General features: G+C 53.0%; 1 protein-coding gene across 1 annotated transcript; it reads left to right on the plus strand.

Annotated features, from left to right (window-relative positions):
* The first annotated feature begins 5,718 nt into the window (after positions 1 to 5,718).
* Positions 5,719 to 120,932, plus strand: LOC130015899 (vacuolar protein sorting-associated protein 33A-like). The gene is given in 25 exon segments (XM_056106644.1): positions 5,719 to 5,794; positions 8,595 to 8,821; positions 11,480 to 11,509; positions 14,186 to 14,461; positions 14,544 to 14,655; positions 14,813 to 14,863; positions 15,712 to 15,908; positions 16,010 to 16,058; positions 16,264 to 16,398; positions 16,540 to 16,629; positions 16,735 to 16,805; positions 42,142 to 42,207; positions 43,428 to 43,555; positions 44,895 to 45,081; positions 96,583 to 96,699; positions 97,198 to 97,372; positions 100,249 to 100,439; positions 102,028 to 102,154; positions 102,784 to 102,851; positions 103,696 to 103,833; positions 104,689 to 104,826; positions 105,996 to 106,008; positions 106,011 to 106,115; positions 106,118 to 106,154; positions 120,866 to 120,932. Coding segments are annotated over 25 exon segments (2,871 nt in total).
* Positions 120,933 to 141,987: the final 21,055 nt, after the last annotated feature.

The raw sequence follows: 141,987 nt of genomic DNA on the forward strand, positions 1-141,987 counted from the left end.
AATAGGGATGTTGGACAATGGAAAATTGATTCCTATAAGTCTATCAAATGTCACACATAAGTATGAGCCACCAGAAGCAACAGCAGCATCACCCTGATTAGCAGTGCAAGTGTCGTAAGCCAGAGTATCCTGAAAACAGTACACTGTGCACTTAAGCAACAGCTGCTTGTGACTGCTTGAGCTGACTGCACACAAAAAACTAACACAGTACTCAGAATCCAATTTAAGCATATAAAAAACTGAAAGATAAAGCTAATAATTTGCACACCCAAGCGAGTACCAAGGTAACACAAGCAGGTGTGTGTTAGTGTGCTCAGGTCTGAGAAGATTAGCCAAGAATTCCTGTTTCCTAAGCAAAGAATAAATTGCCATGGTCTGAGCGTGTGTGTGCATCTAGGGGTGTGTGTGGGGGGGTGCACATGCAAGAGAGAGTAGGCAGACATTTGCCCGTGAATTTTGCATCTGCCAGTTACTTCCATAGAACATGACTGATTAAAGGGAACTTTCAGTGAATGTGCTCACATGGATGGGAATCCACAGACATGAACACGCATGCCCGTGTCTGCTCTAAGAATCAAGATCGGAAAATAGAGCAAAGAAACCTTATGATTAGTAAATCATGTCTGTGACACAGAATTATGGAACAGAAATACGGAAAATACAGGTACACGAGAAATATGGAACATACAGGCATCACAAGAAATACGAAACATACAGGTAAAACAAGAAATAGGGCGCATAGAGAATTCAAGAAAAATGGTCAGCACTACATGTTAAGCAATGGCTTACTTAAGTCAAAGCCAAAGCATGAAAACCACAACACATGTGAGAATGAGTAATAATTTGAATCTTGTTTTCAGCAGCTGGTTGGAAACAAGGTGATTTCTGCAAATGCATCTTATGTGAGCAATGAATTATCGAGACCACCTGTTTCACCTGTATCCTGTGATCCCAGTTTCAGTGAGTGTTTTAAGAATCAGTAACCACAATCTTGACATCCCCATGTAAGCACTGTAACATTAATCTAATGTACCCACACCAATGTTCAGAAACACTAAGTCAGGATCATCTCAGCCATGAAGTAAAACGTAACAGCAAAAGCAGCAGCACCGTGAAGCACACACAAACACAGTGCATAAATATATGGGAGCAGCACAGGGGCAATAGCACAAACAAACATTACAAAAGTTAATTACACAAGTTAATAAATGAAAAGATCCAGGCACAGGTTTTGTAGTCTTTTATTAGTCTCCTCGAAACACACGCAGTGATCATGGGTGGGTGGTCCCCGCTCAGGTGAAAGACCACAGCCAAACTGTAACGGAAACGTAAAACACCTGACTACCATCTGGTGGTGATAAATCACACACTGCAACAGCAACCCAACCACACAAAGTCCAGCTCCTCCAGGAAGTCCAGAATACAAGTCAATGGCCAACATCATAACAGACGTGCAACAGTCCACGAGGCAGTCCTGAGTAAGAATAGGAACCCAGCTAACACCCCTCCATTCACTCACCAGCAGTGATCCTCAGTTACTTCTGGAATGCCGAGTAGAGCAACAGAAATGTCCATGCACAGACCACAGACTTGACCATACACACATAACTTGCAGGAGTCTACCCAAAGTGTCTGATTTCACTGAAAGTTGACAAAAGGCACAGAGTAAACTGAGAAAAGAAATAAAGGCCTCCCAAGTGTTCATACTCACAGTGAATGCTCTGACACAAATTGATTATGTGCCTAGAATGGTGTCATGAATGCACCTTCTCAAGGATCGATGGATGCCCTGAGAACACGGGCCTCCCCAGTTCACTTCCCCTCCCTCACTGGGACTTCCTCTCTGGCCCACTTCTAAGGCAGTAAAAAAGGGAGAAAACTCGCAAAGCCACATATTGAGAGAACCAGTCCATAGATGAATCATCCTTCAGGACGAATGCAGTGGCAGACAATCCAAAACACTGACACTGCTGCAACTACTAACACAGTCTCAGTAGAGGATGAAAGCATACTCGGATAATACATGGAAACAGAGGATGGCATGCCACACAAGCAGGGGTGGCAAATCCATACAGGAATGCAACTAGTCTGGACTCCCCAAAAGAAACTCGAGGACTCACTGTGAAAGTAGAAATCCATCAGAAATATTACATATATTTTTGTATACATAGATTGCATATACATATATATATAGAGAGAGAGAGAGAGACCTATTACGTATGTTGACAGTGGTCTTTCAAAGTATGCTTGTCATGGAGCTGCTAAGTCCTGAAAAGCTCTTCAGGGCTCACTGTCATAAAATACAGATGGTGCTTCCCAGGAAGCTCCTTGTGGGAAAATGTGATGAATTTTCAGTGCAAGGACAGCTATGTTACACACAGATGACAGCATGCTATCCCTGAAACTTCCTGTGGCCAAACACAGGAAATAAAGCAATGGCGATCATACCCAGGGGGTGAGCTCTGCAGGCTTATGTAGGATAACATTGCCACAGGGAGCTTATGTTTATTGGTTACGCCTATCACAGTCACTTCCATTTGTCAGTATTTATCTGCAAACTCTTCTCTGTGCTCTCCTCCCCAATCGGCTAATCACCTTTTCTCCCTAATCAGATTCTGTTAGCTTATAAGGTCAGATCCTTCTAAGAACACTGAACTTGTAAGTTAAGTCTCAAAGCAATGTCCTTTCTGTATGGACACAGGAAGACAGTTAATGTTATACTTTTGTAACTTGGGAGTTGATTGACTACAAATAATATTTACTCCTGGGCATCTGCTTTCTTGACTTTGTTGCCCTTAGTTCCTGGCACCTCAAAAGCAGGGTCCCAACGAGGGACTGAATGAACTCAGGGCAAGCGGTGAGCTACCCTGGCATCGAAATGGGCCAGGCCAAAGCGCTACGATACTCAACTATAAGTTGAGGGCATGACCATGGACAAATGCTGTCATGATCCAAAAGTAAGTAACAGCAAGACTAGGACCCTGCTGAGGCTAGGAAGGCTAGCCTGGCCTGAGGACTGTAATATATATATTTTGAATATATAGTGAATTTATTGTTATATATTGAATATATTATTATATATTTATTCTTATTCTATATTATGATAATATATTATTATATATTATGTAGTTTTTATTTATATACATTTATATATTATATATTATAATTATTATATATTTATAATGTTGTTATAATTTATTTTTATATATGTTATATATAACAATATTGTATATTGTTATAATTTATTATTATATATTGTTATAATTTATTATATATTAATAATTCAATATTATATATTGAATATATATTACAGAATATATCATGAGATGTCCTCAGGAAGAACCAAACCTTAAGTTTATATCTCTTACTGTGCTCCTCCAGAATGACATTGCTTGAAATATTGAAAGTAGATTTACTACAACTATTTAAGTGGATTACTGAGGAAAGAACACATCCTTGTTGGGATCCCACCCTTAAGTGGATCTCCTAGTCATCTGGAGTCATCATTTTAGATGAGATTTTATCCTTGAGTTAATCTCCTGGAGGAGTGGCCTTACCTCTCTCTGTTGATTTGTTAATGTTCAACCCACATTTGTGTCACCACCCTATGTGATTGCTATATAAACTAAGACTGTAAGATCGGAGGGGGCTCGGGCTCCAGGGGGGCAGAGTCAGAGATGAGAGGGGCGCGGGTTTGAGAGAGAGAGAGAGGGAGAGCAGCGGAAGGGGAGTGAAGATTGTAATAAACTACAATTGTTACCGACCAGCCTGACCCTCGTTCCTTCCTTCACCTACCTATCACTGTAGGCCTCCCTGGGGTGGGGGAAGCAGCCAGAGACCACTGAATGTGGGTGGCAAGAGAGAGAGAGCACTGTCGGCCTTTTGAAAACACATAAGCAAGTACACGTGCAAGAGTGAGTGAAACTCCAAGGGTGAGTGTGTTCTGGGGATTTGTTACTCAGGGTAATAATCAGCCAAAATACTTCCAAAGACGGGGAGTACCTTCCAGTCCTTTGACAAGACTAAGGTATGTTGCCAGAAGGTTTTAAGAATGTTGAAACCAGAAGGAGGAAAATCAGAGAATTAAAGTTTGCAGTGACATAGGGTTTCTGCACATAGCAGAAACACCACTGTCACAGCAGAAACGCACACAGCTAAAGTGCGGGGCTACTGCTTTAAACGGAAATACAATCTGAACAACTGCGAGTCATGAGGTGAACTTCACGATAAAAGGACGCTGCAACGGTTAAAAGTGTACAGTAATAGTACGTCACAGCAGCAGACTGGACCACTCGGTGGCTTTATATGCGAATAAAGAGTTGAGCAAGACAATGGATACTACAAAAGGACCGTAGGTCATACCCATCATTTCCCAACAGCAACCTGAGTATCATGACAATTTCAAAGTCAGTGAATGACACACACTGGTAACAGTGCCTGGTTCTCTCAAGCTCATTGTGCCCCACCAAAAAACACCTGAAATAAGATCATACAGCAATAGAATATGCAAAGCAAACGCAACAGGCAAAGCAATAATGGCAATGCTGCTTAAGGAAGTGCAGACAGGTCCTCTACCTCCTATCACTTCACTAGGAGTCTAAAGAGCTCGACAAGGGGCAGAACTCAACTGTGGGCAAAGAGCTGTACGTGGTTATTCACAGCATCAATGATCAAAGGTGAGTGAACGCAAGACCCTGGGCAGGCAGAGAAAGTGGGATCTACAGAATCTGCACTACAACTCACTCAGCAATGTGAGAATTACACGGAAGTTCTACAGGACAAGAGGAAAAACTGTTAACAAAATCAAAAGGAAAATAAATCCATTTACTCTAGCATGGTTTTGTACTCAAAGCACACCAGCCCTCAGGGGTAACACCTGGATCTGGGCTTGGGATTGTGAAGTCAGTGGCAGGGATGAAGTTCCAACCTCCCAAAAGCTGCAGTGTGTGCTGCCTGGACTCTCACTCATTTAAAATCAAGGGTAAAAATGCAAAGAAGAAAACACTTCAGCAAGGGGGCACAGCCCTTGCACATCCAAGATCCAGAGCAAAGTCTCTGGCACGTAGGTCCCAACCACAGCAAGGTCATGTGCAAGCCTGGGGGTTCCTGACCTTCCCACTCTGTGCTTCCAGTGGCCAAGAGTGCCCTGGGGCTACCATGGGCCCATCTGCGGCACCTGGAGGGAAGCAGAGGTCCCACACTCCTGCCTTAGGAGGCATTTCTGGACCATACCCCAGGTGGTCAATGCCTGACCCTGTGCATATGCTCGGAATTGAATCCCAGTGCTATTCAGAGGACATGTATAAAGGATGAAACTGGGTGATCTGGAGGCCTATGAGACAACCAGCACCCCGTAATGTGTAGGTCTGGTCCCAGAGTACCAGGACTTTAGGGGAAAAAAGCTAGAGCCCGGCAACTGTTACGCCCTATTGATGCAAATGGTGGATTTCTTAAAATCTAATCTCTTATCATGGTCTATAGTGATGTCAATGAACAGCCCAGGAAACAGCTGTAGGATGTAAATGAACACACACAGAAGACATGCAGCAAGGTTCTGTACACAACACAGATTTCGCTGTATAAAGAGACACTTCATTCCTGAATCATACTTAGCCAGTGTAAAAACTAGAAAAGATTAACCATAGTTGAAGGGGACAAAACTTGTCCACGTGATGTGAAAATGAGCATGTGACACACCTGCGTTGTGTGTGATCGGCGATGACTGACCTGCACAGCGCCTCCACTCAGGCACTCTGGAACAGGAAGCTGACAGTGTTGCGGCAGGAGCAGCCATGTGGGTCTCTGGTGGGACATGATGAGCACCAAGCCACGCATGCATGCCAGGGTTCTGGAGGCTGCCAGGAAAACCTAGGAAACAGGCCTGTAATGGTGGCTGAAAACCCACGGATGGATATGGTCAGGACACACGTGTGTGTAAGGGCTAGAGTGATGTCTGCAAGTGGTCACTGGCATGATGCCCAGCACACTCCATCTCTCTGGATTTCTCCTGGAGCCCTCTTGGGGGGGGGGTGGTCACCCAGTGCTCTCAGACCTGGATGCTCCTATGACTGAATTGATCGCTGTGCAGAGGCAGAGCGATGTATGAGGACATGGGACATGCCACCCTGCACCTGACAGTGAGCGCGAGCCACTGTCTCAGATGGGGGGAGCGAACCTGCAATGCTACAGTCCCTGGCCTGCCACATGCTAAGCCTGTTGCTTCCCACTGACCCTCACTGCAATGTCTTCGATTGGTTGCAACTGTGAATTAAATGAGAATGGACGCAGTCTGGGAAGGAGTGCTCCCTTCTGCAGTCCACGGTCTTTCAGAGCTGCTCCCCTGAGACCCGTAGGCTAGGGCAGGGCAGTGACGGTCTCAGGGTCACCCTGGTCACCACGCCAAAGGGGAGTGAGAGGCCAGCAGGAGTCCTACCTGGAAGCCCAGGCGCTCCGGCCTCATCCTCTGGAGCCCGTCCACAGCTCCCAGTGGACCCTAGTGAAGAAGCACGCACCGAGTCAGGTGAGGCCCGTGTCTGGGGCACGCAAGGACATCCCTGGCCCTGGGAGGGAAGCTGGGGACGCCGGAGGTGAGAAGTGTGAGCTGCAGAGGGGACCGGGGTGGGGGGGGGGGGATGCTCGGATCTCGGGGCTGGCATCCAACCATCAACAACAACAACTCACTGTGATCCAATGCAAAAGGTAAAAATGAAAAGCAAAAAAAGAGCTCGATTTAAAACGATGAAAGGCAGGGGCAGTTCCGGGCAGTGGCAAGGTGGACCGGGCCTCCCTGGGCGCTGAACCGGGTGGGGGCGGGTGTGCGGGGACCCTGCCCCAGCCCTGAGCCTGGCGCCCGCCTGGCCTAGCCACGACCCGTCGTTCCCCGAGGGCCAGGCCCAGCCACGACCTGCCCGCCCCCGAGGATCAGGCACCCTCCACACACACTGACCCGAGGGGCGCTGGACAGACCCACGGGGCGGGGCCTCCCGGGGCAGCCTCGGGCAACCCGCAGGTGTGCGGCTCTTTGCTCCATTTGCTCTTTGCGCAGAGACTCCACCCTGAGCGCCCCAGGCAGCTCCCGAGGAGGCCACGCCCACCCGCAGCTCAGAGGTGAGGCCACGCCCCCAGGAGGAGCACGGGTGAGGCCACGCCCCCAGGCGGCTCAAGGGCGAGGCCATGCCCCCAAGCAGCTCAAGGGTGAGGCCACACCCACACGAGGCTTACGGGGCCACGCCCCCACGAGGAGGCTCATGGGGGACCACGCCCCAGGCAGCTCACGGGGAGGCCACGCCCCCAGGAGGAGCAGGGTGAGGCCACGCCCCCAGGCGGCTCAAGGGCGAGGCCATGCCCCCAAGCAGCTCAAGGGTGAGGCCACACCCACACGAGGCTTACGGTGGCCACGCCCCCACGAGGAGGCTCATGGGGGACCACGCCCCTAGGCAGCTCACGGGGAGGCCACGCCCCCAGGAGGAGCACGGGTGAGGCCACGCCCCCAGGCAGCTCAAGGGCGAGGCCATCCTCCCAAGCAGCTCAAGGGTGAGGCCACACCCACACGAGGCTTACGGGGCCACGCCCCCACGAGGAGGCTCATGGGGGACCACGCCCCTAGGCAGCTCACGGGGAGGCCACGCCCCCAGGAGGAGCACGGGTGAGGCCACGCCCCCAGGCGGCTCAAGGGCGAGGCCATGCCCCCAAGCAGCTCAAGGGTGAGGCCACATCCACACGAGGCTTACGGGGCCACGCCCCCACGAGGAGGCTCATGGGGGACCACGCCCCTAGGCAGCTCACGGGGAGGCCACGCCCCCAGGAGGAGCACGGGTGAGGCCACGCCCCCAGGCGGCTCAAAGGCGAGGCCATGCCCCCAAGCAGCTCAAGGGTGAGGCCACACCCACACGAGGCTTTACGGGGCCACGCCCCCACGAGGAGGCTCATGGGGGACCACGCCCCTAGGCAGCTCACGGGGAGGCCACGCCCCCAGGAGGAGCAGGGTGAGGCCACGCCCCCAGGCGGCTCAAGGGCGAGGCCATGCCCCCAAGCAGCTCAAGGGTGAGGCCACACCCACACGAGGCTTATGGGGCCACGCCCCCACGAGGAGGCTCATGGGGGACCACGCCCCTAGGCAGCTCACGGGGAGGCCACGCCCCCAGCGCTTCAGAGGTGAGGCCGGCCATGCCCCCAGGCTGCCGGGGTCACACCCGCACGAGGCTCACGGGGGCCACGCCCCCACGATGCGCCCAGGTGAGGCCACGCCCACTGGCGTCTCAACAATGCGGCCACGCCCCCACGCCCCCAGGCCCCCAGGCGGGGGCGGTGGGGGGGAACAGGGCCCACCCGCTGGAGGCACCCTGGTCTCTACGCCCCCAGGCCCTTGCAATGGAGACCCCGTGGGCGGGGCTGAGCCTGCCACGTGGGTGACCCAGTTGGGGTGCCAGACGCCCCCTCGGTCCCCAGGCACCGCCGGGGGAGGGGGGGAAGATTCGGAGTGGAAGCAGGCCTACACCTCAACTTGCCAATAGAATAAAGGGGGTGGGCAGAGGGGCTCTCGGACCCCCGTTACACCCCCGCCTCGCTGTCCGTCCCCCGGGCCCTTCCCCCAGTCTCCCAGCGCCTGCGCGCGACCCCCGTGCTCTGGGCCTGTCGCTGGGAGCTCCCCCACTGCACCGAGAGTCTCCGAGCCCCCAGCCGCGGCCACAGTGCCCCCCTGCACCCCTCTCCTTATTGCTGCCCTGGCGCCGGAGTCCGGCCTGACCCGAACCTCCACCGGGCCGAGCTGGCCCCGAGCCACCTGCCCATGCCAGGCCCTGGGGACGCAGAGCCCTACCTGGTGCTGGAAATTCCGAGAGAGCGAGGAAGTCCAAGAGCCAGGAGGAAAAAAGAAGTGGGCCTGCAGGCTGTCTTTTTTCTGCTCTGGCTGCCGCCCCCACAGCCCTCCCAGTCCCACTCTGATTGGCCACGTGTTCCCTGGGCGAGGTTTCCATGGACACACCTGGCCCACATTAGGGAGCTCTCACTGCCCCCGCCCCCGGCCTTGGCAACGCGCCTAGCAACGGACTTGCTCGGTTTCAAGATACAGTCGTCCTATGTGTGTCATTCTGCTAACCGCGTTGCACCGCCCCCCCCCTTTTTTAACAGTGTGGTAAAGGTTCTATGTTAGTACACATCAAATTGTGTTCATTTTTAAGTGCTTCATACTATTCTATGATTTGGCGATCACAAAATGAATGTGGTTATATTCCTATTTATACGTACGTAGATTGCTTTCACATTAAACTTAAAATTATTTTCTAATTTAAACTTCTTACTGTAAGGATTTCTTGTACAAGATTTGGACCAGGGTTTCTCGAAGATACATCAAAATGTATGAGTGGTTATCATTTCAATAGATGAGTTTTGAGAACTCTTCTTTCAAGAAAATGGCACAAAATGAGTCAAAGTAGTTGTTCTAGATCTTAACTGCAAACCATCTGGTTCCATTCTCAGGTAATCAACCTCACTATAGTTCAGTTTTCCCAGTTAAGTTGTAGAAAAGCTGAATTTGATGATCTCTTGGTCCCTTTGGATCTAAATTTTTTTTTAAAAGTGTACTAACTTTTCAATGAAAAAAATATTCACCTTAGGTTTTAAAAAGCAAAGGGATTACTTGCTGGCTAATAATATGCATTTACAAATCGCCGAGTATCTGCAATTATTTTATGTATAATAACTGCTGATTATTTAGAACTAAGCAAAGAAAGAGTAAAACATGATCGCTGCCCTTAAAGAACTCTCTGTTTTTTAAAGTGTGTTAATTAACTCTTTACTATGGAAGATTTCTGCTATAATTGAGCCTTACGGTTTCCCTATCCTCTAGTACACAGATTGTGTTAAGTAAATTATGTGGTTTTAGTTTGCATTGCCTTTGAACACCCCTTTTACGGAAATTCTGTCCACCTTATCTGTTTAATACCTTTCATCTGTCTTAAGTCCGCTAATGTGTTATCTATTTTGTGAACCTTATAAAATTTCACCTCCTCCCTTTTCTTTATTCAAAAAAACTAATTTTGCCGAGTCTAGCAAGAGTAAGGAAGTTTCTGGGCTAGGTAGATTCAGCACTGAGAAAAAAAATTCCTCCTGTCAGTGTGCAGTACATTACATATGGATAAGAATTTCAAAGAGTGAGGCTGGAGTGATAGCACAGCAGGTTGGGTGTTTTCCTTGCATATGGTTGACTCCGGTTTGATTCCCAGCATCCCATATGGTTCCCTGAGCACTGTCAGGAGTAGTTCCTGAGTGCACGAGCCAGGAGCAACCCCTGTGCAACACCGGGTGTGACCCAAAAAAGCAAAAAATAAAGAAAAAGAATTTCAAAGAGTAAATAGAAAAAGGACTCCAAGGGAGGAGTGTTGAAGAGGAGGAATGGGTGCTCTTTTATCAACTGGTCCAAGAAAAACTTACTGATGAAGAAGTTGAGTAGAAATCTGAATGGAAAGCTGTACGCCCCTTGGCTTTCTGGGTGAAGTACTATCAGGTCATTGAGAATAGAAAATGCAGGGCTGGGTCTGAAGAGAGAGTACATCGGGTAAGGAACTTGCCTTGCACATGACCAGCCCAGGTTCTATCATCAGCATCCTATATGGTCCCCTGAGCACTGCGAGGGGTGGTTCCTGAGTGCAGAGGCAGGCGTACCCCCAGAGCATCACAAGATGTGGCCCCAAAACAAACAACAAAAGCAGGACTCTATGACAGAGCATACTTGGCATCCTTGAGGAATCTAAAACATAAATAGAGTGGAATGAACGGAGGGAAAGGATAAAGATAAAGTCGGAATTTCTGGCGAGATGGTGTGTGGGAAGCTGGCCCTTTAACTGACCAAGGCCTAAGTGCCTGTATGGTCATCCTGACCTACGACCCCACGGCAGGCACAGCCTGTGCTATGTATGGTCATCTTGACCTACGTGACCCTGCAACAGGCAAAACCAGTGCTATGTATGGTTATCTTGATGTATGGTTATCCTGAGAGAACATCTGTCATGGCTGTCAGTAATAACAAGAAGTAACTATCTCGTGTCTGGTATGTGATGCATGTAAATTTTATAAATCATATGGACATGGCTCTTTGTGTATCTACCTCATGTCTGGTAAATCATATGGACATGGCCCTTTGTGTAATCACCTCGTGTCTGGTACCAGATACACATAAACCTTGTAATGCATGATAGGTGAAAACAAACCTTCCTAACCATATATGGGCACGACCTTTTGTGTAGCTGCCTCACTAATGGATATATACCCTGATTGCCCCCAATAAAGCCCTGTCCCTTTTTCTCTCTGTTTCTGAGCTGCATTCTGTCTCTTGTGTCTCGTGTTCATTCGGTCGGTCCTTCCCAGCACCTACGGATCCTAGGGCCACCTCCGCAGGCCGGAGAGTGGTCTGGCGGGGCCCCCCGCAACTGGCGCCCACGCGGGGCGGTGTCTGGGAGACGACCTCCGAACTCCCCTTCAGAAAGCGGTGGCCACCGGGACGCACGGAAAGGTAAGTGCGCGCCTAATCAAAAATACCCATCTCGTTCGAGGTCGAGTGGGTATTAGCCCCTGCCTCGTTATAGAGGTTGACGGGGTGGTATAAGGGGAGAACTGAGTGTTCAGTCTCATATGAGGTATATGAGACGGTCACTGGGTTGGATAAGGCTCCCCCGCGCTCCTTTGTTGTGTCCTTTGTGGAATGGGTGTGTGAGTGAATGAGCGGTCAGGGGCGTCCTCGCCTCTGATTCGAATTTGTGGTTCCACGGCTGGGCACCCTTAAGGTCCCCGAAAAGGCTACGGAATCCGTTTGGGCTGCCTGCGGTTCCACGGGAAACATATGGTCTATGGTGGTGCTGACTTAGACGTCGGCCGCAAGTCACCTTTGGCTGATCCACTACGGCTAAGTTTCCCATTGGCCAGGCAAGCACCTGAGTGGGCCCCTTTGTCGGGCCTCCCCCGTGTCTCTCGTCTGTTTCTCCCAGGTATTCACGCGGGGCTTCAGCCTTCCAGTGACCCATCTCCTGTCTCGTCTCTATTCATGTTTTTTCTTTTCTGCCTTCTAGTCCTCCTGTCTGTGTTACAATTGAGTGTTCAGTCTCATATGAGGTATATGAGACGGTCACTGGGTTGGATAAGGCCCCCCTGCGCCCCTTTGTCGTGTCCTTTGTGGAATGTGTGTGTGAGTGAATGAGCGGTCAGAGGCGTCCTCGCTTCTGATTCGAGTCTGTGGTTCCACGGCTGGGCACCCTTAAGGTCCCCGAAAAGGCTACGGAATCCGTTTGGGCTGCCTGCGGTTCCACGGGAAACATATGGTCTATGGTGGTGCTGACTTAGACGTCGGCCGCAAGTCACCTTTGGCTGATCCACTACGGCTAAGTTTCCCATTGGCCAGGCAAGCACCTGAGTGGGCCCCTTTGCTGGGCCTCCCCCGTGTCTTGTGTCTGTTTCTCCCAGGTATTCACGCAGGGAACAGCCTTCCAGTGACCCATCTCCTGTCTCGTCTCTCTTCATGTCCTGTCTGCCTTCTGTTCCTTTTGTCTGTCTTACTCCCTCTCTCCTTCCTATAATTTTCATTTTCTTTTTCGTGATCTGCATATTTGCGTGTATCTGTATTTTTGAACGCTGTTTTTCCTGACCTCTGAAAATGGGTCAGAGTTTAAGCAAGAAGGAATTGTTTATTCGTGGCTTAAAGACCTCCCTTAAGCACAGGGGTATCCGGGTCAAGAAAAAGGATCTCATAGATTTCTTTCTTCTTATCGAGGAGATCTGTCCCTGGTTCCCTCAAGGGGGCACCATCGATGAGAAACGTTGGGGCCGTGTAGGAGACTGTCTTAAAGACTATTACAGGACGTCTGGTCCCGAGAAAATCCCCGTTCCGACTTTCTCTTATTGGAATCTCATTAATGAGGTCCTTCGCGTCCGACATGTTCAGTCAGACGCCCATCAGGTAGTCCAAGACTCTGAGACCTTTCTTAAAGATTATCGCCCTTCTAACCCTCACTCCCGCACGCCTTCTCCCCCGCCTTCTGTTTCCCCCACCCCCCTCGCAGAATCAGAGGAACCTCGTAGATCCCCCTGTCCCTCCATATCCATCCCTATGCCCCCTGAGGAGCCACCCGAGAAAACTCCCGCCGGCTCTCAGCCCGACCCCTCTGAGTGTTTGGAGCCATGCTTATATCCAGTCATCAGGGAGCCACCCGAGAAACCTCTTGCAAAATCCCAGTCCGACTCCTCTGAGTGTTTAATGCCCCGCTTATATCCAGCCATCAGGGATCCCCTCCCCAAGCACTCCCCTCTGCGTTCCTTGGACTCTGATGCCCTTCCCCCGGAGAACGTTGCTGACCTCACGGATGCAGCCACACGCTCTCGTACAGCGGAGAGGCCCCCAAAGGTCCCCCTTGCCTCCCCTCTCCGCCCCCCTCCATACAATCCGGAGGTCTATCTCGGGGCGAGCAATTATCTTTCACCGTCCTTTGTGGGTTCCGACTTTCGTCTTGCTACCCACCGCTTGGCGCAAGAAGCGCAAGTGCTTCGCTCCTTTTTGCAACAAAAGAAGGAATTCCTGGACCTCCTGGGGCAAATCAGGCAACTTGATCTATCCCCAAATGCCCCGCCCGATTCACAGAGCCAGCCGCTTAAAGCTCCCCCGCAGGCCCCTCAGATCTTTCCTGCTCTCAGGTCTGGTAGAGGCCTCTCACCTCAAGCCCCTTCAGGGGAGGAGAGGGAGGGAGCAGCCCAAGAGGCAGACTCCCCAGAAGACCGTGAGGGCATCGAGGAGGCTCCTAATCGGGGTAGGGATGCGAGGGATCTCGAGCCAGGGGAGGCCCATGCGGAAGCCCATGGGCGACAGCGCTATGAAAGACTGAAATTTAGTGATATTAAAGACATTAAGGATGCTGTTACCTCCTGTGGCCCAACCGCTCCCTTTACTCTGAGCCTCTTAGAATCCCTTAGTGAGATCTGGCTCACCCCTAACGATTGGTTTTCCCTGACCCGGGCCGTTTTAAGCCGCGGAGATTATCTGCTCTGGAAGGCAGACTACCATGATCGTTGTCAGGATATGGCCCAGCGGAATCTTGCTGCGGGAGGGTCCTCCTCCTCCTGGGTACTGAGCAAATTCCTGGGTAACGCTCCCTTTTCCTCTAATGAGGTTCAGGCTCAGTTTCCCCCCGGCCTTCTCACGCAGATTCAGGCAGCAGCCTTAAAGGCTTGGAAGGGACTCCCATCAAAGAGTTCCGTTGTCACCTCTCTTGCCAAAGTCCGCCAGGGCCCTAATGAGCCCTATAATGACTTTGTTGGCCGCCTGGTGGAGGCTGCTGAGCGCCTCCTGGGGGGAGGCGACACTGATAACGACTTTATTCGCCACCTAGCCTATGAAAATGCTAATTCTGTCTGCCAGGGCGTCCTCCGTCCTCACAAACGGGGCAAGACCCTCTCTGACTACCTCCGCCTGTGCGCCGATGTAGACCCAGCCTCTCAAAGAATGGGACTGGCTATTGGGGCGGCCTTTAAAAGTTTGACCAATACTCCCGTGACCGCTCCAGCCAACCCTAGAGTCTGCTTTGGCTGTAACAAGCCTGGTCATCTCTGGCGCCACTGCCCAGAGCGGGGGAGGGCGCGTGTACCCCAGAAATTATGCCCCAAGTGTAAGAACGGGTACCACTGGGCATCAGAGTGCCGGGTTGAAGTTGCCTCTCGCTCGGGAAACTTGTCGCGGGGCCGGCCCCAGGGCCCCGTAATGCAGCAGGCAGCTGGGGCACTCCCCTTCCTTCCCCCTCAATCCCTCCCGCCTCCAGCCATTGTTCCGCCTCAGGTTTCGATTCCCTCCTGCACGCCATCCCAGGCAGCTCCAAATTGGACCTCCGTACCACCTCCCCCACAATCCTAACCCAGGCACAGGGACCTCAGCCCATCCCAGTCAATTTCCAGGGGCCCCTGCCTGCTGGAATGGTTGGCCTCATTATCGGGAGGGGGAATCTTATATTGGAGGGATTCCAGGTCCTCCCTGGCACTATAGATGATACTCTCACTGGCCAGCTTAGCGTTATGGCCGTGACCACGTCCTCATTCCTGAGTATAGATCTGGGTGCCCGCATTGCTGAATTGCTCCTTATCCCACCCAGCGCTGCCCCTGGTGCCACCGGCCCCCCGCCACAGGGGGTGTTCTGGGCTCAGGTTATACAGGAGTGTAAGCCACTCCTGACCCTCACCATCTTAGGCAGATCTTTCACTGGCCTTATAGATACTGGAGCTGATACTACTATCATTACTACCAGGGACTGGCCGCCAGAATGGCCAATCTCCCCCTCTTTAACACACCTGCAGGGGATTGGCCATTCAAAAAACCCGATGTTGAGCTCTGCTGAGCTCAAGTGGCGGACCCTCGAAGGAAAGGAAGGCCACGTCCGCCCCTATGTCCTCCCCGACCTGCCTGTTAATCTGTGGGGAAGGGACGTCCTGTCCCAAATGGATCTGATCCTAGTAGATACCAAAGGCCTGGATCTCTTACTTCAGCAGGGCTATCTTCCTGGCCAGGGTCTGGGAAGGCACTCCCAGGGCCTCACTGAACCCGTGATGCCCTCCCCCTCTGTGGGACGACTAGGACTGGGAAATTTACCATAATGGCTGTTGACTTGCCTGTACCCCACGCTGATAAGATTATCTGGCGATCAGATGACCCTGTGTGGGTAGATCAATGGCCCCTGTCCTCAGAAAAACTGGCCGCAGCGGAGGCGCTAGTGCAGGAGCAGCTCGCTGCTGGACACATAGAACCGACCAATTCCCCCTGGAACACGCCCATCTTTGTGATCAAGAAGAAATCGGGGAAGTGGCGGCTGCTCCAGGATCTAAGGGCAGTAAACAAGACCATGGTGGTCTTTGGAGCATTACAGCCTGGCTTGCCATCCCCCGTAGCCATTCCCTCCCTATGGCACAAAATCGTAATTGACCTAAAGGACTGTTTTTTCTCAATCCCCCTCCACCCTGCTGATCGCCCTCGATTTGCCTTCAGTGTTCCGGTTACAAATTTCAGAGGTCCGATGAAGCGCTTTCAATGGAAGGTGCTGCCTCAGGGAATGGCCAACAGTCCCACCTTGTGTCAGAAGTTCGTTGCGAGTGTTCTGGCCCCGGTCAGGGAACAATGGCCGGATCTTTACATCATCCATTATATGGACGATATCCTGCTTGCAGGCCCGCGCTCAGATGAAGTTATGCATTGCTGCGGACTTATGATTGACACCCTGACCCATGCGGGGTTTTCCATAGCTCAAGATAAGATTCAGATGAGTGACCCCTTCTCCTTCCTAGGCTTTCAGATCGAGCAGTCCAGGGTCAGAGTTCAAAAGGCTCAGCTCATGACTTCCAAATTGAGAACTTTGAACGACTTTCAGCAGCTGCTAGGCAATATTAACTGGCTCCGACCCTGCCTTAAACTGACACAGGATGATCTCAAGCCCCTATTTGACACTCTTCGGGGTGACCCGGATCCTAGTTCCCCCCGTACACTCACGGATGACGCCCAACGTGCCCTTGCCCTCGTAGAGCGCGCCATTGATGAACAGTTCATTGTTACCATGGACTATGAGCTCCCCTTTTCTCTGATAATCTTTGCGACCCCACACTCTCCCACAGGTCTTGTTTGGCAGACCCATCCCATCTCCTGGTTGTCTCTACCCTCAACTCCCAAACGAGTCCTCACTCCCTATTACTTCCTTGTTTCCTCATTGATTAGACTAGGGAGGGAATATTGCAGAAAATACTTCGGCTTGGAGCCGACCACCATCATTCAGCCCTACGACCGGGACCAGGTAAACTGGCTACTCCAGAATTCCGATGACTGGCCCATAGCCTGTGTCTCCTTCCAAGGACTCATAGATAATCATTACCCTCCAGACAGACTGATTCAATTCTGCAAGATCCACAGATGGATCTTCCCCACTGTCACTAGCAATAACCCCATCCCCGGGGCTCCCACTATCTTCACTGACGGATCTTCTAGTGGGATGGCAGCGTACGTGCACCAAGAGAACATTGTCTCCTCTCGCACGGACTATACATCTGCCCAATTGGTGGAGCTGTCGGCCGTTTGTAAAGTTTTTCAAGACTTCCCCCAGACAGCCTTTAATCTATACACAGATAGTGCCTATGTAGCCTTTTCTGTCCCGCTCCTTGAAACTATCAGCTATATTAAGGAATCCTCTCAGGCGACCAGTTTGTTCTTACAGATCCAACAGTGCATCCGCTCCCGCCGGCTCCCCTTTTTTATAGGCCATCTGAGAGCCCATTCCGGGCTCCCCGGCCCACTATCTGAAGGCAACGACAAGGCTGATCAGGCTACTCGGCTGATTGCAGCCTCTATTGCCAGTCCAGACCCCGTATCAGAGGCCACTAAGGCTCATGCACTTCATCACCTTAATGCTAATACTTTAAGAATGATGTTTAAAATCTCTCGAGAGCAGGCCCGACAAATCGTAAAACAGTGCCAGTCTTGTGTAACCTTTCTACCTACACCACACCTGGGAGTTAATCCCAGGGGGTTGGTTCCTAATGCACTCTGGCAAATGGATGTTACTCATGTCTCTTCTTTTGGACGGTTTAGATATGTCCATGTGGTGATAGATACCTTTAGCGGATATATATGTGCATCTGCTCAGACAGGCGAGGCCTCTAAGAATGTTATCAATCACGTCCTTTACTGCCTATCTGTCCTGGGGAAGCCGCAGTGCATCAAGACAGACAATGGCCCGGGTTATACAGGGAAGAGGTTCCAGGACTTTTGTAAGAAGCTCCAAATTCAGCATACCACTGGAATTCCCTACAACCCGCAAGGCCAGGGCATTGTGGAAAGAGCCCACTCTACTCTTAAAATGTATATCTCCAAATTGATAAAGGAAAGAGACCTATATGTTGCCTCCAGCTCTCCTAAGACGCTGCTGTCCCATGTACAGTTTGTGCTCAACTTCCTAAGTCTGGACAAGGATGGCCGTAGCGCTGCAGATCGTTTCTGGCATTTTAATTCGAAAAACTCCTATGCTATGGCTAAATGGAAGGATCCACTCACGGCTCAGTGGCATGGCCCGGACCCAGTCCTGATCTGGGGCAGGGGACACGCCTGTGTCTATGACACTCGCGAGGGGGCTGCACGTTGGCTCCCAGAGAGGCTGCTCCGGCAAACGGATCTTATAATTCCTTCCAGGGATCCTAAAGACCCTGAGAAACATTCTCCCTCTCTTTCAGATGTCAGCCCCAGGGAACATCCTCTTGCCTCTGACCCTGACTCTGCTGACCTCATGGAACCTTCATAAGCCCTACGCTCTGCCTGCTGAACCCCACCGGGCAATTCCTATCTGCTGGCAAGTCTTCGCACGGGAAGCAGATGGAGACCGGAGTGTTCTTTCTCAGTGCGCCTTACAAACCCTCTCCTGGTTTCCTGACTTAGAGGTGGACTTCTGCTCGCTCATTCCCCTGTCCTGGCGTCCCTCCTGCCGGGCTAAGTGGGAAACAGAGAACTACGCCTGCCCGGGACATAAGAGGGTCTCAGGATGTGGAGATGCCACTGATTTTTTCTGCAAGCGTTGGGGCTGTGAGACCACCGGTACTGCTTCTTGGGTTCGTTCCTCCACCTCCGATTTAATCACTCTTTCTTCAGCACAGAGATATCCTGATACTATCCCATGCCAGCCCCCTGCGGGTGATCGCTATTGTAAGCTTCTTCGCATTTCCTTTACGTCTAATGGCAGGGCACTAGCCTTCTCGAGATGGGCAGGGGGTGGCCTTCTTTGGGGATTGCGTCTGTATGCTGGAACAGCCCCTGGTCTTCTCTTTGGCATTCGCAGGACCTTTCCCCAGTCTCTGCCCAGAAGCGCTACTCCGACGGAGCAGCCTTCCTTGACTCCCGCTAACTCTGCTGATTATAAGCCACTCCCCATCTGCTGGGAGGTGTACTTTGAACAACTACAAACATTCGACTCTCCCCGTCATGCAGTTTCCTCACTCATTCAGAAGCGATGCGCTCTCCAAACCCTCTCTTGGTTCCCTAACTTAGAGGTAGACTACTGTCATGTAGCTAATAACTACAGCACCCCGGTGCCCAAGTCAGCTTGTGTTTCCAGCTGGTCCATGCCACATTTCTTGTGCCCTGGACACACGTCGGATCCTGCGTGCGGGGATGACCGAGTTTACTTCTGTGCCACAAAAGCCTGTGCGTCCTCCAGCACAGCCGTCAGGGCTTTCGGCACCCGCCCAGATTACATCTCCTATTCTCACCTCTCTGCTCCCGCTGGTCAATCCAGCTGTCGCCCCCCTGCAGGCGACTCCACTTGTAGGAATTTTCGGCTTTCTTTCACCCTAGCAGGGAGAACCCTTCCCCCTTCCCGGTGGGCCGCTAACGGCCTGGTCTGGGGAGTCACCTTGAGTGGCTCGACCCCAGCAGGGCACCCGATCGGGTGGTTTCTCCGTCTTCGCCGCACGGTATCCCAAGCCCTCCCGGATGCACAGCCTGGTCCATCACCTTCGCCTCCCGCACTCCATCCACCTGTCGCCGTTACAACTCCAAAGATCAGACCGACACTTCCCACAACATCTCCCCCTTCCTTAACCTCCTCCCCGCCATTTCTGCCACCTCTCCCGTCTAGTTCTGTGGACGCCCTCAGGGCCCTAGTGGCCGCCTCCTTTGCATCCTTGAATGCGACTTCCCCAACACTTACGGAATCCTGCTGGCTTTGCCTTCAGCCGGCCCCCCCGTTTTTTGATGCTATTGGCCACAATGCTTCCTATGGTATCTCTCTTTCGCCTCCCTCGTCTTGGGGACCCCCTTTGGGACTTCGACATCCTCACCTTTCTCTATCCTCGACCTCTGGCTCCGGCCACTGCATCGGCTCCGTTCCTTCAGCCTACGTAAGCCACTGCACCCGGATCACTCCAGACCCGCGTTTTCCCCCCACCTCCTGGGTAACCCCGACCGAGGATGCCTGGTGGCTCTGCTCAGTGACAGGCCTGACTCCTCATCTCGCTGCCTCTGTTTTTGACTCATCTTCAGAATTCTGTATGACTGTTCTGGTGGTCCCCCGTATTTTGTATCACCCAACTTCCACCCTTTATGATTACTGGTCCCCGCGCGATGTTGCCTCACCCCACCGATCCCGCCGTGAGCCTGTCTCCGCCATCACCATCGCCACCCTGTTCACCCTTGGCCTTGCAGGCGCCGGCACAGGCATCGCCGCCCTGGCATCTCAGCACTCCGGTCTAGCTACACTTCGCGCTGCCGTGGATGCCGATTTAGAGCGCCTTGAACAATCCATCTCTCACCTCGAGGATTCTCTGACATCTCTTTCGGAAGTTGCTCTTCAAAATCGCAGAGGACTGGACTTGCTCTTTATGAAAGAGGGGGGATTGTGTGCTGCCCTGGGGGAAGAGTGTTGCTTTTATGTTAACCACAATGGAGTGATTAAAAACTCCATGCGTGAATTAAGGGAAGGTTTAGAGCGGAGACGTCGGGAACGTGAGTCTTCTAGCTCTGGGTGGGCCCTGCACACTCTACTTCCTTACTTGTTGCCACTCTTGGGTCCCCTGACTGCCCTTTTATTGATTGCTACTGTGGGCCCCTGCATTTTTAATCGAATTACCACTTTTGTTAGACAACAGATAGCTTCTCTATCTGCCAACCCCATACAAGTACATTACCACCGCCTGGCAATGGAAGATGCTTCCCTGGACTGTGCGGCCGCAAAATCTGCTGCTGCAGAGGACAGCTCGCGGGTCGTAGTTGATTGGACCCATCCTTGAGTTGTTCTTGGCCAGCTCTCCCGCCCCTCTCTGATCTGACACTCTGGGTATGAAAGAGTCGGACTTTACCCTATTCCATTCTTCTCAGCCGCTAGGTGTCTGGCAAAGCACTGCAAGGGAGGCCTCATGGCTGCTTCCGACTCCCTGTGGAGTACACTGGGCCTGCATGGAGGTTTCCTCTGCCTAGCGCTGGCCCTTTTCCGCGGCTCCCCTCCACTAGTAGGGTGATCAGGGGAAAACGGGCTTTTTCCACTCTCCTCCCCTCCGCAAAACAGAGGTATTCTGGATATTTTGGAGGGACCCAGTCAATGCTCCCCCTAGCTGGCGTCTTTTATAATAAAGGAAGGGGGAGATGTGGGAAGCTGGCCCTTTAACTGACCAAGGCCTAAGTGCCTGTATGGTCATCCTGACCTACGACCCCACGGCAGGCACAGCCTGTGCTATGTATGGTCATCTTGACCTACGTGACCCTGCAACAGGCAAAACCAGTGCTATGTATGGTTATCTTGATGTATGGTTATCCTGAGAGAACATCTGTCATGGCTGTCAGTAATAACAAGAAGTAACTATCTCGTGTCTGGTATGTGATGCATGTAAATTTTATAAATCATATGGACATGGCTCTTTGTGTATCTACCTCATGTCTGGTAAATCATATGGACATGGCCCTTTGTGTAATCACCTCGTGTCTGGTACCAGATACACATAAACCTTGTAATGCATGATAGGTGAAAACAAACCTTCCTAACCATATATGGGCACGACCTTTTGTGTAGCTGCCTCACTAATGGATATATACCCTGATTGCCCCCAATAAAGCCCTGTCCCTTTTTCTCTCTGTTTCTGAGCTGCATTCTGTCTCTTGTGTCTCGTGTTCATTCGGTCGGTCCTTCCCAGCACCTACGGATCCTAGGGCCACCTCCGCAGGCCGGAGAGTGGTCTGGCGGGGCCCCCCGCAATGGTGGAGGTAGTACAGTACAAATCATTTCCTCTTAGTTTCTGAGATGCTAATCTGGCATGAATTTTTCACATCACATAGTCATTGGGTGACCTATATGCATACATACCTGAAAAACTGTTTATGAGACCCAGGCTTCCCTTAAACAAGAGGTGCTTGTTTACATGAGTTGATGAACGTTGGTGGTTTCATGGGAGAACCAACTGCCATTTGCTGAGGATTGTCTTTCTCTTTCCAGTGCCTAAAATGAGCTTGCTTCCAAGGCATTACTTAAATGAAATGAAGAACTGAAGAATAATAATTGATGCAGGACTGGAGCAATAGTACAGCGGGTAGGGCCTTTGCCTTGCATGTAGCCAAGCTGGGTTCAATCTCTGGCATCCCATATGGTCCCCTGAGCACTGCCAGGACTAATTCCTGAGTGCAGAGCCAGGAATAACCCCTGAGCACTGCCAGGTGTGACACCCCCCAAAATAATAATTGGTGCAACAAAACTGCCCCCACCATGGAGGTAACATTTGAACTCAGCTTTTAAAATGAAGACATCCATGAGAAGAGAAGCCCATAAATAACTAATAACCACTCTTAAAAGGCCTCGTCTCCAAACTGAGCTGTGACTGGATAGGAAAGGTATGACTAGATAGTGAAGCTGATAACTAGATAGTAAAGATACCTTTATTTCCTAATTCACCCAGGGATATGTCAAAGATATAAATGGGAGATATTATACAGTATATGTGCTGCCGAAGCGAGCACAAATATAAATATAAGCGAGCATAAATATAAAAGTATAACCTCAAAGCTGGTGATGTGGCTTAATGGTAAACTATAATATACCTTGCATGCAAAAGATCTGGGTTCAGTTCCTTGCACCAAAATTCATATACCCACATAGACGTGTGTGTGTAGAGTATTGAATGTATTACTGTATTTTTCCCTTATTATAGGTTAAGTTTCAGTTGGTTCTTCACAAAGCAAATGACAAATCATCAGTTGAAATTAACTCTATAAAATACTAAAAGGGAGTGCTTATTAGATGATACATAGAAAATAATTTCCTAGACTTATTTTAATGGTAAAAATTAAATGAAATAGCCATTCTTTGCCTTTAGTAGACAGCAAGTATCCATAAATGTGATAGATACAAGTAAATGTGGTTTGAATGAATAGGGAGTAGTTAAAATCACATTTTTATCAGGTAAATCTATTCACCTTATGTGTATAATCTTAGCAGGAGTTCGCCTGACTCTGCCATAATAACCACTGAGAGCTTGAAATAACTGTTCTCTAGATTCTCTACTCTTTGCTGTCCATCATGTGAGATTTTTTAAAAAGTTTCCACTCAGCTATTTTTGAAAGTCTCAGAACTTTATTGTTTTTCTGGTTCATTACCGCAAGTGTTCAAAGGGTAATCATGGTTCAGTGGTCAGCAGTCAATGATCATTCCTCTCAGTGCTCAGGGGACCATGCTATATTGGGATGTAACCCAGGCCTCCTGCTTTCAAACCATGTGCTCATATTTAGAGCTGTGTCTCTACCCTCAACCTTTTAAGTCATTTTTGTGGGGCTGGAGTGGTAGTACACCGGGTAGGGCATTGGCACGCAGCTGACCTGAATTGGATCTCCAACATCCTATATGGTCTCCCGAGAACCACCAAGAGTAACCGCTCAGCATTTCCAGATGTGACCCCAAATGTCAAATAAATAAATAAATAAATAATTTATATTATAAATAAATAACAGAGGATCCAGTGGCTTTCAATTTCTCTATCAGACTATTCTTTGAACTCAGAACAAGCCACTCATTGGATGCTTTCGCTGATAGCTCTCTTGGAAATAGATCAAATTTATGCTCAAGCCAAAATGTGTGCATTCCTTCCAAAACCTGCCCTTTCCTACTCCCATCCAACCATTTGTTCTAGTGAAAATGTATCCACCCCGAAACCTATCTTTTTGAGTGGGTCGAGTAAAAGGACCTTTTAGCAACAGGCCTACAGATAGGAAGATACTGTACCTGTGGCCTAAAAGCAACAACCTTGTCTGCATGTGCACAAGAAGGAGTTTATAGGAAAAGAACAAGGATCAGCCTTGTTCAAGGTGAATGGCTTAACCTCTGCACTATTTCTCTGGTTATTTTAGATTCTCTTGAAGGTAAGGCTGTGGCTTATTTTTCTTTGTACCTTTATTTTTCTTTGTACTTTTGTCCAATATGGAACCTGAAATGTTTTATATATTGATTAAATTTTGGTTGAATATATAAGTTATTATATATTGGATTGAATGATATGGATTGAATATTTATTTAACACAGTTACTGAGCACCTGTCACATCTTAGTGTTGGGGATCCCAGCTCTCTGGCACACTAGAACAAATATATTATTTTATTATTTTTGGTTTGGGGTCACACTTGGCAGTGCTCAGGGGTTACTCGTAGCTCTGTGCTCAGGAAGTACTCCTGGTGTGCTCAGGAGTCCGTACGGGCTGCCAGAGATAGAACCTGGGTCGGTTGCATGAAAGCCAAAGGCCCTCCCCACTGTACTATCACTCCAAACCCCTAGAACAAATATGTTAAAGAAAACACGTATGTTCAAATTTAGTCAAAGATATTCCAATTATTAGCAGATATACCAACTGATGTTTGTCTGTTAAGGGGATCAGCGGGACGATAGGGTAATGGAATGATGGTGCTGAGTTAGAAAATTCTCACATGGAAGATGTCATTGAAATCAATAATGTTTGAATGGTTAGGAAGATGACAAAAGTGAAAAAAGTGTAAACTCGACCTGTCGGTTCGTTATGTAGGTATGCAACCAAGTAAACAGTGCTCTCTATGACAATAAGCTACACATTAGAAGACATGACATGGTGGTTGTTTTTATGTTCTGTAGTGGCTCTGAGTTCAGATGAATAAAGTGATTACTTTTATTATTTTTTAATTTATTTTGTCATTGAACATAATGTTAGACATGGGTTTCCTATAGGTGATGAACCTGAGGTCTGTTCCTTTATGACTGACTTGTTGAGAGTTTTTAGGTTTTTAATTTATTTATTAAATCGCCACGAGATAGTGACACCTTTAATGTTAGAGCTTCAGTCACACAATGATCGAAAACCAATTCCTACACCACTGTAGCTTTTCCACCACCAGTGTCGCCAATATGTCTCCCGCCACCCCCACTCCACCACACCCCTGCCTCTATGGCAGGTAGTTTCCTTCTTACTTTCTCTCTCTACTTTGGGATATGATGATTTACAATACAATTCCTGAGAGGCCATTATGTTTGGTCCTTGGTCAACTTTTGGCTCACATCGCCTACCCCAAGCGATCCTCCAACCATCACTGACTTGGTGGTCCCTTCTCTATTCCAGCTGCCTTCTCCCAGAGCACTTGAGGCAGGCTTCCAACGACGGACCAATCCCCCTGGCCCTTCTGTGTACTCTCAGTAGCTTGCCAGGCTCTCCGAGAGGGGCGGAGGAATCGAACTCGTGTCGGCCGTGTCGGCCATGTGCAAGGCAAATGCCCTACCTGCTGTGCTATCGAGCACGGCAATAGTGATATTTGTTAATCCTATTTGCAGTGCTGCTTTGTGAATAAAAATCATTTCAACTTATAGATCCCAACATATTAGTTGAGTATTGTATTTATCATTGGAAGGAAATAGATTTGCAGGATCAGAAGTTGTTCTTTACTTACTGAAAAGGGGGAAAGCATAAGCATTGAGGAGAAGACCAGCTGGGCCTGAATTGTATCAATATTTCTATCAACGTCTAAGTCCACCATCTTTTTTGTCTGTTTTTTGTTTGGGGCCATAACTGGCTATGCACTCAGGGTTCACTGCTGACAGGCTGAGGTGTCCATCAAGGGTGCCAGGGATCAAACCTGGGTGAGCCACGGGCAAGCATTTGCCCTACTTGATGTACTATCGCTCCAGCCGCTAAGTCTCCCAGGTTTTGTTTTCTGAATTGTCCAAGGGAAAGTTGTGTTGTGGGTAGTTCTGTTCACTGTTGGAATGATAATCTTCCAAACAATGATCAAGTTAGGGCTAGAGCAATAGTATAGCAGGAAGGGAGTTTGCCTCGCACAAGGCCAACCCAAGTTCGATTCGCAGCATCTCCTATGGTCCCCTGAGCACCACCAGGAATAATTTGGAGTGCAGAGCCAGGAGTAGCTCCTGAGCAGCACCAGGTGTGACCCCAAAAGTCAAAATAATAATAATAACGAGAAAATAATTGTAAAAAACCCCAATGATGAATTTGGGAGTGAGAACTCAGGTTCATTCTTTAAAAAGCACTGAACATTGCTATTTGTCTTGAATTTTGGGTTGAGTTCATTTAATGAACTTGTTTATTATTTTTAATATGCTTTTTTGGGCAGTCTCCGAAACTCAGGACCTACTCCCAGCCCATTACTTTAGATTTCACTCCTGGTGATAATATGAGGGTTGGAGTACTGGGGATTGAATCCAAAATTACCTCATACTTGAGCAGAGGAAACCTATACTATGTTTCTCTGACCCTCATTTGTTGTAAAAGTGTTAATACATACATGTAAAATATCTAAATAGTCACCGTACATAGAAAACATTCTTTAAATTCTTCTGTTATTGGAAACTGTTACCATTTCTCAATTTATTTTTTCTTTCATCGGGGAAGAACTTCAGGGAGTCTGTAACTGTAAGTTCAGTGTTCTAGATCTCTTGGGTACAGGGTGAACCCAATAATAGTTACCACGTGAAGAGAAGATTCCAGAAGAGGGAAGACCTACTCATCAGATTTCTACACTCTTCTGGACCTTCTGTTGTCATTAGCACAAAAAAAGTGCTACCCTAAAAATTTAGAATTGTGTCCTGGGTTGCTATTGGCCTGACGTCTCTAGGCTGCTCACTTATTCATTAAATATGTGTTGATGCAAAGCATGATTGGTGCTGAAAATACAGTAGTAACCAGAGTAGGCTCAGTGTCACAGCATATGGAATATTCAGTCCAGAGCAGAAGTTGACTGGATGCGTGGGTGCCTGAAACATGAAGTTCATGTGATTGATCTGTGCAACAGAAACTTAACAACATATGTCATTTACTTATTTAATGAGTAAATGAGTAATTACTTATTTAATTAAGGGCCACACTCAGGGTCCAGGAGCACCACCCTCTGGAAGACTACATAGTGTTGGGTAATCAAACGCACTGATGTGAATAATGCTGGGCACGTACTCTACCTCATGAGCCGTCTTCCCAGCCCTGTCTATTATTTGAGAGAGAGGTTAAGCCACACCTGGCAGTGCTCCGCCTGGCTCTGTGCTCAGAGATCCCTCCTGGCATATGTGGCATGAGGGAGTTGAACCGGGTTGGGCCATGTGCAAGGCAAGTTTCTTAACTCCTGCTCTTTCCATCCCCACCTGCATGTTAGTTTTGATTGAAGGAGCGTTATAAACATGAAGCCAAATTTCTTTTCCTCCTTTTCTTCAAGAAAAAAACACAAAAAAGATAACTTTTGTAACGTGGTTACCATAGTGTTAGCGCTTTTTAATTCTGAACAAGGTTACTGCACCTTGACTACCCCCAAAGTGCCAAAAAGCCTCCACCACTGGCCTTGTGTGCCTTTGGGTCCTTCTGTCACTTCTACTTTGCCTCTGTTTCTGCCTTACAACCCCCTCCCCCTGCTGCTTGCCGTTCTTACTTTAGAAATCGAAAGCCAAAGATTTGTTATCACTTGATATTGTCTGATCCCTGGTTTTGTTTCTCTACAGATCACAGTTACTGACCCAGACTGCAAGGGGCCTTCCCCAGGTCGTCACTGTAAATTTATGTCTTCTTGTCTGCTTAAATAGGAGCAGTGGGACCTCATGGAGACAACTTGGTAGAAAAGATTCTATCAGAGCTCCCGCAGTTTCCCGGCCACACGAGTGATGGGATGGTCAGCATAGCTGGGCTTACAGCCCTCCAGGCTGAAGACAAGAATCATAACATGGTCACACCGGGCTGTCTGGCACAATCCCAGTGAGTTATCTTCCCCTCATCCTCCTCACTGTTCCTTTTCTTTTTCTCTCCGAGGCTAAGCTTTCCTCTAGAAATGAAACATCAGCCTGCTGGAGAAATTTGATGGATTTCATGTCGGAAAAAAAAGTCACATTTTCTTAACTTTGAAAGAACCATATCCTTTAGCCAACACTGAGCCACAAAGCATGGGGTTTTGCAGCGGTATCATTTAGATGTAATAGAAGCTTGTTCCCAGGGTGAGTCAAGTTAGTATATAAATCTCCATTTCATAGACAATTTCATATGGGACTGAAGATAGGCTTTCCCTTTCCCCAATGGGCGTTCCTACCGTGCCAAACAACAGCCTACGCAGCTGTGAGATGCTGCCGTCTCTTATCTGCACGTGATACGCTCTGGGGCAGCAGTGGCCAAGTTTCGATCTGTGTGTGTATTTCTTCTCATGGTTAGACAAATCACAGCAAGATGATGGTGTGCTTTCTGTCATGCAGTTTCTAACATAAAAGAACATTTCTCGGCAAGGTTGACAATGAAAAGGTACAGTACTGATCGTCTCCACTTTGTTCTTCAACAATTCCTAGGAGGGGAAAAAATTAATTGGGAGGGGAAAAATATATCTCAGAATATCTGTTTCTCATCTCCATGTTTTTTTAATTTTTGAACAAGACAAGACCTCTGGCGTGATCATGTCAGTGCTTCACAGTAACAGATGCAGTGGGAATTTCCTAAGATGGTTGGAATTAGATTTTTCCTCTTAACTTTGTGTTCGTATTTTAAAACTTATTTCCAAAACTCACAGGAAAACAGAATTTTCAACTCTTGAAATTTACAAGGTAGTTTTCTTTTGATTGTTGTTGTTCTGTGTTTGTTTTTTGTGGGGAGAGAGATATTTATTGAATACCAGGTATGTGGGGAAAAAGACAAACTTCTGTCCCCAGTCTTTTTTTGTTTTTATGTATAATATATATAGATACTTACATATATATGTTTATTTATATATATGTCTATATATATTTTTGCTCGATTTGCTCGAGCGGGCCCAGTAACGTCTCCATTGGAGATTTTGTTGTTACTGTGTTTGGCATATCAAATACATCACGGGTGTATATATATATATATATTTGGTCATACTGCAACTTGAGCTTGACACACACATACCAGCTAAGTGTTCTGCCACTGGGTCACATCCCTGGCACCTTTGTGCGCATGATAAAGAGCACCGGCCATGTGCTCACCGTGGCGGCACTTATTCCAAAACATACACCTCAGAAAGTGTACCGAGAAATAGCTGTGAATAGAAATACTTTTTGCTCATTAGTGATCCCTTAAAGTGTTAATTATTATTATCTTTATTGAATCACTATGAATTATAGTTACAAAGTTATTCAGTATTAAAGTTTCAGGTTTACAATTTTCCAATTCCAACACCAGCCCCTTCTCCAGGTTCTTCTTCCCTCCTCCAGAGTCCCCAGTGTCCTTCCCACTTGTCAGTCTGCCTCTGTGGCAGGCACTTTCCCCTCCACCATTATTCTAGTGTTCCCTTCCCCAACTTATCCCCCTCACCCCTGCTCCACAGTAAGCTTCATGCTGAAGACCACTTCTCCTGCTCTTTGTTTCTCTTGCCTTTGGGCATTTGTTATTCCTATGAAGTTTCTTTATATCCCGCGTATGAGAGACCATTCTGAGTTGTCCCTCTCCCTCTTACTAACATCACTCAACATGATAACACTCTGATCCATCCACTTAGCAAATTGCCTGACTCCATCTTTTTCTTATGGTTGCGTAGTATTCCATTGTGTTCTGTGTATGTGCCACAGCTTCTCTGTCCAGTCATCTGTTCTTGGACACTTGGGTTGTTTTCAGATTTTGGCTATTATGAATAGTGCTGCAGTGAACGCAGGGGTGCAGATGTCTGTCTTGCATTGTGCTTTGGACCCTTGGTATGTCTTCCAGGGAGTGGAATTGCTGAGTCATATAAAACTTCAATTGCTAGTCTTTTGAGGAATGTCTTTATTGTCTTCCAAAAAGTCTGGTCCTATGGACATTCCCACCGGCAGTGAATGAAGGCTGCTTTCCCCCACATCCTCTTCAATACTAGGTTTTTGTGTTTGTTTGTTTCTTTTTTTGTTTGATGAGTGTCGGTCTTGCTGCTGTAGGTGTGATAGCTCATTGTTTTGATTTACGTTTCCCTGATTATTGATGATGTAGTGTATTTTTTAAAACATGCATTTTGGCCATATGTATTTCTTCTTTGAGGAACTTCTATTTATTTCTCTTTCTCATTTTTGATAGAATCAGATACATTTTTTCTTGTAGAGTTCTATTAATGCTTTATATGTCCTGGATATTGATCTTTTATCAGATGAGTGATGGGCAAATAATTTCTCAATCTGGGGGCCTTTGTTCTGGTCATTGTTTCCTGTGACGTGCAGAAGCTAATTTTATGTACTAATTTTATATAGTCCCATTTGTTGCGAAAGCACAGTGGGTCGGGCGTTTGCCTTGCACGTGGCTGTCCCTCTCGGAGAGCCCAACATGCCACTGAGAGTATTGCGCTCGCATGGCATATCATATTCGATATTCCATAAACAGCACCAACAAGTCTCACAATGCAGACATTACTGGTGCTCACCCCAGCAAATCAATGAGCAACAGGAGGACAGTGCTACAGTGTTACCATTTGTTTATATTTCGTTTCACTTGCTTGGTCAGTGGCATTTCCTTCTTTAAGTTGCCTCTAGCTTCAATGTCGTGGAGAGTTTCTGCCTGTGTTTTCTTTGTCTTATAGATTCAAGTCTGCTATCAAGGTCTTTGATCCATTTTGATTTGATTTTTGTGCATGACAATTGAAAGAGGTCTGAGTTTATTTATTTTTTTTTTGCACATGATTGACCAGTTTTCTCAGCACCTTTTTATCAAAGATTAACTAACCATATATATACTCAAGGGTCTGTTTCTGAATTTTCAACCCTATCTCATTGATTTATGGGTCTGTCTTTATTCCAGTGCCATGCTGTTATAATTACTGCTGCTTTGTAGTGCCTTTTGAAGTTGTGCAATGCCTCCCATCTTCTTTTACCCCCAGGTTTACTTTGGCTCTTGGGAAGGGGTTAGAGAGAGAATAAAGTGGTGATTTTTAAGGCTGACTGTGAGTACTGCGAGGCTTGAACAGAGCTGTATTCCTGAGTCCAAGCACAGCACCGTACTACACACTTGATTGATATTATCAGGAGTGTCCCCTGAGCGTTGCTTGGGAGGCTTCTCCACCCCCAACCTCTCAATATGTAAAATAACATTCTTACCTTCAAGGAATGATTTTATCATTGGGGTAGTGATGTTTTGCACACTTTTCACAATAAAAAAGAAAGAAAGAAAGACCCATAATCATGGCTTATGGGTCTGCGCCAGATTATAATTTCTGCAAGTCAAGTGTTAGTTGAATGTGCACTTGGCAGAACTGTGTGAACCTTATGGAAATGGTGGTGCTTGAACTCTTTCCAGGGATTTAGATAAGGAGAGAAAAGATCCTTGAGAGCAATCATGGCCTCCTAAGCCAGGCAACTTCGCTTCACTACCACTGCCATCATCTCCATAAGCACTTCTCAGGACTGAACTGTGTGCCAAGAGCCCTGGCAGTTTACCTTTGGAAATTCATATACGTTTTATAATGACTTAAAAATGTAGGTATTGTTCTTCTCCATCTTGCAGGGGAGGAAACTGAGGCTGGGGTGCATCAACTCACATAGTTAAGAGGATACAGAGCTAGAAATGGAGCCCAAAATCTTGACTACAGAGCCATCTCTCTCAAATTCTAGAGTAGCTCTATAGGAGTCAGAGAAGAGCAAGGCTCATGGGTAGCTATAAAGAGATAATGAGATGAGATGGGGTGAGGCTGGCTCTTCCCTCCCACAGCCCAAAGAGACCCCAGTCACCACCCACAAATGGACCCTCTGGCTACTCAACAAACTGCTTTGGCCATGATACCAGAGACTCAGAAAGAAATCTTGGAACCCAGCGGCTTTTGGCAGAAATCCCTCCAGATCTAATTGTTAAGATTTCAGAAATCCAAAATCGTTATTCATGATCAGCAATAGAAAACAAATTGCCTAATGTTGCCTTTTCCGCAGATGTGAGTACAATCCCAAATAATAATGGTGGGTCTGGTGTCGAAATATTGAATGTAATCAAAATAGAGAGAGAGTAATGAAGAAACCATCTGCCACACAGGTAGGGGGAGGATGTGGGCTGGGGGGTATAGTGGGGGTTTTGGTGGTGGTAAATGTGCACTGGTGAAGGGATGGGTGTTTCATCATTGTATGACCGAGACTTAAACCCAAAAGCTTTGTAACTGCTCTCACGATGAGTCAATAAATAACTTTAAAGAGAGAGAGAAATAATGAGATATTAAACAAATATAAAGTTACTGTGTGATTTGATTTTAGGAGTTCTGTCCATTCAGCATAATTATAACATAAACAACAGAAATTATTCATCTTGGCCAATTGCAGCAGAAATGAATATTGCAAATGGAATGGAAACAAAGGAAGATTTTTTTTCCAAAGGAAGGCTTTTAATCAGATTTTGGAAAGGACAATACAGATCCAAGGATTGAGGAACTAAGAACTCAACAAAGGTTTCTCCAAGGCCTGAATATTAGAGAGGCTGCATTTTAGCTGCTCTCTGTGCGGAGTCCTCCATCATCCTTTGAAGATTCAGATTTCAATCAATAAGCTAAGATTGGCCTCTCTTGGGTCTTATGCCCACTCTTTGCCCAGCAGGCTTTGGAATGGTTAAACAAAGGTTTTCATACTAACAAGGTTTCTATACTAATTTAACAAAGGTTCCTATATTAATAAAGGTATATTATAACAAGGGTTTCTATACTAATTTGACCTGTCGTCCCCTTTCAGAAAAAAGAAAAAAATTAATCCATTGCACCCCTGGGAGTACTTGGTGGAGCACGCAGGATCAGGGCCAGTCCAGAATGGCCAGCCAAACTTCATAGTTTTTCAATTATTTTATCAAATAGCCATGAGATAGAGTTACAAGCTTTCATGTTTGCGTTACAATCATAAAATGATCAAACACCCAACCCTCCACCAGTGCACATTCCCCACCACCAATCGCCCCAGTACATCCCCCCTTTCCCACCCTCCCCCTGCCTCCATGGCAGACCGTTTCCCCATACTCTCTCTCTACTTTGGGGCATTATGGTTTGCAATACAAATTCTGACAGGTTATCATGTTTGGTCTTTTATCTACTTTCAGCACACATCTCCCATCCCAACCAATCCCTCTAACCATCATTTTCTTAGTGATTCCTTCTCTATTCCAGCTGCCTTCCCCCTCCGTCTTCCCCACCATGAGGCAGGCTTCCAACTGTGGAGCAATCTTCCTGGCCCTTGTGTCTACTGTCCTTGAGTGTCAGTCTCATGTTATCTTGTTTTATACTCCATAAATGAGTGCAGTCCTTCTATGTCGATACCATTCTTTCTGACTCATTTCACTTAGCATGATACTCTCCATGTCTATCCACTTGTAAGCAGATTTCATGACTTCATCTTCTCCTAACAGCTGCATAGTATTCCATTGTGTAGATGTACCAAAGTTTCTTTAACCAGTCGTCTGTTCTCGGGCATTCAGGTTGTTTCCAGATTTTGGCTATTGTGAACAGTGCTACAATGAATGTATAGGTGCAGATGTCATTACTACTGTGCTTTTTTGCACCCTCGGGATATATTCCCAGAAGTGGTATTGTGGAGTCATACGGAAGCTCAATTTCTAGTTTTTGAAGGAATGTTTGTATTGTTTTCCAGAAAGGCTGGAGCAGTCGGCATTCCCACCAACAGTGAAAGAGCGTCCCTTTTTCCCTACACCCATGCCAGCACTGGTTGCTTTTGCTGTTTAGAATCAAACCTCATCTTATTGCCCACTGTAATTTTCACCAAGTCCAGGAACTTGTTGTATTCTTCTGCCAGTTCATTGGCTTTAGTTACTTCTATTCTACCTATTTGTGAAACTATTCCTTAATTGTCTTTGACCTTCTTATGTATTTAGTTTAGCATAATCACCTTAAGTTCCATCTGCTTTGTCCGAAATGGCACAAATTCATTAGTTTGCCTTTGAGTATATCTAGCCCAGCTTCTTTATACAACCACAGTCATTGGGAATTTAGGTGGAAAATGGGAGTGCTGTATGCTGTTCGACTATGAGGGGGTGCTTATAAAGGTCGCACTTTAGTGAATAGTGAGACTGAAAATCCTGGCTGTAAAATACGAAGAGAAAATGATAAGGAAAAAGTCTGAGGCAGCAATTTGGAGAAAAATGGTAGTTTCTTTGCAGTTGCTTGCAAGGCTGAGGATTATACTTTTTTTTGAAAGAGAAATTGAAATAAATTACAGCTTTCTAAGTATTTCCATCAAAATAACAATTACTTCTATTGTCTCCAACATCATTTCCAGAAGCTTCACAATGAAATGAGTTAGCACGAAAAGTTAGTACAGAAATGCAAAAACAGACAGGCTCTCTAGCATTAAATATTTTTCCTGCAATGGGATGATCTTTTTAAATAAGTCTAGGGCCAGGACAATAGCCCAAAGGTCTGGAGCACATATTTTGCACGTGGGAGACCGGATACGATTCCCAGCACCCCACGTTCCCCTCAAGAACTCCTGGGAGTGATTCCCAGAGCATCAAGCTGGTGGTAGCCCCTGAACACCAGGTATAATCCACAAACCAATCCAAACAAGAAATAAAAGTACCAGTCCAAAATTGTGGAGTAATAAGGAGGAGTAAGCCTGGTGCATCACCTGGAGTGGCCCTCAAGAAAAAGAACAAACTAACCCTCAGATTCACGCCTCTTTAAAGTGCCCCTCCCCCTCCCCAGGACCCTGAGCTGCAGAAACACCCTTCACCCCTTCACCCCATTGGCTTTGCCATGGGGCCCCAGGGCATGTGTTTGACACAAATGGGCTTTATTTATTGGAAAAGAGCCTCTGTTTGCAGCAATGGGGAAGTGTGAGAAATTCCTGAGTTTGTTCCTGGCACCTTGGGGTCAGGGAACATGGACCGTGGGGGTGGAAGTACCGATAACCCCGCCCACCGCCCCACGTGGTTTGATGTCTGCAATCTACAAATTCATCTGCTCTTGAAACAGCCCCTGCGCTAAAACACTGCCAAGCAAAGCCTTTGGGCAATTGTACTGGAAGAGCAGAGGAGAGGAGAGTCAGCACAAAGGATGCCTCAGATGGGAATAAAAGTCTAATCCTGGGGCAGAACCCATGGCACTGCGGGGAGGACCCAATCTTGCCTGAGACTGACCTGGGCTCAATCCCTGGTGTCCCATGTGGTTCCTAAGCTCTGGCAGGAGTAAGCCCTGAGCACAACTAGGTAGGACCCATAAACAGAAGCAAAAAAAATTTATAAATCAAACATTATTTAGCAATACAGACTTTTGAACCCAGTGGCAGCAGTAGAATCTGCAGTCTTATTACTTCAGTAAGAAGACCGTACGACCAACCAGAAAAGTGACGACCAAAAATTCTGTAGTGACCAGATCTGGAAGGGGAAGAAAATAACCACTTTTTCTGTACACAAATTTTTCTTTCTTTTTTTTTTAAATGACATGCTAGGGGCTGGAATGATACTACAACGTACAACAGCCTGGGCGTTTGCATATTTAATCCCCAGCATCCCATATGGTCCCCCATGCACCAGCAGGAGTAATTCCTAAGTGCAGAGCCAGGCGTAACCCCTGAGCTTCGCCGGGTGTGACCCAAAAAGCAAAAAATAAAATAAAATAAAAAAATGAATAACGTGCTAGTGTTATTTTCATTAAAAACTACATATTCCCTTGCATGTAAAAACGTTGTTGTTTTTTTTTTTTCACTTTTATCACTCTATGGGGCTGGAGTGATATCACAGCGGGAAGGCTCTTGCCTTGCTTTTTGTCTGACTCAGGTGTGATTCCCGCACTCCATATGGTCCCCTGAGCACCGCCAGGAGTGCTCTCTGAGCACAGAGCCAGGAGTAAGCCCCGAACACCGCCAAATGTGCCACCAAACAAAAAGAACTATCTTGTTACAGATTCATTTTCTGCATTTACTGTTACGACTCAGGAGAACAAAAACTTCAACCAGAGTACCAGGAGAAAAAGACATAGTTCCACAGGATGGAAAACATCTTGAACTGAGGTGGAGCAGATAAACCCAGAATTTGAACTTGCTGCAGAAAGGCAAACTAAAGTCAGAATGAAAAGGACAAATAGGGGAGCTGCAGGATAGCACAGCGGGCAGGGAACTTGCCTTGTTTGAGGCCAACCCAGGGTCCATCCCCGGCATCCCAGGTGGATCCTCCCCCAGCCAGGAGTGATCCTTGAGCACAACGCCAGGAGTAAGCCCCTCACATCACCAGGTGTGGCCCCAAAACAAAAGAAAAGAAAGAGGCAGATGGGTCTAAGCATATCTGAGCTTTGCTCTGAAGTCTGGGGCCGCAGGGAGCACAGGCTTTGCAGGAGGCAGAGTTCCCTCCCTCCACCCAGCCCCCAGCAAGGAGCCATGAGTATCCCCAAGGCCAGCCCACTGCCAGGCTGCTGAAGATGGAGGACACAAGGAAGGGAAATGTGTTTCCCATGAAATCTACTGTGCTATAACTCCCTGTGACACAGCGCACCCGCCACCCCACCCCACTGTGAGTTCTGGTTGCGGGGAGACCCCCTCCTCTGTACTGTTGAGTGGCGATTGTCGGGGTCTGTTGCACGTCCATGGTTGCCGCCTATCTCAGCTCCTTCCCTCTGCTCATCCTCCCAGCCCCCCAGTGCTGGTCCCAAATGGTCGGTTCATCCCTGGTGCTATTTGCAGGAGACAGCTCCCAAGTTGGGGGCACACAGACACCAGAGTCCCGTCCTCCCCTGCGCTCCCCACAGCGCACATCCCCCCAGAATCATGACTGGTGCCCTGGCTTGAGGAGGCAACTGTCGGTCAGAAGGCGAAGCAGTTTTTTGTTCCATTTTGGTTTTGTTTTTTAAGACACTCGTCTTGGCATGCAACTTAGTACTGGAGCGGTAGCACAGCGGGGTAGGGCGTTTGCCTTGCACGCGGCTGACCCGGGTTCGATTCCCAGCATCCCATATGGTCTCCTGAGCAGCACCAGGAGTAATTCCTTAGAGCAAAGCCAGGAGTAACCCCTGTGCGTTGCCGGGCGTGACCCCCGGCAAAAATAGATACATAAATTTTAAAAAATAAATGACCAATTTAACCACTTGTCCATTTCCCTCTGCTGTCTCATCGCCTCTGCTCCCCGCCCCCCACCCACATCCCGATGTCCCAGGAATGTTTATGCAGCCATCCATGGAAAGTCACTCTTTCAGGGGCCAGGGAAGTCCTAGAACTGGTATGATCTTGTCTTGTACAAAGCTGAACTGGGTTCAATCCCTGGCACCCCACGTGGTACCGTGAGCCCAGAGTCAGGGTAAATCCTGAGCATGGCCAGGTGTGCACCCATCCACCCCGAAGAAAAAAAACTTTCAGTGAATCTAAGGAACAAATGACGACTTTATTTTCTTTGTGTGTGCGAGTAAAAAAATGTAAAACGTGGTCTCAAATATTGAACTGTTTCTTCTCGTTAATCACGGCAAGTTGTGTCCAATTTAGAAATCTGAAGACGACTCTATTGTAGCTAATCTCAGGATCTTAATCGCCAGGTAGAGATTGTAAAGGATCCAGATGTAGGTCTGAGTGTGATGGTAGATAAAGTGCTAAAGGAATTTGCTCTGCTCTCAGGTTGAAAGCCTGGGAAGGGTCTAGGTCAAGATTCCCTGGGTTCATGCAGAAACCGCTGCCTGCCCCCAAGGGCCTTGGTGTCGTGCAGTGCTGATGGCGGAGGCTCTCTCCATCCTGGGCTCCCACACGGAGGCTGCCTCTGAGCGAGGAAGTCAGCTCCACTCACCCAGCCCCTGGGTTTGCTGCGGGTTTTTCCCAGACTGTTGTTATCTCCAGCTTAGCTGCACGTGATGTGTGCCAAAGGCGTGTCTCTGCACTTTGTGAAAGTCAGCGTTTCTCTCGGGAGCTTGTCTCCAAGTTAGGTTTTTGAAAGGTTCAAAACAGGTCCAGCTGCGGAAGACAGGGCCAGTCCTCCCCTGCTCAGACCACTGCTAAAGCCAGAGCAGACGGGGTGGGGGGGTGGTCCTGTTCTGCGTCCCCCACTTCCCTGAAGGCCAAGGACAGATACCAGAACCAGAATGTCAGGCGCGGCCTTTGGTCAGGAACTCTGAGGGGCCGGGAGGCAGTCTCCACGGTCCTGAGCTCACTGTGCGTGCTGATGTCTGGCTGTCTCCGCGCTCGCTCGCTGCCGTGCTCACCTCACCCTCTCCTTTCCCTCCCACTCCTGCTTCCTTTGCTCTCTTTGTGTGTCTTTGATGGTAAGACTAAAGAAAGTCTATCCACGTTATAATAAATAAATTTCATATATATTTTTTAGTAAACCAAGTCGTTGTATATATATATATTTTTGGCTGCCTTCATCCCTCTGTGTCTTGCATTTGTTTCGCAAAATACTCTCGACAACATACACAACACACATTCACACACACACATGAGCACTCACCCTTTAAGATCAAGCCACAGCAAAGAACTTCAGTGCCAATTTAGTTCTCCTGGCTGTATTTGCATTTCTCTTCCTGTTTCTAATATTTGGTTCTTGTTATTTGCATTTTGAAAGGTTCCCCAGTAACACTTTAAGGTATTTGCATCATGACTGCGATTTATTTCTTATGTAAGTTGTAAGGAAAGAATCTGGATAGTGTGATCCCTTGGGAAAGGTTTCTGGCCCCGGAGACCTCCCTTCCGGCTCTCCTCCCTCTGCTGTTGCTCAGGACACCAACTCTAAAGCGTGTGGCTTTAAAGGGGCCCATGTATTTGTGACTCGGGCATCGGTAAAGAGACCCGATGTCCTCTAGCCACTTGTGGCTTGCACGGTAGAAGTCAGAGCTGAGAGGAGACAAAGGGAATTAGCCGTGAGGACTGGTCAGCAGGAGCAGCTGCCGGGGTCTGTTTGGCCGTGTCCATGTAGGGGTCGCCACACATGCCCTGTCATGGACAGCCAGCCGGGAGATTGTGCAATGTTCCAGGCTTGTGTCAGGAACATGCCAAGGAAGCTTCCCTCTCCTCCTGCCTCAGAGCTCATGGCTCAGGCAAGTTGGATAGTCCTGACCAAAGAATGGGGATCTGGGACTGGAGCGACATTCCAGTGTGGAGAGCAGTTGCCTTGCACACGGCCAACTGGGTTTGAGCCTCGGCATCACATATGGTCCCCCTGAGCACTGCCAGGAGTAATTCCTGAGTGCAGAACTAGGAGGAACCCCTGAGATCTCCCGGTATAACCCCCTTCCCCCCAAAAAATCAGAATCTGCTCATCTTCCTTAAACCCCTTCACTTTGAATAAACATTCAAAATCAGATTTTCTAAGTGTGTGTTAGATTTAGAGCAAGGAACTCTTAAAATAATCTTATGGTGGGATCAGTTACCAAATAAGTTTGCTTTGCTTTGCTTTGGAGATGCAGTGCTCTGCTGTCATTCCCACCTCCAGAGACCATGCAGTGGTAGGGACCAACCCAGTTCTCCTGTTTGTGAAGTGTAGACCCCAGCCCATCCCTCAAACACATGCCATAGGAGGTCAAGATTCCTGACCCACAGGGTTGCATCAGAGATTGCCTTTCCTCTAAAACCCTCTTATTTCCACCTAAACAAGATCCTGTTTCCTAGCGAGGAGTTACTCATGTAATAGCTTAACTGCACCACCCTTTCTGGTGTACGTCCAGCCCTTGGAGTTGAATACAAGAGGTCTCTGTTAGTCTCAGATTCTTTTCTTACTACTTAATGATCTGGAGTGTAAGTGTGAGCCACACACTGAGATAAATACACACTTCTCTTTTCATCTCTGTGAGAATTTCCGTTTGCCGTAACCCCATGAGAATTCTGTAATGTGTGTGCGGATATCTTGGATCTCACTAACCAGACATACATTCTGCCATTTCTAACATGGGCCTCAGTCTTCGATTCCTCCTGTCAATTTTTGGAGGGATCCGACCCTCGGAACATGCTCCTCGTTCACCCACTCACCCGGGCACCAGGGAGACTCGGCTTGTTGCTGTAAGTTACGCCTCCTTCACTGTGTCACCTGCCCGCATCACTGGTGCTATGGCCCAGTGCATGTGATCTAAACATGCATGACCCAGTGCCGCAAGGTGGATGGAGGGAGTTCCCATTGGCCCTCCCCACTTCTCCCAGGGCTGCACATTCCCTCCGTCCCCAAGGCACACAGATTTGAACCAGTGAGTAGGACATGAACATCCACAGCTGTCCTGGACCCCGGACTTTAATGAGATCCCCCATTTCACACACACTTCTGTCTCTCTAGAAATATGCATCCCAGGAGCCACACTTCTGTCCCCTCTCATGTCCTTTCCAAGCTGTGGCATTGCCCAGTTTTGACTGGCCATCCGTCCCCGCCCTGTGCTCCCCCACACACGTCCTTTTGTGGTGTAAATGCTCTCTCTCTCTCTCTCTCTCACACACACACACACACACACAGCCATACACGCACCCGTTGGGTTGTATCTATTGTGTCTTTGCTCCTTCTCTGTCTTGCCGCACTCTCTCCCCAGGCCAGGTCCTCCTCCTCCTGCTCTGCAAGCCAGTCCGGAGGAGAGTCTGGCCGAGGGTGTGAGGCCACCCACTCTGTATGTCCTGAGCTCTCATCCTCTACCGGAAACCCATGTTCATCTTTCTGTTCTGGCCTTTTGCGAATTGCCGTTTTGTTTAAAGCAACTCACTTTGGTCCTCTCCAGAGTCTGGATGAAAATCATTCTCTGTTGGATTAGTCGGAACAATCTTTGCCCCTGTTCTGGCTCAGAAAGGTTTCAAAAACAAAATCTCCAAACTTGCTGAAAGTTACTGAAATGACTGAGAATCAATGGATACTCCCAGCATAAAGCCGCTCTGCATGACATTCATATAATTGCTTTGCATGTGTGTGTTTTAATTGTTGTCATAGCTTGGTAATAATTTATTCAAGATATTGCACTTCAACCTGGGATTAGCTGTTTAAAAGAATTATTTTGGGGGGGGGTGTGGGTGCAACAAGTCCTTTTTTTTCTCTTTCTGTTCTCCATCTCCCAAAGTTATTAACTTGTTTCTTTAAATTCAAATGGACAGAATGATACGCAGGTTCTGGCATGTACACATAGTCAAACTTTTTCTCCCTCACAGTCAGTAAAATTTCACTAAACTTCTGCAAGCATCAAAGCCTCGGCTCCTCCCCCTGCAACAGTCCTGGGAGTCGTTGAGCCTCGGTTCTAGGGCAGTAGTGCACTGGCCTCTCTCTGGCTTGATTTCTGGCATTTTGAACTCTTTGGTCTTTTCGAGAATCCGAGTTCATAAGAGACTCCGATGAAGAGAAAGCTTCCCTGCAGAAATCCATCAGTATTACCAGTGCTTTGCTCAGGGAGAAGGACGCAGAGCCGAAGCTGAGAAATGAGGTCGAGTCCCGGCCCCGCCCACGTGGACCCAAGCCACGCCCATCTCCGCCCGGGCCACGCCCACACGGGCCGAGCCACGCCCATCTCTCTGAACCACGCCCACATAGGCCTGAACCACGCCCACCCCTAGGACTGGGCGGGGGGCTGGGCGGAACCAAGAGGCGGAACGCCAGACCCCGAAGAGGCACGGGGTCCCCGGCCGCTTCCGGCTTCCGGAGGAGGCGTGACGTCAGGATGTTCACGTGACCCGCGCATCACGTGGCGGCGGGGCTGGGCGGTGCCGAGATCGCACCTGTCCTCCGCGCGCGGGAGACCCTGGACTCCCTGCGCGATTCCCGGGCGAGTGCGCGGGCAGCGAGGGGAGGGCCGGGGCTGGCAGCAGCCTCTGGAGCCGGGGGCGTCCCCCAGTGCAGCCCGAGAGAGGGGGCGTTGCGCTCCCCGCCCTGCGGCCCGGCCCTGGGAGGGAAACGGGGCGACTCGAGTCCCTCTGGCAGGCCGAGCGCAGCCCCGCGTCCAGGCCCTTCCCGCTGTCCCACGTGCAGGGTGTAGCGGCCTGCGACCCTGGAGCCACTTTTCCAGCTACCTGCTCCTCCAGGGTCTCCTTGGCAGTTCACTCGCGGGGTCCATGACCCCAGTCTGACCCCAGGACCCTGCAGACACACTCTTTGTGGAGGACAGTGATTGCTTCCGAGGCCAGTCGCGCCCCTTGCCCTGATGCTGTTTTTCTTCAGGCCAGGAATATGAGTGTGTCAGCTGTTGCTAACTGCAAGCTTTGTTTGTCCAGAGTTTGTTTGTCCAAATGGCTGTTGTTTGTTGCTGGCCGTTACTGAAATTCCTTTTACTCAAAGGACGGGATGCTTCTCCCTCCCGCAGGCAGTAGTTTGGGATGAGCATCTCACAGGACCGAATAGCTTGCTTGCACAGTGCTCACTTCTAAAGGTAAAAGTGTTTTGGTTATTTTTTTTGAAACTGTCATTCTGGACTCTAGCAAGAGTAATATGATGTTCCACTTCTGGAGTAACTGGTGTGCAGAGCTGTCTGGTTTTTAGAATCACTGACGCTTGTATGAGTGGTAAATATTTTATCTTCTGTGGACCTTTTGTTTATTTATTTGAAGGAAAAAAACCTTTTATTTGGTGACTTTTAGGAAGAGGACGAGCGGAGAGAGAGTAACATTTCAAGAGAGACTGTGGGCTTCTCCAAAGGCAGAGAGAGCCCCTACAAACATCCCAAGATTAGACAGGAAAGCAAAAAAGCCCCCATCTCAAGGAGAGCTGCGGGCACCGCATTGGCTCGGCTACATGGGCACAGGCAGCTCAGGGGCTTGGGCAGCATAGGAGCCTTCAGTGGACCTTTCAAGGGTGGGTGTGCTCCCCCCTCTTCTCGACGGATCAGCATGTCTTCTGATTGTTACTTAATGTGGCTCAAAGTTTTTCAGACACAGGATTGGTTACTTCAGCCTGAATTTATACACCTGACTTTGGGGAATCTAAATTTTTATACTAAAGTGGTTTTGAATTTTATTTGGAGGCTCATGCCAGGCAGTGCTCAGGACTTACTCCTGGCTTTGCACTCAGGATCACTCCTGGCAGTGCTCAGTGGACAGTATGGGGTGCTGGGGATAGAACCCTGGGTCAGCTGAATGCAAAGCAAGCACCTTCCCTGCTCTACTTTCTCCCTGGCCCCGGGTCTCCTGAGCACTGCCCCAGGGCACCTCCTGGTGGTGATTCTTAGCAGTTCGATGATGCTTGGTACTGTGGTGGCAGGGATATCCCAGGCCACTCCAGTGGCCTCTCTTGGGCTGCACATGGCAATGCTTGAGAGCCTTGTGGTGCCAGGGGGCGAAGTTGGCAGTCATGTGTCAGGCATGTACCTTAACCTCTGCACTCTCCGACTCAACACTAAAGTATACTGTGCTTTGGAGTGGGAGTGTTACAACACCTGAGTTTTTGTTGTTGGTCTGTTTTGTTTGGGCCTCCCCTGGCAGTGCTCAGTCTTACCCCTGGCTCTGCACTCAGGATTGACTCCTGGTGGTGTTTGGGGACGGTGTGGGAGGCCAGCAGTCCAACCCAGGTTGGCTGCCTGCAGTGATGCCCAAGTTTGGGTCGGCTGGTAAGTTTTAGGGGTTCTGTTCACCATTTGTATGTGTGCTTTCCTAGGAACATGAGGTGGAGAAAATGTTCACACTCAAAAGAAGCCTCTTGCCAGCAGCCGATGTCAAGAATATCAATTTTTTCGTCAGACCCCGGCTAGAACTGATGGATATAATGGCTGAAAATGTGCTTAGGTATCTCAGAGCTGATGCTGGGTCCATACGGAATCATTCCTCTAGTGGTTTGAGTGCTCATCAGGACACCTTTGCTTGCCAGCGCTTTAGGAAGTGGATCTTTGGACAGATGTGAGAGTGTGTCGGAGGAGAATGGGGGGTCAGGAGCAGGATACTCTGCAGTCAGCCAAGGATAGATCCTCGGAACCCAGTGCGGTCCCCAAGTCTTCCGGGAATGACTTCTGAGTGCATAGCCAGGAGTTATCCCTGAGCACCTGCCGGGGTGGCCCAAAAACTATAAATAGAGAATGGGAAACTTTGTGTATTGGGGCTTGGGGAGACAGGGCAAACCACATAAACCCCCTGTCTCAGGACAGTAGAAAGCTCCGGCCTGTCTCAGTAGGCCCTCCCGTTGATCGTTGATTTGCTCGAGCGGGCCCAGTAACGTCTCCATTGGAGACTTTGTTGTTACTGTGTCTGGCATATCGAATACTCTCGGAAGCTTGCCGGGCTCTCCGAGAGGGGCCGAGGAATCAAACTCGGGTCGGCCATGTTGGCCGCTTGTAAGGCGAACGCCCTACCCGCTGTGCTAGAAGGACCCAAATTTCTTTATAAAAAGAAAAACAGCTAATGGTTCTTTTTCAAGTACTGAATACCATATGCTCAAACTTCATAAGCAAAGTCAGGAGAAGCTGATTAAAATTTAATGCTGCAGCATCTATGGAGGAAGTGCACCAGCCCAGTCTGCATTACGTTTGATCGACGTGGCCCCTAAGGACTTAAAAGCATACGGGGTATTTGAGCAAAATCGGGCACGGTGTGGAGCAACCTTTTATTTTCCTAGAGACATCGCTTGATTAAATAGAAACATTTTTTTTCTGCAAGAAACAGATGTCCGTTACAATAACCCTGAGAGGTTTTTTTTTTTCCTTTTTTTTGGGTGACACCTGGCAATGCACAGAGGTTACTCCTGGCTCTGTACTCAGGAATTACCCCCGGTGGTGCTCACGGGTCCATATTGGATGCTGGGACATAGGAATCCAACCCGCGTCGGCCCTCATGCAAGGCAAACGCCCTACCCGCTGTGCTGTTGCTCCAGCCCCAACCCTGAGAGTTTTCATGTCCCATTAATGGCCCAAGAGAAACTAACACTGCCCCTTGGCAGAGCACAGGTCAGCGGTTTCCAGAAAAAGCATCAAAATCAAGAGAGCAAGAAAACTAGAATCTTGGGCCGAGTCAGTGGTGGGGGGTAGCTTATAAGCGTCTCTTTACAGCCCACTGTGTGTCAGGCACAGGGAGGGCCCTGGGGAGCAGTCCTCGCCTCGGGGCCTCAGGCTAATGCACGGTCCTTCTCTTGCAGTGAAGACAGATGTGGCCTCATAAGAGATTTCCACATCTTGTTTGTGCCTCAGCGTCGCCTGCTGTGTGAGCAGCGGCTAAAGGACCGGGGCGTCCTGGGCTCCTTCATCCACAGGGAGGAGTACAGCCTGGACCTCATTCCCTTCGACGGGGACCTTCTTTCCATGGAGTCGGAGGGCGCCTTCCGAGTAAGTTCAGTGTTTGCCCTTTGAACTTGACGCTCTTTCTGCCTCGTTTATGCCTCGTTTGTGATGGTGACACTGACACTGGCATTTCAGTGATTCCTGGAAGCCTCCAGTTTCTTCCTTTTGGGGAGAGACGGGAGTTGTGCCACACCCAGCAGTGCTCAAGGTTTACTCCTGGTTCTGTGCTCAAGGATCACTCCTGCCCATGCTCGGGGACCATATGTGCTGCCAGGGATAGAACCCAGGTTGGCTGCGTGCAAGACCAGCGCCTTCCCCTGTGCTGTCTCTCGGGCCGCTGCTCCTCTTGCTTATGGAGACCCTCCTGTTTCAACAAATTGGCTTAAAATTGTTAATGCCCTTACTGAATTCTCAAAAATCAATTGTCCTTAAATGTGTTTATTTCTGGTGTTTCTCTGCTGCTGGTCGATGTTTGTCCTTGTGCCCGTCCCACCCTGACTTGACTGTGGCTGGGGAGGAAGCTTCGAGAGTGGAAGGCAGGGCTGCTCCAGCCAGAAATACTCAAGTCTGTCACTGCGTTTTTCCAGTTAGCCATTTGTGAGGGATTTTGTTTTCGTGACCACCTTTCCCCTTGATTGAGTCTTGGCAAGACCTGAAGACTCTAATCTTACATTCTCATTTTCTAGAAATACAATTGCCTCCATTTTTCATTCTAACTCTTGAGGTTCTGCAGTGTGACCTCAGGGCTGGGCGCAGGGTGTGCGGGAGATTCTGTTTCTCCCACACGCCCGTCCCAGCCTGTTTCCTACTGGTTATTTTCAGCACATATTTATTTGTTTGCTTTTCTTTGGTTTTTGCTTGGAGCCTCACCTGGTGATGCTCAGGGATTACTCTTAGGGGTTCTCAGGGGTCCATATTTGACTCTTTGATACCAGGGAAGCACCTTCGCACTGAACTACCTATCTGCCCCCCCCCCCCCCCCGGAGTTTTTCTTTTTTAAATGTTGTCTTTTTCTGAAAGGTGGTTTTTTGTTTGCAAATATGATTTTAACTATAAGTTAAGAGTTTGATCATAGGCAAATGCTGTCATGATCCAAAAGTAACGACGAGACTAGGACCCTGCTGCTAGGAATAGGAAAGATATCTGGCCTGAGCACTGCAGTCTGAGATCGAGATGGCCCTAGGAGAGCAATTCTATAAGCTCAAAGTATTTCTTACTGTGTCCATACAAAATTATATGTATGCTTATATGTTGGTTGGACAAGGAGAGGAGAAACACGTCCTAGAAGCAGTTTCCCTGTGTGTCCTGACTAGCTTGGATGAGACTGAACTTTCTCCCCTTCAAACTGCCTTCAGTAAATGATTTCAGTATATTGAGGCAGTTTCCCTTAGCTCACAGGAACCTAGCTGGCCTTAGGTATGCAGATCCCAGGTGGTAAGCCAGGCCTGATCTTTGGGATGTAGATGCCTGGCTCCAGGCAGGCTGATGTAGATTTCAAGCTCTAGGGACTGGTCTTTGTTGTGCTAATCCAAGTGCTTGTAGCTTGTAAAAGGTGAGGCCAGGATTCCTGGCCTGCACTTGTAAAGAAACAGTGTGGATATAAAGAAACAATGTATGGTTTGCTGCCTCAATGTTCTTTCTGTAACTCCTTTTGATGACATCATTATATTGCGCCCTTTAGAGGTACTGTGATCTATATAAGGGAGATTTAAGGGCTCTCTGGGGGGACATGTGCATCAGAGAACCTGGGAAGATGGGGCTGAGGACAGAAGCTGAGAGAACAAAGGAGCACATGCTTGAGAGATCCTGGGGCCTCCATGACATACATCTCTTCCCTGTAATAAACTGCTGCTAAGACCAACCAGCCTGGTCCCCGTTTCCTTCCTTCGCCTGACCAACGCCATCCACTTCCCTGGATTGGGAAACGGCCTGAGACCACCGAACGCGGGCAGCGGGAGAGATAGACCACCGGCCCTTTTATTTTTTGTGTGTTTACACATTCAACCAGATGTTTTTCCTATGACATATTATTCACTGTAAATAGGGAAAATTGTGCATGGCTGGAGTTCTGGCAGCCCGAGTGAGACCCCCCGCCCCCAAGTGGGTAACCACCACCTAGAGTGTGTGACCCTCAGCCTCAGCGAGAAAGGGAGGGAAAGGGAAAATAAGTACCGGAATGAAGGGGAAGATGCAAGTGGGAAACACATCAGCTTGATAATGTCCTCTAAAAACGGCGTACCAGGGCCAGAGAGATAGTAAGGTGGGTAGGGCACTTGCCTTGCCCCTGGCCGACCCGGGTTCATTCCCTGACACCCCATATGGTCCTCCAAGCCTCTCCTGGTGTGACCCCCAGTGCTAAGCCAGGGAGTCAGCCTGAACCCGTGCCCAGCCCCAATGCTCCCGGCGCCAATCATGAGGTGGGACTGAGTAAAAATGTGTGTATGTAATATCAGCGAGTTTGGCACTGGGCCCTCGCAAATGCCCTGGGGGCTAAACGGCCCTGTGAAATCCACTGAGAAGAGTAGAACTGGGCTGATAATGCAAAGGTTCACCCCACTCCCAGTTACAGCAGAGCAGATCATGCAGGGTAGACACGTGTTGTTAACGTGTGTGTGTGTGGGAAGCTGGCCCTTTAACTGACCAAGGCCTAAGTGCCTGTATGGTCATCCTGACCTACGGACACCACAGCAGGCACAGCCTGTGCTATGTATGGTCATCTTGACCTACGTGACCCCGCAACAGGCAAAACCAGTGCTATGTATGGTTATCTTGATGTATGGTTATCCTGAGAGAACATCTGTCATGGCTGTCAGTAATAACAAGAAGTAACTATCTCGTGTCTGGTAGGTGATGCATGTAAATGTTATAAATCATATGGACATGGCTCTTTGTGTATCTACCTCATGTCTGGTCAATCATATGGACATGGCCCTTTGTGTAATCACCTCGTGTCTGGTACCAGATACACATAAACCTTGTAATGCATGATAGGTGAAAACAAACCTTCCTAACCATATATGGGCACGACCTTTTGTGTAGCTGCCTCACTAATGGATATATACCCTGATTGCCCCCAATAAAGTCCTGTCCCTTTTTCTCTCTGTTTCTGAGCTGTATTCTGTCTCTTGTGTCTCGTGTTCATTCGGTCGGTCCTTCCCAGCACCTACGGATCCTAGGGCCACCTCCGCAGGCCGGAGAGTGGTCTGGCGGGGCCCCCCGCATGTGTGTGTGTGTGTGTGTGTGAGAGAGAGAGAGAGAGAGAGAGAGAGAGAGAGAGAGAGAGAGAAACATCTGGCGATGCTCAGAGGTTACTCCTGGCACTCTAGTAGCCTGGCATTGGTCACTATCGCTCTGGCCTCTGTTGTTAGCACTGTAGCACTGTCCTCCCATTGTTCATCGATTTGCTGGAACGGGCACCAGTAACGTCTCTATTCTGAGACTTGTTGTTACTGTTTTTGGCACATCGAATATGCCACAGGGAGCTTGCCAGGCTCTGCCATGCGGGGAGGATACTCTCGGTAGCTTGCCGGGCTCTCCGAGAAGGAGGAGGAATCTCACCTGGGTAGGCCATGTGCAAGGTAAACGCCCTACCCGCTGTGCCATCGGCCCCTGTGGTTAACTTCAAAAAAATTTTTTTAATACGGAATTATGGGTGGTGGGGATATAGCTTAGAGGGCTAGAGCCCCAACATCACCTGGTGAGCCCCGGGTTCAGGACAGGAGGGACCCACACACCACCAGATATGACCCTAGGGGCTTTTAAAGAGGAATTACAAGGGCTGGAGCAATATACATTGGGAGGGCATTTGCCTTGCACGCAGCTGACCCAGGTTCAATCCCCAGCATCCCATATGGTCCCCAAAGCACCACCAGAATAATTCCTGAGTGCAGAGCCTATCCCTTGAGCCTCGCCGGGTGGGAGTTGTTAGAGGTGTCTCTGTAGTAATACGCCGTTTTTAAACATGAATGTTTTGTTTGGGTGCTCGGGGCTGGGCAGGGCCGGGCAGGAGCCGGTTTAGCTGTCCGCAGGCAGACACAGTTCCCGCTCTGAACAGTCACCTGGGCCCCTGAGCAGTTCGAAAGAGGCCCCCTAATGCTTTCCTTCCCCTGCATCATCCTCTGTGGTCTGCTCCAATGCAGAGTTTCCGGTTCTTTTCTGAGGACTCTTTGGACATCCTGACCAGGGTGGCTTAGACTCAAGTGTGAGGCTGCACCCCAGACCTGGAGGAGCCATCCTACGGGGTCTTTGGGGATGTTAGGCTCACTCTGGGCCAGGCTCTCTGGGAGGTCTCCCTCTGCACCCCGCCCCCAGTCTGCACACCTCCACGGTGTTATCTTTTTATTGTTAATTTTTTCACCCGGAGATGCACGGGGGTTACTCCTGGCTGTGCAGTCAGGATTTACTCCTGGCGGTGCTCAGGGGACCATATGGGATGCCGGGATTTGAACCCAGGTTGGCTGCATGAAAGGCAAATGCCCTCCCCGCTGTACTATCATTCCAGCCCCAACACTAGAAGCTTCGACCTGGGGATCCTTGTTCCTTCAGCTCTTTTGCATGGAAGGGCGTGTGTGAGTCAGACCTGAGCGGCTGTGAGCGTTGGGGGGATTCCATGGCATGTGGGGTGTCCGTGAGTTTTCCGAGGCATGTGGGGTGTCCCCTGGTGGGTTCTGCAGGGCAGCTGGGGCTGGGACCCGGGTTAGGCCAGAGACCGGCCTCACGTTCGGTCACCTTCTCTCAGTCCTGTTTGCCGGCTTGCTCTTCTCTTCGAGCTCTTGCTAACTCTGATTTTCCCCCCTGACACATAAAAGTTTCCTCTATCTGGATATTTTGAAGTTGAATGCCAGCATGAGACGGGTGACGAGGCTCGCTGATGACAGTGAATAGATGCCGTTTGCATATGTCCTGTGCCTTCAGGCTGTATATAGTCTTGAACTGTGTCTGCAGCTCCTGAAATTTTCTTTGGAACAGAAGACTGATTTTTATGTAACTTCCTGATAGAATGTCATGCGGTGCTGCCTGAGGGGTAAGGGGTCCTCGGAGTCCTAAGGGGGAAAAATGACCCAAATTGAGGTGCTTCCTGTGTGCCAGTGTCCCATCATGCCACACCTCCCAGGGCTGGTGTTTCCCTGTCCAGAAGATGCTGGACAGACGTGAGCCAAAGCTCTAGCAAGGAGGAAGCATTTGTGCTGCAGGATGAAATAGAACTGCCTTCGGAAACCCCAGCTTTGAGTCAAGCTGACATTTTCAAGAAATACAAAACAGACTTTTTTTCCCCATTTTTAGTACCAGAGCAGATAATCCCCTAAGGTTATTTGCTTCCCTGAGAGATATTTAGCTTACCCTTTCAAGGTTCATTTAGAGCAGATCTTGGCGTTAAATCAGAGTTGGGTGCTAACCGAGTTCAGAGTGTTTGCGTATTTGTGGCCTTCTTTGTCTCTTAAGAGGAGCCGTAGTTACAGGCCTCCAGAGAAAACAAAACACAAGCACCTGCTTCCTCCAGGCTTGGTTCCTCTGGTCTCAACCCCTGGCCACTTGTCTATGCATCGTCCCCAGAGCAGGCGGGGGACAGAGGCAGAGAAGTTCTGAGCAGCCCCTGCATGGTGCTCCCCGAGCAGGGCTCCCCATCTTTGTGGCTTCTGTTGAGGTTCTGAAGTGAATCATCAGGTTCTAGTGACAAATGTCTCATGTATGGCGTGAAACAAAGATGGAGTTTGTGCCATCAGTCCCCGGGGTGGGAGGAGGGAGCGTCGGGTTTTGGGGGTCAGTGGCAGGAGGATGTGACCCATAGCATGTCGGCTTTATCTCGGGTGGGGGAAAATGGATCGTTTGGGGAGGAGTGTGCTTGGGGTACAGATTTGCCGTGTTTTTCTGGATTTCTCTCTCTCTCTTTTTTTTATTTAGGAGTACTGCTATTTATCCAGCCACTGATTAGCTGATTGAATTGTGCATGAACTCCACCTTACTTTTTTTTCATTTTTTATGATTTTATTTATTGAATCACCATGAGAGCAGTTACAAAGCTTTCAGGTCTAAGTCTTGGTCATACAATGAAACACCCATACCTTCACCAGCGCCCATTTTGCACCACCAACAACCCCAGTATATCCCCATCCCACACCCTCCCCCTACGTGTGGGGCAGATGATTTCCAAATTATTTTCTCTCGACTTTGATCACATTCGATATTTTGACACCAGACCCATAATTATTGTTTGAGATTTTACCCCAACACTCAGATCTACTGAAAAGGCAACAGTAGACAGTTTGTTTTCTATTGCTGGTTATGAATAACCTATGATGTTGTGTGGCTGTAGTAGTGGCCACGTGATTTTGAAATTCCAAATTTGAACACTTCAATCTGGAGGGATTGCTGCCCAAACCTGCTGGGTTCCGAGATTTGCTCCTGAGTCTCTGGCATCCTGGTCATTAAGCAGCTTGATCAGGAGTCAGAGAGGCCATTCATGGACGATGACTTGGGGTCTCGTTGGGACAGGGAGGACAGGACTGGCTCCACCCCCATCCTGTGAGGCCCAACAAGTTTTGTCACTGAGGGCCCAAGCCTGACTGTCCAGTGACCTCTGGAGGATAGCGGCCACCTGGCTGCCAGGGGGACAGGCCAAGGCATGAACCCATGGGCCCAGCACTGCAGAGACCAGACGCCTTTCTGCCAAAAGCCCCTGGGTTTCGAGATTTGTTTCTGAGTCTCTGGGATCATGGCCATTGAGCAGTTCAACCAGGAAGCAGAGAGGCCATGCCTCCAATGACATAGCTGAGCCGGAGGTGGCTTGTGGGTGTGTTTCCCACATACCTAACTTTGGCTGTTTACTTACTTGGTAAACTTTGCCCCAAGTTTTTGGGGTCTGGCCAAAGGCACAGCAGCAATTTTGGGGTATCTGGAGTCTGAAGGTGCCATCAGGCTGCTGATGCACTCGCCTCACAACTACAGTGTGTTTCGTTTGTTTGTTTGTTTTTAATGTAGGAGTACTGCTATTTATTCAGCCACCGATTAGCTGATTGAATTGGGCTTGAACTCCACCTTACTTTTTTTTGTTTTTCATAATTTTATTTATTTATTTATTTTATTGAATCACCGTGGGAAAAGTTACAAAGCTTTCAGATTTAAGTCTCGGTCATGCAATAATCAAACACCTTTCCCTTCACCCTTCACCAGTGCTCATTTTTCACCACCAAGAACCCCACTATACCCCAGCTCCCACCCACCCAATGCCTGTGAGGCAGATGATTTCTACTTAACACTTCTCTACATTGATTACATTCATTGTTTCGACAAAAGATGCAGATGCACCATGATTGTTTAGAATTTACCCCCCAACAATCAGAATGGCTGAAAAGGCATTGTGAAATACATTGTTTTCTATATAAAGTTTGGAGTTCTGGGGCTGGAGAGATAGCACAGTGGGTAGGGCTTTTGCCTTTGATGTGGCCAACTCGCTTCCAGTCCCAGCATCCATATGGTCCCCTGAGCAATGCAGGAGTAACTCCTGAGTGCAGAGCCAGGAGTCACTCCTGAGTGCAGAGCCAGGAGTAACCCCTGTGAGTGCAGAGCCAGGAATAACCCTTGTGCATCCCCAGTTGTGACCCAAAAAGCCAAAAAAAAAAGTTTGGTGTTCCTCCCCTCCAAACACAGGTGTGAGGTGCTGCATTTCGCTGAGCAAGCAGAGAGCTCGGGCCCAGTGGTTGATGCAGATTGCTGGGCCGGGCCGTCGAGCAAGGGAAATTTGGGGATCTCTGGGACCCCTCCTCAGGCCCAGTGCTCTCCGGGGCCCCTAGCTTGGTCGTGTCCTACGAGTTGGGGGTGAGCCTGGCCTTTGTGCTTGCGTTGCGTTTGGATGGGCAGGTGGGGTGTTCAGGGCCCAGCTGCTGACACCTGATCCCGCCCTGGCCAGGTGGGAGGACGGAGCTTGGCGGCTGGCCCCGGAGATGCCCAAGGTAACCAGTCAAGGAGATAACCAGAGTCAATCCCAGTCGAGTTGGGTGATAGGCTGAGATAACGCACCGAGCCGCTGAGACAGATCCTGTCTGGGGATGCTCAGGCACCTTGATCCCAGGCCGGCCTGGCCTGGTGGGGGGCGGGGGCGAATGGGCGCCAACCTCGGCATTTCCGTGGCTCGGAGCTTCCGGGCCCTTCCGCTTGCTCTGCTGTTGTTTTGTTTTTGGGTCACACCTCGCCATGCTCCGGGGTCACTCCTGGCTCTGCACTCAGGACTTACTCCTGGAGGTGCTCTGGGGTCCCTATGGGATGCCGGGATTGAACCCGGGTCAGTTGTGTGCAAGGCAAACGCCCACCCCGCTGTACTAGAGTTCTGGCCCCATGGCCCAAAACTTAAAGAAAAATCCTTGCTGGGGTTGCCCTGTCCCTGGCGCCCTGTCAGCCTCGTGGGTCTGCACACGGCTTGTGCGACTGCCTCGAGTGGCCCGTGACAAGGGGCGCCCGCCTGGCCTCCTGCTCCCCAGGGCTGCTCTCTGCCCGGTGCTCCCGGGCCTGCAGCCCTCAACTCCTGCCCTGTGTTCCCTCCTCCTTTCTGTGGTGTCCACCTCCTCTCTCGGTGGCCCTTCTCCTGGGGTCACCCCCCTTCCTGCTTGGTGCTGGGACAGCAGAGCTGCCTGGTTTGTGCCGGCTTTGTGCCAGGTGCACGTGTGACCCCGGGGACTTGGACTCAGGACCTCATGCTTGTGAGGCCATGCTCAAAACCCCCTCTCGGACATTCCTCCCCTCCAAGCTGAAGGAACGGACTTGACCCACGTTCAGGCTCACACCTCTGCTTCCTGCCGAGTCACTGCCAGCTGCTAGCAGGCCAGGACCCGTGTGCCATGCCTGTGTGAAGCAGGGATGTTCTAGGGCGTGAGCCTGCTAGTGCCTTTGTCATGGACACATGTGGTCCCATCACAGGATTTAGGATCATGTTCCAAACACAGGAGCATGGGGGTGAGGGGGTCGGGGCTTGTTCAGGCCGGAGACTCTACTGGGCTCACACACGGCATTAAGTGCTCAAGTCTCAGGGAGACAGTGAGGCTCAAACACATTTTCTTTTTTTTTCTTTTTTTTTATAATTTATTTATTTATTTATTGAATCACTGTGGGAAAAGTTACAGAGCTTTCAGGTTTAGGTCTCAGTCGTGTAAATATCAAACACATTTCCCCTTACCAATACTTATTTTTAATCACGAACCCCAATAGAACGCCACCACCCACCCCTCCCAATTCCTGTGAGGCAGATGAGTTCTAGTTAACACTCTGTCTACTTTGACTAGATTCATTGTTTCGATAAAAGATGCACCATTATTTTTTAGAGTTTACGACCCCCCCCCAAATCAGACATCCTGAAAAAGTGTTGTGAAATGATTTGCTTTCTACAGCTGGGTTTGGATTTCTGCTCTTTTACTTATTAACCCTGGAAATATTTCTATTAAAAGTTAGATAATTAAGAGATTGGTTTCTGTGCTCTGGAGTCGTGGCCGTGCCAGAGAGCCGCTCGTGGGGGGCAACTGGCGACCTCGGTAGGGCGTGAAGCTCAAACACATTTTCTTTAGCGCTGTTTTTTTTCCTTTTTTTTGGCTTTTTGGGTCATACTCAGTGATGCTCAGGAATTACTCCTGGCAGTGCTCAGGACTGGTGATCGAACCTTGGTCAGCCGTGAGCAAGGCAAACCCCTCCCCACTGTGCTCTCACTTCAGCCCCTCCTTTCGCATCTTTTTGTGTTTTTTCAGAATTGATTGACTTCCTCGTAGCCTTTGCTGTCCCTGACGTTCTCTGTAGAGTCCCTTGTTGCACACTGTGTTTCGTGGGCACCTTGGCATCAAGACTTGGCGCTTGCCTGGTGCATGGCTCACCCCATAGGTCCCCTGAGCACCGCCAGGAGTGATTCCCGAGTGCAGACCCAGGAGTAACCCTGAGCACTGCCGGGTGTCCCAAGAAACAAAAGGAAAGATAGAAAATAGGTATCCTTGCCCGGAAGGGTAGCCCAGGGCCAAGGAGCCTGCCTTGCCTGCGACTGACCCCACCCCACCCTGTACGTCACCCCCACCAGGTCCTGCCAGGATGATCCCCGATGACTGGATCAGAGTCGGCCCTGAGCACCGCCAGGTGTCCCGTCCAGGTGTCCTGTCCAGGTGTCCCGTCCTGATCCCCCAGGTTAGGTCACTCCGCCCTCCCCACCTCCCCACCACTCCCCCATTCCTGCTCACTCATCCTCGAGGGGACCCTCACTCATTCAGCTTGTGCTCCCATCCGGAGCAGGCCAGGCCATACTCCTCTGTACAACTCTCAGGCCTTAGTGGGCTGGGCCACTCCCTGGCCACGGTGCGGCAGGTGTTGCTCACAGCACTGGGGTCACAGAGAGCAGGGCTGTCAGGGTCCGGCTCAGGGCCTCTGCCCTGTCGCTCTGCCCCTCCGCCCCCCCCCGCCCACAGATTTTATGGCCCGGCTCCTGAGGAGGGCCCTGGGCACGGTCATTGAGTCCAGGTCCCACTCAGGGGACACCGAATGACCTCAGTTGGAGATCTGTAACTGATAAACATTTGTCAAACGTCTTCTGAAACCACTTTCTCAGGGCCCAGGAGTCCAGAACTGGGCCCCGCAGGGACCAGAGGCACATTGGCCACCTAGTGCTGGCGTCTGCAGGGCAGCCCTCCGGAGCCTCAGCCAGACCCTGGCGTCACGAAGGGTGACGCCTGCACCTTTAAGAAGGGCCCATGATGCCCTCCTCCTTGCTGAATTCTCATTCTACCTTGGAACACTCTAGACTCCAAGTGCCATTTTCAGTCTCTGTAGGAGACTGGCACGAGCCTGTTTGGCAGAGCTCAGTTCTTTAAGCTGCGAGTGCAGTGTGACACAGGTGAATCTGAGTCTCTGGGCTTTTTCCCTGCGTGCGGTTGGCTTTTTTCTCTTAACAGTTCTTTAGTGTATGATAGTTTTTAATCTGTTGTTCGTTTAAGTTTTTTTAGTAGTTATATATATATTTTGGGGGGGTGGGGTGGGGGTTGGGTGGGGTGGGGTGGGGTGGCCATACCTGGCTGTGCCCACGGATCACCCTGGCCGGCTAACGTCCCTGTGCTGACGGAGATCGAGCCCAGGACAACTGGATAGAAGGCAAGTGCCCTCCCCACTGTCCTGCCTCTCTGCCCCCTGCGGACTTTTCTATTCAATGTGGAATGACTCTGAAGTCAGTGGGCCCTCATGGGGGGCTGATGAGAAGCAGAGGAGAAGATGTCACTCCCCCGGGACTGGCTGGAGCGCTGGCACTGATGAGCGCGATGAGCCCTGCCAGCCCCACAACGCCCACTAGGCCTTCCCGGGGTCTCGGGCCGGAGTGAGGGGTTGCCCTTTTCAGGGAAAGGGAGTCGAATCTCGACCTCCTCAGGCCCCCGGGCCTTTGTCCTTCTCGCAGAAAAGCATTTCAGTAGATGAGCATGAAGCAGGAACATTTTATTTGGAGACTTTTAGGAAGGGGAAATGAGGGAGGGAGTAACACGCTCGAGAGAGAGTGCGGCTTCTCCAGAGGCGCAGAAAGCCACTGAACACGTTAGGTTGCTAGGTTGCGTTCGGTCCGAAAGTCCACACCTCAGGAGGGGAGAAGCCCGTGACATGACCGACCTCGTAGGCAAGAGCAGTCCCTGGGCTCGGGCACACATGAGCGCCCTCCCTTGGTTCAAGGTGGCTAATCTCAGGTTTTCCCCAGGCTGCCCCTGGTGGGAGTTTCTAGCTACCTAGAGTCCATTGCTAGGGTGGTTGCCAAGGGGGTAGAGTTGAGTGGTCCAAGGTCCTCTTAGAAATTCCTTTCCTGGCCTTTGTTCCTATTCCCTCGGGGGGTCCAGCCTGCTCTGGGCCTCCTAATGTGGGCTAATTTTGACCAGACCTTGGGTCCCGTGCCCTCAGGTGGTCTTTTGGTGGCCATGAAGCTTTTGTTGACTTCCTCAGAGTTCCATTGCCATGGCGACGCTTCCCCCATCCACCTGTCTGCCTCAGTTCTGTGGGTTAAGAAACGGAGTTAATACTGGCTTGTGGTTATCAAACTTGGGCAGCGTCACAAGGAACGAAGGAAACACCATAACCTCCTTCGCTCCCCTTTGGCGCAATTTTTTTTTCCTTTTTGGGTCACACCTGGTGATGCACAGGGTTTACTCCTGGGTCTGCACTCAGGAATCAGTCCTGGCAGAGCTCAGGGGACCATATGGGATGCTGGGAATCGAACCTGGGTCGGCCGCGTGCAAGGCAAACGCCCTACCACTGTGCTATCGCTCTCCAGCCCCCCTTTGGCGCAGTCTTGCTGGGCCCTTTTCCCTGGCAGTTCTCAGCCCATAGTAAAAAGTGTGCGTGTTGCTTGCCTTAGCTTCTGTGTGTAACCCTGGCCTCTCACACACACACATACGCACACGCGCACACACAAGACCAGCGATCACTGCTGAGTCGCCTCCCGGCTAGTCAGTGTCTGGACAGGGAGGTGGTCAGTGACACTCGCAGTGCTCAGGGACGATTTCTGGCTCCTGAATGTGTTTGGGGGTGGGTGTGATGCCAGGGAGGGCGTGAGGGTCAGCTGCCCGCAGGCAAGTACCTGTCCCCTCTGCCCTCTGGCCCCGAATCTGCAGTTGTTTGTTTGTCTGTTTTGGATTGAGTTTTTGCACAGGAATGACACTTGGTGGGCTCAGGGGGCTGTGCGGGAGGCTGGGGGTCGCACTCGGGGTGGCGAGTGTCAGACTGGCAGCTCTCTGGGCTCCGGAAGCTGCTGTGGTCGCTCCCCTGAGACAGACTCTCTCCTCTGCTCTTCAGAGATTTATCCCTGAGAACAAGTGTGCCTCAGAAGGCCCCACAGTGGGCTCGACGGTCAGGGCCCAGTAGTGGCCGCGGCAGCGTCTGACCACCTGACCATGAGTCTGCTGAGGCCCAGCGGGCTGAAGGCCCCCACCAAGATCCTCAAGCATGGGAGCTGGGCCCTGAAGGCGCCCTCGGCCAGTAAGTGCGCTCAGCCCGGTCCAGGGGAGACTCATTCCCACCCGGGAACCCCCTCCCGAGTCCTCGCCTGGGAAGTGCTCCCTGAGCTGTAGGCACGTTCATGGCTCTGGGGACAGCTCTCACACACGAGTCTCACGTTGTGTGACTTTAGTGTCACGGCAACTGGTGACAGCTGAGGCGACCAACACGCTCCCTCCTAACTGCTAGCCCCCTCGCCCGGGTTGGGGACAGGCTGAGGGAGGTGGACTCACCTGGACTAAAGGGCCTCATTGCCGGCCGTAGCCACAGGACAGTGGGGAGGGCAACCGGCACCCCATGGGACTCTCCAGCCTCAACCTCACATGAGTGACCCTGAGCGCAGAGCCAGAAATAGGCCCTGAGGACTGGCTGGGGTGCTCCCCCCCTAAAAGAAAAAGAAGATGGGCCAGTGGACACAGCAGAAATAAGACACTGGGTTGGAGCTTTCGCCTGGCTTGCTCCGTAGCATCACGGGGTGTGTCCAAAGATTTCCCCTCAGCTGCCCAGATATGACGGCGGCCTGGGATGCTGCAGTAGGTAGGCACGTCCCCTTCACAGCGGGCCCAGCCAGGCTTCACCACAAGCAGCCCCCAGCATTGACTGGGAGTAGCCCCAAGCACTGCTGGGTGTGCCCCCCCCCAACCACACTTTAACTGGACCTGGACAGACTCTTCCTGACCCTTCTGACCCTTCTGACCCTTTCTGCTCTTCCAGCGGCTGCTCCCGTTGAGGAGTCCGTGCCGGGGGAGAAAACCCCCAGCGCCCCCTCCTCGGAGACGCAGGAGGAATTTGTGGACGACTTCCAGGTCGGGGAACGAGTCTGGGTGAAGGGGAACAAGCCTGGATTCATCCAGTTCCTCGGGGAGACCCAGTTTGCCCCTGGTCAGTGGGCTGGCATCGTCTTGGACGAGCCCATCGGCAAGAACGACGGCTCGGTGGCGGGTGTGCGCTACTTCCAGTGCGAGCCGCTGAAGGGCATCTTCACCCGGCCATCCAAGCTGAGCAGGAGCTTGCAGGCCGACGATGAGACCAACGGCCTACAGCCAGCGCCTGCTGCCCGGGCCACACCGCCCCTGTTGGCCTCCCCGGCCCCTGCCGCCACCCCGAAGGCGCCCCAGCCCTCCGCGAAGGAGGCACCGGCCACCCCTCACATCAGCAACCTGACCAGGACGGCCAGCGAGTCCATCTCCAACCTCTCAGAGGCTGGCTCCCTCAAGAACGGGGAGCAGGAGCTGAAGCTCGGGGACCGGGTGCTGGTGAGTGCCGAGGGCAGTGGTCGTGGGTGGGTGTCCATTCGCCTGTCTGGTCCATCTGCTTTTGCAGACTCGTGGTTTGGGTGGAAGCACGAGCAGCCGGTACGCCTGGTCCTGCAGTTTCCAGTGTGATGGATGCGTGCGGGGATGCTGCCAGTTTTATCAGTTTAGCCAAAACAGGGTGGAGGGGTCATGCCGTGTGGAGGCCGTGTGCTTTGGACGCCTCTGACCCGGGGTTTAAGTCTTGGTCCCATGTACAGTCCCCCAAGCACATCCCGGAGTGATCCCTGAGCACCAAGCCAAGATTAAGCCCTAAGCACTATGACTGTGACTCAAAAAACAAACCAATGAACGAAGTTGGAAATCGGTTCCATTTCTCTGGTTTGTGATGTTTGTGTTTGGGGCGTCACAGGGCTCATCCCGAGCCGCTCCGGGCCATTCCGTGCGCAAGCCCTGAGCCGTCTCTCCAGACGTGTGTGGTTTGGTGTTTGGGCCACACCTGGCCGTGCTCAGGGCTTCCTCCTGGTGCTGAACTCAGGAATCACTCCTGGTAGGGCTCAGGGGACCGTCTGGGGTGTCGGGGATGGACCCTGGGTAGGCCACGGGTAGGGACCCGTCTCCGGAACATTCTCAAAAGTATGTTTTGCTGACTTGGTTGCTCGATCTTCAGACTCAGCACCTGCTCTTGTGTTTCTCTGAGCAGCTCCTGGAAGGCCTTTGGTGGGGGCGAGGGGGCACCCCCATGAGATGAGTTTCTGGTGGGGGTCACCAGGTCCCTGCACGTGGCATCCTCAGTCCACCCCAAGCCCATTCCTCTGCACAGGTCCCCAAAGCAGAGGCGCTTGGCTGTAGACAACTGTTCTCCCCCAGCAGAAGCACTCAATAACGCTTTCAGAACCCGTGGGAAGTGGCCAGGAAAAGTTCCCTTGGGGACGTCTGAGACGGGCGGCTCTGACCAGACAGACTGGGGGCTGGCCCAGAGCCAGTGGCTTCCCAGGGACCACAGGGATGGCCACCGCCAGGCCGGTGTCTGAGCGGTGGAGGCAGGAGAGGAGAGCAGTGAGGGGACCCGCCTGCAGGCACAGGGTGGCCCTCGGAAGGTCCTGGAGGGTCACGGTCGGGGTTCGGGGGTGGCCAAAGAGTAACACGGGGAGGGAATTTGAGCTGGAGGAGACACACGGTTTAAAGACTGTTTGGGGGGCTGGAGCAGTAGTACAGCGGAGAGGGCGTTTGCCTTGCACTCAGCAAACCTGGGTTCCCCGGTATCCCATAGGGTCCCCGAAGCATCGCAGGAATGATTCCTGAATGCAGAGCCAGGAGTCACCCCTGAGCATCGCCAGGTGTCAGCCAAAGACCCAAGGAAGAAAAAAGACTTTTTTTTTTAACTTGCATTCACAACCGTCCACACCCGGACACAGGGACACCAGTGTTGTTGGAACAAGGGAGCGGGGACACCGCCACTGGCTCTGTGGTGAATAACTCTGATCAGTTATTCATTTATTGGTGGTGGTGCTCAGGGCTGAGTCCTGGCCCTGTGCTCAGGGACCACATCCGGGCAGGTGTGTGCAAGGCCAATGTCCTGCCCTCTGTGCTGTTCCATCGCTCCATACCTCAGCTACAGCACGCCTTTCAAAAAAAAGTTTTTGAGGGTTTTTTTTGGGGGACCACAACCAGCATAAGAGCTGTTTTCTGAAAGAAGAAGGGGGAAAAAAGAAAACCCAAACACTTTATTTGGTCTTTTTCCTAATTCAAGGAAGGTTTGCTTGGCACTCCACGGCCTAACGCAGCCGGGGTCAGGAGGCCGTGGCGAGTGGGGGCTGGCCTCGGGGCACTGAGGCAAAGCTCCCGTGTAGGACTGGCGCCCTCCCGGCTCTCCAAAGGGCCTCCTGCCCTTTGCCCCATTCTTCCCTGCGCACAGGAAGTCCAGGTTCTGCGCCAGCTGGCCCTGATGCTTACGGGACTGACCTCCGAGGAGCCCTTCGAAGGCTCTGACATGGCTGTTCCAGCTTCCAGGCCTGTGGAAGATGGTCCCCTGCCCCCGGCACTCCCTGTCACTGGCAGTGGACAGACTGCCCCCATGCTTGTGCTACTTTGGTTCTCTCTGGAGACTCAGGGACCCTTATTGGGGTCACTGGAAATGCCCAGCTCTGACCTCAAGTCCCGTCTGTGCTCGCAAGTAGGCAGGGGTCGCAGAGCGGGACAGTCAGTCGCTCTGGTCAGTCTTATGGTGTCTCAGAGCGGGAGGTCACTCTGTCCGTCCTGTGGCGTCTCAGAGTCCAACCGTGAAGAGCTTCTCCGGGCTGATGTGCGGTGGTTCTCCTGAACTTGGGAGATCACTTCCCTTCTCTCCAGCTGAGCTCTGACAGAATGTTCTGTAGACAGGCTTGCAGCAGTTTTGGGCAGATGATATTTCCGGGATATAATGTCAGGGTCTTGAGAGACTTGACTGGCTTCCAGCTGTGCTGTTCCAGGAGGCTGTTTCCGGGTCAGGGACGGCATGTTCTGTGCCGATGACCAGCTGTGAGACAGGAACTTTGCAGGCTCTTCTCACCCCAGGGCTGCCACCCCAGCCACCTCTCTCTTGCTGTTTTATTCCTTGTCACACTCACAGTGCCCAGGGCCCACATCTGGCCATGGAGGCTGTGCCAGAGCCTTTGCAGATGGCACTTCAGGACTCACAGAGACAGTCCTGGGTGACGCTGCTACCCCTCGTGCTGCAAGTGACCCCCGACCACGTGAACCCAGTCCTACCCCAGACCCGAAAAAAGAAAACCACGCTCTCGGGCATTATTAGTTGAGGTTCCTCTCTCTCTCTCTCTCTCTCTCTCTCTCTCTCTTTCTCTCTCTCCTTTCTGTTTCGACTTTTTGGTTTTGGGGCCACTCCTGGCAGTGCTTATGGGTCACTCAGGCTTTGCACTGAGGAATCACTCTTGGCGGGCTAGGGGGACCATCTTGGGTGTTGAGGATTGAACCCAGGTGGCCGCACACAAAGCAAGTGCCCTTCCCCCGGTGCTCTGGCCCTTTTTGTCAGCATTCCCATCAGTGTCCAGCGTTGTGATTCTGTTTTGCTCTGCATCCCGGGGGCCAAGCATCAAGCCAAGGTATAGTGAAGGAGAATTGGAAAATCGAACTCCGCTAAGATATGAGAACAGTCATTTTCCTTTAGCTGGTTTCTGACTGAATTGTTCTCCAGCGGTGGGGTTGCCGGGGCTCCGCTCCCACACCCGCGGGGCAGCGACCCCCTGGCCACACCAGGTGGCTGTCCTGGGTCAGAGATTCCCAGGGGTGTGGTCAGCCAGGCCGCCAGTGACAGCGAGTGGGTGTGAACGCCGCTGCCTTGCATGGACACTGAGCAGCAGCGTCTGCTCACGCCGTAGGGGTTGCGGGGGGAAGTGGCACCTTGACCTTTGGGGTTTCTTAAGGAAATACCTACTCTGAAGCCAGAATGTTCCTTCTCGGGGGTGGGGGCACTGTGCGCAGTCCATGGTGCCTGACCCGCGTCCCTCCGGCAGGTGGGAGGCGTGAAGGCCGGTGTGGTGCGCTTTCTCGGGGAGACGGACTTCGCTAAGGGGAATTGGTGTGGCGTGGAGCTGGACAAGCCGCTGGGCAAGAACGATGGCGCCGTGGCTAGAACGAGGTGGGTCCTCCTGCCCCCCCAGACAGCCTGGGGCAATTCACGGTGCCCGGGAGGTGCTGAGGGGACTGCAGGCCACTTCACTTGGTTCTTAGGCGGGGCCACTTCCGGTGGCACTCGGGAACCCTGCAGGGATGTGGGGACAGCCTGGGGCTCCCACATGCAGCTGTGCTCGGCCCGCAGGAACCCCCCGGCCTGCTGTCGCCCTTCAGATGCCGGGGAGGCTGCTTCGAATCGCCCTTGGTTTGCGCGGTGGGGGTGGGCGGCGTGCGAGGGAGTGTGTGTGTGAATGTATGAATGTGTGTGCTTCGGAGTGTGGATATGTATGTAGGAGGGTGTGTGTATGTGAGCGTGTGAGTGTGGGGCTGTGAGAGTGTTGGTGAGGGCATGAGCATGTGAGTGTTGGTGGGGGTGTGAGCATGTTTGTGAGGGAATGAGAGTGTGTCATTGTTGGTTTGAGAGCGTGCAAGTGTTGGTTGGGTGTGCGTGTGTGTGACTGTGGAGCTGTGGGAGTGTGGGAGTGTTGGTTGGGGTTTGAGTGTGAGTGTGTTTTTGTTGGCGTGTGAGTGTTTGTGAGTGTGGGACGTTGGGAGTGTGGGAGTGTTAGTTGGGGTTTGAGTGTGTGGGAGTGTGGGAATATCGTTTGGGGTGTGAGTGTGTGTGTTAGTTGGGGTGTGCGTGCGTGAGTGTGGGGCTGTGGGAGGGTATGAGTGCTTGTTGGGGTTGAGTGTGTGTGAGTGTGGGGCTGTGGAAATGTGGGTGTGTTTGTTGTGCTGTGAGTGTGTGTATGTTGGGGTGGGAGTGTGAGAGTGTGGGAGTGTTGGTTGGGGTGTGAGTGTGTGTGTTTCTTGGGGTGAGGGAGTGTTTATTGGGGTGAGAGTGTTTGGGAGTGTTGGTTGGGGAGTAAGTGTGTGTTAGTTGGGGTTTGAGTGTGTGTGAGTGTGGGGCTGTGGAAATGTGGGTGTGTTTGTTGTGCTGTGAGTATGTGTGTATGTTGGGGTGGGAGTGTGAGAGTGTGGGAGTGTTGGTTGGGGTGTGAGTGTGTGTGTTTCTTGGGGTGAGTGTGGGAGTGTTTGTTGGGGTGAGAGTGTTTGGGAGTGTTGGTTGGGGTGTAAGTGTGTGTTAGTTGGGGTTTGAGAGTGTGTGAGTGTGGGGCTGTGGGAGGGTATGAGAAATGTGGGAGTGTGTGTTGGGGTGTGAGTGTGTGTATTTGTAGGGGTGGAAGTGTGAGAGTGTGGGAGTGTTGGTTGCGATGTGAGTGTGTGTGTTTCTTGGGGTGAGTCTGGGAGTGTTTGTTGGGGTGTGAGTGTGTGTTGGTTAGGGTGTGAGAGTGTGGGAATGTTGGTTGTGTGTGAGTGGGTGTTTCTTGGGGAATGAGTGTGTGTGAGTGTGGGGATGTGGACATGTGGGATTGTTTGTTGGCGTGTGAGTGTGTGGGAGTGTTGGTTGGGGTGTGAGTGTGTGTGTTTGTTGGGGAGTGAGTGTGTATGAGTGTGGGGCTGTGGAAATGTGGGAGTGTTGGTTGGGGTGTGAGTGTGTTTGTTGAGGTGAGTGGGAGTGTGAGAGTGTGGGACTGTTGGTTGGGGTGTGAGAGTGTGGGAGTGTTTGTTGGGGTGGGAGTGTGGGGCTGTGGGAGCGTGTTAGTTTGTGGGGGTGTGAGACTGTGGGACTCAGTGGCCTCCACGGTCGGCGCCTGTCTCTCTTGCCAAAGGTGTTTTTTGTCCCTCCCCTCCTCGTGGTCCGCAGGTACTTCCAGTGTCAGCCCAAGTGTGGCTTGTTTGTTCGCATTCACAAAGCCACCAAGATCGACTTCCCCTCCACGATGCTGGCCAAGGCCAAGGTGGCCCCCGTGAGGCCTGTGATGGCCACCACCCCCGCCAGCCTGAAGCGCCGCCCGTCGGCCTCCTCGCTCAGCTCCGTGAGCTCCGTGGCCTCATCCGTGAGCAGCAGGCCCAGCCACACGGGACTAGTAAGCAGCCCCCTCCCCGCCCTGTGCGATGCTCAGGCCCCCACAGACTCCCAGGCCCCAGGGGCGAGAGGCGGAACAGGACCGGGTGGGCTGAGCAGCTCCGGGGGGCAGGCGAGTGGCTTCCCAGCCACCACCGGTGACAGGAGCAGGGATGGGCCTTTCCTCCGGTGCTCAGGGCTCAGGCCGCCTTAGGGATGAAGTGGGGGAGCTGAAGGGGGCATCTGAGGGTCAGAGCGGGGCCCAGAGACTCTGGGGAACGCTTGGCGCTTGGCGTTGCTTGTTTGCTCTCTCAGTCCCTCCCTGCTCCCTCCTGTCCCTCTGCACCCCTGTCGACATGCAGAGGGGCCTCGACTTCTGTCCATTGCGGGGCCGCAAGTCAAAGCTGGGGCCTCGTGGCTTCTCCCCTCACGTCTCTCTGAGTCCTAAACACTAAAGTGTGTCCGAATATGCAAGGGTGTCCTGAGATATTGTCCACAGGGAAACGGGCCCACGATGGAGACGTGTCCCAGGGGGCTGGCTTTGCTGGGGGCTGCGCTTCCTGCCGCCTCCTCTGCTCCCTGCATTGGCCCTCAATGCGGAAGAGGAGGGAGTGAGCGTGTGTGCAACGGAAGATACAAAACAGATGACACGGGAACGGGAGCCAGGAGGCCACGCGCCGTGGGCACAGGCCTGGGGTCAGTCCTGTCTTGCTCGACCACCACCAGGTTTCCCTGCCCTGCCTCCATCCTCACGTCCGACTCCTCCTTCCCCTCGCCTCGCCATTTAGGAGGGGAGCAGACTCAGAAGCCCCTCTCCTTCCCTCACGAGCCAGCCCGTTTGTGGAATTCGGTTTTGTTTTTCTGCTTGACTGTGGGCCACACCCTGCAGTGCTTCAAGAGGCCGTTTGCAGTGCTGGGGTTGAGCCGGGGCCTCCCACATCCGAGCAAGAGTCCCACGCCTGAGCCGTATCTCCAGCCTCCCCCTGCTGTCTTGTTTTGTTCTGTTCTGGGGTCACACCTGGCAGAGCCCAGGGCTTTCTCCCACCTCTGTGCTCGGGATTATTCCTGGCGGGCCTCCGGGATTGAGCCTGGGCAGCGCTGGGGCTTCGCTCTCCAGCTCTTTGGCCCCTGCTTTGCATATCTTTACGCAGGGTGGAGCTCACTCCTAAACTGCACATCACCGTTAGCACATATGACAGGACTATAGAATGATTCTGTGTGACTTCATGGAAATATACCTCGACAACATAATTCCATATGTGCACACACAAGCGTTCACACACACACAGAGCCACTCATACATGTACACGTAGTGCATACCGTATATACACAGGCTTATGGGTATATACACACAGGCACGTACATGCATAAACACAATGCACACATGCACACGGGTTTGTGTAGACATGCCCACAGGAACATATATGCATGCATTCATACATGCACACAGGTCCGTGCGTGCCCTGTGGGAGGCCTCCCGGTTCACTTGTTGGCTGAGTTGCTCTTCTGAGGTACCAGGCTTCCACAGAGGGTCTGGCCTTGCTGGCATGGAGCCTGGGGCCTCACACACCACGCACAGGGCAGAGGCTTTGGCATCAACATCCTGAGTTCAGTTCGTGGCCCCAGCCCCTCAGCACCCGCCTCCCCCCATGCCAGGGGTGCTGCTTTCTCCCTGCTCCGGCGCCTGAACCTCACAGTCTCCATGGTTTGCTTAAAGCCCTTCCCTCCCGTGCTGGTTTCCTCAGGGAGCTGTCTCAGACCCAGGAAGCGCATGCGTCCGGCCTGCCCCGCCCGCTCAGGCCAGGAGGCTCAGGGAACACCGCCGCCCGCCTTTCCTAGTTTTTATTTTTGCTCTTTGGTTTTGGGGCTCACCTGGCAGTGCTCAGGGACTCCAGGCGTGGTGCTTGGGGGCTGCTCCCGGTGGAGGGGGTTTAAGTCCTGGTCTTGGTGGAGACCCCCAAGGCTGTCAAGCTCTTCCCAGCCACCCCTTGAAATCAGAGTTTAGTGCACTTCCCGGCAGCACTGCACATGGCTGGGCCCGAGAGCTCGTGTGCTCCTAGAAATTTTATTTATTTTTTTATTTGGTTTTGGGGCCACACTCAGGGGTGCTCAGGGCTTTTTCCTGGCTCTCTGCTCTTGGGGTCACTCCTGACGGTGCTGGATCTTGAACCTCTGCAAGCACCTTCCCCCCCCCCCAAAAAAAAAAAACTCTTTGGCCCTGGGGAGAGCATTTACTCTGACCAATATACTTTAAGTGTATTGGGGAGTCATGGCCAGATCCTTACGCAGAGGCAAGGATGAGCTGCTCCCCGGACAGAACCAGGTAGCTCGAGAGCTCCCAGCAGGCAAAGCAGCGGTGGACAGCCTGGGCCCTGCTGGGCCCGTCAGTCAGCAGGCAATTGGCAGCAGCTCAGATGATGCAGGGAAGCGGCAAGAGACCCTGCGGCTGGCTCGCAGCAGGGCAATGGGTCAGGGGTGGCCGGGCAGAAGGAGCGGACGTCCTCGGCCACCCCCGCCCCAGCCCCCACCACCGTGTGCCTGAAGAATGAAGACCAGGTCCCGCTGTGTCCCTGCCTGCAGGGGCCGTTGTGCCGCATGGAAACTGGTCCGCAGAGCGACCATGAGCGACCACGAGCCCAGGACACAACGGACAGGACCCCAGGTCCCCGCGGCCCTCCAGCCCACTCCCCTCCCCTCCTCACTGTCTTTGCCTCTTCTCTCCTTCCCTTTGTGCTTGGTCTTCCCCTGAGCTGCCCTTGCGGTCCTGCTCGCTGGGCGTGAGCCCTCACACATGCTCACCCACCACTTGTTCCTTTTTTTCCTGGACTTTGGCCCACACCCCAGCAATGCTCAGGACTTCCTCCGGGCTCTGCACTCAGGAGTCACTCCTGGTGGGCTCGGGACCCTATGGGGTGGGTACCTGGGATCCAGCTCTGGTCAGCGGCGTGCAAGGCCAGCGCCTTCCCCGCAACTTTACCATTCTAGCCTCTCATCCCCCACTTTCGAAGGCAGATGGCACAGGGGTCTTTTATGGGGTCACACCCAGTGACCCTCAGGGGCACGAGGCCATTCCCAGAGACAAGAGTTTCTGGTTACTGCTATTCAGGCCTGGGGCGGGTGCTGGGGAGAGCGAGGTGAGCTGGAAGGAAGAGGAAGAGAGAAGGGCCAGGCTGCCCTGGGGAGACCCTGACTGACGGACGTGCAAGGCTGAAGATGCTGGAGCCGGCCTCAAGCTCAAGCCAAGGGCTCAGCCTTAAGGAAGCTCAGGCCAGAGCGGTCTGTGGAGGGGGCTGCCTCCGGCTCTCCAGAAGAGTCTCTGGATTCCCACGAGGCCCGTCAGTGGAGCCCAGGTCCCGTCCAAGGATCTTCGGGAAGGTTTCAAGACGCTTCTGCTGAGAGTCGCTGGCCCAAATGCAAGGATGCAGCGCTGCTCCATGTGCTTTGCCGAGGATCACCGCGTGCATGCCCGCGCCCGCCGCCCCCACCCCCTTCACGTCTCTTTTTCCTTTGCAGTTGCCGGAAACTTCCTCCCGCCGCGCCCGCAAGATCTCCGGCACCACCGCCCTCCAGGAGGCGCTGAAGGAGAAGCAGCAGCACATTGAGCAGCTGCTGGCCGAGCGAGACCTGAAGCGGGTGGAGGTGGCCAAGGCCACGAGCCATGTGGGGGAGATAGAGCAGGAGCTGGCCCTGGCTGGGACGGGCACGACCAGGTGACGTCTGTGCAGACGGCAGTGCCGGGTCCGAGAGACGCCTGCGGCAGAGACTGGGCGCGAGCTTGGTGCAGGCGGTGCAGGGAGAGGCCGTGGGTCCCCGTCTGCCGTCGTTGCGGTGGCGTCCGCCACGTGGTTTGATCGCATGCACCTTCTGCTCTCCCCGTGGGGGTTCAGGGAGCGCCGAGTTGTCCCCGCCGGTGCTTTCGTGGTGTGTTTCCCTTCCCGCCTTCCAGAAATGCTGCAGCTGAGGTGGGAGACGCGTTCAGCGTGCCGCGGTGGCAGGTGGCGGTGCCAGCCCACAGAGGGCTGTCGGGGGCGGGTGAGGACACTCACACGCAGTTGCCTCCACAGCACGTCCTGGAGCTGGAGGCCAAGATGGACGAGCTGCGGGCCATGCTGGAAGCGAGCAACTGGGAGAAGGTGGAGCTGCTGAACCAGCTGGAGGAGGAGAAGAGGTGAGGCCGTGCCAGGAGCTTGGGGGGCTGCCTCGGGTGGGGTGCTCCTGGCCTTCCAGGGCTGTGAGAACCACAAACCAGCGGGTGCCCAGTCCTGAGAGTGGCCTCATTGGGAGGGATGGGGGGTAGCTCACTGGAGCCCAGCCACCCCCGGCCCTCCCTGCTGTGTCCACGTGGCCTGGTGTTCAGGAGACATGTGCTGGGTGGCCAGGAACTGTCGTATCCCAGTGGGGCCCTGTGGGAGTCCCTGGGGTTAAGTCCTGGGTGGGAGGAAACCCGCAGCACCCATGGGGCACGGCAGCAGAAAGGCAGGGCTCAGGCCAGGCTGCAGACAGACGGACACGGGGTGCCGGCCAAGACCGTCTTCTCAGATGGGCTCCCGGCAGTGTGGTGCCCAGGGTCACTGCCAGTGCACGACTCAGCCTCTCAGCTCCACATGCTGAACTTGCCACATCCCCTGGGAGCCCCTCCTGCCCCCCCCCCCCCCGCCGCCCTGGCCACGAGTCATTTGCTGCTTCTCCCCCAGGGGCTCAGTTGTTGTCCCGATGCGGGGACAGGCGCTGGCTGGGAGGGACTGGCACGCACACCTGGTCAGTCTTTAACCACCTCTGTTAGCTGCGAGGCAGAAAAGGCTGATATGACAGTACGCCTGGCGTTGGCTCGACAGAGCTTCCTCCTGTAACCTGCAGGTCCCACCCAGTGCTCGCAGCTGAGGGGACTCGCTGACTTTGTTTTTTTTCTTTTTGGGTCAACCCAGCGATGCTCAGGGGTTACTCCTGCCTCGGCACTCAGGAATTACTCCTGGCATTGCTCAGGGGACCATAATGGGATGCTGGAAATTGAACCCGGGTCGGCCACGTGCAAGACAAATGCCCTGCCCGCTGTACTCTCGCTCTGGCCCTCGCTGACTCTCAGCCCTCCTGTGTGTGGAGGCGGGGGCTGGGTCAGGCGCGCATCTACAGGATGGTGGCCCTCATGGGGGGCAGCAGTGACGCCCCTCACAACTCTCCCTCTCCCCCACAGGAAAGTGGAGGACCTCCAGTTCCGAGTCGAAGAGGAGTCCATCACCAAAGGCGACCTGGAGGTAAAGCCCGGGCAGGTCAAGAGGCTTGCAGGGTGCAGGCAAGGATGCGGGGTGGCCTGGCCGACCCCGCCGGGACCACTTCTGCTGGAGACTCCGAATCAGACAGGGATACCTGGGGTCATGCACCTGGCAGGGCCCGGCGGAGGCACCTCTGCTCCTTGGGGCCGGAGGCTGCTGTTGATGAGCGTTTTTCTCTCGTTCTGACAGTTGGGTCTACGCCTTTGCCTCAGCTTTGATTTTCAGTCGAGCAGCACAAATCAAATCCTTTAGAACCCCAGTTTTTTGGAAGGTATTCCTTAAAACAAGAAGAAGCAAACAGTAAGTTTGCAAAAGAATAATTTCTATTTCTGCTTCTTTTCCTTCCTGTTTTAAGTTCATGGAAATTTTGTTTTCCCACCAGGAGGTGAAGGCCCTGCAGGCGGCCTCCGAGAAGCTCGCCAAGGAGAACGAGTGGGGGAGGACCAAGCTGGACCACGCGAACGAGGAGAACACGGACGTGATCGCCCTGTGGAAGTCCAAGCTGAAGACGGCCATCGCCCCACACCAACAGGCCACGGGCGAGCCGAAGGCGTCCGTGAGCCGGGGCGTGGGCGCCGAGGCAGCCGAGCTGACCGAGCTCAAGATGCAGACGGAGAGGCTGCAGTTCGAGTCCCAGCAGGAGGTAGAGAGCCTGAAGGCCCAGCTGGCGGCTGAGCGTGCAGCACATGCCTCTGAGCTGCAGATGCTCAGGTCGCGGCTGGTCAGGACGGCCCAGGAGCAGAAGAACAGCCTGGAGGCCGCGCGGGCCAAGCTCGACCAGACCGAGGACCAGCACCTGGTGGAGATGGAGGACGCCCTGAACAAGCTGCAGGAGGCGGAGACGAAGGTAAAGCACCTGGAGGGGTTGCGGGCCATGTGTAGTCAGCAAGCCCAGGCCCTGGCCGACGCCACGGAGCAGCTGGAGGCCACCCAGCAGAAGCTCTTGCAGCTCGATGGGCTCCGGAAGGCCAGTTCCGAGGTAAATTGGGAATGGAGAAGCTCAGGCAGCAGCTCCAGGTGGCTGAGTGGCAGATTCAGGAGTTAGAGAATGCAAAGCGGGCCGCACCGGGCGCCCTCGCCCACTTCCACGCTCGCTCCCTGCATGCTGTGTGTCAGTGTGCTCGCCGCCGTGTTCCGGCTTGGTGCTGACAGGTCTCCCGGTCACGTCCCGTGCGGTTCCCTCTGATGGGACTGAGAACGTGTCGGCACGATTCTGGGACTGTCATTGGTCCCCAGCACCCGGATGCCGTGCTAGCCTTGACCCCGGCTAATCGGGCCCGTCTGGGGTCTTTCTGAAACTGAGAACTCTTCACAAGGCCAGTGAGAAAACAAGATAGGAGCCCCCAAAGCAAACCTCGGCCCCCCCGCCTTGGGCCCCCTGCGTACTCGCCAAGTCCGCCCAGACCCTCAGGCTCGAGTCTGGCCGCAGGGGTCTTTCCCTGACCTTGCTGACCACCTGCTCATGTGACTGGCTTTGCCATCCTGTCCCCGAGGTGCCTCAGTTTCCAGCTGGTGCTCAATGCCTCTGAACCTCTGAGCTCCCTCAGGGCTGGTGACGTGGCCCATCTTGGTATTTCTCATTGCCGGCCCCTCCCTGCCTGCACCCGCCCAGCCCTGCAGATATTTCATCTCTTTCAGCCTCTAAGGGGTGCTTGGGCCAAGTCCGCCTTCCAGCATGGCCTCCTGCTGGCCATGGGCATGGACTCTCATGGTAGCCCTGACCCTGGGGAAGGACAAGACAGTGAGATCTGGGCCAAGCCGAGGAAGCTGCAGTTCTCACCAAGGAGCCCCAAGAAATGCCCTTTTCCTCCTATAAGATTGTGGTGGCAGAGACGCGCCCTCCCAGCCGCCCCCGTCCCACTCCCCTGGCGCTGTGCACTTTGTTGGAGAAACTTCTCTGTTGGCCAAGTTGGAAGGGCTGTGGGATTTGTAGACAGGACTGACAGACATAACAGAAGGACCCAGAGACCCCCGGGAGTTCCTCTCAGGACTCAGGACTCCTTAGCTGGCATTCCAGAAACACCGGCTGAAACAAACGGAATCAATTCCTAGGACACAGCAGGGGATAGTTGACCCACTTTCGCATCAAGATTAGAGGTTCTTCATTTTAAATTTCATATTGAAACCCTTCAAACTTTTAAATTCACAGAACAAGAAACTACAAGAAAGTAAATCTTGGGGGCCAGAGTGATAGTACAGTGGGAAGGGCATTTGCCTTGCACACGGCTTATGTAAGTTTGATCTCCAGCATCCCATAGGGTCACTGTCATTGTCACTGTCCTCCCGTTGTTCATCGATTAGCTCGAGCAGGCCAAAAAAAAAAAAAAGATAAACCTTTTCTTCCCTGCCTCCCCCCCCTTTCTCTTTCTTCCCTGTTTCCTCCCTCCCTCCTTCCTATCCTTAGCCTCCCTCCTCCCTTGCTTGACGTCCTTCTTCCTCGCCAAGCCATGCTCTTGGCTCTGGGGTCCTCCCGCCCAGCAGTTGTGGGGCTTTTCAGCTTGTGGACCAATCTCAGGCTCGCCCAGTGGTGCTGCAGTTCAAACTCGAGCCTGGTGTGTACTCCAGCCCTTTGTGTCGTCTCCCCGCCCCTGGAAAGTCAGTCTTTCTCATAGGCTGTCTTATTTTCTGGTCACTCCAAATGTAGGTCTAGAAAACGCCTCTGTTTGAGCCGTTTTCAATAACCACTAGACAGTCATCACAGAACTGACGGCGCCAAGGCCTTGGCTTCGAGAGCTTCAGGCAATCACGCTCACCTCACGCCTCTTCTTCGGGGTTGTGTTGGGTCATGGGCTTCTCATACGTGTTTTCTGTTTTGTTTTCCCCTTCCCGTTCCTGTTCGTCTTTTTGGTCCATTCACTCCATCCTTGTCACTCTGGTAGGCCGATAGCCTGGCCGAGGAGCTGCAGGGGAAGGAGCTAGCGCTCCGTAGTCTTCAGGAGAACTTGAACGAAGTCAGTCGAGTGAAGGAGGCTTTGGAGAAAGAGCTTCAGAGTTTGGTGAGTACCAGGGGAGTCGGACGCTGATCTTTCCCTTGTTGAGGGTAAAGCGAAGCCTCCTCAGGCGAGCTCGGCCCCTGTCGCCTCTGAGGCTCATGAGCGTGTCAGCTCGAAAGCCCCAGGGGCTGCGCGAGCCCCCATTGGGGCAGCAAAGGTAGGTGCACTGCTCTGTCCGCGCTGTGCCCTCCGCCTCTGCCTGATCAGTGAGTGGCCAGCGATGCTCCCTGAGTGCCGGGCTCCTTCCTCCCCTCAGCAGCGCCTCAGGCTCCTCTCCCGTGCCCCTGCCCCCTCGGCTCTGTCTCCCCTGGCAGCCGGGAGCACTGGGGGCTCACATCAAGGGGAGGGGGTGAGAGACATGCACTGGGAAGGCCACTTTTCTGGAACCTTCCAGACACCTTCCTGCACTGGATCAAGGTGTGTTTTCTGGTTTTCTTTTTAGGATTTTTTTTTTTGTGTGTGTGTGTTTGTTTTTTTGTGTGTGTGAGTTTGGGGTAGATTATTTTTGTTTTCTGGTTTTTTTTTGTTCCTGTTGTAATTCTTGTTGTTTTTTGTCTTTTTTTGTCACAGTTGGGGACGTTCAGGGGTCACTCCTGGCTCTGCACTCAGGAAATACTACTGACGGTGCATCCCCTATGGGATGCTGGGGATCAAAGGCGGGTCAGCCTAGTGCAAGACAAACACCCTCCCCACTGGGCGATCGCTCTGGCCCTGGGGTGTGTGTGTATATATATATATACATATATATATATATTTTTTTTGTTGTTGGTGGTGGTGTTGGTGGTGGGGGGGGACTAGTGCCATGCCTGTCAGTCCTTGGAGGCGACTCCTGGCTTTGTGCTCAGGATATTCCTGTTAGTGCCGGGATTCAAACCAGGGCCAAGTGGCCTTACTCAGTGCTCTCTCTCTCCCAGCCCCCAGATGATCACCATGTTTATTGGGGCTCCCCCCAAACTCGGTGGTACTCCTGGCTCAGGGTCTAACCGTCTGGCTGTTCTCGGGCACCTGGGCCCTGTGCCAGCCCTTCAGCCCCCAATATCTATGTTCTAAGTGCAAGTTCATTTTCATGAACATTGTGTGTGTGTGCTGGTGAGCAGAGCAGAGTCGCCCGTGTGTGTGCGGGTATGTTTCTGTGTTTGTGTGCGTTGTGTGTGTGTGTGTGTGTGTGCGCGCGCACGTGTGTGTGCTGGGGGCAGGCAGGGGGCCCGTGGCTGACGTTGGCCCCCGGCTCCCCGCAGGAGGAGAAGGTGAACGTGAGCCACAGCCAGTCCCAGGCTCTGCAGGACGACAATGCCAAGTCCACCACGGAGAGCCAGGTGCAGCACGAGGAGGCGCTGCAGGCCCTGCAGAAGCTGCTGCTGCAGGCGGAGGAGAAGCTGCAGGCGGTGCAGGCAGAGAACGGGAGCCTGCTGCGGGAGGTGTCCGAGCTGAAGACGCAAGCTGACAAGGCCAAGGTGTGTGGGCGCAGGGCCGCCGTTTCGGGGTCGGGCTCTGTTGGGGGCCTCGGCCTGCAGCCTCAGACACTTCCTCCGCCCGTTGGCGCCTGTGAGAGCTGGAAGGGGGTTACTCCCGGGGCGCCCGGCAGAGCACATAGAAGCCCAGGGACCCCAGCTTGGGTTGTCTGTTTTGTCTTTAGCTGGCTCGGTAAGTTCAGGCCTTCGTGTTTTCACTTGATTGCTCAAAGGCATTTTTTAGTGTATCAGAGAAATGTTAAGGTTCGAAGCTCAGTGGGGAGAAATAGAGCGGCTGGAACTAGTGCAGTGAGAGGGCACTTGCTGTGCACGTGACCCCCCGGGGGATCCCCAGCATCCCCCAGGGTCCCCCAAGCACCCAGGAGGAAGCCGTGACCTCTGCCGGGTGTGAACCCCAAAACAAAAAGGAAAAAATGTACACACACATATATGTGTGTACATACATAACATGTACATATGTGTACATCTTTATATCCATATAATAAGTGTATTTTAATTCATATGTACATATTTTGATACACTTTTAGTTTTACACGCTTGGTCCCATGTATAGTTTATACATATATATGTATGCCTATACATATATGTGCTTGTATGTATATGTGTGTGTATACATATCTATAAGCCAATGCAAAGAAAACGGAAGCGAGCTTACATCAGCGGAAACCAGGGCTGCTGAGTGGCGGCCATGGCCCGCGTGTGTGTTGGTGCCCGGCCTCTTTCCACCACGCACCAGAGCCAGGGCTACATCTCCTCTCTGGACCACCTGCACGGCCCAGTTCTGTGGCCAGCAGCCTCGTGTGCATGCTCAGGTCAGTTCCATTCTGGTAACCTGACCGTCAGCGGTCAGCTGCCCAGCGCACGCCAGTAGCCTGCTGTGGCTCATGGCTGCTGAGCTGGACAGAGAAGATAGCCCTTGCTGCAGAAAGTTCTGGAAAGTACATGGAGGTTAAACTATGGTGTGCATTGAGACTCAGAAACGAAAATGCACAACCCGTTGCTGACGGGCAGGGAGAGCAGGTGAGGGAGACCCTGGCCCATGTGCGGCCACTCCTCCTGGAGCCCCTGGGCCCCTCCCAAATTACTGCAAACACTGCCCTCCCATTGTTCATCGATTTGCTTGAGCGGGCCCACTAATGTCTCCATTTTGAGACTTGTTACTGTGTTTGGCAAGCAAAACCTGTTGGCTTCAGTTTCCAAAGCTTGGTGGATTAGTCAGGATTTTCTATAAAGTGTATAACTTTTGGGACTAAGTCCATTTTCTGCCTCTGTTTGTCCCTGTGAAAATCGTTTGACAACCAGTGGTTGCTTTTCCCTTCCCCTTCTGCACAAAGTTCAAAAACAAAATACTTTTTGTGGTTCTTTGAATTGTACTGAAAACTAGTTTTTTAATGCATCCCTTCTGTGACAGAGTGATGGATTTTATAATAGAAGAATTGAAGTGGGGGGAAAAAATCTTATGCCCCAATGTCAAGATCCAACTGTCCAAACTTCCGGGGAGCTGTCAGGAATAATTTCAGACAGCATTTCAAAAATAAAATCGGCTGATAGTAGAATGGGTAGGGTGCTGCCTTGTACTCGGCCAACCCGGAGTTGATCCCCAGCATCCCGTATGGTGCTCCGGCCCTGCCAGCAGTGATCCCTGAGCACAGATCACTGAGCGAGACCCGAACACCACCAGGTGTGGGGCCCCCATCCACAAAATAGGCAGGTAGATATGTTGAGCCTAAGAAGCTAACTGTGTTTGAGCCTCTCCATCCTGCGAGTGTGTGTGTGTGTGTGGGAGTGTGTGTGTGTGTGTGAGTGTGTGCGCGTGCGTATACACCGTGTGCAGATAAGACTACTCTGCCATTTTCATTTCTGGTATTTAGGCCGAGTGTAAGAAGGGCCTGGAGGAGAGGGGCCAGCTGGAGGAGCATGTCAAGAAGCTGGTTCTGGAGAACCTATCCCTGGCCAAAGACAAGGACAACATCATCCAGAAGCTGCAGTGCTCCTACGAGGAGCTGGCTCGGGATCAGAAGTCGCTGGTGCAAGAGATCGAGGAGCTCACGGCCGAGAAGAAGTTGGTCCTCGAGAATCAGTCAGCCCTCGAGGCGGCGCTGCAGGAGGCCCGGGACGTGGCCCACAGCCTGGAGAAGACACACGCCAGCGTGCTGCAGGCCAAGGAGGCGCTCGACGCCGAGCGGCAGGAGGAGTGCCGGTGGCTGGCGGAGGACAGGCTCACGGCACAGCAGGCCCTGGTGCAGGAGCAGGAGGCCCGCGCCCAGGAGACCCAGGCGGCCGCCCACGAGGCCAGCCAGCTGCGAGTCCGCCTGGGGCTGCTGGAGCAGGAGGTGGAGGAGCTGCGGGCGCGTGCCCAGGGGCTACAGGCCGAGCACCTGGACCTGCTGGAGGAGAAGGCGCGGTCAGACCAGAAGGTGGCCGAGATCCTGCGGGAGAAGGAGCAGCTGGCCGGCAGTTACTTCCTCCTCCAGAAGGAGGTCAGTCGGCTGGCCCAGACCAGCAGCCACGTCTCGGCCAACCTTCTGGAGGCCCAGAAGGAGAACCGCCTGCTGAGGAAGGACAAGATCAGGCTCGCCGTTAAAATCAGAGAGCTCAAGACGCTGCCGGCATTCACGGTAAAGTGGAGCAGGCCCGACCCCCGTTGGCCCCGGGCACCCCCTTTTAGCGGTTAAGAGGATTGCTCTTCGTCGGCACAAGGAGCGGTGGATCCCCACGGAACCCGTGTGTCACGGGCTGTTTGCTGCGGGCGCAGGGACAGCTCGTCACCACGTGCCTGCTGACCTCTAGGACAAGGCATCAGCTGTGAATAAAACCAAAAAGAACAGTATGTTCATATCCGGGGGGAGTTCTCACGGAAGATTGCACTGTGGCTCTTCAAGACGTAAGGGAAGTCATGAGAGAGGCACTGAATTGTAAAGTAAAGCGGTGTCTTCCGGGGGGACTTTGAGCGGTTGCCCTGAGTCTGCTCACTTGGGACTCGGGGGTGCCCTGTGCCACCAGCAGTGTGCCCGGTGCAGGGCGGCCTGGACTCGAGGGTGCCTGGTGCCGGGCAGGTGTTCTCTCTTCCCAGATCACTCAGGGTTTGCCTTTCTCCCACTCCCACACCGGTGCTCACGGCTCACATCTCCTCTCCTTCCTTTCCCCCCTCCCCCCAATGCTTTCCAACCAGGCCTGCTTAGCTGTCCGCTCATGTCATTTTTATTCTGTGTGAGGAATGGAGGCTCTTGGGAGCACTAAGCTGTTTCGGGGCATCAGTCTTGCCGCTGAGCGGTTTAGACGTGAGTCCCCACGGGGTGAGCGGCACCCAGCGGGGGCCGGAACCACTGTGGCAGGTTTGTGTGGCATTTCGCGCTGTGCTCTGCCACTGTGGCCAACACCTCCCTGGCCCCCCGGCGTGGCTCAACGAGGTTTCTCTCTCCAGGCTGTGCAGACAGCGGAAGATGCCAGGCATTTTATGGAGCAACTGTCCCAAGAGAAGACAGAGACCCTGGCCTCCCTGGAGGACACCAGGAACACCAATGCAAACTTGCAGAATGAGGTGGGTGATGGTGGTGACCAGGGCGTGTAGGCCCGGCCTCAGCCTTGAGAGAAACCATATCCTGGGCCAGAGTGATAGCACAGCGGGGAGGGCGTTTGACTTACACACGCCAGACCCAGGTTCAATCCCCGGCATCCCATATGGTCCCCTGAGCACCGCCAGGAATAATTGGTCCCTGGTTCTCGCATGGGACAGGAGGGGAAGTGTACCCCTGCGTGACCCCTGTATGACCCCTGGGGAGGTGCTGCGCGGAGTGACCACACAGGATCCGGGGGACATGGGGCGGCCTGGCGAGATCACTGAACAGCTGACCACTCCCAGACTGCTCGGAGGAGCAATGAGCCCGGCAGGGACTGGATGCCCCAGTTAGCTCGCCCAGAGCCTGGGCCGGGACAGGAAGAGAAGCCACATGTGTTGACATACGCAGCGTCTCAAGGCTCTTTGATGACCGTGAGAAGGCCAGCCACTGCCCTCTGACCATACAGCCCCACTTTCCTGGGCTCGAGTGACTGCTGACGGTCTGGACTGCTCCTCCCTCGTCAGGAGTGATCCCTGAGAACAGAGCCAGGGCTCAGTCCCCACCCCACCAAACTAACCAAACTAACTACCCACAAAGGTTATAGATAAGCATGTATACATACACAGACATGTACATATGTATATATGCGTGTACGCTTCAAAAGAGTCGGGGAATATCTACCATTTCAGATATCCGAGAATGGGGCCGCAGCTATAGCACAGCAGGTAGGGAGTTTGCCTTGCACATGGCCCACCCAGGTTCCATCCCTGGCATCCTATATGGTCCCCGAAGCACAGCCAGGAGTAATTCCGGAGTGCAGAGCCAGGAGTCACTCCTGAGCAACGCCCGGTTGTGACCCCAAAATCCCCCCTCCCAAATTAATTGATTAATTAAAATAACAGAAGCCAAAAAGAAGGAAGCTTAGGAAGAAGGGACTGTGCTCACCTGGCACCCGTGAGAACCAGGGCCCGGGCACCTGCTGCCAGAACCCCACCCCCACACGCTCCCAGCACAAGAGGTGATGCTTACGGAGTGAAAGGCCCCATGGACAAGGACACATCCCTTCAGTCAAGGGATCACGTCCTTGCCAGAGCCGAGAAGCCAGACCCCTCCACTGCCCTTACTCCTGCTGCTCTCCCAGAACCTGGGCTTCGGGCTCCCATCAAATTGGCAAATCTTCACTTTGCCAGAGTCGAACACCACTTTGGAGGGCCTCCTTCCCATCAGGAAGGTCCGGTCGCAAACGGAAACGTCCAGCAACATGTGACTGTCCCAGCCACGTTGCGCATGCTCTGGGCGCAGAGCTGGGGGAGTCTGGTCCTCTGGGCCGCCTTCCTGCTTCTTGCTCCTGTCGAGGGAGACAGCTGGGTGGGGTCCTCTGGGGTGTGCACACTTGGCTGCAGACCCCAGTGCCCGCACCTACCATCAGCAGGCTCAGGTCTGGCCTGCGGCAGGAGTCAGCCTTGGGGCCTCCTTGATGTCTCTCCTTCCCCAACCCTCTTCCATCACACCCGGGCCTGCAGCGCTTTATAGTTTGAATCCTCTCTGAGGAAGGGGACCATCTGGGTCCCCGTGCCCTGTGGAGTTCCCGCACACCCTCACTTCCTGCACTTCTGTACTTAACAGCCGGTGGCCCTGGACGGCACATGTGGGCTGAAGTGAACTTTACATGTGGGGTGTGGACGTGGACCCTGCATGGGCTTGTTGGGAACTGAACATTTCCATGTTTTTTTTTGGTTTTTTTTTCAGCTGGAGGAAGAGAGATCTGTGTTTCTTGGCCCAGTGTGGGGGGGCCTGGGCACTCTCAGAGACTCCTCATCAGAACTTGCCCTGAGGGAGAAAAAGAATCAGTCTGTTTTTCTGGTTTTCTTTCTTCTTTCTTTGGGGGCCACACCTGGCGATACTCCGGGCTTCCTCCTGGCTCTGCACTCAGGAATCACTCCTGGCTGCTCTCCGCTGGCCCCTATGGGATGCCAGGGATCAAACCTGGGTTGGCTGCGTGCGAGGCAAGCACCTTTCCCGCTGTGCTATCACTCAGACACAAACCTGCCAGTTTTTAAGTGAAACGTGAAGGTTTGTGCCTACAGTCATACTTGCTTTTTTAAAGTGGAATTTTTGGGGATTTTTTTTCCCCCATCGATTTTAAAGAAGTGAGTCTGTCTTTGTAGGAGAGGGAAGGCCCTCTTGACTCCCTGCTCTGAGAGGAACCGAGGGGGCCCAGCATCTCCTCGGGTCTTCCCTGGGGCACCCGGGAGATTGTGCTCAGGAAGGGAAAGGGGAGCTCTGGCTGCCTCAAACCTGGGGCGGGGACTGGAACCGGGGCCCAGCCTCCTCTGTGGCAGGCTCCGATGGCTCCCGCAGATGGCTCACCGTCTCACGCTCTCCTTTAACACAGATTGATTTCCTGAATTCCGTGATTGTGGACCTCCAAAGAAAGAATTGGGACCTCAACAATAAAGTGGAGATGATGTCCAAGGCCGCTCTCCAGGAAGGGGGACGACCTCAACAATTGAACAATTACGACAACAACAGTTTCGGCCCGGCCACCCCATTCTCTGCACTGTGCAGAAATCTCCAGCAGTTGATGGATGACATAACAGTCTACTTGTGAAACACCTAAAATAACCAATTTACTGTTTTTATAAGCTTTACTTTTTTTGACTGTGCGTTTAGATGATGTATGATGAGAAATTCAACATTAATTCTTTTGGATTTTCTTATCACAAAAAAATTAAATGAAGGACCTCAACCATCAGAAGTTTATCATCCAGTTTGAATCTATTTTTTTTACTTGAATGTTTTCTAGTTCTGTAAAAAGTGATAAGTAATGTACCATCCAGGCTACATGTATAATAAGAACTTCTATCATTGCATATATGCTTTTGATGTATTTTCCTCTGGAGATTATCAACTGTCTTACAAGTGAAAGATCTGTATCAATTGAAATTTTTAGTAATAACCATTATTGAAATTGTTTCACAAACTATGTAAAGCAGTATTAAAATTTGAGCAAACAAGTGTCCTATATCTACTTTAATAAAATTATTTCTTTTTGCCAGTGATAACTGATTATGCTCAGGTTCATTTATAAAAGAGTTTTGGCTAACAATCAAGAATTATAGAGTCAAATAAGTCAAACAGTTTCTACAATGGAATTCTGATACACCAATTTCTTTTTGTTTCTTTATGTTTGTGCCACACCTGGTGATGTCTTAGGGCTTATTCATGGCTCTGCACTCAGGAATCACTCCTGACAGTGCTTGGGCAGACTATATGGAATGTCAGGGATTGAAGCCAGATTGGCCAAAGCAAATGCCCTACCAGCTGCACTATTGCTCTGGACCTGTAAACCATTTTCTTAAAAGAGTTTATCTTGGGCTAAAGAGATAGTGCAGTGAGTAGGGTACTTGCATGTGGCTGATCTGGGTTCAATGGCAGGAATCCCATCCAGTCATCTGTGCCCTGGCAGGAGCAATGTCTAAGTGCAGAGGCAGGAGTAAACCCTAAGAAGCACTGGGTTGGGGGTATGGTGCCACCAGCAGGTCAGTCTGTACCTGTGAGGCGAGTGCATCAGCAGCCTGATGGCGCCTTCAGACTTCCAGGTACCCCAAATTGCTGCCGTGCGTTTGGCCAGACCCCAAAAACTTGAGGCAGAGTTGACCAAGAAAGTAAACAGGTAAAAGATATGTGGGAGATACACCCACAAACCACCTCCAGTTCAGCTATATAATTGGAGACATGGCCTCTCTGGTTCCTGATTGAACTGCTTAACAGCCATGATCCCAGAGACTCAGAAACAAATCTCAAAACCCAATGGTTTTTGGCAGAGATGTGTCCAGTCCCTGCAGTAGGTTAGAGGTGCTGGGCCACCCCAGGTGGGAATAGATTTCGTGCCCTGGCCTGTTCTCCCTGGCAGCCCACTGGCCGCCATCCTCCAGAGGCCACTGGACAATCAGGTTTAGGCCCAAAGTGACGAGACACGTAGAGCCTCATGGGATGGGGGTGGAGCTGGCCCTTTCCTCCCCAACGAGACTCCCAAGTTGTCACCCACAAACGGCCTCTCTGGCTTCTGATCAAGCTGTTTAACGGCCATGATCCCAGAGACTCAGACACAAATCTCAGAATCCAGTGGCTTTTGGCAGAAATGCATCCAGACCCTGCAGTACATTACTGTCGCTGGGCCATTCCAGGGAGGAAAGGGTGCTGTCCCTCCACCTGCTCCCCCTTGGCGGCTCGGTGGCTGCCATCCTCCAGAGGCCACTGGACAGTCAGGTTTGGGCCCTCAGTGATGAGACACGTGGGGCCTCAAGGTATGGGGGTGGGACCAGCCCTTTCCTCCCCATCCCAACAAGACCCCTAGTTGCCGCCCACTAACGGCCTTTGTGGCTCCAATCAAGCTGCTTAACGGCCATGATCCCCGAGACTCAGGAACAAATCTTGGAACCCAGCAGGTTTTGGCAAGAAATCCCTCCAGATTTCATTGTTACAATTTTGGAATTTCAAAATCGCGCAGCCACTACTACAACCACGCAACATCATATGTTATTCATAACCAGGAATAGAAAACAAATTGTCTACTGTTGCCTTTTCAGGAGATCTGAGTGTTGGGGTAAAATCCCAAATAATAATAGTGGATCCGGTGTCAAAATATTGAATGTAATCAAAGTAGAGAGAGAGTAATGTGGAAATCATCTCCTCCACAGGTAAGGGGAGGTGTAGGATGGGGGTATACTAGGGGTTTTGGTGGTGAAGAATGGGCACTGGTGAAGGTACGGGTGTTTCATTGTATGACAAAGACTTAAACCCGAAAGCTTTGTAACTGCTATCATGGTGATTCAATAAATAAAATTATAAAAAATGAAAAAAAGAACCACTGGTGAGGTTTAAAGGTAAAATAAACCCTACACAGGGGGCTGGAGAGATAGCACAGCGGGTAGGACATTTGCCTTGCACACAGTGGACCCGGGTTCAATTCCCAGCATCCCACATGATCCCCTGAGCACCGCCAGGAATAACTCTTGAGTGCAGAGACAGGAGTAACCCCTGTGCATCGCCAGGTGTGACCCAAAAAGCAAAAAAAAAAAAAACCCAAAACAAATAAAACCTTTATTGTATTATTGCAAAGCTTCCTAACCAACGTAGCCTAAAATGAATACCTTCAGTGATTCTCCATAGCTCTTTCACAAGACGAAACTAAAGGGACACCATGCATTGCAAGCACCATCAATCCATAAAATCTGGGAAAGAAACTGGAAGTTGCTATATTATTAACCCAAAATTAACAGATCCAAAGATGTTTATAAGCACCAACTCCTGTACGTTTGACGCACGTGTCCTCAGGTTGATTTTTCTGGAGAAAGAGCTTGAACAAGACCGTCACTTTTAGCCTACATAATCCCCAATAGCAGTCCTTGACTTTAGAATCTATGGTAGGGAATTCAAACGGTCTATACATGAATCATGGTTACTTGGCAGGATATCCAAATATTACATCGTACTGTGTATATTCTGTAATACTAGGTTGTAACTCAGTAAACTGTAGATTGGAGAGAGAGCCCTGGGGCAAGGCTGATGCCTAGCAAGCAGCAAACCCAGATTCTTTTCCCTGGCACTTCATATGGTCCCCAGCATCCCCTCCAGGAGTGATGCCTGAGCAGAGCTCGGAGGAGCCTCAGCACTGCTGGATATAGTTCCCGAGTCCCTTCACAAATATAAGTAAGCACCCATTTTGTGGATTATAGTATATATGGTCACGGTCCTCCCGCTTTTCATCGATTTGCTTGAGTGGGTCCAGTAACGTCTCCATCGTGAGACTTGTTACTGTGTTTGGCATATTGAATACATCATGGGTAGCTTTCCAGGCTTTGCCATGTGGGCGAGATACCCTCAGTAGCTTGCCGGGCTCTCCGAGAGGGGCGGAGCATGCAAGGCAAACGCCCTACCCGCTGTGCTATTGCTCCAGCCCATAATATACATCAGGATCAGGATCATCCTGTTGTCCGTCGATTTCCTTGAGCAGGCAACAGTAACGTCTCCTTCTTCCTAGCCCTGAGATTTTAAAAGAGCCATTTCAATGCTCTTTTGGATTAGGAAAATGAGCCCCGTCATGGTTACTGGTATTTGGCATATTGAGTACGACACGGGAAGTTTGCCAGACTCTGCCATGTGGGCAGGATACTTTCAGTTAGCCTGCCGGGTTCTCCAAAGTAAGAACGCAATAATAAGATGTCATTATTCTGGGAGCTGTGTTTTATAGTCTCTGGATTTTGGCCGTTGATGGGACCAACCTGGCGCTGGTGGCAGCTGGTGGGTGTGACGTTTACCTACTGGAAGATGGGGAAGGGGTCTGGGTGGAGAAGGCCCAGTCCCGATCTGAGTAGGCTTGGAGACCTCAGCCCCGGGACCCGCATGCCTGGGTTCCTCTGCCAGTTCTTTCATGCATGAGGCCCGTCCGGACATGTGGAGAGTGGGCCCAGCATGGCCGTGGCTGGCACCAGAGGTCCTCAGCTGCTATGGCTCTGCGCGGGGCGGGGCGGGGCAGGGGGAGAGAAACTCAACCCTCCCCCCTCCAAGGGGCCCCAGTGAAGAGAGCCAGGCTCAGGGGCAGGAGACTCTGCTCAGACAAGAGCTGGATCATCAAGATCAGGCCAGAGCCAGCCCGCCAGCGAGAAGGGCGCCCTCCTGTGGCATCTTGGGAGAACAGCAGCTCAGACACAGGCTAGAGAATCAAGATCAGGCCACGGCCATCCTGCCAGCGAGAAGCGCGCCCTCCCGTGGCAGATTTGGAGAACTGCAACTCAGACACCAGCTGGAAAATTAAGAGCAGGCAAGGGCCACCCCCGCCAGCGAGAAGGCCGCCCTCCCGTGGCAGTTCGGGAGAACTGCAGCTCAGACAAGTGCTGGATCATCAAGGTCTGGCCAGATCACCCCCGCCAGCGAGAAGCGCGCCCTCCCGTGGCAGATTTGGAGAACTGCAACTCAGACAGAAGCTGGATAATTAAAAGCAGGCCAGGGCCACCCCCCCCAGCGAGAAGGGCGCCCTCCCGTGGCAGTTCGGCGGAACTGCAGCTCAGACAAGAGCTGTATAATCAAGGTCTGGCCAGATCACCCCCGCCAGCGAGAAGCGCGCCCTCCTGTGGCAGCTTTGGAGAACTGCAACTCAGACAGGAGCTGGATAATTAAAAGCAGGCCAGGGCCACCCCCGCCAGCGAGAAGGGCGCCCTCCCGTGGCATTTCGGCAGAACTGCAGCTTACACAAGAGCTGGATCAAATCAAGATCTGATCAGATCACCCCCGCCAGCGAGAAGCGCGCCCTCCTGTGGCAGCTTGGGAGAACTGCAGCTTAGTCAAAGGCCGGGGAGTCAAGATCTGGCCAGCCACCCCTGCCTTTGCCCCCAGGTGACCCTGTCTGCCTTGTTTCATCCAGCCCCCCGTGATCTCTTTCTCACCCCCTCACATTTCTCTAACTTTCTTTCAATAAAAACATTTTACTGAAGAATTTTATTGAAAATCTTTTTTCGATAAAAAGACATCAGAATCCTTGCATTACATTGCCGACGTTGCCAGTATCATGGCCATGTTTACCATACAGCCACCAAATTTCACCAAATTTGCCACGTCACCAAGCCCACCAAATTCGTGCCACAGCAAACCAAAACGGAAACGCCCCCCCCAAAAAAGCAGTGGCAAATGTTACCAAATTCACCATACCAACACCAGATTCACCATGTTTGTGCCACAGTGTACCAAATTCACCAGATCTGTGTCAAAGCCAAACAAAATCGGAAATATAAAACAGCAGTGCCAAACCTCACCAAATTTTACCACAGTGTGCCAAATTCACCAGATTTGTGCCACGTTCAACCAAAACACAAAGAGCAAAATAGTGGTGCCAAACATCACCACATTTTCCATAACATCACCAAACTTGCCAGATTTGTGCCACAGCCAATCAAAACAGAAATAGCAAAAAATAGCGATGCCAAACTTCACTGAATGTACCAGTTCACCAAATTAACCAGAATTGTGCCACAGCCAACCAAAACAAATACAAAAAACAGCAGAGACAAGCATCACCAAATTTGCCATAGCATCACCAAAGTCACCGGATTTGTGCCACAGCCAACCAAAACCAAACTACCCCAAAAGCACTAGTGCCAAAGTCACCAAATTTGCCATAGCATTGCCAAATTCACCAAATTTGTGCTACAGTCAAACAAAACGGAAATACCCCCATAATAGCCATGCCAAAAGTCACTAAACTTGCCATATCATCACCAAATTCACCATATCGTCACCAAGAGTCATCGAACTTGTGCATGACTTCATTTCATGCCCGACATCATGATTACCACCACCACCAAAATGACCATGACCAGCTTCAGACCATGATCACCAGATCACCAGCATAATCTGATCGGCAGAGCGTCCCGCCAGTTCTGTCCGCATCACCATGTCACCATCATCACCGCAACTGCATTCCCAACAATGCTGCCATTTTCACCACCAAAGCATCATCACCACAGCACCATGCGACAGCTATTCCTGCCACCATCACCACCTCCACAATCTTTGGCATTGCCATTGCTGCCTCAATAACCGTCACCATTGTCGTTCCACCAGCTCAGCCTATCCCAGTGCCCCCCATGAGTGTGACTGATGTGCTGGGGGTGCCTCCCTCCATGACGAGTTCCGCTGTGCCGAGATGGATGCCTGTGTGTCTGGGACGTCCCTGCCCCCTGCCAGGCATGGGCACTCTGAGCTGAGGGGTGCGGGCAAAGGTCCGTTTTCTTGCTCTTGGGGGCCCGTAAATGGGCAGCTGCAGGGAGCCAGTTTCTCTGATGATCACTGATGACAGTCCGGTGCTTGCTGGGCTCCAGAACTCTGGGAAGAGAGAGACACACACAGCGAGAGATCACTCACAGGCGTTTTGCTGACAGCTGCGTCCCCTGAGCAGAAATGATAATAATATACATATATACATATATATGAGATTGATATCCAAGGGAAGGAAAATGGGTCCAGGAGGACTGGTCAATGGTTGGAAGCTCCCACAAGCATCGGGGACAGAGGGTAGTTAGGATAGAGTAGGGACCAGTCTGGCAATAATGCTTGGAAATGGTTGGAAATCACTTTGGAGGGGAACTGGGTGTTGAAAGTAGGTAAGGAGATAGACATAATAACCTTTCAATATCTGTATTGTAAACCAAAAGGTGTGTGTGTGAGAGAGATGGGGAGAGAGAAAAGAGGGAGAGAGGGGGTAGAGAGAGAGCACTGCAGAAAGGAGGAGGGAGAGAGAGGTGCCTTGCCTGTCTGGGGGAGTAGGGAGACCGGGAAGATTCGTGGTGAGCAATGTACACTGGTGAAGGGACAGGTGTTGGGACATGATATGACTGAAATCCAATCATGATCAACTCTGTGTATTTCACTAGGATTGAAAAAATTCACAAAGAAAATAACATTTTAAATAAGACAAAACAAATCTAAGTCAATTGTGAAATTTTGAGCGAGCAGCAGTGCAGTGGGCTGGTGAGCGGTGCTAGCAGAGCCTCACCTGGCAGCTGTGATGGGAGTCAGCTCCCACACTCCAGAAGCTTCTGAAGCTTGGCACCCTCTCCCTGGCCCAAACTGAACCTTACTCATCAGCGTTCCTTTGGGGGCTGCAGGGGCTGACGCATATGAAGCACATCCCTCCTGCAGGCAAATGCCTTAGTCCCTGTGCTATTGTAAGGCCAGAGATGGAAATGTAAGGGCCGCCCGGGCTAATAGTCATGAAAGAGTTAAGTGGTAGGAAAGAGTTCACCAGAGAACTGTAAAAGCTGTGAAACTAGAGCTGCAAAAGCTGGCTCAAAAGAGTCATAAGGTAGCTCCCACCTACACCCTGCTATGACCTTGTGGCTGGGCCGGATATGGGGACATGTGCTCAGATGTTCCGAAGAAGTTCATCTTGTCAAGTGTCGTGCTGTTCTTGGTAAAGCTGCAGATTGCTGTACTGTCAGATTCCTTTGTTTATTCTTGGTTATAAAACCCCACTGTGCTTTGATTCGGGGCTCTCTGCCTCTGTCCTGTTTTCGGGACATGTAGTGAGCCCCAGCATGCTTGGACAATAAACCCTGTGCGTGTTGCATGAGAAAGTCTCTTGGAGTCTCCTTCACGGGCGGCGATCGTCTCGACCCTAACATTTGGAGGTCCCACCGAGATCTGCTCTGCTGCCCCGGCCGTCTCCAACGGGCTCTTCTCGGGGTAAGTAAGGCGCCCCGAAACTGGGAATCGCCATCGCGTAAGGCCAGGTCCTGACTGGCATGGTGACTGTCGGTGCAAGGCGTGAGCCTTCTCGGACTGTGGCTGACAGTCGTGTCCGGGAGCCACAGGTCACGCCCCCGGGGGCGCCCTGGTGGTGTGGTAAAGGAGCTCTGGGAACGCCTGGATGTCTCCTAGGAGGCGGGTTCTGCTACTTTGTTGCCAGCAAAGTCAGGGAGGCTGCTAATGGTTTAGTTTCAACATGAGTTTCTAGAGTTATAAAATGGGTTCATCTCAGATGTCAGCTTGCTGTAATAGTTTCTGAGAATGGAGAATTTCATGGGAAATTTTACTAACTATATTGTGAGTCAGCATGTCCAGTGCTTGAAAGTACATGCTACTATTTTGATAACTTTATTCCATGCAAAGCCTTGTCACCAGCCCGGATCTCCAGAGAGCTTTGTACACAAGTGTGAAATCCTTAATGTTGCATGATAATCTAGGAGTGTTTTAATCTTTTTCCTGGAAATCAAAATTTTAAGATGTCTTCTGGTTAACTTCCAATGTCAAGTGATCTTTTGCCCAGTGAATACACCTTGTAAGAGCTTTAATTGTGAGCATTTTTAAGACTTTTTGAATAGCTCTAGAACTGATCTAATGCTTCTGAAATAGCACTGCAGAGTACAGTTTTGTTATGTTAAGTGAGATTATTGGTAGCTGTGTCCAAACTTGGGAGATCGTGTTGAACTAAGATCAGTAAAATAAGAGTTCAAACTTGTGGGATGACAGGAATATAGATGTATGTCTTAAGTCATAAAGATAAATGATGGAGATATTGTCAGCAGGAAAAAGGAAAGGGATCCTGTTAAAGTGAAGATGGTTTTTTACAGGACGGAATGAATGTTAAGGAATGTGCAGAAGGTTAGAGGTTGTCAAACTGTATTGTTATCAGAAAATTTGAATTACACCCGCGGAATTGTTCTAGTGAATTTTTGGTAAGCTCTATGGAAAAGATATTGGACAGATTGGCTAGACTCCTGGTACAGTGCTCTTAGAAAATGGAAGTCAAGGTTTAAACATGATGTCAAATTGTATCCTTTATCGCTACAGATTTGAGCTTCTTTTGACTAGGACCCACAGCAAATGGGTGGATTGCACCTCACCGTGAGTAAGGTGAAATGCTTGCTCTTCTCTTCTTTTATACCTTCAGTATGTTCTTTAATGCTCCATGGCACTATGTTGGTTTGTATGAATCTAGGTAAGTCTTTCCTCTCTGTAATAAGAGTGATCCTTGAGCGCACCGCCAGGAGTAAGCCCCTCACATCACCAGGTGTGGCCCGAAAAGAAAAGAAAGGAAAAGAAAAGAAAAGAAAAGAAAAGAAAGAGGCAGATGGGCCTAAGCATATCTGAGCTTTGCTCTGAAGTCTGGGGCAGCAGGGAGCACAGGCTTTGCAGGAGGCAGAGTTCCCTCCCTCCACCCAGCCCCCAGCAAGGAGCCAGGAGTATCCCCAAGGCCAGCCCACTGCCAGGCTGCCGAAGATGGAGGACACGAGGAAGGGAAATGTGTTTCCCATGAAATCTACTGTGCTGTAATTCCCTGTGAAACAGAGCACCCGCCACCCCACCCCACTGTGAGTTCTGGTTTCGGGGAGACCCCCTCCTCTGTACTCTTGAGTGGCGATTGTCGGGGTCTGCTGCGCGTCCATGGTTGCCGCCCGTCTCAGCTCCTTCCATCCGCTCATCCTCCCAGCCCCCCAGAGCTGGTCCCAAATGGTCCCAAATGGTCGGTTCATCCCTGGTGCTATTTGCAGGAGACAGCTCCCAAGTTGGGGGCACACAGACACCAGAGTCTTGTACACAGCCGAGCTGGGTTCAATCCCTGGCACCCCATGTGGTACTGTGAGCCCAGAGCCAGGGTAAATCCTGAGCATGGCCAGGTGTGCATACTTCCACCCTGAAGAAAAAAAAACTTTCAGTGAATCTAAGGAATAAATGATGACTTTATTTTCTTTGTGTGTGCGAGTAAAAAAATTTGAAACGTGATCTCAAATATTAACTGTTTCTTCTCCTTATTCATGGCAAGTTGTGTCTGATTTAGAAATCTGAAGACGACTCTATTGTAGCTAATCCCAGGATCTTAATCGCCAGGTAGAGATTGTAAAGGATCCAGGTGTAGGTCTGAGTGTGATGGTAGATAAAGTGCTAAAAGGAATTTGCTCTGCTCTCAGGTTGAAAGCCTGGGAAGGGTCTAGGTCCAGATTCCCTGGGTTCATGCAGAAACCGCTGCCTGCCCCCAGGGGACTTGGTGTCGTGCAGTGCTGATGGCGGAGGATCTCTCCATCCTGGGCTCCCACACGGAGGCGCAGAACTGCTGCCTCTGAGCGAGGAAGTCGGCTACACTCACCCAGCCCCTGGGTTTGCTGCGGGTTTTCCCCAGACTGTTGTTATCTCCAGCTTAGCTGCACGCGATGTGTGCCAAAGGTGTGTCTCTGCACTTTGTGAAAGTCAGCGTTTCTCTCGGGAGCTTGTCTCCAAGTTAGGTTTTCAGACAGGCTCAAAACAGGTCCAGCTGCGGAAGGCAGGACCAGTCCTGCCCTGCTCAGACCACTGCTAAAGCCAGAGTGGACGCAGGGGGCGGGGGACTCCTGTTCTGCGTCCCCCACTTCCCTGACAGCCAAGGACAGATACCAGAACCAGAATGTCAGGCGTGGCCTTTGGTCAGGAACTCTGCAGGGCCGGGAGGCAGTCTCCACGGTCCTGAGCTCACTGTGGGTGCTGATGTCTGGCTGTCTCCGCGCTCACACGCTCACACTCTCACATCCAGTTCTCCTGGATGTATTTGCATTTCTCTTCCTGTTTCTAATATTTGGTTCTTGTTATTTGCATTTTGAAAGGTTGCCCAGTAACACTTTAAGGTGTTTGCATCATGACTGATTTATTTCTTATGTAAGTCGTACGGAAAGAATCTAAATAGTGTGATCCCTTGGGAAAGGTTTCTGGCCCCGGAGACCTCCCTTCCGGCTCTCCTCCCTCTGCTGTTGCTCAGGACACCAACTCTAAAGCGTGTGGCTTTAAAGGGGCCCATGTATTTGTGACCCGGGCATCGGTAAAGAGGCCCGATGTCCTCTAGCCACTTGTGGCTTGCACGGTAGAAGTCAGAGCTGAGAGGAGACCAAGGGAATTAGCCGTGAGGACTGGTCAGCAGAAGCAGCTGCCGGGGTGTGTTTGGCCGTGTCCATGTAGGGGTCGCCACACATGCCCTGTCATGGACAGCCGGCTGGGAGATTGTGCAATGTTCCAGGCTTGTGTCAGGAACACGCCAAGGAAGCTGCCCTCTCCTCCTGCCTCAGAGCTCATGGCTCAGGCAAGTTGGATAGTCCTGACCGAAGAATGGGGCTCTGGCACTGGAGCGACATTCCAGCGTGGAGAGCATTTGCCTTGCACACGGCCAACTGGGTTCGATCCTCGTCATCACATATGGTCCCCCTGAGCACTGCCAGGAGTAATTCCTGAGTGCAGAACCAGGAAGAACCCCTGAGATCTCCCGGTATAACCCCCCTTCCCCCCAAAAAATCAGAATCTGCTCATCTTCCTTAAACCCCTTCACTTTGAATAAACATTCAAAATCAGATTTTCTAAGTGTGTGTTAGATTTAGAGCAAGGAACTCTTAAAATAATCTTATGGTGGCATCAGTTACCAAATAAGTTTGTTTTGCTTTGCTTTGGGGACGCAGATGCTCTGCAGTCATTCCCGCCTCCAGAGACCATGCAGTGCTGGGGACCAACCCAGCTCTCCTGTCTGTGAAGTGTAGACCCCAGTCCAGCCCCCAAACACATGCCATAGGAAAGTCAAGATTCCTGACCCACGGGATTGCATCAGAGATTTCCTTTCCTCTAAAACCCTCTTATTTCCACCTAAACAAGATCCTGTTTCCTAGCGAGGAGTTACTCATGTAATAGCTTAACTGCACTGAAGTCCACCCTTTCTGGTGTACATCCTGCCCTTGGGGTTGAATTCAAGAGATCTCTGTTAGTCTCAGATTCTTTTCTTACTACTTAATGATCTGGAGTGTAAGTGTGAGCCACACACTGAGATAAATACACACTTCTCTTTTCATCTCTGTGAGAATTTCAGTTTGTTGTAAACCCGTGAGAATTCTGTAATGTGTGTGCAGATATCTTGGATCTCACTAACCAGACGTACATTCTGCCATTTCTAATGTGGGCCTCAGTCTCCGATTCCTCCTGTCAGTTTTTGGAGGGATCCGACCCTCGGAACATGCTCCTCGTTCACCCACTCACCCGCGGACCAGGGAGACTCAGCTTGTTGCTGTAAGTTACGCCTCCTTCACTGTGTCACCTGCCCGCATCACTGGTGCTATGGCCCAGTGCATGTGATCTAAACATGCATGACCCAGTGCCGCAAGGTGGATGGAGGGAGTTCCCATTGGCCCTCCCGACTTCTCCCAGGGCTGCAATTCCCTCTGTCCCTAAGGCACACAGATTTGAACCAGTGAGCAGGACATGAACATCCACAGCTGTCCTGGACCCCAGACTTTAATGAGATCACCCACTTCACACGCACCTCTGTCTCTCTCCAAATATGCATCCCAGGAGCCACACTTCTGTCCCCTCTCATGTCCTTTCCAGGCTGTGGCATTGCCCAGTCTTGACTGGCCGTCTGTCCCCGCCCTGTGCTCCCCCACACACGTCCTTTTGTGGTGTAAATGCTCTCTCTCTCACACACACACTCACACACAGCCACAGACACACCCGTTGGGTTGTATCTATTGTGTCTTTGCTCCTTCTCTGTCTTGCCGCCCTCTCTCCCCAGGCCAGGTCCTCCATCTCCGCCTCTGCAAGCCAGCCTTGAGGCGAGTCTGGCCGTTTAAGAGCAACTCACTTTGGTCCTCTCCAGAGTCTGGATGAAAATCATTCTCTGTTGGATTAGTCTGAACAATCTTTGCCCCTGTTCTGGCTCAGAAAGGTTTCAAAAACACGTTCTCCGAACTTGCTGAAAGTTACTGAAATGACTGAGAACCAATGGATACTCCCAGCATAAAGCCGCTCTGCATGACATTCATATAATTGCTTTGCATGTGTGTGTGATTTAATTGTTGTCATAGCTTGGTAATAATTTATTCAAGAAATAGCACTTCAACCTGGGATTACCTGTTCAAAAGAATTCTTTTTTTGGGGGGGGGGTGTGGGTGCAACAAGTCCTTTTTTTTCTCTTTCTGTTCTCCATCTCCCAAAGTTATTAACTTGTTTCTTTAAATTCAAATGGACAGAATGATACGCAGGTTCTGGCATGTACACATAGTCAAACTTTTTCTCCCTCACAGTCAGTAAAATTTCACTAAACTTCTGCAAGCATCAAAGCCTCGGCCCCTCCCCCTGCAACAGTCCTGGGAGCCAACTGCACTGGCCTCTCTCTGGGTTGATTTCTGGCATTTTGAACTCTTTGGTCTTTTAGAGAATCCGTGTTCATAAGAGACCCCGATAAAGAGAAAGCTTCCCTGCAGAAATCCATCAGTATTACCAGCGCTTTGCTCACAGAGAAGGACACAGAGCTGGAGAAGCAGAGAAATGAGATCGAATCCCGGCCCCGCCCATGTGGACCCGAGCCACGCCCATATCCGCCCAGGCCACGCCTACCTGGGGGCCGAGCCACGCCCATTTCCCTGGACCACGCCCACATTGGCCTGAGCCACGCCCACCCCTAGGGCCTGAGGTGGGTTAGTCGGGGCTGGGCGGAACCAAGAGGCGGAACCCCGGACCCGAAAGAGGCAAGGGGTCCCAGGCCGCTTCCGGCGGAGGCGTGACGTCACGATGTTCACGTGACCCACGCATCACATGGCGGCGGGGCTGGGCGGCTCCGAGGCCGCACCTGTCCTCGCGCGGGAGACCCTGTACTCCCTGCGCGATTCCCGGGCGAGTCGCGGGCAGCGAGGGGAGGGCCAGGGCTGGCGGCGGCCTCTGGAGCCGGGGGTGCCCCCAGTGCAGCCCGAGAGAGGGGGCGTTGCGCTCCTGCCCTGCGGCCCGGCCCTGGGAGGGAAAACGGGGCGACTTGAGTCCCTCTGGCAGGCCGAGCGCAGCCCCGCGTCCAGGCCCTCCCCGCTGTCCCGCGACAGGACAGGGGCCTGCCCGGCCCTGTGTGGTGACAGGACTCGGGGTTCACCTTCCATGCGAGTCATTGCTTGTCTGGGAGCGGCCTCTCTGCTCCTTCTGTTCCCAGTCAGCAGTGCGGAAGCGTTGAGGAAGCGGCTTGGTCACCCCGCCTGAGGGTAGGGGCTGTCTCGGTCACACCCAGGGTCGCTCCTGGCCCTGCGCGGGCGGGGTGGGTCCATCCCAACAGACAGATCCGAGACAGCTCGGAACCAAGGGCCCCACATCCCCCCGTGGATGCTGCATTCACATCTTCTCTCCCGCCCTGAGCCACGACGGCCCCCGAGCCGGCATCCCGGCGGGGGTAGCCACGGCTCTGCTCACCTGAGCTGCTCGCAGGGGCCCTCACTTCGGGTAGTCTGCTCAAGGGACCCCAGAACATGGGCACTCTGGTGTGTGTCATATGAGCAGTCAGATTGGGTTCGGCGCGCTGAGGGCGTCACCCAGCCCGGGTGGAGTTTGCCAAGGGCCCCGGAGCCCTCACCAAGCCTCTCTGAGGCTTCCTTGTGTGAATATGAGGGACCTTCCAGCCCTCACAGGACGGAGTCTGCTGCTCGTGTCCAACCACCCCCCCACACACACACACGGAGCCCCCCCGCAGTCAGCTTCATGGAGTAGAGGATGCCAGGGGTCGGGATCTGTGTGCAGGGACGGGCTCATCCGTCTGTCTGTTCACTGTCCCTCTACGTGACAGTCGGCAGCTGAGAGGAAATGCCTGGCGTGACCAGACCTGCCGGGGCTCCCTCAGGGGCTTTGCAGACTCCAGCCCTCAGCTTCCTGTGTTGACTCACGGTTCTGCTGAGCCATGTGGTCCCCAAAGCACCACCAGAATAATTCCTGAGTGCAGAGCCAGGGTATCCCCTGAGCCTCGCCGGGTGGGAGTTGTTTGAGGTGTCTCTGTAGTAATAAACCATTTTTTAAAATGAATGTTTTGTTTGGGTGCTCGGGGCTGGGCAGGGCCGGGCAGGAACCGGCTTTGCTGTCCGCAGGCAGACACAGTTCCAGCTCTGAACAGTCTCCTGGGCCTCTGAGCAGTTTGAAAGATGCCCCCTAATGCTTTCCTTCCCCTGAATCTTCCTCTCTGCTCTGCTCCAATGAGGAATTTCTGGTCCTTTTCTGAGGACTCTTTGGACATCCCGACCAGGATGTTTTGGACTGAAGTGTCCCAGACTTGGAACCCCAGACTTGACAGAGACATCCTACGGGACCTTTGGCGATACTGTGCTCACTCTGGGCCAGGCTCTCTGGGAGGTCTCCCTCTGCACCCCGCCCCCAGTCTGCACCCCTCGTCCTCATGCCTTTGGGGTGCACGCCTGTTGGCCGCTTCTTAGAAAGGGTCAAAAATTCCACGATGAGGGGCTGGAGCAATAGCACAGCGGGTGGGGCGTTTGCCTTGCATGTGGCCAACCCGGGTTCGATTCCCAGCATCCCATAGGGTCCCCCGAGCACCACTAGGAGTAGTCCCTGAGTGCATGAGCCAGGAGTAACCCCTGTGCATTGCCGGGTGTGACCCAAAAAGGAAAAAAATAAAGAGAGTCCCGCGATGGGCACCAGCAGTGCCGCCACATCAGGTGGAGTGCAGGTGAAGCACGTTGCGTGGTTTCCCTCCTCTGGTCTCTGCACTTGCTGGATGAAGGGATTGAGGCGCAGGAGTGATCTTGAGGCCCCGCTGGGGACCGTGTGTGCTCTGTCAGCCCTGCTGAACCGCCCGGCTGGGGGCGCGTACGTGCTCTTCCCTCTTTCTGGGCCAAAGATGTTTCTTTTTGTCTGTGTGTTAAATGGACCTTGTGGCTCTTCTCCGAGACCGTGTCCTCCTGTCCCCTGTGACACTCGCTGCTGTATGTGGGAGAGGCTGCCTGCCCTTCTGCAAGTCCAGCGTGTTCTGCTGTGTGGTCACGTGGGCATGCAGAGGTCAGCCTTTCCTCGCCCGCCCAGCGATGCTTGCCCCCAGTACAGGCGCTGTCTTGGGGACTCGGTGCTGACTCGCAGAGCCTGTGCCCACGCGCCCGGCCCTCTCCCACAGGAGTGCTACCTGGACAGCGACCAGACGAGCCTGTACCACGCGGCCAAGTACCTGATGACGCTGCAGGCCCTGTACGGGACCATCCCCCAGATCTTCGGGAAGGGCGAGTGCGCCAGGGTGTGCCGGGGCGGGGAGGGGGGCCTCTCTCCTGTGGGTGGAGATTGGGGCTCCACCTCGCAGTGCTCTTGGCTCTGTGCTCGGGCCACCAAAATGAGGCTGTCTGCATGCAAGGCTTGACCCCTGGCCCCTCTGCTGTCTCCCAGCCCTCTTTCCTTTTCTCTTTTCTGTTCTTTATCTTTTCTTTTCCATCCCTACTCTCCCTCCCTCTCTCGCACTCTCCCTCCTCCCACCCTCTCCATACCCAGCAGTGCTCGGGGCTCACTCCTGGCAGGGTTTGAGGGATCGTATGTGGTGCCAGGAATTGAACCTGGGTCAGCCACCTGCAAGGCAAGCATCCTACCCACCATACTGTCTCAGGCCTGTCTTGTTTTATTTTATTGTTCCATTTTTTTCCGTCTTATTTTTAAATTTTGGATTGCCGGGCTCTTTTTAGCTTCATTAAAAAATCCGCCCATTGCTAAAAAGGCTCTGCCTGGTTCTGTACTTTGTTTCCAGCAAGTGGCCAATATGATGATCAGGATGAAGAGAGAGTTTGCAGGAAGCCAGAATTCAGTATTTCCTGTTTTTGATAACCTCTTGTTGCTTGATTGAAATGTGGATTTATTAACGCCCCTTGCGACTCAGCTGACATACGAGGGACTCATCGATGAAATCTATGGCATCCAGAACAGTAAGTGAAGTGACATCAGTTACTAATAGGTTAGCTGAGTAAAATCAATCTCAAAAGTTTTCGAAGGTGCGGCCTTTGTGTGTAAGTCAGAATATTTGAAAATGTCAGGCACTGACTTTCAGCCCAAGGTTAAAGCGAGCTCGAGCCAGGACACCATCGGGGAAACCGAGGCGAAGGCCTTGTGCAGAGGGCCATGCGGTGTGCAGCCCCGCTGCTTGGGGCCGCCCAGGGAGGCGTGAAGAATAGAGTGTTTCTGAGGGGTGCCTGGGTCCAAGGTCAGGGGGGTTTGGCCCCGGATGTTAGATTCTGTAGCATTTCAGATCTGAGTGGGGGCTAGGAAAACTCACGGGGCTAGTGCCAGGCGCACAGCCAGCGCTCAGTTCCATCCACACTCCTGCCTTGTCCAGTGAGCACTGAGCCGGGAGTAGCTCCTGCTGGGATACAGTCTGAGAAGTTTCCCACAGTCTGATTTGTGTCTTTTCTTCAGAACAGGGAGCCCTAGGCCTCACGAGGGGTAATTCCGGCGCCTTCAGGAGTGGCCCTGGTTGTGGGCTGGGGAAACAGCCCTGGGGATGGAGCCCCGGTCTGGAAGGACGGGGATGCAGCTAACTGCATGGGGTCTCTCTGGGGACACAGAGCCCTGCAGCCGCTGAGTGCTGGTCGAGTCCGGACAGTGCTGTCTGTCCAGTGTGCCAAGCTTGTTATTGCAGAGTGGATTGCGATGGCTTGTGTGTGTGTGTGTGTGTGTGTGTGTGTGTGTGTGTGTGTTTCTGCAGTGGTGAATGTGTGGCTCAGTGATGGCGGCCACGGAAGCAGAGCAGGACCACATGTGGAGGCATTTCCACACAACAACCCGTTTTCCTGCTCTTTAATGATTATGAAGGTGTTTCCGGTTTGTTTTTTACCAGTTGTTCCGAAGGATAACCTCTTAAGTTGTTTCCTTTTGTGGGGACAGTCGTAAGCAGTGCCCAAGGGGCCGTGGGGCTGATCTCGGTGATTTTCTGCTCTGTGGGGCCAGTCTGTGGCCCTGGAGCCACCAGGGCTGTGCCTGGCAGCAACTGGGGGTGATGCCACACACACAGCCCCTCCCCAGACTCCTGCTCCGAGCTGTCCTGGCACGGGAGCACCCTGTGCGAGGGGTCCCCACCTCCTGGTGCTTCTGCAAGTCTCGGGGGATCTGGCAGAGGTGCTGGGGTTGGGGGTGCGGAGGTGTGAGAGATGGGACTCGTGGGGTGCCTCCGGGAGGAAGGAGTTTCAGGAACTCACAGTCTCTTCATATCACACACTTCCTGCTGATCAAACATTTAATTAAGGGAGAGGGCTGGAGTGATAGCAGAGCGGGTAGGGCATTTGCCTTGCACGCGGCTCAGCCCGGGTTCGATTCCCAGCATCCCATATGGTCCCCTGAGCACCACCAGGAGTAATTCCTGAGTGCAGAGCCAGGAGTAATTCCAATGCATCGCTGGGTGTACCCCCCCCCAAAAGAAACCGTTAAGAGAAATCTGAAAAACAAGGGGAAATTGGGCTTCCCCATAACCCCCCAGCTCTGCGCCCATGGCTGGACCGAGGGCGATGGCAGGCCCGTGCAGGAGCTGCGTGCAGGCTGCCTGGGCCAGCGGCTGCCCCTCTGCTTTGAGCAGGAATGCGAGGTCTTGCTGACCTCATGTATCTCAGCATGTGCTCAGGCCCCGGGTCCCGCGGCCACCGTGGCGTGCTGTCTCCAGACGCTGGCGCCCGGGCTGTTCGGAGGGGCTTAGGATTTGGAAAGCACCGAGAAGTATTTTCCTTCCGTCGGTCCCTTTCTCTCCCCACATTCTCCGATGCAGGAGTTCTTGTTGCTTTATGATTCTCAGCTCCACCCCACAGTGCTCAGGGCCCACACGGGGCAGTGCTCAGAGGAACAGACAGCTGGACTTGAGCGTGTGCTGCCCCCGATGACCCGTCTCTCTGGACCCACAGCAGTGGAGCTGATTGTGTGTAGACACGTCGGGATTTGTGTTGAAACTGGAGATGTTTTTTTGAAAGGAACCAATTTGGAGCTAGAGGCAGAGCAGCAGTTAGGGTGAGTTTGGTCCCCAGGACCGCATATGGTTCCCCCAGTCACTGCCAAGAATAAGCCCAGAGCACAGAGCCAGGAATAAGCCTTGAGCACTGACAGGTGTGGCCCAAATATCAGAGAAAGGAAAAAGAAAGGAAAGAAGCCGTCGGAGCTGTCTCCCGCCCTCATGCACACTTCCATGCTGAGGTGATTCCTGGGATCTTCTTTTTCTTTTTTTTTTTCTTTTTCGAAGAGTATCTTGCCCGCACGGCAAAGCCTGGCAAGCTACCCGTGACGTGTTCGATATGCCAAACACAGTAACAAGTCTCAAAATGGAGACGTTACTGGGCCTGCTTGAGCAAAATCGATGAACAATGGAAGGACAGTGACAGGGGTCACACTCGGGAATGCACAGGGGTTACTCCTGGTGCTGCTCTCAGGAGTTACTCCTGGCGGTGCTCAGGGGGCCATATGGGATGCTGGGAATCGAACCAGGGTCTGCCCGGTGCAAGGCAAACACCCTCCCTGCTGTGCTATCACTCCAGCCCCATCCTGGGCTCCTCTTGGCTTGTTGAGATGTCGGTGTAGACTGCATGCACTTGCACGCACCAGCAGGACAGACATTGGGCCGCCCTGGGGCATGTTTCCTCGGGTGGCCCCATCCTGAGTTCGGTTTGGGCTGGCAGTGGCAGGAGGCGGCCCACGGGCCAGGCCAGGGAAGCCGTGCGTGAAAAGTGTGAGTGTCCTCCGCTCGTGCACAGCTAGTGACTCAAAGCCCAGTGCTCTCCCCTGACAGGAAGTCTCTGGAGTCTCACTTGGGGTGTCCCCTCCCGTGCAGGTCATGTAAAGTTGCCGCCCAAGAAATTCGCCCCGAAGAGGCAGGGTGACGGGCAGGACCTGCCCACAGAGGCCAAGAAGCTGCCGCTGAACTCAGCTGAGGAGCTCTACATCGAGATCCGAGACTGCAACTTCAACGCCGTGGGCGCCGTGCTCAGCAAGAAGGCCAAGGTCATCTCGGCCGCCTTTGAGGTGACTGGGGCCTGGGGCCAGGTGGCAGGCGGGCTGCGGGCGCCTGGGGAAAGGTGGTGCCAGGCCCTTTCCTGGTATCAGGTCCTTTGCCAGTCACCGTCCGCACTCCCTGTCCCTCTCTCCTTCCTCCCAGCCGCTGGCGGTAGCGGCATCTCTGCTAGCTCCTGCATCTAGGGAATCCGGGATCATCCCGAGCAGGCTGGGACGGCGGGTGATACTGAGAGCACAGTCCCCGGCCCCCAGCTTCCTTAGCACCTCGCGCCCTCCTGCTGCTCTTTATTCTGGGTTCAGCTCACTTTTGAAACCTGAATCAGTAAAATGATAGAAGCTGAATTTTTTAACTCTGGGGAAGTTTTTAAAAATCACTTTTTCCCTTGAAGGATGGATTTCCTGATTTCATCTTTTTTAGGAGTTATCTCCACTATATCAGTATTTGTATTTCTTTGGATTTTGGGGGGGGGAGGGTTTGAGGGGAGGCACACCCAGAGGTGCTCAGGGCTAACCCCTGGCTCTGCGCTCAGGGATCACTTCTGGTGGGCTGAGGCAACCCCATGGGATGCTGGGGATCGAACCCAGGCTGGCCGCATGCAAGGCAAGCACCTCGCCACTGTTCTGTCACTCTGACCCCATGGTTGTTGTATTTCTGAAGTTGCTTTTGTTCACTTGGGTTTTGTTCCTCAATTTTTTATTTCCTCACCGTGACTTATAAAGCTATGGATAAGAAGTGTCGGGCATTCACTGTGCCAGCTCCGAGCTCGCCGTGGTGTCCACTTCCCTCCCTTCCCGCTGCCAGTGCTCAGGGCTGGCTCCTGGCAGGCCTCGGGGTTCTGTGGGGAGGCTGGGCACTGAGCAAGCGCCTCCCCCACTGTATAGCTTGGACCCAGGAAACGTTTTACACTTGATTTGCTATTGTTGAGGTCTCAGGCTATACGAGCGTTAGCTTTTGTGGCTTCAAGGCAGTTTGCTGAGCTCCACATCCCTGGCAGGGACCATGCAGTGTCAGGTGTGGCCTGCGTGGGCCCTGGGCTCCCTCCCTGTCCACATGGTCTCCCAGTGCTGCAGGATGTGGCTGTCGCAGTCCCTGGACCCACCAATCTGCCTTTTCTATTTTCCTGTGGCTGTGGGATCTGGTTATAGCCTAATTCGTTTTGTGTCTGTTTCTCACACTAAAAATTAATTTGGGGGAGCCGGAGGGATAGCACAACGGGCCAGGCGCTTACCTTGCATGCAGCTGACCTGGGTTCACTCCCCAGCATTCCATGTGTTCCCGGTGCAGGCCAGGAGTGATCCTTGAGCTCCAGGCCAGGAGGAAGCCTGGGGCACTGCCTTGCATGTGATTCAAACGTGCCCTGGGCAACCCAAAGACCTAAACTCTTAGAAATGCACTCTTGGCAGCCAGGGCTGGGGCTGAGGCACAGTGTGTGTGTGTGTGTGTGTGTGTGTGTGTGTGTGTGTGGCCTTGGGTACCTCCCCAGCACTGCTGTGGCTGTGACTGGGGCACGCCCTGTGTGTGTGTGTGTGTGTGTGTGTGTGTGTGTGGCCCTGAGTGCTGTCCCCAGTACTGTCGTGACCTTCTCCCCTCCCTCAGGAAAGGCACAACGCCAAGACGGTGGGCGAGATCAAGCAGTTCGTCTCCCAGCTACCCCACATGCAGGCGGCGCGGGGCTCCCTGGCCAACCACACCTCCATCGCCGAGCTCATCCAGGATGTGACGAGTGAGTGCCCTGTCCCGGGCTCAGGCTCAGGGTGTGTCACTGGCTCCCTGCTACTTCTGGGGGCCCCGGCTACTGTTTCACTTGTGCATTGTTCCCTGTGCTAGCCGCTGTGTCCTCGCAGAAATGTTCCGAGTGTGACTGTTGGGTTCTGTGGGGTCAGGTGGTGCAGCAGGGCTCTCCCAGGCTCCGGGTGGCGCCAGCACTGCTTCGCCAGACCTGGCACTACTTGCTGAGTTGGTTTCAGTCGGATGTTGCAAGGAGCTGGAGTTGGAGCGGTACTGCAGTGCCTGGCACACAGCCGGCCCGGGTTGGATCCCGGAGTCCATATGGTCTCCGAAGCCGGCCAGGAGTGATCCCTGAGCACCACCGGGGGTGGCCCCCAAACGAACCAAAGTAAAATGCCCTTGGGAAATTGCTTTAATTAGTGTGAAGGGGGAGCTGCTAGGGCCCAGGCCCCGGGGCTCTGTGTCTAGGCGCACCTCGGGGCACAGGCCGTCGGCCTCACTGTTCTGGAAGGTGCCTTCCCGGTGATGACTTAAACTTGGTGCTTGCTTGCTACTTTGCATGCCTCTGGGAGAAATGAGCATTTCTCCCACTTCTGAGATGCTCGTGTGTTAATTATGTTTCAGCATCTGAAGACTTCTTTGATAAGTTAACCGTGGAGCAGGAGTTTATGTCCGGAATAGACACCGATAAGGTACGTGAACACTAAAACCGTTTTAGCCGATAGTTAACCAGATTGGCAAACAGAACTCGAGGTAGGAAAGGAATCGCTTTGATTCCCGTGTCTGGCCTAAATACCTGCCAGGGCAGTGCAAAATGTGCGGAAAGAGATTCTGCCAAGGGATAGGTTTCTGTTGACCGGGGGTGGTGTGTGTGTGTGTGTGTGTGTGTGTGTGTGTGTGTGTTCCATGGTGTGTGTGTGTGTGTGTTCCATTGCTGTTCGCTGTCCTCAGAGAAACAAGACCCAGTGTGTGTGTGTGTGTGTGTGTGTGTGTGTGTGTGTGTGTTCCATTGCTGTTCGCTGTCCTCAGAGAAACAAGACCCAGCCTTGAAGCGGAAAGAGATTCTGCCAAGGGATAGGTTTCTGTTGACCGGGGGTGGTGTGTGTGTGTGTGTGTGTGTGTGTTCCATTGCGTGTGTGTGTGCATGTGTTCCATTGCTGTTCGCTCTCCTCAGAGAAACAAGACCCAGCCCTGAAGCCCAAGACTATTGAAGCCCATCACGGATAATATAAGAGCGTGGGTTATATGATCGCTTTTCCTGTCTGCCCGTCAATAAATCCCGCATTCTCACTTGCAGCAAGCAAGCGCCCAAATTCCCCACAGTCCCTGCTACTTTACTGATGCTGCTCAGGTGTCGCTGACAAGTGGGACAGTTGCACCCGCCCGCAGCCCCTTGAGCTTAGGTTGTCCAGGGAGTGTGGGCAGGAGCGTGAGCCAATCTCCAGTCTCTCTTTGATCGGGCCTCTGAGGGCCCGGGGACGCCCAGGCCTGCAGGCCCAGTCCCGGTGCTCACGCACAAACCTGCCATGACTCTAGGTCAACAGTTATATCGAGGACTGCATCGCCCAGAAGCATCCACTCATCAAGGTGCTCAGGCTCATTTGCCTGCAGTCGGTGTGCAACAGTGGGCTCAAGCAGAAGGTTCTGGATTATTACAAAAGAGAAATTCTCCAGGTCAGTGTTTCTAAGTGACTCATTTGCCAAGGGAGAAATTTTTTAAAAAAGCAGTTGGTCTTGTTGGGGCTGGAGTGATAGCACAGCGGATAGGGCGTTTGCCTTGCACGTGACCGACCCGGGTTCGATTCCCAGCATCCCATATGGTCCCCTGAGCACCGCCAGGAGTTATTCCTGAGTGCAGAGCCAGCAGTAACCCCTGTGCATCGCCGGGTGAGACCCAAAAAAGCAGTTGGCCTTGCACGTGGCCCACCTGGGCTTGATCCCCAGCATGCATATGGGTCCCCTGAGCCCACCAGCACTGATCCACGCAAATGGGTCCCCTGAGCCCCACCAGCACTGATCCCTGAGCATGGGGGGGCGTGCAGAAGCAAACAAAACAAAGGAGACATCTGGAAAACAGCACGGCAGGAGGTGTGGTTGGCCTCCTTTTCCTACTCCGTCATTTGAGTACACTGTCATCTATCTTCCTTACGTTGGGCCCATGCATTCTGATTTAAAGTGAAAATGTGGGGTCCAAAGAGCTCGAAAGGGGCTGGAGCAATAGCAGAGCGGGTAGGGTGTTTGCCTTGCACGCAGCCGACCCTGGTTCAATTCCCAGCATCCCATATGGTTTCCCGAGCACCTCCAGGAGTGATTCCTGAGTGCAAAGCCAGGAGTAACCCCTGAGCATCGCCGGGTGTGACTCGAAAAGAAAAAAAAACAAAAACAAACCAAGAGCTAGAAAGGGGTAAGGCACTTGTCTTGGATGCTGCCGGGTATGACTCAAAAACAGTAGTATCAAAATGAGAGTGAAAATGTTCGCTCCCTTTTCGGAAGTGGGAGATCTAGCAGGCTCCCCAACTTCTCTTGCAGACATATGGCTACGAGCACATCCTGACGTTACAGAACCTGGAGAAGGCCGGGCTGCTGCGGCCCCAGCAGGGGGGCAGGAACAGCTACCCCACCATCCGGAAGACCCTGCGCCTCTGGATGGACGATGTGAATGCGCAGGTGAGCCGAGTCTTCGAGCACACGCAGGCACATGCACGCCATCTAATAGGCGAGCCGAGCCTTCACGCACATGCACACGCGCCAGCACACACACAGACACGTACATAGACACACACACATTTCCCCAGTGGTGTGGCGTCCTGCTGGTGGGAAGGCGCTGCCCTTGCAGAAGCCAGGACTGAGTGGGGCTTGTTGGGGGACACTTTTTGAAGATGGGGGCTGGGGTGGGAAGCGGGGGCCCTTGTCCACTTAGGCCTCAGGGCGGGGGAGGCTGGTCTGGGCTCAAGGAAGCCTCTGGTCAGCGAAAAGGCCAGCCTCAAGTAAGAGGATTGGGGACCAACACAACTGACTCACCGTGGGCAGTTGGGGCTGCTGGACTCAGAGTCACTGTCAGAGAGGGGGGGTTTCAGACTGGGGGTCACTGTGATGCTAGGGGCTGTCACTCTCACCCTTGGGAGATTTGGGTGTGGCTGTGCCCTGGGGCCTCGGCCCCTAGAAGAATGCCTGAGAGTAGCTTGGCTGGGCTTAGAGCTCTCCACATTCCCTCCCCCCAGTGGGCCAAGTTTCCATAGGAGAAGTTTCTCACCAAATCGATGAACAGTTTTTCTTCTGTGGGGGTCGGATGGAATCTTTCCCGGGCAGACCATTGAATGTTCGGACCCAGCGGTGCTGGGGTTTGGCCACGCCCCTGCCCTCTGCACGGGCTGCCGGGCACTGGCACCTTCCAGCACACAGGGACACCAAGCAGCTTTCTGAGATTGGTTTGAGACAGAAGGACTCAGGGCCAGGAGAGGTGAGGGCAGAGCCATGCGTCAGCTCTGCACCACCAGGTCTGATGCATAAAGCTGTAGGGGTGGGGGTGGGGGGGAGAGAGAGAAGGAGAGAAGAGAGAGATTGGGAATTGGGTAGAGGGTGGAGATGGCAGGGCTCAGCGGGGTAGGCTGGAGCACACTGTGTTCCTCCCAAAAGTCAAATCCAGGACGGCAGCGTGGAGGACATTTGCCTTTAATGTGGCCGACCCAGGTTGTGTTCCCTGAGTGCAGCACCAGGAGGGAGCCCTGAGCACCGCAGGGTATGGCCTCCGCAAAAAAAAAAAAAAAAAAAAAAGATCCCATGGCCCATTAGGCAGAGTTGGTTGACTCCAGGTGTCCCTCTCGAATCCTCCGCAGAACCCGACGGACATCTCGGCTATGCCCCCCTCAGCATGCGGCTGGCCCAGCTGCTCTCCCGGCCTGGTTGGCGCAGAATCGAGGAAGTTCTGCGCATTCTCCCCGGCCTCCACTTTGAGGAGCGCAGCCGCTGCCCACGGGCCTGCAGAAGAAACGTAGGTTTGTGAGTGATTTTGTTTTCGTGACCCGCCTTTCCCCTTGATTGAGTCTTGGCAAGACCTGAAGCCTCTAACCTTACATTCTCATTTTCTAGAAATACAATTGCCTACATTTTTCATTCAAACTCTTGAGGTTCTGCAGTGTGACCTCAGGGCTGGATGCAGGGTGTGCGGGAAATTCTGTTTCTCCCACACGCCCGTCCCAGCCTGTTTCCTACTGGTTATTTTCAGCACATGTTTATTTGTTTGCTTTGCTTTGGTTTTTGCTTGGGGCCTCACCTGGTGATGCTCAGGGATTACTCTTGGGGGTCCTCACTTAATCACTTAATCACTTAACTTCCCGTTAGTCGTCGATTTGCTCGAGCGGGCGCCAGTAACGTCTCCATTTGTCCCTGTCGCGTGCTAGTGTAGCCCAATGGCATCTCTTCGCTCCGGGAACATGGAGGGCCTCAAACCGATCGTTCATGACCTTGACAAAGAAGTCTGACCATCTGGTAGGTGGGCGGCCACGCGGTCTCTTGACATCCCGTGGAATCCAATCAGTAACAGCTCTAGTCCAACGGTCGTCTTTAAATCTCATTACGTGACCAGCCCATCTGATTTTCGACACCTTGGCAAATGAGACAGCGTCCCTGATCCTTGATCGTCGACGGATGTCAGAACTCCGGATTCGTTCTCTCATTTGAGTGAAACGTGATATTCCAAGCATAGCTCTTTCTATTCTTCTTTGGGAGACCTGAATGGCGTTCTCATCTTGTTTGCGTAGGGCCCAGGTCTCTGAGGCATATGTTAATGCAGGAAGAACAGTGGAATCAAAGAGATGTGCCCGGAGCCGGAGGTTCTTCGTCCTCTTAGCTATTTCTTCGACGTTCCTGAAGGCGTTCCAAGCCGCTCTCTTCCTCCTGTGCAGCTCGGGTGCCAGGTCATTTGTCATGTTGACCTCTCGACCTAGGTACACATAGCTGTTGCATTCGGAGATGGTCGTTCCATTGAGAGCGAATGGGGCATCAGGAACAAGGCTGTTTCTCATAAACATTGTCTTCGTAAGATTCAGCTGTAGTCCTACCTTTCCACACTCACGGTCAAAGTCGGCCAGCATTTGTGCCGCTTGGCTGATGTTTGGTGTTATTAAAACAATGTCATCAGCAAAGCGGAGGTGGTGTAGTTGCCGACCATCTATCTTCACTCCCATTCCTTCCCATTCCAGTCGTCGCATGATGTTCTCGAGGGTGGCACTGAAGAGTTTTGGTGAAATGGTATCACCCTGCCGCACCCCTCTCTTGACATCAACGATCACTTCTTTGTAGAATGGTGAGATCCTGGTAGTGAATCCGCAATACAGCTCACGGAGGATCCTGATGTATTGGGCTTGAATGCCCTGATTGGCTAGGGCTTCAATGACCGCTTCCGTCTCAACAGAATCAAAGGCCTTCTTTAAATCAATGAACGTTAAGCAGAGCGGCATCTTGAACTCCCGAGAAACCTCAATGAGCTTGGTTACCGTGTGGATATGGTCGATGGTGCTGAATCCTTTGCGGAACCCTGCTTGCTCGCATGGTTGTCCTTCATCTAGTGTTCTGCCAATCCTATTCAGGATGACTCGAGTGAACAGCTTGTAGATGACAGACAATAGGCAGATCGGGCGATAGTTGCCAATGTCATGGATGTCTCCCTTCTTGAACAGTAGTACGGTCCTGCTGGTTTTCCATTGAGATGGAACCTTGCATTCAGACAGGTAGCGAGTGAAGAGCCGAGCCAGTGTATTGATGAGTACTGACGGCAGGTTCTTCAGGTGTTCAGGTCTGACCTTGTCTGGGCCGGGTGCTGTTTGCTTCTTTACTGACGAAATGGCGTGTCGGATTTCGGAAGGGAGAACGTTGGAACGACATACCCATCCTGTGGAATTTGGTATGTCGGCAAGTGGACATGGCTATCGAAGAGATTTGAGTAGAAGTCATGGATAATCTTCTCCATTGCCGTTCTGGAGGATGTGATGGATCCATCAGGACGTCGGAGGGCAGTCATCTTGGTCTTATAGTTGGCGAAGGACAGGCGGGCGTTACGAATACTTTTCCCGGCTTCTGCCGCATCTACCAGTACTTCTGCTCTTCTCTCTTTGAGGTCTTCCTTGATCGCATCTCTGCACTGCTTTGCAAGCTCGGACGTTAGCTTGCGGTTGCCTGAGGCATGCGCCAAACCACGCTGGCGAATTAGCTCAAGAGTTTTCGAAGATAGGTGACTTTTTGTGGCTATCTCTCTCTTGGCGTTCCTCGCACATTCATGGAGGTGCTGAACCAGTCGATCGTATTCCTCGTCAATGTTGTCAACAATGGCATCTTCCCATGTTGCCGCAATAGTACCAAAGAGTTCCCAGTTGGTGGTCGTTCTGGGAGTTCTCTTTTTGAACTTTGCAGCCCTTTCTCCCCGCTCTGTGAAGTAGAATTTTGCACGAAGGAGACGGTGGTCCGATCCCGTTCGAAATTTTGGGACAACAGCGACATCAGTCAGGCAAAACCGTCGATTGAATATGATGTGGTCTATTTCGTTGTGGAATCGTCCACCGGGAGACTCCCATGTCCATCGTTTAGATTCTGCCTTCTGGAACTGTGAGTTACCATGAATGGTCTTGGTCGACATGATGAACTCAGACAGTCTCTCACCCTGTTCGTTCCATTCTAGGCCATGGGTCCCAATGTGAAGTTCTTCAGCTGATCTTCTCGGTCCTATCTTGGCATTAAAATCACCCACAATGATCTTGTAGAAGGTGTGGTCTTCTTTATAGAACTTCTCTAGCTCCATGTAGAACTTCTCGATTTCTCTTTCATCATAATGAGATGTTGGTGCGTAGACAACGAAGATAGAAACTGCAGGCAGTGAGCCACATCTATTCAAATGTAAACGTCCGATTCGGGTTGTTAGGCATTCAAATGAATCAATGCTCTTGGCCAAGTTTGTGTTGACAAGGACACCGACGCCTCCAACACCTCTTTTATCGCATGTTCCGAGGAACAATTCTTCTCCAGTGTCGAAAACGGCATGGTGAGATTCGTGTCTTCTTGTCTCGGTCAGACCAATGATGTCGTACTTGATCATTCGCACTTGTACCATCAGGTCCTCGATGGATGCATCTGATGCTAGCGTACGTGCATTGAAAGTACAGACGATCATTTTTGTCTTCCTTCATTGTGGCAGCCTAGGTCGGCCTTGAGATTTTGTCGGCCTCTCCTTTCTCATCCTTCTCAGTGCTGCCATGTCGGTGAAGCCTTCAGGGTCAGGTGAATGAGACCAGTTGTAGTTACTGGTTTTGGCATATCGAATACACAGCGGATAGCTTGCCAGGCTCTTCCGTGCGGGCGGAATACTCTCGGTAGCTTGCCAGTCTTTCCGAGAGGTATAGAGGCTTTTGGGGTGACCTCTAATCACCCTTGTAGGTGTTACCATATTTGAACCCTATCAAATATGGTACGACAATTCCAGAAGACGGGTATTTAGTGTCTTATGATGTGTCGCGCGGCCGCAAGCGGCCGCGCGGGTCCGGAAAGCGTCCTGGAGTGTGGCGACGGCTGGGTAGTGGAAGTAGTGTCGAGAGTGGAAGTCTGCCAGTGGGATATTTATCTGGGTAGGGTGTGTCTCCTGTGCACAATTCGATCCCTGGGTGGTTGATGGAAGCAGACAGGGCAGGGTAGGGTGGGGCTCCTAATTAGAATCCCTTTGTCACCTGTGGTGGTGGGAGCAAGCAGAGAAGCTCTGTCCCTGGGTCCGCCGAGCCTGGAGTCCAAGGTCTCAGAGAGTTCCGCTTACCTTGTTCTGTGGGTCTTCAGTTGTGCGTGGGTCTCGGCCGGAGCTGTCGCGCGGGTCCGGAAAGCGTCCTGGAGTGTGGCGACGGCTGGGTAGTGGAAGTAGTGTCGAGAGTGGAAGTCTGCCAGTGGGATATTTATCTGGGTAGGGTGTGTCTCCTGTGCACAATTCGATCCCTGGGTGGTTGATGGAAGCAGACAGGGCAGGGTAGGGTGGGGCTCCTAATTAGAATCCCTTTGTCACCTGTGGTGGTGGGAGCAAGCAGAGAAGCTCTGTCCCTGGGTCCGCCGAGCCTGGAGTCCAAGGTCTCAGAGAGTTCCGCTTACCTTGTTCTGTGGGTCTTCAGTTGTGCGTGGGTCTCGGCCGGAGCTGTCGCGCGGGTCCGGAAAGCGTCCTGGAGTGTGGCGACGGCTGGGTAGTGGAAGTAGTGTCCTCAGGGGTCCATATTTGACTCTTTGATATCAGGAAAGCACCTTCGCACTGAACTGTCTATCTGGCCCCCCAGAGTTTTTCTTTTTTAAATGTTGTCTTTTTCTGAAAGGTGGTTTTTTGTTTGCAAATATGATTTTATATGTTTTCTTTACTATCTTTATGTCAGGGAGCACTTCTGAAATATTTCTCTTTCAAAGTGTCAGCTTGGCTCTTAGGGGCGCCCGGGCCAGAACTCTGGCTCTTTCTTCTGTGCGGTGAGGTTTCTCCATGCTTAGTCCCTTAAGACAATCTCTGGACCCAAAAGCATTGATTTATGTGAGTTTTCAACCAGATGCTTTTCCTATGACGTACTTTTCACTGGAAATAGGGAAAAGTGGGCATGGCTGGAGCTCTGGCAGGCCGAGTGGAAACCTCCCCCCCCCCCAAAGTGGGTAACCACCACCTAGAGTGTGCGACCCTCAGCCTCAGCGAGAAAGGGAGGGAAAGAGAAAATAAATACCGGAATGAAGGGGAAGATGCTAGGGGGAAACACATCAGCTTGATAATGTCCTCTAAAAACGGCGTACCAGGGCCAAAGAGATAGTAAGGTGGGTAGGGCACTTGCCTTGCCCCTGGCAGACCCGGGTTCGTTCCCTGGCACCCCATATGGTCCTCCAAGCCCCGCCTGGTGTGACCCCCAGTGCCAAGCCAGGGAGTCAGCTTGAACCCGTGCATGGCCCCAGCGCTCCTGGTGCCTGTCTGCGCCCTCTGCGCCCTCTGCCATTGGAAGCTTGTGCAGGTGTGTTTGAGACGCGATCGCATTTCCCTGCGTTCTTGGGCGTGTGAGTTGATTTGTGGTACTGCTGCTGTTGGTCTCAAGACTTGACCTTTCGAGAACGCAGGTGCATCACCAGATTTCCAGGCCCCCATTCCCTCAGCATGTTGGTCTCAGCAGCACCTTAAGAGAAAGAACCTGGGGCTCGCTTGGTTTCTGGGCTGCTGTCAACCAGCTCCCCGTGGGTTTGCTCACGTCCCTGGGCTTCGGCCTGTGGAATCCAGAACTTTCCTGGGCTCCCCCGATGGTCTCTCCCCACCCCAGTCTTGGAGCAGGGAAGGGCTTGCATGCCCTTGTGTGGTGATAGGACAGGGGCCTGCCCGACCCTGTGTGGTGACAGGACTTGGGGTTCACCTTCCATGTGAGTCATTGCATGTCTGGGAGAGGCCTCTCTGCTCCTTCTGTTCCCAGTCAGCAGTGCGGAAGCTTTGAGGAAGCGGCTTGGTCACCCCAGCTGAGTGTAGGGGCTGTCTCGGTCACACCCAGGGTCGTTCCTAGCCCAGTGCGGGCGGGCTGGGGCCATCCCAATAGGCAGACCCAACACAGGTCGGAACCAAGGGCCCCAGATCCCCCCGTGGATGCTGCATTCACATCTTCTCTCCCGCACTGAGCCACGATGGCCCCCAAGTCAGCATCCCGGCAGGGGTAGCCACGGCTCTGCTCACCTGAGCTGCTCACAGTGGCCCTCACTCCGGGTATTCTGCTCGAGGGACCCCAGAACTTGGGCACCCTGGCGTGTGTCATGTGAGCAGTTAGATTGGGCTCAAGGCGCTGGGGGGCTCCCAAAGAACCACCAGAATAATTCCTGAGTGCAGAGCCTATCCCTTGAGCCTCGCCGGGTGGGAGTTGTTAGAGGTGTCTCTGTAGTAATACGCCGTTTTTAAAAATGAATGTTTTGTTTGGGTGCTCGGGGCTGGGCAGGGCCGGGCAGGAGCCGGCTTAGCTGTCCGCAGGCAGACACAGTTCCCGCTCTGAACAGTCACCTGGGCCCCTGAGCAGTTCGAAAGAGGCCCCCTAATGCTTTCCTTCCCCTGCATCATCCTCTGTGGTCTGCTCCAATGCAGAGTTTCCGGTTCTTTTCTGAGGACTCTTTGGACATCCTGACCAGGGTGGCTTAGACTCAAGTGTGAGGCTGCACCCCAGACCTGGCGGAGCCATCCTACGGGGTCTTTGGGGATGTTATGCTCACTCTGGGCCAGGCTCTCTGGGAGGTCTCCCTCTGCACCCCGCCCCCAGTCTGCACACCTCCACGGTGTTATCTTTTTATTGTTAATTTTTTCACCCGGAGATGCACGGGGGTTACTCCTGGCTGTGCAGTCAGGATTTACTCCTGGCGGTGCTCAGGGGACCATATGGGATGCCGGGATTTGAACCCAGGTTGGCTGCATGCAAGGCAAATGCCCTCCCCGCTGTACTATCGTTCCAGCCCCGACACTAGAAGCTTCGACCTGGGGATCCTTGTTCCTTCAGGTCTTTTGCATGGAAGGGCGGGTGTGAGTCAGTACTCAGCGGCTGTGAGCGTTGGGGGGATTCCATGTCATGTGGGGTGTCCGTGAGTTTTCCGAGGCATGTGGGGTATCCCCTGGCGGCTTCTGCAGGGCAGCTGGGGCTGGGACCCGGGTTAGGCCAGAGATGACCGGCCTCACCTGCGGTCACCTTCTCTCAGTCCTGTTTGCCGGCTTGCTCTTCTCTTCGAGCTCTTGCTAACTCTGATTTTTCCCCCTGACACATAAAAATTTCCTCTATCTGGATATTTTGAAGTTGAATGCCAGCGTGAGGCGGGTGACGGGGCTCGCTGATGACAGTGAATAGATGCCGTTTGCATATGTCCTGTGCCTTCAGGCTGTATATAGTCTTGAACTGTGTCTGCAGCTCCTGAAATTTTGTTTGGAACGGAAGACTGATTTTTATGTAACTTCCTGATAGAATGTCATGCGGCGCTGCCCGAGGGGTAAGGGGTCCTCAGAGTCCTGAGAGGGGAAAATGACCCAAATTGAGGTGCTTCCTGTGTGCCAGTGTCCCATCACGCCACACCTCCCAGGGCTGGTGTTTCCCTGTCCAGAAGACGCTCGACAGACGTGAGCCAAAGCTCTAGCAGGGAGGAAGCATTTGTGCTGCGGGATGAAACAGAACTGCCTTCGGAACCCCCAGCTTTGAGTCAAGCTGACATTTTCAAGAAATACAAAACAGACTTTTTTCCCCCCCATTTTTAGTGAGAGCAGATAATCCCCTAAGGTTATTTGCTTTCCTGAGAGATATTTAGCTTACCCTTTCAAGGTTCATTTAGAGCAGATCTTGGCGGTAGATCCGAGTTGGGTGCTAACCGAGTTCAGAGTGTTTGCCTATTTGCGGCCTTCTTTGTCTCTTAAGAGGAGCCGTAGTTAGAGGCCTCCAGAGAAAACAAAACACAAGCACCTGCTTCCTCCAGGCTTGGTTCCTCTGGTCTCAAGCCCTGGCCACTTGTCTATGCGTCGTCCCCAGAGCAGGTGGGGGACAGAGGCAGAGAGGGTCTGAGCAGCCTCTGCATGGTGCTCCCCGAGCAGTGCTCCCTATCTTTGTGGCTTCTGTTGAGGTTCTGAAGTGAGTCATCAGGTTCTAGTGACAAATGTATCATGTATGGCGTGACACAAAGATGGAGTTTGTGCCATCAGTCCCCGGGGTGGGAGGAGGGAGCGTCGGGTTTTGGGGGTCAGTGGCAGGAGGATGTGACCCATAGCATGTCGGCTTTATCTCGGGTGGGGGAAAATGGATCGTTTGGGGAGGAGTGTGCTTGGAGTACAGATTTGCAGTGTTTTTCTGGATTTCTCTCTCTCTCTTTTTTTTTTTATTTAGGAGTACTGCTATTTATCCAGCCACGGATTAGCTGATTGAATTGTGCATGAACTCCACCTAACTTTTTTTTTCATTTTTTATGATTTTATTTATTGAATCACCATGAGAGCAGTTACAAAGCTTTCAGGTCTAAGTCTCGGTCATACAATGAAACACCCGTACCTTCACCAGTGCCCATTCTCCACCAACAACAACCCCAATATACCGCCCTCCCCCCCCCGCCAGGTCCTGCCAGGATGAGCCCCGATGACTGCATCAGAGTCGGCCCTCAGCCCCTAGGTTAGGTCACTCCGCCCTCCCCTCCTCCCCACCACTCCCCCGTTCCTGCTCACTCATCCTCGAGGGGACCCGCACTCATTCAGCTTGTGCTCCCAGTCGGAGCAGGCCAAGCCATACGCCTCTGTACAGCTCTCAGGCCTTAGTGGGCTTGGCCACTCCCTGGCCACGGTGCGGCAGGTGTTGCTTACAGCACTGGGGTCACAGAGAGCAGGGCTGTCAGGGTCGGGCTCAGGGCCTCTGCCCTGTCGCCCTGCCCCTCGCCCCCCCCCTCCCGTCCACAGATTTTGTGGCCCGGCTCCTGAGGAGGGCCCTGGGCACGGTCACTGGGTCCAGGTCCCACTCGGGGGATGCCGAATGACCTCAGCTGGAGATCTGTAACTGCCAAACATTTGTGAAACGTTTTCTGAAACCACTTTCTCAGGGCCCAGGGGTCCAGAACTGGGCCCCGCAGGGACCAGAGGCACATTGGCCAGCTAGTGCTGGCGTCTGCAGGGCAGCCCTCCGGAGCCTCAGCCGGACGCTGGCGTCAGGAAGGTGGCGCCTGCCCCTTTAAGAAGGGCCCATGATGCCCTCCTCCTTGCTTAATTCTCATTCTACCTTGGAACGTTCTAGACTCCAAGTGCGATTTTCAGTCTCTGTAGGAGACTGGCACGAGCCTGTTTGTCAGAGCTCAGTTCTCTAAGCTGCGAGTGCAGTGTGACACAGGTGAATCTGAGTCTTAGGGCTTTTTGCCCGCGTGGGGGCGGCTTTTTTCTCTAACAGTTCTTTAGTGTATGATAGTTTTTAATCTTTAGTTTGTTTAAGTTTTTTTAGTAGTTATATATATATTTTGGGGGGTTGGGCTGGGGGTTGGGTGGTGTGGGGTGGGCTGGCCATACCTGGCTGTGCCCAGGGGTCGCCCTGGTCGGCTAACATCCCTGTGCTGACGGAGATCGAGCCCAGGACAACTGGATAGAAGGCAAGTGCCCTCCCCACTGTCCTGCCTCTCTGCCCCCTGCGGACTTTTCTATTCAATATGGAATGACTCTGAAGTTAGTGGGCCCTCATGGGGGGCTGATGAGAAGCAGAGGAGAAGATGTCACTCCCCCGGGACTGGTTGGAGCGCTGGCACTGATGAGCGCGACGAGCCCTGCCAGCACCACGACGCCCATTAGGCCTTCCCGGGGTCTCGGGCCGGAGTGAGGGGTTGCCCTTTTCAGGGAAAGGGAGTCGATCCTCGACCTCCTCAGGCCCCCGGGCCTTTGTCCTTCTCGCAGAAAAGCATTTCAGGAGATGAGCTTGAAGCAGGAACATTTTATTTGGAGGCTTTTAGGAAGGGGAAATGAGGGAGGGAGTAACAGGCTCGAGAGAGAGTGCGGCTTCTCCAGAGGCTCAGAAAGCCACTGAACACGTTAGGTTGCTAGGTTGCGTTTGGTCCGAGAAAGTCCACACCTCAGGAGGGGAGAAGCCCGTGACATGACCGACCTTGTAGGCAAGAGCAGTCCCTGGGCTCGGGCACACATGAGCGCCCTCCCTTGGTTCAAGGTGGCTAATCTCGGGTTTTCCCCAGGCTGCCCCTGGTGGGAGTTTCTAGCTACCTAGAGTCCGTTGCTAGGGTGGTTGCCAAGGGGGTAGAGTTGAGTGGTCCAAGGTCCTCTTAGAAATTCCTTTCCTGGCCTTTGTTCCTATTCCCTCGGGGGGTCCAGCCTGCTCTGGGCCTCCTAATGTGGGTTAATTTTGACCAGACCTTGGGTCCCGTGCCCTCAGGTGGTCTTTTGGTGGCCATGAAGCTTTTGTTGACTTCCTCGGAGTTCCATTGCCATGGTAACGCTTCCCCCATCCACATGTCTGCCTCAGTTCTGTGGGTTAAGAAATGGAGTTAATACTGGCTTGTGGTTATCAAACTTGGACAGCGTCACAGGGAACGAAAGAAACGCCAAAACCTCCTTCGCTCCCCTTTGGCGCAATTTTTTTTTTCTTTCTGGGTCACACCTGGTGATGCACAGGATTTACTCCTGGGTCTGCACTCGGGAATCAGTCCTGGCAGTGCTCAGGGGACCATATGGGATGCTGGGAATCGAACCTGGGTCGGCGTGTGCAAGGCAAATGCCCTACCCACTGTGCTATCGCTCTCCAGCCCCCCTTTGGCGCAGTCTTGCTGGGCCCTTTTCCCTGGCAGTTCTCAGCCCATAGAAAAAAGTGTGTGTGTTGCTTGCCTTAGCTTCTGTGTGTAACCACGGGCCTCTCTCACACACACATACGCACACACGCACACACATGTCCAGTGATCACTGCTGAGTCGCCTCCCGGCTAGTCAGTGTCTGGACGGGGAGGTGGTCAGTGACACTCGCAGTGCTCAGGGACGATTTCTGGCTCCTGAATGTGTTTGGGGGTGGGTGTGATGCCAGGGAGGGCGTGAGAGTCAGCTGCCCGCAGGGCAAGTACCTGTCCCCTCTGCCCTCTGGCCCCGAATCTGCAATTGTTTGCTTGTCTGTTTGGGATTGAGTTTTTGCGCAGGAATGACACTTGGTGGGCTCAGGGGGCTGTGTGGGAGGCTAGGGGTCGCACTCGGGGTGGCGAGTGTCAGACTGGCAGCTCTCTGGGCTCCGGAAGCTGCTGTGGTCGCTCCCCTGAGACAGACTCTCTCCTCTGCTCTTCAGAGATTTATCCCTGAGAACGAGTGCGCCTCAGAAGGCCCCACAGTGGGCTCGATGGTCAGGGCCCGGTAGTGGCCGCGGCAGCGTCTGACCACCTGACCATGAGTCTGCTGAAGCCCAGCGGGCTGAAGGCCCCCACCAAGATCCTCAAGCATGGGAGCTGGGCCCTGAAGGCGCCCTCGGCCGGTAAGTGCGCTCAGCCCGGGCCAGGGGAGACTCATTCCCACCCGGGAACCCCCTCCCGAGTCCTCGCCCGGAAAGGGCTCCCTGAGCTGTAGGCACGTTCATGGCTCTGGGGACAGCTCTCACACACAAGTGTCACATTCTGTGACTTTAGTGTCACGGCAACTGGTGTCAGCTGAGGCGACCAACACGCTCCCTCCTAACTGCTAGCCCCCTCGCCCGGGCTTGGGGACAGGCTGAGGGAGGTGGACTCACCTGGATTAAAGGGCCTCATTGCCGGCCGTAGCCACAGGACAGTGGGGAGGGCAACCGGGACCCCATGGGACTCTCCAGCCTCAACCTCACATGAGTGACCCTGAGCGCAGAGCCAGAAATAGGCCCTGCGGACTGGCTGGGGTGCTCCCCCGCTAAAAGAAAAAGAAGATGGGCCAGTGGACACAGCAGAAATAAGACACTGGGTTGGAGCTTTCGCCTGGCTTGGTCCCTAGCATCACGGGGTGTGTCCAAAGATTTCCCCTCAGCTGCCCAAATATGACTGCGGCCTGGGATGCTGCAGTAGGTAGGCACATACCCTTCACAGCGGGCCTGGCCAGGCTTCGCCACAAGCAGCCCCCAGCATTGGCTGGGAGAAGCCCCAAGCACTGCTGGGTGTCCCTCCCCCCACCACCACACTTTAACTGGACCTGGACAGGCCCTTCCTGACCATTCTGACCCTTCTGACCCTTTCTGCTGTTCCAGCTGCTGCTCCCGTTGAGGAGTCCGTGCCTGGGGAGAAAACCCCCAGCGCCCCCTCCTCGGACACGCAGGAGGAGTTTGTGGACGACTTCCAGGTCGGGGAACGAGTCTGGGTGAAGGGGAACACGCCTGGATTCATCCAGTTCCTCGGGGAGACCCAGTTTGCCCCTGGTCAGTGGGCCGGGATCGTGTTGGACGAGCCCATCGGCAAGAACGACGGCTCGGTGGCGGGTGTGCGCTACTTCCAGTGCGAGCCGCTGAAGGGCATCTTCACCCAGCCGTCCAAGCTGAGCAGGAGCTTGCAGGCCGACGATGAGACCATCGGCCTGCAGCCAGCGCCTGCTGCCCGGGTCACACCGCCCCTGTCGGCCTCCCCGGCCCCTGCCGCCGCCCCGAAGGCGCCCCAGCCCTCCACAAAGGAGGCACCGGCCACCACTCACATCAGCAACCTGACCAGGACGGCCAGCGAGTCCATCTCCAACCTCTCGGAGGCTGGCTCCCTCAAGAACGGGGAGCAGGAGCTGAAGCTCGGGGACCGGGTGCTGGTGAGTGCCGATGGCAGCGGTCGCGGGTGGGTGTCCATTCACCTGTCTGGTCCATCAGGTTTTGCAGACTCGCGGTTTGGGTGGAAGGACGAGCAGCCGGGACGCCTGGTCCTGCAGTTTCCAGCTTGATGGATGCGTGCGGGGATGCTGCCAGTTTTACCAGTTTAGCCAAAACAGGATGGAGGGGTCATGCCGTGGGGAGGCCGCGTGCTTTGCACGCCTCTGACCCGGGGTTTAAGTCTTGGTCCCATGTACAGTCTCCCATGCACATCCCGTAGTGATCCCTGAGCACCAAGCCAGAAGTAAGCCCTGAGCACTCTGACTGTGACTCAGAAAACAAACCAACGAACAAATTTGGAAATCGGTTCCATTTCTCTGGTTTGTGATGTTTGTGTTTGGGGCATCACAGGGCTCACCCCGAGCCGCTCGGGCCATTCCGTGCCCGGCTGTGCGCAAGCCCTGAGCCGTCTCTCCAAACGTGTGTGGTTTGGTGTTTGGGCCACACCTGGCCGTGCTCAGGGCTTCCTCCTGGTGGTGAACTCAGGGATCACTCTTGGTAGGGTTCAGTGGACCATCTGGGGTGTCGGGGATGGACCCTGAGTAGGCCACGGGTCGGGTCCCGTCTCCCGAACATTCTCAAGAGTATGTTTTGCTGTCTTGGTTGCTCGATCTTCAGACACAGCACCTGCTCTTGTGTTTCTCTGAGCAGCTACTGGAAGGTGGGGGCGAGGGGGCACCCCCATGAGATGAGTTTCTGGTGGGGGTCACCAGGTCCCTGCACATGGCATCCTCAGTCCACCCCAAGCCCATTCCTCTGCACAGGTTCCCAAAGCAGAGGCGCTTGGCTGTATACAACTGTTCTCCCCCAGCAGAAGCACTCAATAACTCTTTCAGAACCCGTGGGAAGCGGCCAGGAAAAGTCCCCTTGGGGATGTCTGAGGCGGGCGGCTCTGGACAGACTGGGGGATGGCCCGGAGCCAGTGGCTTCCCGGGGACCACAGGGATGGCCACCGCCAGGCCAGTGTCCGAGCTGTGGAGGCCGGAGAGGAGAGCAGTGAGGTGACCCGCCTGCAGGCACAGGGTGGCCCTCGGAGAGTCCCGGAGGGTCACGGTCGGGGTTCGGGGATGGCCAAAGAATAACACGGGGAGGGAATTGGAGCTGGAGGAGACTCACGGTTTAAAGACTGGGGGGCTGGGGCAGTAGTACAGCAGAGAGGGCGTTTGCCTTTAACTCAGCAAACCTGGGTTCCCCGGTATCCCATAGGGTCCCCCAAGCATCGCAGGAATGATTCCTGAGTGTAGAGCCAGGAGTCACCCCTGAGCATCGCCAGGTGTGAGCCAAAGACCCAAAGAAGAAAAAAGACTTTTTTTTTTTAACTTGCTTTCACAACCGTCCACACCCGGACACAGGGACACCATGTCGTTGGAACAAGGGAGCGGGGACACCGCCACTGGCTCTGTGGTGAATAACTCTGATCAGTTATTCATTTATTGGTGGTCGTGCTGAGGGCTGAGTCCTGGCCCTGTGCTCAGGGACCACATCTGGGCAGGTGTGTGCAAGGCCAACGCCCTGCCCACTGTGCTGTTCCATCGCTCCATACCTCAGCTAGAGCACGCCTTTCAAAAAAAAGTTTTTGAGGGTTTTTTGGGGGAACCACAACCAGCATAATGGCTGTTTTCTGAAAGAAGAAGGGGGAAAAAAGAAAACCCAAACACTTTCTTTGGTCTTTTTCCTAATTCAAGGAAGGTTTGCTTGGCGCTCCATGGCCTAACGCAGCCGTGGTCAGGAGGCCGTGGCGAGTGGGGGCTGGCCTTGGGGCACTGAGGCGAAGCTCCTGTGCAGGGCTGGCGCCCTCCCGGCTCTCCAAAGGCCCTCCTGCCCTTTGCCCCATTCTTCCCTGCGCACAGGAAGTCTAGGTTCTGCGCCAGCTGGCCCCGATGTTTACGGGACTGACCTCCGAGGAGCCCTTCGAAGGCTCTGACATGGCTGTTCCAGGATTAGGCCTGTGGAAGACGGTCCCCTGCCCCTGGCACTCCCCATCCCTGGCAGTGGACAGGTTGCCCCCATGCTTGTGCTACTTTGGTTCTCTTTGGAGACTCAGGGACCCTCACTGGGGTCACTGGAAATGCCCAGCTCTGACCTCAAGTCCCGTCTGTGCTCGCAAGTAGGCAGGGGTCACAGAGCGGGACAGTCAGTCTCTCTGGTCAGTCTTATGGTGTCTCAGAGCGGGAGGTCACTCTGTCCGTCCTGTGGCATCTCAGAGTCCAACCGTGAAGAGCTTCTCCGGGCTGATGTGCGGTGGTTCTCCTGACCTTGGGAGATCACTTCCCTTCTCTCCAGCTGAGCTCTGACAGAATGTTCTGGAGACAGGCTTGCAGCAGTTTTGGGCAGATGATATTTCCAGGTTATGACGCCAGGGTCTTGAGAGAATTGACTGGCTTCCAGTTGTCCTGTTAGAGGAGGCTGTTTCCGGGTCGGGGACGGCATGTTTTGTGCCAAATTCTTCGCCGATGACCAGCTGTGAGACAGGAACTTTGCAGCCTCTTCTCAGCCCAGGGCCGCCACCCCAGCCCCCTGTCTCTTGTTCTTTTATTCCTTGTCACCCTCACAGTGCCCAGGGCCCACGCCTGGCCACGGAGGCTGTGCCAGGGCCTTTGCAGATGGCACTTCAGGACTCGCAGAGACAGTCCTGGGTGACGCTGCTACCCCTCATGCTGCGAGTGACCCCCTAGCACGTGAACCCAGTCCTACCCCAGACCCGAAAAAAGAAAACTGCGCTCTCGGGCATTATTAGTTGAGGTTTCTCTCTCTCTCTCTCTCTCTCTCTCTCTCTCTCTCTCTCTCTCTCTCTCTCTCTCTCTCTCCTTTCTGTTTTGACTTTTTGGTTTTGGGGTCACTCAGGCTTTGCACTCAGGAATCAGTCTTGGCGGGCTAGGGGGACCATCTTGGGTGCTGAGGATTGAACCCAGGGTGGCCGCACACAAAGCAAGTGCCCTTCTCCTGTGCTCCAGCCCTATTTGTCAGCATTCCCGTCAGTGTCCAACGCTGTGATTCTTCTTTGCTCTGCGTCCCAGGGGCCAAGCGTGAAGCCAAGGCATAGTGAAGGAGAACTGGAAAATGGAAGTCCGCTAAGATATGAGAACAGTCATTTTCCTTTAGCTGGTTTCTGGCTTAATTGTTCTCCAGCGGTGGGGTTGCCACGGCTCCGCTTCCACACCCACGGGGCAGCGACCCCCTCGCCACACCAGGTGGCTGGCCTGGGTCAGAGATTCCTGGGGGTGTGGTCAGCCAGGCCACCGGTGTCAGCGAGTGGGTGTGAACACCGCTGCCTTGCATGGACACTGAGCAGCAGCGTCTGCTCACGCTGTAGGGGTTGCGGGGGGAAGTGGCACCTTGACCTTTGGGGTTTCTTCCGGAAATCCCTACTCTGAAGCCAGAATGTTCCTTTGCGGGGGTGGGGGCGCTGTGCGCAGTCCAGGGTGCCTGACCCGCGTCCCTCCGGCAGGTGGGAGGCGTGAAGGCCGGTGTGGTGCGCTTCCTCGGGGAGATGGACTTCGCCAAGGGGGATCGGTGTGGCGTGGAGCTGGACAAGCCGCTGGGCAAGAACGATGGCGCCGTGGCCGGAACGAGGTGGGTCCTCCTGCCCCCCCCAGACAGCCTGGGGCAATGCACGGTGCCCGGGCGGCGCTGAGGGGACTGCAGGCCACTTCACTTGGTTCTTAGGCGGGGCCACTTCCGGTGGCACTTGGGGACCCTGCAGGGATGTGGGGACAGCCTGGGGCTCCCACATGCAGCTGTGCTCGGCCCGCAGGAACCCCCCGGGCCTGCTGTCGCCCTTCAGATGCCGGGGAGGCTGCTTGGAATCGCCCCTAGTTTGCACGGTGGGGGTGGGCGGCGTGCGAGGGAGTGTGTGTATGAATGTTTGAATGTTTGTGCTTCGGAGTGTGGATATGTATGTATGAGGGTGTGTGTATGTGAGCGTGTGAGTGTGGGGCTGTGAGAGTGTTGGTGAGGGCATGAGCATGTAAGTGTTGGTGGGGGTGTGAGCATGTTTGTGAGGGAATGAGAGCGTGTCATTGTTGGTTTGAGAGCGTGCAAGTGTTGGTTGGGGTGTGCGTGTGTGTGACTGGGGCTGTGGGAGTGTGGGAGTGTTGGTTGGGGTGTGAGTGTGAGTGTATTTTTGTTGGGGTGTGAGTGTGGGGCTGAGGAAATGTGGGAGTATTTGTTAGGGTGTGGATATGTATGTATGAGGGGTGTGTATATGAGTGTGTGACTGTGGGACTGTGGGAGTGTTGGTTGGGATGTGAGTGTGAGTGTGTGTTTTAGGGGGTGTGTTTGTGAGTGTGGGACATTGGGAATGTGGGAGTGTTGGTTGGGGTGTGAGTGTGTGTGAGTGTGGGACTGTGGAAATGTGGGAGTGTTTGTTGTGGTGTGTGTGTTTGTTGGGGTGGGAGAGTGAGAGTGTGGGAATGTTGGTTGGGTTGTGAATGTGTGTGCTTCTTGGGGTGAGTGTGGGAGTGTTTGTTGGGGAGTGAGTGTGAGTGACTGGGGCTGTGGACATGTGGGAGTGTTTTTTGGGGTGTGAGTGTGTGTTTTTTGGGGTGGGAGTGTGAGAGTTTGGGAGTGTTGGTTGGGGGCTGAGTGTGTACTTGTTGGGGTGTGAGTGTGTGAAAGTGTTGGTTGGGGTGTAAGTGTGAGTGTGTGTTGGTTGGGGTGTGAGTGGGAGTTTTGGTTGGGGGTGTGAGTGTGTGTGTTTGTTGGGTGAGAGTGTTTGTGAGTGTGGTGCTGTGGGAGGGTATGATGTTTGTTGGGGAGTGAGTATGTGTGAGTGTGGGGCTGTAGAAATGTGGGAGTCTTTGTTGTGGTGTGTGTGTTTGTTGGGGTGGGAGTGTGAGAGTGTGGGAATGTTGGTTGGGTTGTGAGTGTGTGTGTTTCTTGGGGTGAGTGTGGGAGTGTTTGTTGGGATGTGAGTATGTGTTTGTTGGGGTGTGAGTGTGTGTTGGGGTGTGAGTGTGTGGGAGTGTTGGTTGGGGTATGAGTGTGAGTTTGTGTTGGTTGGGGTGTGAGTGTGTGTTTGTTGGGTGAGAGTGTGTGTGGGGGGGCTGTGTGAGGGTATGATGTTTGTTGGGGAGTGAGTGTGTTTGAGTGTGGGGCTGTGGAAATGTGGGAGTGTTGGTTGGGGTGTGAGTGTGTTTGTTGGGGTGAGTGGGAGTGTGAGAGTATGGGACTGTTGGTTGGGGTGTGAGAGTGTGGGAGTGTTTGTTGGGGTGTGAGTGTGTGGGAGTGTGGGGCTGTGGGAGCGTGTTAGTCTGTGGGCGTGTGAGACTGTGGGACTCAGTGGACGCCTCGGTCGGCGCCTGTCTCTCTTGCCAAAGGGGTCTTTTGTCCCCCCCTCCTCGTTGTCGCAGGTACTTCCAGTGTCAGCCCAAGTACGGCTTGTTTGCTCCCATTCACAAAGTCACCAAGATCGGCTTCCCCTCCACGACGCCGGCCAAGGCCAAGGCGGCCCCCGCGAGGCGTGTGATGGCCACCACCCCCGCCAGCCTGAAGCGCCGCCCGTCGGCCTCCTCGCTCAGCTCTGTGAGCTCCGTGGCCTCATCCGTGAGCAGCAGGCTCAGCCGCGTGGGACTAGTAAGAAGCTCCCCCCACCCCGCGCGGTGCTCGGGCCCCCACAGACTCCCACGGCCCCAGGGGCGAGAGGCGGAGCAGGACTGGGTGGGCTGAGCAGCTCCGGGGGGGCAGGCGAGTGGCTTCCCAGCCACCACCGGTGACAGGAGCAGGGATGGGCCTTTCCTTGGGTGCTCAGGGCTCAGGCCGCCTTAGGGCTGAAGTGGGGGAGCTGAAGGGGGCGTCGGAGGGTCAGAGCGGGAACCAGAGACTCTGGGGAACGCTTGGCGCTTGGCGTTGCTTGTTTGCTCTCTCCGTCCCTCCCTGCTCCCTCCTGTCCCTCTGCACCCCTGTCGACATGCAGAGGGGCCTCGACTTCTGTCCATTGCGGGGCCGCAAGTCAAAGCTGGGGCCTCATGGCTTCTCCCCTCACGTCTCTCTGAGTCCTAAACACTAAAGTGTGTCCGAATATGCAAGGGTGTCCTGAGATATTGTCCACAGGGAAACGGGCCCACGATGGAGATGTGTCCCAGGGGGCTGGCTTTGCTGGGGCTGCGCTTCCTGCCGCCCCCTCTGCTCCGTGCCTTGACCCTCGATGCGGAAGAGGAGGGAGTGAGTGTGTGTGCAACGGAAGATACAAAACAGATGACGCGGGAATGGGAGCCAGGAGGCCACGCGCCGTGGGCACAGGCCTGAGGCCAGTCCTGTCTTGCTTGACCACCTCCAGGTTTCCCTGCCCTGCCTCCATCCTCACATCCGACTCCTCCTTCCCCTAGACTCGCCATTCAGGAGGGGAGCAGACTCAGAAGCCCCTCTCCTTCCCTCGCGAGCCAGCCCATTTGTGGAATTTGGTTTTGTTTTTCTGCTTGACTGTGGACCACACCCTGCAGTGCTTCAAGGGGCCGTTTGCAGTGCTGGGGTTGAGCCGGGGCCTCCCACATCCGAGCAAGAGCCCCACGCCTGAGCCGTATCTCCAGCCTCCCCCTCACTGTCTTGTTTTGTTCTGTTCTGGGGTCACACCTGGCAGAGCCCAGGGCTTTCTCTCGTTTCTGTGCTCGGGATTATTCCTGGCGGCCTCCGGGATTGAGCCTGGGCAGCGCTGGGGCTTCGCTCTCCAGCCCTTTGGCCCCTGCCTTGCATATCTTTACGCAGGGTGGAGCTCACCCCTACACTGCACATCACCGTTAGCACATATGACAGGAATATAGAATGAGTCTGTGTGGCTTCATGGAAGTATACCTCCACAACGTAATTCCATACGTGCACACACAAGCGTTCACTCACACACAGCGACTCATACATGTACACGTAGTGCATACCGTATATACACAGGCTTATGGGTGTATACACACAGGCACGCACCTGCATAGACACAATGCGCGTGTGCACACAGGTGTGTGTAGACATGCCCAGAGGAACGTACGTGCATGCATACATACATGCACACAGGTCCGGGCATGCCCTGTGGGAGCCTCCCGGTTCGCTTGTTGGCTGAGTTGCTCTCTGAGGTACCAGGCTCCCACAGAGGGTCTGGCCTTGCTGGCATGGAGCCTGGGGCCTCACACACCACGCACAGGGCAGAGGCTTTGGCATCAACATCCTGAGTTCAGTTCGTGGCCCCCACCTTGCCCAGCCCCTCAGCGCCCGCCTCCCCCCATGCCAGGGGTGCTGATTTCTCTCTGCTCCGGCGCCTGAACTCACAGTCTCATTCGTCTCCACGGTTGGCTGAAAGAAGCCGTTCGCTCCCAGGCTGGTTTCCTCAGGGAGCTGTCTCGGGCCCAGGAAGCGCATGCGTGCCCCACTGCTCAGGCCAGGAGGCTCAGGGAACACCGCCGCCCGCCTTTCCTAGTTTTTATTTTTGCTCTTTGGTTTTGGGGCTCACCTAGCAGTGCTCAGGGACTCCAGGCGTGGTGCTTGGGGGCTGCTCCTGGTGGAGGGGGTTTGAGCCCAGGTCTTGTTGGAGACCCCCAAGGCTGTCAAGCTCTTCCCAGCCACCCCTTGAAATCAGAGTTGAGTGCACTTCCCGGTAGCACTGCACATGGCTGGGCCCGAGAGCTCGTGTGCTCCTAGAAATTTTATTTATTTATTATTTGGTTTGGGGGCCACACTCAGGGGTGCTCAGGGCTTATTCCTGGCTCTCTGCAGGGGGGTGGTGTCACTCCTGACGTTGCTGGATCTTGAACCTCTGAAAGTACCTTCCCCCACCCCCCCCCCCACCCCACAATAGACTCTTTGGCCCTGGGGAGAGCATTTAGTAAGTAAAGCAAGTAAAGGCCCTCCCGTTGATCGTCGATTTGCTTGAGTGGGCCCAGTAATGTCTCCATTGGAAACTTTATTGTTACTGTGTCTGGCATATCGAATACTCTCGGTAGCTTGCCGGGCTTTTAATCTGACCAATATACTTTAAGTGTATTGGGAAGTCACGGCCAGATCCTTACGCAGAGGCAAGGATGAGCTGCTCCCCCGACAGAACCAGGAAGCTCGAGAGCTCCCAGCAGGCAAAGCAGCAGTGGACAGCCTGGGCCCTGCTGGGCCCGTCGGTCAGGAGGCAATTGGCAGCAGCTCAGATGACGCAGGGAAGTGGCAAGAGCAGGGCGATGGGTCAGGCGTGGCCGGGCAGAAGGAGCGGACGTCCTCGGCCACCCCCGCCCCAGCCCCCGCCACCGTGTGCCTGAAGAATGAAGACCAGGTCCCGCTGTGTCCCCGCCTGCAGGGGCCGTTGTGCCGCAAGGAAACTGGGTCTGCAGAGCGACCATGAGCGACCACGAGCCCAGGACAGAACGGACAGGACCCCCGGTCCCCGCGGCCCTCCAGCCCACCCCCTCCCCTCCTCACTGTCTTTGCCTCTTCTCTCCTTCCCTTTGTGCTTGGTCTTCCCCTGAGCTGCCCTTGCGGTCCTGCTCGCTGGGCGTGAGCCCTCACACATGCTCACCCACCACTTGTTCCTTTTTTTCCTGGATTTTGGGCCACACCCCAGCAATGCTCAGGACTTCCTCCGGGCTCTGCACTCAGGACTCACTCCTGGTGGGCTCGGGACCCTATGGGGTGGGTATCTGGGATCCAGCTCGGGTCAGCGACCTGCAAGGCCAGCGCCTTCCCCGCAACTTTACCATTCTAGCCTCTCATCCCCCACTTTCGAAGGCAGATGGCACAGGGGTTTTTTATGGGGTCACACCTAATGACCCTCAGGGGCACGGGGCCATTCCCAGAGACAAGAGTCTCTGGTTAGTGCTATTCAGGCCTGGGGCGGGTGCTGGGGAGAGCGAGGTGAGCTGGAAGGAAGAGGAAGAGAGAAGGGCCAGGCTGCCCTGGGAGACCCAGACGGACCTGCAAGGCTGAAGATGCTGGAGCCGGCCTCAAGCTCATGCCAAGGGCTCAGCCTTAAGGAAGCTCAAGCCAGAGTGGGCTGTGGAGGGGGCTGCCTCCGGCTCTCCAGAAGAGTCTCTGGATTCCCACGAAGCCCGTCAGTGGAGCTCAGGTCCTGTCCAAGGATCTTCGGGAAGGTTTCAAGATGCTTCTGCTAAGAGTCGCTGGCCCATATGCACGGATGCAGCGCTGCTCCATCTACTTTGCTGAGGATAGCCGTGTGCATGCCCGCGTCCGCCACCCCCACCCCCTTCACGTCTCTTTTTCCTTTGCAGTTGCCAGAAACCTCCTCTCGCTATGCCTGCAAGATCTCCAGCACCACTGCCCTCCAAGAGGCACTGAAGGAGAAGCAGCAGCACATTCAGCAGCTGCTGGCCCAGCGGGACCTGGAGAGGGTGGAGGTGGCCAAGGCCACGAGCCATGTGGGGGTGATAGAGCAGGAGCTGGCCCTGGCCGGGACGGGCACGACCAGGTGACGTCTGTGCAGACGGCAGTGCCGGGGCCAAGAGACGCTTGCAGCAAATGCTGGGTGCGACCTTGGTGCAGGCGGTGCAGGGAGAGGCCGTGGGTCCCCGTCTGCCGTCGTTGCGGTGGCATCCGATGCGTGGTTTGATCGCATGCACCTTCTTCTTGCCCCGTGGGGGTTCAGGGAGCGCCGAGTTATCCCCGCCGGTGCTTTTGTGGTGTGGTTCCCCCCCGGCCTTCCAGAAACGCTGCAGCTTAGGTGGGAGACTCGTTCAGTATGCCGCGGTGGCAGGTGGCGGTGCCAGCCCACAGAGGGCTGTCGAGGGCAGGCGAGGACACTCACGCGCAGTTGCCTCCACAGCACGTCCTGGAGCTAGGGGCCAAGATGGACAAGCAGCGGGCCATGCTGGAAGCGAGCGACCGGGAGAAGGTGGAGCTGCTGAACCAGCTGGAGGAGGAGAAGAGGTGAGGCCGTGCCCCAAGCTGGGGAACTGCCTCGGGCGGGGCGCGCCGGCCTTCCAGGGCTGTGAGAACCAGAAACCACCGGGTGCCCAGTCCTGAGCGTGGCCTCATGGGGAGGAATGGGGGGAGCTCACTGGAGCCCAGGTACCCCCGGCCCTCACTGCTGTGTCCACATGGCCTGGTGTTCCGGAGACATGTGCTGGGTGGCTGGGAACTGTCGTATCCCAGTGGGGCCCTGTGGGAGTCCCTGGGGTTAATCCTGGGCGGGAGGAAACCCACAGCACCCATGGGGCACGGCAGCAGACAGGCAGGGCTCAGGCCAGGCTGCAGACAGACGGACACGGGGTGCCGGCCAAGACGGTCTTCTCAGATGGGCTCCCGGCAGTGTGGTGCCCAGGGGCACTGCCAGTACCCGGCTCAGCTCCTCAGCTGCACATGCCAAACACTCCACGTCCCCTGGGAGCCCCTCCTGCCCCCCCAGCCCTGAGTCGTTTGCTGCATCTCCCCCAGGGTCTCCGTTGTTGTCCCGATGTGGGGACAGGAGCTGGCTGACAGGAACTAGTATGCGTCCTGGGTCAGTCTTTAATGACCTCTGTTAGCTGCGAGGCAGAAAAGGCTGATATGACACTGCGCCTGGTGTTGGCTCGAAAGAGCTTCCTCCTGTAGCCTGCGGGTCCCACCCAGTGCTCGCAGCCGAGGGGACTCACCGACTTTCTTTTTTTTCTTTTTGGGTCAACCCAGCGATGCTCAGGGGTTACTCCTGCCTCGGCACTCAGGAATTACTCCTGGCATTGCTCAGGGGACCATAATGGGATGCTGGAAATTGAACCCGGGTCGGCCACGTGCAAGACAAATGCCCTGCCCGCTGTACTCTCGCTCTGGCCCTCGCTGACTCTCTCAGCCCTCCTGTGTGTGGAGCCGGGGGCTGGGTCAGGCGCGCATCTACAGGATGGTGGCCCTCATGGGGGGCAGCAGTGACGCCCCTCACAACTCTCCCTCTCCCCCACAGGAAAGTGGAGGACCTCCAGTTCCGAGTCGAAGAGGAGTCCATCACCAAAGGCGACCTGGAGGTAAAGCCCGGGCAGGTTCCAGAGGCTTGCAGGGTGCAGGCAAGGATGCGGGGTGGCCTGGCCGACCCCGCCGGGACCACTTCTGCTGGAGACTCCGAATCAGACAGGGATACCTGGGATCATGCACCTGGCAGGGCCCGGCTGAGGCACCTCTGCTCCTTGGGGCTGGAGGCTGCTCTTGATGAGCGTTTTTCTCTCGTTCTGACAGTTGGGTCTACGAGTTTGCCTCAGCTTTGATTTTCAGTCGAGCAGCACAAATCAAATCCTTTAGAACCCCAGTTTTTTGAAGGTATTCCTTAAAACAAGAAGAAGCAAACAGTTTGCAAAAGAATAATTTCTGTTTCTGCTTCTTTTCCTTCCTGTTTTAAGCTCATGGAAATTTTGTTTTCCCACCAGAAGGAGGTGAAGGCCCTGCAGGCGGCCTCCGAGAAGCTCGCCAAGGAGAGCGAGTGGCTGAGGACCAAGCTGGACCATGCCAACAAGGAGAACGCGGACGTGATCGCCCCGTTGAAGTCCAAGCTGGAGACGGCCATCGCCCCGCACCAACAGGCCATGGGCGAGCCGAAGGCGGCAGTGAGCCGGGGCGTGGACGCCAAGGCGGCCGAGCTGGCCGAGCTCAAGATGCAGATGGAGAGGCTACAGTTCGAGTCCCAGCAGGAGGTAGAGAGCCTGAAGGCCCAGCTGGCGGCTGAGCGTGCAGCGCACGCCTTTGAGCTGCAGACGCTCAGGTCGCGGCTGGTCAGGATGGCCCAGGAGCAGAAGAACAGCCTGGAGGCCGCGCGGGCCAAGCTCGACCAGACCAAGGACCAGCACCTGGTGGAGATGGAGGACGCCCTGAACAAGCTGCAGGAGGCGGAGACGAAGGTAAAGCACCTGGAGGGGTTGCGGGCCATGTGTAGTCAGCAAGCCCCAGGCGCTGGCCAATGCCACGGCACAGCTGGAGGCCACCCAGCAGAAGCTCTTGCAGTTCGATGGGCTCTGGAAGGCCAGTTCCGAAGGTAAATTGGAAATGGAGAAGCTCAGGCAGCAGCTCCAGGTGACTGAGCAGCAGATTCAGGAGTTAGAGAATGCAAAGCGGGCCGAGAGCGGCAGGTTGGTACCCGGGCGCCCTCGCCCTCTTCCACGCTCGCTCCCTGCATGCTGTGTCTCTGTGTACTTGCCGCCGTGTTCCGGCTTGGTGCTGACAGGTCTCCCGGTCACGTCCCGTGCGGTTCCCTCTGATGGGACTGAGAACGTGTCGGCACGATTCTGGGCGGTCATTGGTCCCCAGCACCCTGATGCCGTGCAAGCCTTGGCCTCGGCTAATCGGGCCCGTCTGGGGTCTTTCTGAAAAAGAGAACTCTTCACAAGGCCAGTGAGAAAACAAGATAGGAGCCCCCAAAGCAAACCTCGGCCCCCCCGCCTTGGGCCCCCTGCGTACTCGCCAAGTCCGCCCAGACCCTTGGGCTCGAGGCTGGCCGCAGGGGTCTTTCCCTGACCTTGCTGACCACCTGCTCGTGTAACTGCTTTGCTGTCCTCTCCCCGAGGTGCCTCAGTTTCCAGCTGGTGCTCAATGCCTCTGAACCTCTGAGCTCCCTCAGGGCTGGTGACGTGGCCCATCTTGGTATTTCTCATTGCCGACCCCTCCCTGCCTGCAGCACAAGCCCCAGCCCAGCCCTGCAGAGATTTCAGCCCTTTCAGCTTCTAAGGGGTGCTTGGGCCAAGTCCGCCTTCCAGCATGGCCTCCTGCTGGCCACGGGCATGGACTCTCATGGTAGCCCTGACCCTGGGGAAGGACAAGACAGTGAGATCTGGGCCAAGCCGAGGAAGCTGCAGTTCTCACCAAGGGGCCCCGAGAAATGCCCTTTTCCTCCTATAGGATTGTGGTGGCAGAGACGCGCCCTCCCAGCCGCCCCCCTCCCACCCCCCTGGCGCTAGGCGCTTTGTTGGAGAAACTTCTCTGTTGGCCAAGTTGGAAGGGCTGTGGGATTTGTAGACAGGACTGACAGACATAACAGAAGGACCCAGAGACCCCCGGGAGTTCCTCTCAGGACTCCTTAGCTGGCATTCCAGAAACAAATGGAATCAATTCCTAGGACACAGCAGGGGATAGTTGACCCACTTGTTCGCATCAAGATGTAACAAACGTCCAGTTCTGGTGACTGCTGTCTAGTGGATTAGAGGTTCTTCGATTTAAATTTCATATTGAAACACCTCAGACTTTTAAAGTCACAGACAAGAAACTACAAGAAAGTAAATCTTGGGGGCCAGAGTGATAGTACAGTGGGAAGGGCATTTGCCTTGCACACGGCCTAAGTGAGTTCGATCTCCAGCATCCCATAGGGTCACTGTCATTGTCACTGTCCTCCCGTTGTTCATCGATTAGCTCGAGCAGGCCAAAAAAAATAAAAAGATAACCTGTTCTTCCCTCCTTCCCCTCCCTTTCCCTTTCTTCCCTGTTTCCTCCCTCCCTCCTTCGTATCCTTAGCCTCCCTCCTCCCTTGCTTACGTCCTTCTTCCTCGCCAAGCCATGCTCTCGGCTCTGGGGTCCTCCCGCCCAGCAGTAGTGGGTCTTTTCAGCTTGTGGACCGATCTCAGGCTCGCCCAGTGGTGCTGCAGTTCCAACTCGGGCCTGGTGTGTACTCCAGCCCTTTGTGCCATCTCCCCACCCCTGGAAAGTCAGTCTTTCTCATAGGCTTTCTTATTTTCTGGTCGCTCCAAATTTAGGTCTAGAAAACGCCTCTGTTTGAGCCGTTTTCAGTAACCACTAGACAGTCATCACCAGAACTGATGGCCCCAAGGCCTTGGCTTCGAGAGCTTCAGGCAATCGCGCTCACCTCATGCCTCTGTTCTTTGGGGTTGTGTTGGGTCATGGGCTTCTCATACGTGTTTTCTGTTTTGTTTTCCCCTTCCTGTTTCTGTTCGTCCCCTTGGTCCATTCACTCCATCCTTGTGACTCTGGTAGGCCGATAGCCTGGCCAAGGAGCTGCAGGGGAAGGAGCTAGCGCTTCGTCGTCTTCAGGAGAACTTGAACGAAGCCGGCCAAGTGAAGGAGGCTTTGGAGAAAGAGCTTCGGAGTTTGGTGAGTACCAGGGGAGTCGGACGCTGATCTTCACCTTGCTGAGGGCAAAGCGAAGCCTCCTCAGGCGAGCTCGGCCCTATCGCCTCTGAGGCTCACGAGCGTGTCAGTTAGAAAGCCCCAGGGGCTGCGCGAGCCCCCATTGGGGCAGCAAAGGTAGGTGCGCTGCTCTGTCCGCGCTGTGCCCTCCGCCTCTGCCTGATCAGTGAGTGGCCAGCGATGCTCCCGGAGTGCCGGGCTCCTTCCTCCCCTCAGCAGCGCCTCAGGCTCCTCTCCCGTGCCCCCTGCTCCCTCGGCTCTGTCTCCCCTACCAGCCGGGAGCACTGGGGGCTCACAGCAAGGGGAGGGGGTGAGAGACATGCGCTGGGAAGGCCGCTTTTCTGGAACCTTCCAGACACCTTCCTGCACTGGATCAAAGTGTGTTTTCTGGTTTTCTTTTTAGGATTTGTGTGTGTGTGTGTGTGTGTGTGTTTGTTTGTTTGTGTCTTGGGTTTTTTAGTATTCAGCTGTGCTGAGACCTTCACCTGGTGGCCCTCAGGGGACCACGTGGAATGCTGGGTATTGAACCTGGGTTGGGCACATACAAAGCAAAACACCTAAAGTATCTGGTTGTTTTTGTTTTTGTTTTCTTTTTTGGCTTTTTGGGTCACACCTGGTGATGCTCAGAGGTTACTCCTAGCTCTGCACTCAGGAATTTCTCCTGGCAGAGCTTGGGGGACTACATGGGATTCCGGGGATTGAACCTGGGTCAGCCACGTGCAAGGCAAATGCCCTCCCCACTGTCCCATCACTCCGGCGCTGGACCTTGATGAACTGGGCCTTTCCATTGAGACAGTACTGACGGGGTCCCGTCAGGACCCGAGACTGAGCCCTGAAGGAGCCATTCAGAACCCTGCGGGAGGTTTCCAAGGGAATCGTCCTTGCCGGGGCAGCATGGGCCCAGCACACGCAGCATCACAGTCTATCTGTGTATGCTCGAGAACATGTGTACACACGTGTGTCCACAGCCATGCACACACCCCAGTATACACACATGGGCTTCTGTCATGTGCAGACTCATACATGTCCTTGGACATGCAAGCAAATACATACATACTTGCACAACTCACTCGTGTTTGCCAGGCAGGTACACACTGGGCATTGATAGCTGAGTTTGGGGTGGATTATTTTTGTTTTCTGGGTTTTTTGTTCTTGTTGTTCTTGTTTTTTGTCTTTTTGGGTCACAGCTGGGGACATTCAGGGGTCAATCCTGGCTCTGCACTCAGGAATTACTACTGATGGTGCATCCCCCTATGGGATGCTGGGGATCAAAGGCGGGTCAGCCTTGTGCAAGACAAACACCCTCCCCGCTGGGCTATTGCTCTGCCCCTGGGGTGTGTGTATATATATATATATATTTTTTTTTTTTTTTTGGTGGTGGTGGTGGGGGACTAGTGCCATGCCTGTCAGTCCTTGGAGGCGACTCCTGGCTTTGTGCTCAGGATATTCCTGTTAGTGCCGGGATTCAGACCGGGGCCAAGTGGCGGTACTCAGTGCTTTCTCTCTCCCAGCCCCCAGATGATCACCATGTTTATTGGGGCTCCCCCCAAACTCGGTGATACTCCTGGCTCAGGGTCTAACCGTCTGGCTGTTCTCGGGCACCTGGACCCTGTGCCAGCCCTTCAGCCCCAATATCTATGTTCTAAGTGCAAGTTCATTTTCATGAACATTGTGTGTGTGCTGTTGAGCAGAGCAGAGTCGCCATGTGTGTGCGGGTATGTTTGTTTGTGTGCGTTGTGTGTGTGTGTGTGTGTGTGTGCGCGCGCGCATGTGTGCGCGTGTGTGCTGGGGGCAGGCAGGGGGCCTGTGGCTGATGATGGCCCCCGGCTCCCCGCAGGGGGAGAAGGTGGACGTGAGCCGCAGCCAGTTCCAGGCTCTGCAGGCCGAGCACGCCAAGTCCACCACGGAGAGCCAGGCGCAGCACGAGGAGGCGCTGCAGACCCTGCAGAAGCTGCGGCTGCAGGCGGAGAAGCTGCAGGCGGTGCAGGCGGAGAACGGGAGCCTGCTGCGGGAGGTGGCCGAGCTGAAGACGCAAGCTGACAAGGCCAAGGTGTGTGGGCGCAGGGCCGCCGTCTCGGGGTCGGGCTCTGTTGCGGGCCTCGGCCTGCAGCCTCAGACACTTCCTCCGCCCGTGGGCGCCTGTGAGAGCCGGAAGGGGGTTGCTCCCGGGGCGCCCGGCAGAGCACATAGAAGCCCAGGGACCCCAGCTTGGGTTGTCTGTTTTGTCTTTAGCTGGCTCAGTAAGTTCAGGCCTTCGTGTTTTCACTTGATTGCTCAAAGGCATTTTTTAGTGTATCAGAGAAATGTTAAGGTTCGAAGCTCAGTGGGGAGAAATAGAGCGGCTGGAACTAGTGCAGTGAGAGGGCACTTGCTGTGCACGTGACCCCCCGGGGGATCCCCAGCATCCCCCAGGGTCCCCCAAGCACCCAGGAGGAAGCCGTGACCTCTGCCGGGTGTGAACCCCAAAACAAGAAGGAAAATAATGTACACACACATATATGTGTGTACATACATAACATGTACATATGTGTACATCTTTATATCCATATAATAAGTGTATTTTAATTCATATGTACATATTTTGATACATTTTTAGTTTTACACGCTTGGTCCCATGTATAGTTTATACATATATGTGCTTGTATGTATATACATATCTATAAGCCAATGGAAAGAAAACGGAAGCGAGCTTACATCAGAGGAAACCAAGGCTGCTGAGTGGCAGCCATGGCCCGCGTGTGTGTTGGTGCCCGGCCTCTTTCCACCACGCACCAGAGCCAGGGCTACGTCTCCTCTCTGGACCACCTGCACGGCCCAGTTCTGTGGCCAGCAGCCTCGTGTGCATGCTCAGGTCAGTCCCATTCCGGTAACCTGACCGTCAGCGGTCAGCTGCCCAGCACATGCCAGTAGCCTGCTGCGGCTCATGGCTGTGGAGCTGGACAGAGAAGATAGCCCTTGCTGCAGAAAGTTCTGGAAAGTACATGGCGGTTAAACTATGGTGTGCATTGAGACTCAGAAACGAAGACGCACAACCCGTTGCTGACGGGCAGGGAGAGCAGGTGAGGGAGACCCTGGCCCGTGTGCGGCCACTCCTCCTGGAGCCCCTGGGCCCCTCCCAAATTACTGCAAACACTGCCTCCCATTGCTCATCGATTTGCTCGAGCGGGCCCACTAATGTCTCCATTTTGAGACTTGTTGTTACTCTGTTTGGCAAGCAAAACCTGTTGGCTTCAGTCTCCAAAGCTGGTGGATTAGTCTGGATTTTCTAAAAAGTGTAAAACTTTTGGGACTAAGTCCATTTCCTGCCTCTGTTTGTCCCTGTGAAAATCGTTTGGCAAGTAGTGGTTGCTTTTCCCTTCCCCTCCTGCACAAAGTTCAAAAACAAAATACTTTTTGTAGTTCTTTGAATTGTACTGAAAACTAGTTTTTTAATGCATTCCTTCTATGACAGAGTGATGGATTTTATAATAGAAGAATTGAAGTGGGGGGAAAAAATCTTATGCCCCAATGTCAAGATCCAACTGTCCAAACTTCTGGGAAGCTGTCAGGAATAATTTCAGATGGCATTTCAAAAATAAAATTGGCTGCTAGTAGAATGGGTAGGGTACAGCCTTGTACTCGGCCAACCCAGGGTTGATCCCCAGCATCCCGTATGGTCCTCCGGCCCTGCCAGCAGTGATCCCTGAGCACAGAACACTGAGCGAGACCCGAACATCACCAGGTGTGGGACCCCCATCCACAAAATAGGCAGGTAGTTATGTTGACCCTAAGAAGCTAACTGTGTTAAAGCCTCTCCATCCTGCGTGTGTGTGTGCGTGTGTGAGTGTGTGTGTGTGTGTGTGTGCGCGCGTATACACGCGTGTGCAGGTAAGACTACTCTGCCATTTTCATTTCTGGTATCTAGGCCACATTACGTGCTTGGCTTGCTTGTGCCTGCTTGATCTCATTCTTGTTTCCATTCTTCCCCGCTTTTTGTTTCTGTAGTCATTAACTTACCTAATAACATCAGAGGAAATTGAGCTGATGTCGAAGGATCGCAGGGCCCTGAGGTCAGAGAATCAATTGCTGGCGAAGGAGAAGCTCTCTATGAAGTCAGAGAGAGGGTCGTTGCTACTGAAGCAAACAGAAGCCGAGGCCAAAAACTCTTCGCTGCGGGAAGAGCAGAGGAAGCTCTGGCTGTTGAGCCAAGCGATTCTATTAGAAAAAGAGAAGGTCATCGAGGCCAGGCGGGCCGCAGAGAAGCTCTGGCAGGAGGAGCGGCTCCGCCGAGAAGCCCTCGAGGCGGAGAAAGAGAAAGTGCTGGAATTGGGCAGGGCGGTGCAGGAGGAGCTCCAGAGGGTGCGCACAGAGAACGAAGCACTGCAGGTCACTGCAGGTCGCCAAGGTGGGGCTGCAGGCCCTGGTGGAGGAGCTGCGGATGAGCAAGAGCGGCCTGGTGGCCGAGTGTAAGAAGGGCCTGGAGGAGAGGGGCCAGCTGGAGGAGCATGTCAAGAAGCTGGTTCTGGAGAAATTCAACATTAATACTTTTGGATTTTCTTATCACAAAAAAATTAAATGAAGGACCTCACCATCAGAAGTTTATCATCCAGTTTGAATCTATTTTTGTTCACTTGAATGTTTTCTAGTTCTGTCAAAAGTGATAAATAATGTACCATCCAGGCTACATGTCTAATAAGAACTTCTATAATTATATGTATGATTTTGATGTATTTTCCTCTGGAGATTATCAACTGTCTGACAAGTGAAAGATCTGTATCAATTGAAATTTTTAGTAATAACCATTATTGAATTTGTTTCACAAACTATGTAAAGCAGTATTAAAACTTGAGCGAACAAGTGTCCTTATCTACTTTAATAAAATTATTTCTTTTTTGCCAGTGATAACTGATTATTCTTAGGTTTATTTAGAAAAGATTTTTGGCTAGCAATGAAGAACTATAGAGTCAAATGAGTCAAACAGTTTCTACAATGGAATTCTGATACACCAATTTCTTTTTGTTTCTTTATGTTTGTGCCACCCCTGGTGATGTCTTAGGGCTTATTTATGGCTCTACACTCAGGAATCACTCCTGGCAGTGCTTGGGCAAACTATAGGGAATGTCAGGGATTGAAGCCAGATTGGCCACCTGCAAAGCAAATGCCCTACCAGCTGCACTATTGCTCTGGACCTGTAAACCATTTTCTTAAAAGTGTTTATCTTGGGCTAAAGAGATAGTGCAGTGAGTAGGGTACTTGCATGTGGCCGATCTGGGTTTAATCGCAGGAATCCCATCCAGTCATCTGTGCCCTGGCAGGAGCAATCTCTAAGTGCAGAGGCAGGAGTAAACCCTAAGAAGCACTGGGTTGGGAGTATGGTGCCGCCAGCAGGTCAGTCTGTACCTGTGAGTCGAGTGCATCAGCAGCCTGATGGCGCCTTCAGACGTCCAGGTACCCCCAAATTGCTGCCATGCGTTTGGCCAGACCCCAAAAGGTTGGGGCAGAGTTGACCAAGAAAGTAAACAGGAAAAAGTTAGGTATGTGGGAGATACACCCACACCACCTCCAGTTCAGCTATATAATTAGAGGCATGGCCTCTCTGGTCCCTGATCGAGCTGTTTAACGGCCATGATCTCAGAGACTCAGAAACAAATCTCGAAACTCAGCAACTTTTGGCAGAAATGCATCCAGCTCGCACAATAGGTTACTGTTGCCGGGCCACCCCAGGGGGGAAAGGGTGCTGTCCCTCCGCCTGCTCCCCCTAGGGGGCTCAGTGGCCACCATCCGCCAGAGGTCATTGGACAGTCAGGTTTGGGCCCACAGTGATGAGACATGTGGGGCCTCATGGGATGGGGGTGGAGCCAGCCTTTTCCTCCCCGTCTCAATGTGACCCCAAGTCGCCGCCCATGAACGGCCTCTCTGGCTCCTGATTAAGGTGCTTAATGACTATGATCCCAGAGACTCAGACACAAATATCGGAATCCAGTGGCTTTTGGCAGAAATGCATCTGAACCCTGCAGTAGGTTACTGTCGCTGGGCCATTCCAGGGAGGAAAGGGTGCTGTCCCTCCACCTACTCCCCCTTGGTGGCTCGGTGGCCGCCATCCTCCAGAAGCCATTGGACAGTAAGGTTTGGGCCCACAGTAATGAGACATGTGGGGCCTCACGGGATGGGGGTGGGACCAGCCCTTCCCTCCCCATCCCAGCAAGACCCCTAGTCACCGCCCACTAATGGCCTTTCTGGCTCCCGATCAATCTGCTTACCGGCCATGATCCCACAGACTCAGGAACAAATCTTGGAACCCAGCAGGTTTTGGCAAGAAATCCCTCCAGATTTAATTGTTAAAATTTTGGAATTTCAAAATCGCGCAGCCACTACTACAACCACGCGACATCATATGTTATTTACAACCAGGAATAGAAAACAAATTGTCTACTGTTGCCTTTTCAGCAGCTCTGAGTGTTGGGGTAAAATCCCAAATAATAGTGGTGTGTCCAGTGTCAAAATATTGAATGTAATCAAAGTAGAGAGAGCGTAATGTGAAAATCATCTCTCCACAGGTAGTGGAGGGTGTGGGATGGGTGTATACTGGGGGTTTTGGTGGTGGAGAATGGCACTGGTGAAGGTACGGGTCTTTCATTTTATAACCAAGATTTAAACCCGAAAGCTTTGTAACTGCTCTCATGGTGATTCAATAAATAAAATTATAAAAGATGAAAAAAATAGAACCACTGGGTGAGGTTTAAAGGCAAAAAACCCAAAACAAATAAAACCTCTATTGCATTATTGCAAAGATTCATGACCAATGTAGCCTAAAATGAATACCTTCAGTGATTCTCCATAGCTATTTGACAAGACGAAAATAAAGGGACACCATGCAGTACAGACACCATCAATCCATAAAGTCTGGGAAAGAAACTGGAAGTTGCTATATTATTAACCCAAAATAAACAGAACCAACGATGCTTATAAGCACCAACTCCTTTACGTTTGAAGCACATATGTCCTCAGGTTGATTTTTCTGGAAAAAGAACTTGAGCAAGAACGTTACTTTTAGCCTACATAATTGAATACCTGAAAGATAGCTCCATGACAATTGGGTCCTAGAAAAGCAAGTCCCAGCCCATATCCTGCCCTGCAGCTGCGTCCTGTTGATAGCACCAAGGACCCACATCTTCTTGTTGCCCCTGGAATTCACCAAATAAGGTCATGGGGCCAGAGAAGGCCTGATTGGCTGCCTGCGTGCAGCATCTAATGTGATCATTCGAAGGTATTGGGTGATTTGTGTGCTGGCTTTTCTGAGACGGCGGGAAGTTGCCCTATAAGAAGCTCCCTCTGAGGAGGCTCGGGGCTCTCAGCCACTGACGGTTTGCGTTCATGCTGTGAGCCCGAGCATGCTCGAATAAACCTCTTGCTTTTGCGTGGACTTGGTCTCTCAGAGTTTTCCTTGACAGGTGAGGCTGTCCTGAGCTCGGACCATAACAAAGCAAACAGTCAGATTGCAAAAGAAAAATTTCTATGTCTGCTTCTTTTCCTTCCTGTTTTAAGTTCATGGAAATTTTGTTTTCCCACCAGAAGTAGGCAAAGGCCCTGCAGTCGGCCTCCGAGAAGCTCGCCAAGGAGAGCGAGTGACTGAGGACCAAGCTGGACCATGCCAACAAGGAGAACGCAGACGTGATCGCCCCGTGGAAGTCCAAACTGGAGACGGCCATCGCCCCGCACCAACAGGCCATGGGCGAGCCGAAGGCGGCCGTGAGCCGGGGCGTGGGCGCCGAGGCGGCCGAGCTGGCCGAGCTCAAGATGCAGATGGAGAGGCTGCAGTTCGAGTACCAGCAGGAGGTAGAGAGCCTGAAGGCCCAGCTGGCAGCTGAGCGTGCGGCACATGCCTCTGAGCTGCAGACGCTCAGGTCGCGGCTGGTCAGGACGGCCCAGGAGCAGAAGAACAGCCTGGAGGCCGCGCGGGCCAAGCTCGACCAGACCGAGGACCAGCACCTGGTGGAGATGGAGGACGCCCTGAACAAGCTGCAGGAGGCGAAGACGAAGGTAAAGCACCTGGAGGGGTTGCGGGCCATGTGTAGTCAGCAAGCCCAGGCCCTGGCCAATGCCACGGCGCAGCTGGAGGTCAACCAGCAGAAGCTCTTGCAGCTCGATGGGCTCCGGAATGCCAGTTCCGAGGTCAATTGGGAATGGAGAAGCTCAGGCAGCAGCTCCAGGTGGCTGAGCGGCAGATTCAGGAGTTAGAGAATGCAAAGTGGGCCGAGAGCGGCAGGTTGGTACCCGGGCGCCCTCGCCCACTTCCACGTTCGCTCCCTGCATGCTGTGTGTCAGTCTGCTCTCCGCCGTGTTCCGGCTTGGTGCTGACAGTTCTCCCGGTCACGTCCCGTGCGGTTCCCTCTGATGGGACTGAGAACGTGTCGGCATGATTCTGGGGCTGTCATTGGTGCCCAGCACCCGGATGCCGTGCTAGCCTTGGCCCCGGCTAATCGGGCCCGTCTGGGGTCTTTCTGAAACTGAGAACTCTTCACAAGGCCAGTGAGAAAACAAGATAGGAGCCCCCAAATCAAACCTCAGCCCCCCCACTTGGGTCCCCTGCGTACTAGCCGAGTCCTCCCAGACACTTGGGCTCGAGGCTGGCCGCGAGAGTCTTTCCCTGACCTTGCTGACCACCTGCTCGTGTGACTGGTTTTGCCGTCCTCTCCCCGAGGCGCCTCAGTTTCCAGCTGTTGCTCAATGCCTCTGAACCTCTGAGCTCCCTCAGGGCTGGTGACATGGTCCATCTTGGTATTTCTCATTGCCGGCCCCTCCCTGCCTGCAGCACAAGCCCCAGCCCAGCCCTGCAGAGATTTCAGCCCTTTCAGCCTCTAAGGGGTGCTTGGGCCTCGTCTGCCTTCCACATGGCCTCCTGCTGGCCACGGGCATGGACTCTCATGGTAGTGATGTCGGTGGGCCCCACGGGTGACTTAGTGAAGCGGGGAGGAGAAAGACGGTCACTTTCTCCCCACCCGCCTGTGCCACCCGGGACCCAGGGTTACTGGGTACTTGTCTCGCCTCACAGAAAGGAATTTCAGGAGTAGACAAGCAGTGAAACAAATAGATTTTATTTGGAGGATTTTTGGAGAGGGAGAGAAAGGGATAAGCAGATCAGTGGGGGAATGGAGAGTAAGAGAGAGAGTAACGCGTCCAGAGAGAACGCGGGCTTCTCCGAGGGTGGAGAGAGCCCCTCCACACATCCCAGCATTCGACACGAAAGCATGAAAGTACACATCTCAAGAGGGGAGATGCGGGCGACACATGTGCTCAGCCACGTGGACGTAAGCACACATGGGCTCAGGCAGCATGTGCACACCCTGCCTTTCTTCCAGGTGGCCTTTATAGGGTTCTCCAGCCTGTCACCACGTGGAGCTTCTTCCCGGGTAAAAGTCCGGTTGCTAAGGAGATTACCAGGGAGGTCCAAAAGGAGGAATTTCATGGGGAGGCCCATGTCCTGAGGGTCTGCGGATGGTCTTATCAGGCCTTTGCTTTCTGTATCCACAAGG

This window comes from Sorex fumeus, unplaced genomic scaffold (assembly GCF_029834395.1).
Source record: "Sorex fumeus unplaced genomic scaffold, SorFum_2.1 ptg000137l, whole genome shotgun sequence".
Classification (NCBI taxonomy): domain Eukaryota; kingdom Metazoa; phylum Chordata; class Mammalia; order Eulipotyphla; family Soricidae; genus Sorex; species Sorex fumeus.